Genomic DNA, 136,070 nt, shown 5'->3' with positions numbered 1-136,070 from the left:
CTCCTGGGGGTACACAATCAAAATTCTGAGTTTTGCCGTTCATTTGATTCTAACGCACCTTAAAATAACAGGCAAAATACCACCACTAGTGTAAAAACAGGAAAATGGTTGTCCTGTAAAAGGACAAATACATGACATGCAATCAAATTACCTCATCTTTAGTCATCAGAACTGACTGCATCCACACAAGCAGCGTGCACATGACAGGTTGTGTGCAGAGTATGCTGCTTTAGCAAATCGTGCTACATTACTGCTGTTCTCGACATGTGCCTTTGTATAAGTGGAGATTTCGCACTTACTAGCATGTAGAACAAATAAAGACACAGATTGTGCACAGAGATCGATTTAAGACTCAAACTCTCTTCAATACAAAAACATACTCTTTGTGAGTTCTTGTTTTTAATGTTGATTATATATTAAACAAGCAAGAATGTAATTTTTCACAAATACACACAAGATTGCAAATTTTATCTCATAACATTATCTATGCCTCTGTAATTGTATTCGTGCCAGCATTAAACAGTGTGTAAATGCAGTACATCTAGATGCAGCTTGTGCCACTGCAGTGCAAAGAAGGCTTTTGTTGATACTGATTTCATTTGATTATTATTGATTTAGTTTAATTTGTTGCTTTATTTATAAAATTAATAATTCAATTAATGGAATTTTAAGAATTCTTCCAAAAAATTACACATTTAATAGGGTTAGAAAAACTTTACTTTTATAAAGGTAAAAAATTCAAAGGTTGTTTTTTTTTTAAATGTAAAGGTCCCCATCCTGGCATCAATCCCGGGATGTGTTTGCGTTCACACAAACGGCACTCTAGCAATTTTACGGTGATTTCCCGGGATCAACGCGCTGTGTGAAAGGGGCTAAAGTGGAAGAGAGGGGAACGCAGAAGGATGTTAAATGCCTCAGGAGGTACGCCACTCTAAAAAGTTTGGGAAACACTGGTGTAGGGTTTTGTGTAGATTGTATGCAATTTTCAAACGCTATAGAGTTGCACCACTCACCCGACATTTAATTTACAAACTGCCACCATACGTACAAAAACCAACGTAATAAAACATTGCCAGATTCACATTCATCTGTTTCAGATAAAACTGAAAATGATTTTTAGTGCCACACACTGGACATTTAGCTTTCGAAAGTGTCGCAAAATGTTCAAGAAGCAACATAATAGGCTTGTTTGAGATCTGCACCGAACCGATCGATGCATGCTGGTGAGAAATGTGCCTGAATGAGGAGGGAATGATGTAAGGAAAGAAAATGAGGATGGAGGAATCAAAGGAAAGCTTATTTGTACATTGGTATATTCTTGTCTACTCAAGCATCAATTCAAAGCATCATCAGCAGCGTTCAAGTGATCTACCTTTATGTTGTTAAAGTTTGGTCAAGAGCTACTGAGAAGCACCCTATTTCTCTCCCCCGACAGCGTTGAACAAGGGTACGATGGGAAACGGCTTGCTGACGACATAGCTTAATGGCTGTTCAGCAAACCAAGAACAGCTGGGGAGAGTTAATGTATGAGATCTCTCCCGAACCAATCCGCCTCTTTGAATCAGACCCCTTGGTGGGGGATAAAGAGGAGGAGGAAGATGAGGACACTATTGTCCATCTCTTGGAATAGGATATGGAGGAAGATGAAGAGTATCCAATCCTCCGTCCTAATCTCTTTTCCAGAACTGGCAGTGCTGTGGGTGAGTCTCCCACCCCATACAAGGGGACTTGGATCTTATAGAGATGTGTTGGAGAGCATCTGCCAAGCTATCTATTGACGGGCAAATGCACTTTCCTGGCCAAGCAGCTGATTCCATCCTTCCCAGAATGCATCGCACTGTTTCTGAGACAAGCCTTTCTCTCACAGAGTGCTTTTTAAAGGTTGCTCTAGGTTGGATGTGCATAATATGGAGGTGTTAGGGATATCCAACCTCTAACCCTTATCTCCATCCCATTCTGGATTCTGGAACCTCAACAAACACCTCAGAAAAGCACAAGTTCAAAATTCTAATGCTACACTCTAAAAAATGCTGGGTTGTTTCTGTAAACAAATTGTTGGGTTGATTGTGCTGGGTCAAAAAGTTGGGTTGTTTGAGGTACTGTAAACACATTATTGGGTTGCTCATGCTGGGTCAAATGAGTTGTAAGGGGGTTATTCACAAATGCTGGTTCACGCTGGTTGGGTTATTTTGACCCAGCAACTGGTTACTTTTTTCATTCTTTGCGGAACTTTCTGGATTCTTCACTTCTGACTCGAGGAGCACGCCACTCGGAGCAGGCATTGTTTTATGGTAAGTTAATATGAATGTTTACCTATATTTTTAATAAGTTGTGGTGGTAGCAGCAAGCTAATTTCACTGTTCAACATACAGTCCTTGATATGGAAGTGTGAGGGGTAATGTATTTATTTCGTGAAACATTAATTAGCCACAGCTAGCCGGTTAGAATTTTTGACAAAATGCCGCATGTTAAATCCTTAGTTGAAATTAAACCAGATATATCAGCAGCCTTTTTGAAAATTTTAATTCTAAATTCATCATGTAATTATCGTAGGCCTATTCATTGTGGACGTTGCGTATTTAAAAGTGAGAAAAGCTTTTGTATGAAATCCATACACGCAGTTTCCCTCACAGGGCTCGCACGTAAAATCAGCGGGAAATGAGTCTCTAATGTACGTTAGGCTAGCAAGTGAGTTGTGAGTGAAAAGTCTGCTGGTGTAGTTTTAGAAATACTCGTCTGAAGAAGTGACTGAGGTAAGTTCCAGCACAGTCTGCGTGTGTCTTGTCTGTAATGTCTCGAACCATCGTTTCTGGCAAAAAAAAAAGGCTTTCAAGAGCCTTGATATAGCCTTTTTTAGTAAATGTATGACTTGCAATCTTTATAAACATCGACTGAGGAAAGGAGAAATAGCGCCAGTTTTATTATTTAAAACTTAAAAAATGTAAACTTACATGATAGCCTACCCTGTCATCTTTCATTTTATTGTGTGTAAGTTAACATCTAAACGGGCGATCATCAGCGCTGCCAGTCAGGAGATTAACGAGCAGCTTTGTGGGTTTGTGAATTTTAATGTTAAAGACACTATATCAACATTACAGTAATATTTTACTTTTAATAAAATAATGTTTTATTTTAATGCCTTAATGTTGATATTTGTCAAAATTACTCTTTTATTACTATTACTATAATTCAGTTTGCAATATTGAATGCACATTTTGTTTGTTTTTCACATTTGGTCATTTGGTAATGTTTGCAATAATTTTAATTGCATATTCAGTAATAAATTGATACTTCCACAAAAAAAGCTTAACTTGCATGTCAGTTTTATTGCAACACTCTAAGTGATTGTCCGGGAAGCAGACACACTCTGTCAGTTTAAATTTAAACTTAAACGCATCTCTTTTACCTGGAATTCATATAGAACATTATACATTTCTATTAGTCAAATCAGTTAAATGATTATTAGGCTGCATAGGTCAGCCGGAACCGGGGACACTTTCCTATAACACCTGATGTACTCATTATTTAATAAGAAGAATGGCATATATGCTAATGTATGTCTTTCTGTTCATTCTAAAGTTTACTGAAGTCAGCCGGATCCAGGCCGTATCCAGATCAGAAGGTGGACCTGCGCCTGGACCCATCCATGACGCATCCCTGAAGGGCCAGCCTCATCAGCCCTGTGAAGGCCTCATCGACACGACTGATCCTCAACAAACTCATCTCCATACCGGTGTGATGACTCCGACTTCCAACCAGATGGAACTGGATAAATATTCTGAATGTTCTTATTCAATCTGACCTCTGACCTGTAATGCCTGGATCATAATCATACACTGTTCGCTCGATGGCCAGAGGGGAACTGAATGCCTGAGCCTTCTCTCAAGGTTTTTTTCTCCATTCTGTCACTGATGAGTTTTGGTTCCTTGCCACTGTTGCCTTGGCTTTTGGCTTGCTTAGTTGGGGACATTTAATATTCAACAATATTATTGATTTGCCTTAAGGTGGACGATGACGCAATTTTCTTCTAGGAACAAACTTTGTTGTATTATATTCATGTTACAGTATCACTGAAGCTGCTTTGATACAATCTGTATTGTAAAAAGCGCTATATAAATAAAGATGACTTGACTTGATCAACAGGTGAGGACCAACATGGTTGAATATTTACAAAATTAGATGACTGGTGAATTGCTGCACATTCTGTGCCTCAGGGATGAAATGAGGGGACATGTCAGACCTTTGACATTGATTAACATTTGTATTTGATAAAGAAAGGATTAAAGAAATGTATAAAATAAAATAAAAAATGAGATTGAAATCATACAGTGGCCTCTCTGGTTTATTGTATTACAGAGATAATAATTATTTTACATTCATAATATAACAAATATTTGTTTCTAATTTTATTAAGGCAATGAGACAAGAAATAACCCAGCACATGAGTAAGACTTAACACAGCAAGAGGGTTAATTTCACCCACTGGTTGGGTCAAATGAATGACCCAGAAATATGGGTCAAATGGCAAAAACCCAGCACTTGGGTCAAACCAACCCAGCGCGTGTTCTGTCCAATAGTGACCCAGCAGTGTGGTTAAGGTTGGGTTATTTTTTAACCCAGCAGTTTTTAGAGTGTAAGGCCTGGTTTCACAGACAGGGCTTAGATTAAGCCAGTATTAGGCTTTAGTTCAATAAGAACATTTAATTAGCTTTAATAAACATGCCTTATATATATATATATATATATATATATATATATATATATATATATATATATATATATATATAAAAACATTACTTGTGTACATCTTGAGATGAAACAATGGCACTGATATGTTTTAAGATATGTCAGTGCAAGTTGCTTTTCGTTAAATCAGCTCAAACAAGCATTTTCGTCTGGGACTAGCTTAAGCTTTGTCTGTAAAATGAGGGGTAAGAGTGCTATCTCACTTTATTCATCCCAAAAACTGTTTTATGTCAGTTGATCTGAAGGATTCATATTTTCACATAAGCATCTATGGATAATCTATATATAAGCATCACACAGAAAATTCCTTAGGTTTGCCCATCAAGGCACAGCCTACAAATGTTTGACTGCTCAGCAAATATGTTGAAGCTGCTCTGACACCACTGAGAATGAGTGTCAGCTTATCTCGCCGATATGCTGCACTGTGCTGTCACACAAAAGATCGCAGAGATAGATATGGATATGTTAATGTCTCATTTAGAGAACCCGGGCTTCAACATAAACGAGACGAAAAGCTGCTTGGTGCCCCACAAGAGATAATCTAGGTCTCAGACTGAACTCAGACCCTATCAATCATACTTATCTGACCATTATCAGTTTGTAGCAGTAAATGAAGAGATGTCTCATCGATCACAAGTTCAGTATGGCGTACCACAAGGCTCAGTACTAGGAAGCATGGCATTAGTTTTCACTGTTATGCTGATGATACTCAGCTCTATATTTCTTCATGCCCTGACGAAACTTACCAAATCACAAAATTAACCGAATGCATAGCTGATATAAAAAATTGGATGACTAGTAATTTCCTACAACTTAATTCTGAAAAAACAGAGATTCTAATTATTGGACAAAAAACTTCCTCACGTAATAACCTAGAATACTGTCTAACACTTGATGGCTGCTCTGTTAAGTCTTCGTCGTTGGTTAGGAACCTGGGTGTGCTCTTGATACCAATCTTTCATTTGAAAGTCACGTGTCTAGTATCTGTAAAACCGCATTTTTCCATCTTAAAAATATATCTAAATTACGTCATATGCTCTCAATGACAAATGCGGAACAATTAGTCCATGCGTTCATGACCTCAAGGCTAGATTATTGTAATGCTCTACTGGGTGGTTGCCCTGCACGCTTAATAAACAAACTACAGCTGGTTCAAAACGCAGCAGCTCGAGTTCTTACCAGAACCAGGAAGTATGACCATATTAGCCCGGTTCTGTCAAAACTGCATTTGCTCCATATTGAACATCATATACATTTTAAAATATTGCTGATTACTTACAAAGCACTAAATGGTTTAGCTCTGCAGTACTTGAGCGAGCTCTTAACGCATTATAGTCCTTCACGTCTATTGCGATTTCAAAATTCCGGCCAGTTGATAATACCTAGAATATCAAAATCGACTGCTGGCGGTAGATCCTTTTCCAATTTAGCACCAAAACTTTGGAACAGTCTTCCTAACGTTGTCCAGGAAGCAGACACACTCTGTCAGTTCAAAGCCAGATTAAAGACACATCTCATTGACCTAGCATACACATAACACATTATAGACTTACAGACCCTTTCCAAAAAAATTAGAATATCATGGAAAAGTTTTTTTTTTTCCATAAACAAAAATGTATTTCCATAATTCCATTCAAAACGTTAAACTTCCATAGATTATAGATTCAGGGCCCATAACTTAAACAATTTCAAGTATTTAGTTGTTTATTTGTACATAATTTGGGCTTCCAGCTCATAAAACCCACGAAAACAGGATTTCAAAAAATTAGAATATTACATGAAATCACACAGTAATTACACAAAGCTTGTCTGCTGAAGGAAGCATGAAGTGCTCTGAAAATGTCCTGGGAGACGGCTGCGTTGACTCTGGATTTAATAAAGCACAGTGGACCAAAGTCCTCTTTCTGATGAGAGCAAATTTTGCATCTCATTTGGAAACCAAGGTCCCAGAGTCTGGAGGAAGAATGGAGAGGCACACAATCCAAGATGCTTGAAGTCCAGTGTGAAGTTTCCACAGTCTGTGTTGGTTTGGGGAGCCATGTCATCGGCTGGTGTTGGTCCACTGTGCTGTCCACTCAACGCAGCCGTCTACCAGGACATTTCCAGAGCACTTCATGCTTCCTTCAGCAGACAAGCTTTATGGAGATGCTGACTTCATTTTCCAGCAGGATTTGCACCTGCCCACACTGCCAAAATAACCAAAACCTGGTTCAATGACCATGGTATCACTGTGTAATTACTGTGTGATTTCATGTAATATTCTAATTTTTTGAAATCCTGTTTTCATGGGTTTTATGATGGAAGCCCAAATTATGTACAAATAAACAACTAAATACTTGAAATCGTTTAAGTTGTGGGCCCTGAATCTATAATCTATGGAAGTTTAACGTTTTGAATGGAATTATGGAAATAAATAAACTTTTCCATGATATTCTAATTTTTTGGAAAGGGTCTGTATATAATTCAATGTTAGGCTGCATAGATTAGGTCAGCCGGAACTGGGAACACTTCCCATAAATCCTGATGTACTTGTTACATCATAAGAAGGATGGCGTCTACGCTAATATTAGTCTCTCTGTTTATCTCGAGGTTTATCGCAGTCCGCCGGATCCAGGCCGTATCCAGATCTGATGAAGGACCTGCGCCTGGACGCGACGACAGCGCAGTCCTGAAGTGACAACCAGTCTCTCCCCTGGGAAGGCCTTCCTCCCCTCCCTTTTCCTCTCTACAGATAAATCCCGTTGTCGGGATAATTCCGGTTCACGTGGCTACGTGGAAGCGATAAAAATTCTGTATTATTAATTTTAAGGCCAGACAAGTTGTATGTTGAGGGATGATTTGTAGGGAAGGACTACACGCCTGCGCACATATATTCAAACGCGTATACCTATAGACTGAACTCGTAATACACATGTGCACGCCATCGCCGTTCTCACTGGTTCGCGTTTTTGAAGTTTGCGCAGAAAGAACTTAAGAGTTTTCTGTTAAAGCGGTGTCGTGTAAGCGGCCCCTAAGTTAATAACTAATGATCGTTGCGACAGAAGTGAATCAATCAAACTAACTTTAGCTGGACAATATCTTTATTCTAGAGCTGCTATAAAGCCAAAACACTTTACTTTAATTTCCTATTATCAATGTAAAGCTGCTTTGGAACAATCTACATTGTTAAAAGCGCTATATAAATGAAGATGACTTGACTTGACTTGACTATCAACAGGCCTCGACAGTCTCTGTAATTCCACTAAGATTGTTGCAAATTACAGAATTATTGATTATGTCATGATTCCTGTCTTGTGTTACCCTGTCAAAATATTTTTTGCATTTTCTAAAGAATAAGCAGAAGCTTATGCCACCATGAAGTGCCACTTTGTAAAGCTGTACAGCAAGAATCCTGAAGGAAGAACACAAGAAGATTCTCGACTGGCTATTTGATGCAGGCTTGCCGCTTAAGGAAATGTTTCATTATGTTTTTTTAGGTCAGAAAATGTACACATCAGAAGAAAAGTTAATACCATAGCATGATGAAATGTCAAACACCTACACAAGCCTGCAGATATCAACACGAATGGCCTTTGCTCATTACAATACAACAAAACAACATAATACAGAGTAACAATATAATAATATATAGGCCTAGTTTATTTCCACATATTGTTTCAAATTGTTATTGATTTACCACAGTACTGTTGTAATAGTGGAATACTCTTTGTATTCAACATAATTTCATAAAGTCTATAATAAAATCATCAGGCCCCACTGATGAAACATGAGCTAAATTAATTTCTGCAGAAAGAATAGTTATTCTTGTTTGCATCATGATCCGTCCATCATGCATCTGTGTTCCTCCCTCTACCTCCCCCACATATATTAAACTAATGCCTTTAGGTAAGAGTGATTTAAGGGTTCATTAAGACCAAAACTGTAAAAGTCCTTAAAGGATCATGAAATCCCAAAGGACATTGACATGTGAACAGATATGTACAGGCTGCACATTACTGAAAATACTAAAAGCACTTATACATTTTATCCATAAGTGGAAATGTTTTTTTTTTTTTTTTGTGTCCACACAAGACCAGGGGAGCACAGGCTGGGATCATTGAAATTGCATACTGTCAGATACTTATTCTGAATAATTACACTGTAAAAAAAAAATCCCGTAAAAAAACCGGTAAATATCTGGCAGCAAAGTTTCCAGACGGATTCCGTTAAATTACAGCAAATAACCATTTCACAGGCAAACCAGATTACCAATTAACCAAATTACAGGCAAAAAACGTAAAAATACAGAATTGACTTTACAGTCAAAATTAATTAAATTACAGTACATTACTGTTGATAATGGCTTATTAAACCGTGGGAAAACGGATAAATGATGTCAAATTACATTAAAAAAACATTTAACTTTCAGGTTAAACTGTAAATTTAGGGTTTTATAAAGTTATAATGCTGTCTATCTACAGTAATTGTCTTTTAATATATAGTTTTTCTGTGTAAAATAACTATGAAGTTATGTATATGTGGCGAGGGGGGCGTGGTTTTGCGAAGTCTGTAGCGGGAGAGAGAGGAGGGAGCCGAGCGGTGAGTAAGTAGGTCAAGTGCAGATGATGAACACCTGTGTCTGATTGCAGTAATTGGCGTGGAGAGAGCGGGGGTGCAGCCGGCGAGGTAAAGAGCCCGCTAGTCGAGCCCCCTCCCCTGGGAGGGGCCCTGGGCGTTGTCACCGGCTCTGCAGGGGTCCCTGGTCTCCACCTTGGCGCTGGCCTGGGCGGAAGCCCCACACGAGACCTGGGAGGAGGGACAGGTTTTGGGAGGGGACAAGAGAGAGAGGGAGAAGAGAGAGAGAGAGAGAGAGAAGCAGCTGGTAGGGGTTCGCCGACCCCTGGGCACGCCACCATCTGATCCTCCGCCAGCTGGATGGCCTGGTTCAGCGACGTCGGGCGGTGGCACTGGACCCACTGCGCGGTCTTCCTTGGAAGCCGCGCCACGAACTGCTCCAGTACCACTCGGTTCTCTGATTCCCTAGACGTTGCTTCCATCGGCCATCAGCCATTTGCGGCATGAGTCCCGGAGCTGTTGTGCCATGATGGAGGGCCGGCCGGACTCTTCGAGGCCCAGCGTCCTGAACCTCTGACGATGTTGTTCTGGGGTCCGGCCGACCCGCTGAAGGATGGCACGTTTGAGGTCTTCATAGACCAGGAGGTTCTGGACTGGCAGTTTGTGTTTGGCTACCTGTGCTTCCCCGGACAGCAGAGGGATGAGCCGCATTGGCCAGTCCGCGGAGGGCCATCCCCGGTCCTCTGCGGACCTCTCGAACAGATCCAGAAATGCCTCCGGGTCATCCTGGGGTCCCATTTTGTTGAGAGGTAATGGCGAGGACTAGTCTTTAGCGGGTGGGGGGACAGCCCGAACCTCCCGGTCTATCCAGCTCCGGAACAGCTCACGGTCTTCATGCTGGGCACAGAGGAGCGCTTCAAAACGCTTGTCCTGCTCCTCCTTAATCGCCAGCAGGTGTTGGTGCTGTTCCTGGTGAAGACCGGCGAGCGATTGTATGATGTCCGCAAATGGCGTGCCTGGCGGGGTCTGCATGGCGGCGGCGATCTTCTTCCTTCCCGGGTTTCGGCACCAGTGTGGTAAGGTTCAATGTTGTTACAGGAAGGAAGGAAGAAGATAGGGGTCGGCAAGACTGGGACACTCGTTTTTATTGAAAACTCAAAACAAAAGGGTGCGCACAGAGCGCGTTCACCGTGCTTGAAGCACAGCAAAAATAAAACAACAGTCCAGATTATTCCGTTGGTCTCTCCGTGAAAGCAGCAGCAGCACGAGGTCCCAGTCCAACTCTCACTCTCTCTCAATCCCGCCGTCTTATATCCGGTCTCTCCACGCCAATTACTGCACTTGACCTACTTACTCAGCTCGGCTCCCTCCTCTCTCTCCCGCTACAGACTTCGCAAAACCACAGTATAAAAATGCAAGAAGTACATGAATTCAAATACAAAGTTTGTATATTCACAGTTTTAATTTTTGCATTTCCAATTTCACAACTTTGACCAATCTCTAATTAAGTACTTAATAATAGCAAATGTACAGTCAACTTCTGTTAAATTAACTAAACGTATAAGTACAGAATACCTGCACATTTACAGTATTACTCAAACATAAACACTGAACATCAAGATACGTGAATGATAGGAAATACAAGCTCAGTATATAATTTAGAACATGTAAAAATATCCACATAAAAAGGCAATTGCTGTATACATTTATACTCTAATATAACTTATTTTACACATTTACAATTACATTTTATCCAAAGTGACATTTTTTTTTATTAAAACAAAGATTTAGTATTATTGGGTCAAGTGTTTATGAAAAGATGGATCTTTAGCAGTTTCTTGAAAATGTGTTGAGTTGGGAAGGTCATTCCACCAGCAGGGAACAGTCCAGGGAAAAGGTCAGTGAAAGTGATTTTGTGTCTCTTTGGGATGATGGCACTACAAGGCGCCGTTCACTTGCAGAACACAAGCTTCTGGAGACACATAGATCTGAAGCAGTGAGTTTAGGTCTTGCTGCAGCATCTGGATCAGTTGCAGAGGTTTGACTGATGCTGGAAGGCCTGCCAGGAGAGCATTACAATAGTCCAGTCTGGATAGAACAAGAGCTTAGACAAGGAGTTGTGTGGCGCCGATAGGAAGGGCCGGATCTTTCTGATGTTGTATAAGGCAAATCAGCAGGATCGCAGCAAGTATGGTTTGGCTGAAACCATAAGCAGTTCTGTCTTGGCAAGGTTGAGTTGAAGGTGAAGGTCATTCATCCAGCAAGAATTTTCCATCATCAGGTAGGCTGAGATGCGAGCAGCAACCGTCAGATCCTCTATTTGGAATGAAAGGTAGTGTTACGAACTGCTCCAAGACACGAAGGTAGAGATCCAAATGCAGCTTTAATGAAGGGGAAATCCAGACACGTAATCAAATAAACAGGCAAAAGGTCAAAACACAGGTAGGCCGTCCAAACAAACAAACAAACCAGGCAGGGGTCAGAGGCAAAAGAGTAATCCACGGAACAGGCAAGAAATCCAAAAACCAAGAGACAAGAAACCAGGGAAAACACTCGGGAATGCAGTGCAACAACATACAAAACTTCACAGTGAGTGATGGGGTGAACCAGGCTTATATGGGGTGAACTAAACAAGAAGATGAGATACAGGTGAATGTGATAATGAGTGCTGATGAGTCCAGGCAGAGAATGATGTGAGATGTAGTCTGTGAGTGAACGTGAGAGTCTGGTGTGGAGTGCCACCAGAGAGGTGGCTCTCAAGGGCACTCCAGCTGGTGACCGTTACAGGTAGAGATATGTGTCATTAAGTGATAGGAAAAGCCATGTTTCTAAATAACAGAGCCTAGTTACAATAGAAATAAATAAATAAATAAATAAATAAATAAATAGATGGGTGGAATCTAACACAATCGTGGTCTTACTGTAGCAAAACCAAACCTTGTGCAGCTCCAGTGGCCTCACAAGGATCAAATGAATATTCACATGGGAAAATATAGTATAAAACAAATTAAATTTTCTGCCACTTTTATTGCAATCATATGCAATCAGAAGACTCGGCCATTACAATATTTTAATTTTGTTTGCCATGATCATTCTGCTTCCACTTGACCTGAAATCACAATATATATATATATATATATATATATATATATATATATATATATTTTTTTTTTTTTTTTTTTTTTTTTTTTTTACAACTCAGTATTACATTTACACATGTCAGAATATGTTCCACTGGGACAATGCAAAACCTCAACTGACTATGATCTGGAAGCTGAGCAGGAAAGGCTAACAGTGAAGTTTGTGAAGCTAATGTTTTTGTTTCATCTGACCATAGAACATTTCAAAAGTAACTGACACTACTGGAACTTCAAACGGGATTGGTTCTATGGTCAGATGAAACAAAAACATTCGCTTTTTTGGCAGCAAATACTTAAGATGGGGTTGGTGCACACAGGGATAAAAAAGTACCCCATGTGTAAAATGAAATACTCTGCTGTATCTTTAATGCTGTGGGCCTAATTTTCTGCCAGAGGTCCTGGACATCTTGTTCAGATACATGGCATCACGGATTCGATCAAATACCAACAGGTAAAAAATCTAAACCTGACAGCTTGTGCTAGAAATCTTATAACGGAGAACAGGATGGAGAGATTCTGTATGGAGGAATGGTCTCTGGTCTCTTGTCAAGTGTTCTCCAAACTCATCAGGCATTATAGGAGAAAACTCAGAGCTGTTATTTTGGAAAAAAGAGAAAAAACGTGTTTTGGAGAAAAACATTTATTTCATTTCATGTGATTTTCCCCCCACTTTCAATTATTTTACTTCAATGAAAGGTTAGATTTTTGCACATTTTTTAAATAAAATATCAAAAGGATTAAAAATGCAGATTTATTTTTTTTACAGCCATATTTGATCATATTTACCAAGGGGGCAAACACTTTTTCACACCACCGTAGTATTAATGTAATCCGTACTAGGCTACATTGTTGTAGGGGTGACAAGACACTTATCTCATGAGACACGAGGTTGGGTTCACGTGAACGAGACGACAAGAGAAGAGATTTTTGTATAATATTATATAAATCCACAATGACAAAACTCATGACTGGAAAAAATAGTCTGCATGTGCATTTTGAAATGTTTTAACTAATAATCTATTTTATATCTAATATATGATTTAAAATATAGATAATATGATTTCACATGAGTCTCTTCAGGCCCTACATGAATAATGAGCTTGCAGATCTTCTTATTGAGGCTGTGTGTGACCTTGTATTTAAACTCTTCCACAGATTGAACATAATAAATAACAGGTTTACAGGGTTTTTTTTAAGTGCAAACAATAAGTGCAAGTTCAAAGTACTCTCTCAATATTCAAAGTGCAAACAGAGACCAAAACAGAGAGCAGAGCCACAATTACACAGTCCAGAGATGGGTCTGATATTGGGAGATAGTCTATTGTATGCAGCATAATTTGCGCACGTGTTTTACTTTCACTTTCGGATTGTGTATAGCGAGCAGCGGTGCTGAGCACGCATTATACAAGATAAGACATTTATCAGATGCTTAGGCTGTTGCGCAATGAATCATCCGCCATGTCATCTCGTCTCTCGACACGCGATCAGTGAACTGGGATTCCTGCTGCACTGTAGGCTACTGTAAGACTGCAACTCGCACTGGATGAGCAGAGCAGACATTTACAATAGATTAGGCTACATTGGTTTTAATTTTTATAAAAACAGCAAAACAACAGTGGAGGCAGTGACGCGATGGGCACCGTAATGTAATGTAAATGTAGCGGTGGCATAAGGCTTGTTCGACTTCATGCAGCTCTGCGCAGACCGATCGGCGGCTGACTTAAAGCAGTGCATGCCGGTTAGAAATTTTGTCCGACTTGATACAGCGCCGACACCACGTGAGAGCGATTCGAGAGTAGCCGGAGAACTCAGCCAGCGCAGCTTCTCAAGAGCGGCTGCACTGGGCTGCACGAGGGCAGATGACGACACAGCTGTTCCACGATTGGCCGGATTCACTGCATGACAACGATCACGTGTGTTTCGTGTTTATTCGAACACCTTTAGTTCCTCTAAAGCTCTCAAATCAGTTTTTTTAATAACAGTAAACACTCTTTTCATGTCGTTGCGATGTTATATTGCGTCATGTTTATCAAATTAAAACTGATTAAAAAACATAGACTCCACTTCATTGATAGTAGCTTGAACTTTATTATTGTTCAAACAGACGCTGTATGAAGCAGTACATAAAGTATTGAATGAAAATGTCTCTGAAACATCTATTATTTGGCAAATATTGCATTTATTTCACTTCAGCTGTGGTAAAGTATGCAAACACCACGTGAGCGGTCACCACGGGAACCAGAAAGTGTCCGACTTCACGTCTCCGTTTGCAGCTCCTCCCCGCCTGCACGCGGCTACTCTCGCCGATCGGGTGCATCCAGCCGCACCGATGTCGAACACACCTACTGTGCACGAGCGTGAATCCCGCGATATCCGTCTTTGATCTCGCAGGTGTCAGATCCACTGCGAGAAGAGAGAACTGTCCGTCTTGCCTGCACTTTTTTCACTCCTCCTCTCACTGCAGCCGCCTACTCTCGCATACATTTCAGGCGAGGCAAGGCGCATCTCAAACAAGCCTATTGTTTCACTGCCATTCACAAATCCTCTCCTGTGGCCTCATGGGACAGTAATCGGATGCACACTTCAGAATCTGGCCAGAAGCAGTTGGTCATCCAGGTACTTTTCACCTACTCTTTTATGACATTTACAATGAACATTTAATCATTTAGCAGACGCTTTTATCCAAAGCGACTTACAACTGAGGAGAACAATAGAAGCAATCAGACCAGCAAGAGGGCAACAGTATACAAGTGCTGTAACAAGTCTCAGTTAGTCTAGTACAGTTAAAACAGCTTTTTTTATCAGAAAAACTGCTAGTATTAATTGGTCAGGTGCTGGCGAAAAAGTTGCTTCTTTAGAGATATTTTGAAAATGGCTAAAGACTCAGCTGCACGAATTGAGATAGGCAGGTCATTCACCAGCAGGGAACAGTCCAGGAAAGAGTCTGTGACTACGTTTACATGCAGCCAATATCCGGGTTATGGTCGGGTTAAGGTCACTATTTGGGTTTCTGAAACATTCGGAATAACCCGTTTACATGCGTGAGCAGAGAGAGTTACTCCTGTATACATGGAATTTGTAATCAATTGGCAATATCCCGATGTAAACGGCGACGCACGGTTAACGTCTGGACGTACGGACAACCTTAAGACGCAATATGCGTCATTTCTGATTCTTCTTCCTGTATCCAAAGACAACAACAACAGCAGCAAACGCAAACACCTTTGTTTGCGCTTTCCTCCTGGCTCCAAAAGTGTGGTGCTGTGCTGCGCCTCGCCATGTTTACCTCTACTTCTTGTTTACTTCCGGTATACTGCACGCGGGTTTTTTGTATGCACCGTCTATACTCAAAATACCAAGATTCCTTGTGAATAGAACATGCGCAGAACACAAATCAATGTTCCTTTTGATGGGGATATGCCGATACGCGTTTACATGACCAAATATTCGGGTTAGAAAAGGGGTACCCCAGGGTTCATATCCGGGTTTTTAAAAACCGGGATATGAGCATATTCGGGTTTTTGCCGGTGTTTACATGGCCGTGCGCGACTGGGTTATTGCTAATATCCCGGTTTTGAACGGGTTATTGGCTGCATGTAAACGTAGTCTGTGTGAGCAGTGGCGTAACTTTGTTTTAAAAAGTGGGTGGGACAGGTAGGGTGGGGGTTGTTAATAAAATGCTAAATCAGATATATGTACAATAACATTACGATGTCCAGCAATCTATTTAAATAGTAGGCTACATGGGGTTTAATTTGTCATTTAATCAGATGTAACCTAATATATTTTGTCAGGACCGAGAATTTTCGTGTGAATAAATACATAGATCTGCCTATTTAACAGATGAGTAGCTTACCTTAATGGTCCAGTGGTAGAACTTTCGCCAAGCGTGTCAGAAGTTCTGGGTTCTAATCCACAGTCGTATACTTTTTTTTTTCTCGTATACTTTTTTTTCTCATCAAAACCGATTATGTTCACCAGTGGTTGTATATCAAGCAGGGACACGTTTGCATTATGTTTTGTGATTTCACCAGAACGAATAGAGAGTATCCGCAATGGATTGAAGCGCGCGTCCGAGTGAAGACAGTGTGGCGTGTGCGCGAGCCACACGAGAAAACACTGTATCTGCGCCACTGATCGCAGCGAGCTCTTTGATCACTTGATTTAAATCACTTGATTTAAAAAACACATTTCAGCGCTAGATCGCCTCTTATTTAACAAACGAATGAAATGAATGCACTGCCAGTTAACTGGAGATGTTTTATTTATTTGTAGAATTGGTACATTCGTGCCGCGAGATGTTTTAAAAAGTGGTGGGGACAATATCAACCCTGGCAAAAAGTGGTGGGGACATGTCCCAGCCGTCCCACCCGCAAATTACGCCTATGTGTGTGAGTGATTTTGTGCCTCTGTGGGATGATGGCACCACAAGGCGTCTTTCACTTGCAGAACGCAAGCTTCTGGAGGGCGCATAAGTCTGAACTAGCGAGTTTAGGTATATTGGTGCAGACCCAGTGGTTGTCTTGTAGGCAAACATCAGTGCCTTGAATTTGATGCGAGAGGCTATTGGCAGCCAGTGCAAACTGATGAAGAGAGGTGTAAATTGGGCTTTCTCGGCTTGTTGAAGACCACCCTCGCTGCTGAATTCTGGATCAGTTGCAAAGGCTTGATAGTACATGCCGGATGACCCGCTAAGAGAGCATTACAATATCCAGTCTGGATAGAACAAGAGCTTGGACATGGAGTTGTGTAGCATGCTCTGATAGAAAGGGTTTGATTTTCCTGATGTTGTATAAAGCAAATCTGCAGTACCGGCTCGTTGTAATAATATGGTCTGTGAAGCTTAGCTGATCATCAATCACAACTCCAAGATTCCTGGTTGTCCTGGAAGGAGTTATGGATGATGAACCTAACTGAATGGAGAAGTTGTGCTGAAGTGTTGGGATGGCTGAGACCACAAGCAGCTCTGTCTTAGGAAGGGTGAGTTGAAGGTGATGGTCCTTCATGCAGCAAGAAATGTCTGTCAGGCTGAGATGCCCGCAGCTACCGTCGGATCATCCGGCTGGAATGAGAAGTAGAGTTGTGTGTCATCAGCGTAGAAGTGATAGGAAAAGCCATGTTTCTGAATGAGAGATCCTAGTAATGACATGTAGATGGAGAAGAGAAGTGGTCCAAGCACTATGATGAGTACTGTGAATTCATAATTCTTTTTGTTACATACTGTACTGTTCTTCGTCTACTATAATAGTAAATTATGTGATTTCGGATGCAGCCACTGTATCTCTGTATAATATAACATAATATACCAATATTTGTATCCCTGTATAAAGTTTTGAAAGGTGTTTGTTGAGGTCAGCTGATCCATGTCTCCTCCAGGGTTATTAGAGTTAAGTGATACTAAAACCATAAAAAAATGTGTTACTTGAAATTAAAAAAATGTTAACTGAAATTAAATAAAATTAAAGATAAAACTTATTTAAACATTTAGTTTAACTTGATGTACTAAAATAACAAAAAATTAACAAAAACTATGTAGTTTGACAGAACGGCTGCCTCTCCCTTGTAATCAGCGCCACCCCGTCCCTTAACTCGCCGCCCTTCGCCAGGTTCCCGACTGGAGTGGGTGTGATTCGAGAGGAGGGGCGCTGAAGAGTAGAATTGGTGGCTTGTGAAGCTAGCCCTGTGTCTCAATGCCCATACTATCCATCCTAAACAGTATGTGAGATTAAAATAAGTGTGTCCCAAAGCATAGTATGTTGAAAAGAGTATGCCAGAAGTCCCCTGTTGGTCTACTATTTCCGGTGGATTTTCGAAGTGTGGATCCGTGCACACTCTAAAGTCTAATATTACCCACAACCCACTGCGCTTTGGAGGAGGAACTACAAACAGGAATAAAAAGTGTTAAAAAACTACAAAACATGGCGCATATGCGCAACAAACGGTGAGAGGTTTAGATAAAGGTTTGAGTGACTAATCGAAGTTTAACCTGATACAAAAATATGTATTTAATGTTATCCATGTGTAACAGTTACCCTGTTACAGGGGTGAAATTGTGCATCCTGGCCTCAAGAGAGCAACAAAGAGAGGAAATGGTTTTAAGGTTGCAGGTAGCATAGAGAAAGAGAGATGGAAGCATGGTGATGGAATGGGTTGAATGAGGGTGAAAAAAGGCTGGAATCACATTGTGTTTAAGGATGTTTGCAGAGAAGCTCACAGAGGACTCTGTAATGGGGCTTTAGAGGAGAAAAGAGAGTTGTGATGATATCTAATTCTTACCTGTGTTGGATTACGCCACCTGTGTTGGATTACGCCAGTGGAATTATTTGAAGTTATTGCATATCTTCACTGCCCGCTGGGACATTGCAAAGACTGGGACTTTCTACAACATTCAGATTAGAAGATTTGCTTTACAGACTGTATTCCTTTTCTCATACTGCAGTTACACCTTCCATACCTCATTTAGCCTGTTTTTGTTTATTTGTGTTGCAGTGGTTTGGGGAGTATTGTTACATTATCCTGGGTACTCCATTCCATCAGGAAAAAGTCATATTGTCTGTAGCAAGACTTTATTATTTTGGGTTTGATTTGTTTATTTGTTTGTTTTCAGTATTGAGCTTGGTATTTGCAATGTTGTCTTGGTATCAGTATGTTTATTGTTATTAGTATCATTCAGTTTCAATACATACTATTTGTTTTCACTCCCTTATTGAGACTCTTAGTTATTTTGAACACAACTATTGGCAAAGTGTATTCCCCTTTTTATGTAACTTATAGTCTATGAAACAAAAAGGCGAGACAGTTACATAGTAGTGGCCTGTACTGGGAATTGCATTTGTAGGTTGTTGTTTAATTAAAGAGTCTCTACTGCCTTCGCTGACCTCTGTTCTGTTACAGAAGGTGAGTTTGAGTTTAATCCAGATTTAACCGCCAGACAATTCGTTACCAGAAGAGAGCCTGTGAGAGAACTTATTACTACATTCAGTGGCCTCTATATAGATTCTGATGGAGATCCCGAGGCAGAGGGTGATAACTGTGAAGCCGATGATGATGATATCAACCTTCCTCTTCCACTGTCACCAGAAACTGAGATAAATGACCAAGACATGGTGAAAAATATTAGGAGAAAGATCGTTTCTTTGGAAGAGCAGTTGACAAACTGTATGCAGAAGGTGAGTGAGTGTAGATGCATAGCAGGAGAGGATAAAATGTCCTATCGTGTTGAAAGAGCATGTGAGAGGGTCAAGAAGGAGTTGGAGTTAGACATACAAGATCTGGGGAAGACGATGGTTGATTGCCCTGCTAGACGCGATGTCCAGATGGACAGGAAGATCAACACTTGCATACCCTCAACATCGACTGCAATGCATCTAAACCCAAGTTCACTTTGTAATCCTGCAGTTTCTCATCTCTCTGATAAAACTTAGTGTACAAAGAAGTCATCCTACATTTTCATCTGCATCCATCTCACACCGTCCTCCTGTTGATATTGAGTTTCCAAGTTTTGGTGAAGATGAGGCTGATGATCCCATTTCGTATGTTGAGAAATGTGAAGAATATTTAGCTCTACGACCTCTTTGTGAGGTAGAGTTGTTTGCTACCCTCTCTTCTGTGTTAAAAGGAACTGCAAAAGCCTGGTGGGCAGCCGAGAGGAAAGACGTTTTTCTGAAGTCGTTTCTAACTGAGGACTATGAGGCGGAAGCTGCAAGATTGCTGAGAGAAAGGAAACAGGGAGTACAAGAAAGTATCCGTGACTTTGCCTTCCAGTATCGTGCTTTGTGTCTCAGATATAGGAGGGACATGCCTGAAAAGGAAGTCATCCAAGCTATCCTAAGGAACTGCAACCAAAGGCTAGCCAGTTTGCTTAGAGGAACAGTGAAGAGTGTGGGTGAGCTGGTAAGGATTAGAAAACCAGATTGAAAGGGACTTTGAGAAATCAAAAAAATATTGGAGCAGCATAAATTCAGAATCCCAAAGGAAAAAGAATCAGCACGTACAATGTCCATCCACGCGGTCATCAATGGCAAGTAGTAATAACATGCAGTCTGAACCATTTGTTACCCAGCCCAGTAAACAAGAGATGGGGATGCTTACCCTGCCTGTTCTTTTACATGGCCGATATTTCCATGCCATGCTTGACACTGGGAGTACATGCTCCTTGATCCAAGAGTCCTGTTGGAGGCAGTTGGAGTCTAAGCAGAGGTGAGGTGTTTGGACAAAAGTTCATGGTCACCTTATATGTGATGAAGGATTCTGATTTGACATTTCCTCTCATTTTGGGAATGGAGTTTTTTATGTTTTCTGGGATCATTTTGGATTTCTCTAGATCTCAGTATATCCTACCCACAGATTCAGATGAAAAAGATCAAGTCTATCCATTTGTTACCAAAGAATCATGTTGCCCACCTCACCTAAACTTTTACCTTGCCGTACCTCTTCCTCCAGACACCATAGATTGCCGTACCTCTTCCTCCAGACACCATAGAGACTAACCAGTTGATCCATCAACTTGTGCAAGCAGCTGACACCACCAACGAGTATAAGGTTTCGTGGCAAGGGGTCGTGAGAGAATGGCCAATGGTGTGCACCACTGCCATTGGGCATATTAAGATTGTGAGGCATTCCATCATCACACACAATGAAGTTCCCATCAGGAAAAGGCTGTATCGGGTTTCAAGAGAAAGACAACAGATTATAGATCATGAAAGTTCAAGAGATGCTGGCTAAAGGTTTTATTTGTCCATCTGTCTCACCTGGGGCCTCTCCTGTAGTGCTGGTACCAAAGAAAGAAGGAAGTACAAGATTCTGTATTGACCACAGCCGTCTAAATGCAAAGACTTACCTGGACTGCTATCCAATGCCTCAAATCCTAGAGATCCTAGAATCACTGCATGAAGCCACAGTGTTCAGCACCTTGGATCTGAAAAGTGGATACTTGCAGCTGGATATGGAGTCAGTCAGTATTCCAAAGACAGCATTCGTTACATCCTCAGGGCTTTATGAATTCCTCCGTCTTTCTTTTGGCCTAAAAAACTCTGCTGCCTCTTTCCAAAGGTTGATGGAGTTTGTGTTGAAAGACTTAAAAGGGGAGTGCTGTTTCGTCTACATAGACAACATTGTTGTTTATTCGAAGGGTGAAGAAGAACATCTAGAACACCTCTCACAAGTCTTCAGCTGTCTTCAGAAAGCAGGTTTGAGCGCTTAACCTCAAGAAATGCAACCTAGTTCAGAGATCCCTTATATTCTTGGAGCATGTGGTGTCCGCTGAAGGTGTGAAGACGGATCCAGAAAAAGGTGAGAGCTGTGCGGGAGTTCCCAACCCCTCAGTCACTCAAAGATGTACAGAGATTTATTGGCCTAGCTGGACGGTATCAGCGTTTCATCCCTGGTTTGGCTGAGAGCCGCACCTTTGCATGCCTTGAAATGAAAAGGCGCCACGTGGGTCTGGTCTGAAGAGTGTCAGAAATCTTTTGACGACATAAAGCAATCATTTACCACAGCTCCATTGTTGAGTCCTCCTGAATTCTACAGACCATTCAGAGTTCAGACCGATGCTAGCCAAGTGGGTCTCGGAGCCGTGTTGACCCAGGAGTATGAAGGAGAGGAACATGTTGTAGCATATGCGTCCAGATTACTACATGGTGCTGAAAGAGCATACTCAGTGTCTGAAAAGGAGTGTCTCGCCTGTTGTGGCAAAAAATTTCTATCAACCCTCATCACTGCGTAAGAGACACTCTGAATCAAATAGTCTTTTAAAAGTATTTATTCCTGCAAGAAGGCCCAGTCGCCACATATGAGTTACGCTATATGGTGAGTGAGACAAAAGTCAGGAAGAGCTGGGCAGCCTTTTATACTGGTTTCAAGGTCTTATCAAGAGGTTTCTTTTTTCGGTGCACGTGGCCCAATAAGGAGCACACGCTTCTAGTTGACAGTAGGACCATCCAATTTAGATGCACTCTGACTTCTAGGGTCAAAGGTCCCTTCCCAGCTGTTCCCAAAGTGCCTCACTCCTGCACGTTCACAGATATTCTAACACAAATATATCTCTTGTTCAAACACCACAATAGAACAATAGAAATATGTGACTCACACTTTGTAATATCTACTAAAGATCAATGAAAATCAATTTTTCCACTACACGCCGTAATCTGGGCTGTGGAAAAGTGGCGACCTTACCTTGAAGGACAACGCTTTGAGGTTATTACCTCAAATTGGCTGTGTCCTTTCAAAAATACATTACACCATTGAAAATAGTGTGCCAAGCCAGCAGCAGGGACATAAGTTTCAGTTAGTCATTCCGACATGTTTCCGGGAGGAAATTTTGAAGTTTGCTCACGATAGTCCTTTGAGTGGACATCTCGGAAGGATGAAAACTCTCCTACGGCTGCTAGAAGTGGTGTACTGGCCAAGTATACGGAAAGATGACTGGAAATATTGTAGAGACTGCCAAGAATGCAAACAATACAAACCCTCAATCACTAAATTGTCTGGACAGTTACAGTCAACCCCAGTTGGTGGAGCCTGCGCATATGCTGGGTGTAGATTTTATGGGACCATTTCCCAGAAGTACTAAACAAGATGAATACCTCCTTGGTGGACTACTGCTCCAAATGGGTGGACATGTTCCCAATGCGGACAGCTAAAGCATCACAAGTGGCAAGTATCTTGGTTGAGGAGATCTTTACTCGCTGGGGTACCCCTGCCTACCTTGTGTCCGATCGAGGGGCTCAATTTACATCTCGTCTTCTCAGTCTGTCAACAATGGGGAGTAGTTCAAAAGCTGACCACTGCTTACCACCCACAAACCAATCTGACAGAGCGGATCAACCGTACTCTGAAAACGATGATGGCATCTTATGTGATAGATTACCATCGACAAAATGGTTGCCAGAATTCAGATTTGCCATAAACTCCGCTTGGCAAGAAAGTACGGGATGTACTCCAGCAGAGATTGCTCTTGGGCCTCTTGAAAGAGCTATACCAACACCACCTCACCCTGACAGCCCTACCTATGAGCTATTGGAGAAACAACGAAAGCTTGTGGAAACTGTGAAAGAGAAATTATTTTCCAGTGGAATTATTTGAAGTTATTGCATATTTTTACTGCCCGCTGGGACATTGCAAAGACTGGGACTTTCTACAACATTCAGATAAGAAGATTTGCATTACAGACTGTATTTCTTTTCTCATACTGCAGTTACACCTTCCGTACCTCATTTTGCCTGTTTTTGTTTATTTGTTTTGCAGTGGTTTGAGGAGTATTGTTTAGTGATCGACCGATATATCGGTTTACCGATATTTTCCCCGATATTTAAGCATTTTCCCGTAATCGGGTATCGGTTTTGTAATATCGGATTCGCCGATAAATGGCGCCATCTTGTGGCTCTTTTGAGAATTCCGCCATTGCAGCCCACATCTGAGTAGATCAGTCAACAACAACTCTGTGCACAGGTAAAGTATATGTTCTGCTTGCTTTGCTTTAATTATCAACTTTATTTAACATAACAGACATGCAGAAATGAGATTTGAGACAAATGCCTGATATAGTTTATTTATGCAGCTTGGTTCTAAAAAATTGAGACAAACTCATGGAGTCACGTAGCGTAATCCGTCATGTTCTGCCCCAATAAAGACGTAACTTTACATGAATTAAATAAAACAGACATGAATGAGTGCATGTTGAAAATAAAAGCGCTGAATTTAATTCTCTATCTGTTGTATTTGATCACCATTAGTCTCGAAAAAAAAGTTTGTTCATATTGCTGAGCACTCACTGGGTTGATGATCAGGAATGCTCAAGCACGGCCACTGAATGAAACTTTTGACAAGATTATCTTGTTTAAACACCCTAGATTATATTATCATCTATTACATAGCAATTATTTCGCTAATACACATCTAAATATACGATCATGAAATGCTAGATCATGAAATGCTTTCTGACAAAGTGCTGTTTATCTATGCATTTACACAGAACTATAACTTAGGCTACTCAACCGCGATCGCGCGTGGAGATCATAAATAATTAATTTCATATCTCCACGCGCGATCGCGGTTGAGTAGCCTAAGTTATAGTTCTGTGTAAATGCATAGATAAACAGCACTTTGTCAGAAAGCATTTCATGATCTAGATTAGACCCACAAAAACATTATTAATAATTAATAACATACTAGTTGGAAAATGCAATGATGTATATGCTGTTTTGTTTGTTACTTTCCTGAAAATGTTATATTCCAGCTAATATTATTCAAGTCAAGTCAAGTCAAGTCATCTTCATTTATATAGCGCTTTTAACAACGTAGATTGTTTCAAAGCAGCTTCACAGAGATAAGCGTATAATTTAAGGTAACAGATATTGTTTTGGCTTTATAGCAGAGTTAAGTTATTTTCCATCTAAAGTTAGTTTTGATTGATTTGCTTCCGTCGCAACGATAATTTGTTATTAAATTAGGGGCCGCTAAGACGACACCATTCCCTCTACACAGACTTTAAACGCGAACCTGTGAGAAACGCTGATGGCGTTCACATGCGCATTTAGAATGGGTTCTATAGTTATGTGCATTTGAAAATACGCAGGTTTGGAATTCCCTACAAGCCAAGCCTAAACAAAGTACTTGTCTTTCCTTATAAATTTTGATAAAGAATTTAATTTTATTTTGTTGCTTTGGGGTAGGAACGCGAATTCAGTGAATTAATATTACCCAGTGAATTATTCCTCACTCTTTAAACCTATTAAACGGCACATAAACCCTCTAAAACTGTTTAAAATGAATTACATTAATAAATAAATATCGGTTCTGCATATCGGTTATCAGGCACATAAACATGCAAATAATCGGTATCGGTATATCGGTTCTAAAAAATCAATATCGGTCGATCACTAGTATTGTTACGTTATCCTGGGTACTCCATTCCATCAGGAAAAAGCCATATTTTCTGTAGCAAAACTTTATTATTTTGGGTTTGAGTTTGATTTGTTTATTTGTTTGTTTCCAGTATTGAGCTTGGTATTTGCAATGCTGTCTTGAGTTTCATCAGTATTGGTATCATTCAGTTGTGATGTGATAGTATGTCCCAAAGCTTGTCTACTCTTCTGCTACACGCTCAAAAGTATCTACTTTTTCTTTACAAAAAGAGTACATACATTTAGGGCGTAATATAAGGAGGTGAATTGAGACGCAGCATCAGTTTATACTCTCTGCGTCCGCACGTGTGGGCGGTCGTGCGCAAGGCCCCATTTAAAAATGGCGGTGTGCATGCCATTTTTTGTAACAGCGAGCGCGGCTCCGTATCCGCAGATGCACGACTTCCAGCCGAATCTGGCCGAGCATGTACGTCTCATCGCACCGGCACCCAGTTTGTGCGTCTAAATTAGTTGCTTACATTTACTAAATGAGCCTTTAATAGCAGACATGAGGATTTGAATAAAAATAAAGGCCCATATTTTATAAAAATGTTCACAAAACTAAATGAAAATGTTTACAAAATATGTAAGATATTGTTAATTTAGTTGTATAGGTTACATTCCCATATATATTTATTTTGTTCTAATGTCACAATTAATTATCAATCTCAAGGTTTACTGCAATACGATTCTTTTGTAGTGTGGTACTAAAATAAACATTCATGTGTGTAGCTTACTTCTTCTCACCGCTGATTCCTGATGGTTTAGAGGACAACTACTCCAAGTCGCCCCCTGTCGTTTCACAGAATAGTACAACGGCGAACGTTTCAAGTATAAACGCCTCTTCCGTTTGGGGAGATTCGCGCTGAGGAGCCAGGCAAAAGCATAAACCAGGCTTTACTTGGACCCATCCCATCTGTTCACTACCCATCCTTCACAATTCCCTGGCACGACGTGGACACCAGATCCCCTTTTGTTTTAATTTTTTTTTTTTTTTCAATTTTTGGACATTTTATGTTTATTTACTTTAATAAATACACCACCTGATATCACTCCCACTGTGTCTGTCGTTTGCTCCTCGCGCCACAGTAGATATTTTTATATATTAAAAAAAAAAAAAAAAAAAAACAACAACAAAATGAAAATTGTAAAATATTCAAAATATGAATAAAAAAATATCTCAGTGATACTAAAATAACACTGGCATCGTGTACTTATAGAGATTAGAAGTGTAATTTGACAGACTTTCAAATATATTTCAGAGATCAAAGCTTTCCATGTGGGCTTAAAAGTCAAATTAACTTTCTCATTGGTGTAGGTGGAAGAAAATGACATTAAAAAGAAGCTTTATCAGATAGCAGAACCATGGAAACAACAGAGACATTTTATCAAAGCTGTGTTTGTGACAATACCACATGATCTCACATATGGGCCGGTCTATACAAACATAAAGGAAAGGCAAGAGGAACTCAACACTGAAGCAAGTGCATCACAGTTCAACTGGTCGTGAATTATTCCTCTCTTCTCAAATCAGTCAGAAGAACTTTAAAGAAGACGCCGCTTTGAGGTAAACATTTTTAACACAGACATTCATTTGATAAAAGTGTATTTGTTCACAGTAGATTATACACAAATGTGCTATTAGGAATGTGGGGAAAATGTGCTTTTATTCAAGTCAAAGTTTGGACATAATGAAAGTTTGGACATATTTATATAGCAGTTCATGCAATACAGATAGTATCAAAGCAGCTTCACATTAATACATGGAAAAAACAGTGTTAATGTTTTAAAATTCATCAATTATTAATAAAAACAGCTGTACAGCAGCTCTACAGAAAACGATAGAGAATAATTCAGCTCAAGTCAGTTCGATGTCGATGTCGATGTTGCAAAGTTAGTGTCATTCTCATCTGATATAGTGTCAGTGCAGTTAAATCGATAATATAAGTGAATATTTGTTGTCTTTTAAACAGCAATTTCTGGCTATGCTTTATGCTTAAATACTGTACTTTGGGATAAATTGTCTTAACAAAGTGAACAAAATTTTTAATCTTAACAAAATGAATACTTAATTTCCCCTTTATTACTACCAGTTTTAATGAACAAGTTGGAGTGAGTATTACTTAAAATGTAAAATGTTTTACTTAAAAAGAAGAAGCAGCATTCAGAATGTGCAGAAATATACCTGTACGTACTGTGTATGTCTGATATGCTCCTTAAACAAGACACATTTTAAACAAGGACACAAACATCTTTCATTTTTCGTAATTATGACTGTGGTGTCATTATCTTATCTGATATCTACTGTATACAGATGCAAACATGATGCAGACATATTTGCATAGCTTCCCTCTCACACATGCAATTAGGCAAAACTTGTAATCCCTTGTGTAAAAAGTTTACTGTACTTTAAAAAGTATAGTAGTAAAAGTACCGTACTACGGAAATAATATACTGTTCTCTATAATGTTTCAAGTGGTTTCCTAATATTCAACTGAAAATGCAACTTTTAATGACTTCTGCAGTCTCAAAATTATTCGACCCCTTCATGGCAAGCATTTTTAGTACTTAGTAGAACACCCTTTTGCTGTTATAATAATATAATAATAATAATAATAAACTTTAATATTCTATGGTGCCTTTAAAAGTCACATCTCAAAGCTCTTCACAAAAATAAGAAAAATAAAAAATACAATAATATAAAAGAAATGCATTCATAAAAGTGAAGTACATTCAGATATACAATACAAAAATAAAATAAAATGTTATCAAAACAATTCAATAAAAATAGTATACCAAAAATAGTTAGAAGTAATCAAATAAAAACCATAAAAAAGTATCAGAGGGCAGAGAGCTCCATAATTTTAGAGCAAATGAAGAGAAAGCCATATCATCCATATATCTTAAACGGGACAGTTAAATGACCAGCTTCGGAGATTAAGAGTTCTGACAGATATTGAGGAGTCAAACCATGCAAAGCCTTATAGGTAAGCATGAGAATTTTAAAATCAACACAAAGCCAGTGTAAGGACTCCAAAATAGGAGAGATGTGATGATCACTTGTCCTGGTCCTAGTCAGGATTCTGATGGCAGATGTTTTTACAAACTTTTAGCCTTTGAAACCCCAGCCAGTAGAGCATTGCCATAATCAATGCAATAATATACAATAATGTTAATTAACTTTTCAGCCACCCAAATGACAACATAGGACACAGTCTGGTAATGCTTCTAAGGTGAAAAAAAAAGAAGACGTTTTGACAGTATTCTGAAAAATGAGGATCAAATGTTAAATTAGCATCAAATATCACCCCCAAATTTTTTGTATATATATTTTTTTATATTGCTTGAAACTCTAAGATTGAGCCATCCACATTTAAAGTTAAAGACCCAGCTTTACGTCTGCTGGTGGGGTGAACCAATGAGTATAACCTCAGTCTTGTCACTGTTTAGACAAAGTAAAATTTTGAGACATTAATTATTATTATTATTTTTTTTTTAATCTCAGAAATACATTGAGACAGAAAGGCAACAGCCATATTATCATCAGGTTTTGAATCTATGTAAACCTGGGTGTCATCTGCATAAGAATGAAAGTTAAGACCAATCTTAAAAGTTGACCAAGTGACCAAATGTAGATGCAGAAGAGTAAAGGGCCCAGAATTGATCCCTGAGGAACGCCAGATTGCAACACACCAACCTCAGACCTGCAACCACCCATAGCAAAGAACTGCTTTCGATCTGAAAGGTATGACTTAAACCAGTTTAGTGCAGGATCAGAAACACCAAAGACAGTCTCTAAACGGATGATCAAAAAAGAGTGATCTACAGTGTCAAAAGCGGCACTGAGATCAAGGAGAGTCAAAATTGAAAGACAGCCAGAGTACAAAGCAATTAACAAATCATTTGTGATCCGATCATAATCATTTTGTCAAATCATACCTCAACTAATGCAGTTTCAGTGCTGTGGACTTTACGGAAGCCAGATTGAAGGGCCTCAAAAATATTGTTTGCAGTAAGATGAGAGTACAATTGAGAAGCAACAATTTGCTCTAAAAGTTTGGCAAAGAAGGCAAGATTGGAAATAGGACAGAAGTTAAGATTATCAAAGCCTGTGTTAGTGTTTTTTTTTTTCTTTTTCTATTTTTTTTTTTTTTTTTTGGTACAGGAGTTACAGCTGCAATTTTAAATGCTGCTGGCACAACACCAGTGCACAGGGAGTCATTTATAATACTCAAAGTAACAGCACGTAAGCAAGCAAAACATGATTGAAACAGACAAGTCGGTATAGGATCAACAAAGGAAGTGGCAGCTTTCATTTGTGAAACCTTATTGCTAAGAGAATGAAAGTCCAGTGTGGAGACATTTGAAAGAGAGCTACCAGAAAAATCTGAAATATTTAAAGAAGAAACAGATGAAGTAGTAATAGTGATAATGCATTTACAAATACACTCAATCTTCGAGCTGAAGAAATCAAGAAACTTATAACAAAGGTGAGTTGAAGCAGGGACATTTGAGAGACTGTAACATTTGAGCAGCGTGTTAATGGAATTAAACTATTCTTTGATTATTTACAATTATCTGTGAAAAGTAATCAGACCTCGCCGATACAGTCTCAACCTTATATTCTAGTGAGTGGTCTTTCCAGGCCTGGTGATGAACAGTCAGGCCAGACACACGCAACCTACGCTCCATTTTATGACAAGATGTCTTCATTGCACGCAGGTCGTCATTACACCCGAGAGCAGAACGCACAAAGGAAACAGATCGAGATTTTAAAGGAGCAAATGAGTTCAGGCCAGTCAAGAGAACAGAATTTAACATAGAAACTTTGTCCTCCAATGCATCAGATGCAGAAAAACAACTGAAAGAAAAATCAATACAATTAGTGAAATCAGAGGGCTCAATAGATCTAGGAAATGTTTGTGTCAAGCAGTTACATATTAAAAAAGATAGGCAGATGATCAGACAGCCCTAAATCACCATTAGAAACCATTAGAAATCTATGTGTAGGACAGTACATGAGCTGGTTCATATCATCTGCAATATAAACAAAAAGTTGTTTGTTATTGTAGAGTCTTTTTTGTCCATGTGGATATTAAAATCACCCAGGATAAAAGTTCTCACAAATTTGAGGCACAACAAAGACAGCATATCTGCAAATTCTGATAAAAAGTCTTTATTTGTCTTTGGAGGCCTGTAGACTTGTAGCTATGCAGTAGTGAGGGGCATAGAGACACTCAGAACAAGACATTAAACTGAGAAACAGCCACAGTACTCATACTGTATTGTTGATTATACCCCCACCTCTACCAGAAGCAGGGCCGGAGTGGGGCCACTTTTCAGCCCGGGAGTTTCAGGCCCAAGACCGGCCCACTTTTTCCATGGTGGAATTCCAAATTAGCACTTTTTCTAAATTGGATAAATGAAGCAACAGTTCGGCTCTTACTATTGTGTAGTTTGTATTAATACCATGGGTTAACAAATAATGTAAAGGTTAAATAATAATTCACTTAGACTTTATAAGAAGCAATTGCGACTTTATTTCACACAATTCTGACTTTATATTTCGCAATTCTGACTTTATAACGCGACTTTATATCACAATTCTGACTCTATATCTTGCAGTACTGACTTTATAAGCAACTGCAACTTTATTTCACGCAGTTCTGACTTTATATCTTGCAATTCTGACTTTATAAGAAGCAATTGCGACTTTATTTCACACAATTCTGACTTTATATCTTGCAATTCTGACTTTATAACACACAATTGCGACTTTATATCACACAATTCTGACTATATATCTTGCAGTTCTGATTTTATAAGCAATTGCGACTTTATTTCATACAATTCTGAATTTATATCTCGCAATTCTGACTTTATAACACGCAATTGCAACTTTATTTCACGCAATTTTGACTTTATATATCGCAATTCTGAGAAATAAAGTGAGAATTGCGAGATGTAAACTCAAAGTCGCAATTATCTTTTAAAATGTTTTATTCTGTGGCGGAAACAAAGCTTCCATACCTCCTGGCCTCTTCCTCCCATCCATCCTCCCTGACGTGTACCGTTACGGTAGGGCCGGCCCAGCTTTCGGTAGGCGCCGGTGGTGCCGCGGTAGCCTACCTGAGAAAACGTTTTGGAAAAGACGGACTAACCCAACCAACTCTATCGGAGGGGAGGGGAGAACTCCCTCACATGGTACAACCCATGCAGAGGCTGCGCGCTGCGGTGTCAGAATGCGAAACGTGTGTAGCCCATGTAACTAACGTGACATTGAAATGTGACAAAAAAAATAATAATAAATAAATAAAAAAATTCCTCGACCGGCCCAAAAGTGAAGCGGCCCACCGGGAATTCTCCCGATTCTCCCGATTACCCACTCCGGGCCTGACCAGAAGGTCGCAGGAGATCAAATAATCCATATTTGGCGGGAGATTCTTTGTGCAATGTTTCAGTTAAGCACACAAGGTCCCAATAACGCTCAGAGATAAAAGCAATAATCCAACTGGTGAAGCATGATTAATTTTGAGACTGCAGAAGTCATTAAAAGTGGCATTTTCAGTTGAATTTGGGGAAACCACTTGAAACATTTGTTGTGTTGGGCTATTTCAATTACTATTGTTTGATCTGATCATCACAAACAGCTGAAAGTCTGTACATTTTGCCAATAAACCTGATTTGCAATGGGGGTTGAATAATTTTGTTTACAACTGTACTTAAGTGTGAACTGCATGTTAATTTCAATTAAATATAAATTACCCACTTAAGTACATCTTTATATGCAATTTCATAATTACAACTACGGTCTTCTAAATATGGTTAAAGTGTAGTGCCGAATGTCAGACAAGCATTGACGGTAAACTAAAATAAACAAAAATTGTATGTAGTTTCTATGTAATGTATGTCAGTAAACACACCAATGTACTTGTTTATTCACTGATTATTAAAACAGTGATTTAAAATGTACTTCAAAGTAAATCTTTTAATTTGACATTGCAAAGTGGACCTGAAACAACCGTGAAAGTGTACTCTCTTTAAGTGGCCTTTTATTGCATTAATGTTATCTGCAAGTACAGTAAAGATTTAAAGCGCCAATTAAAAACAATTAAAGGGATACTCCACTTTAAAATGAAAATTCTGTCATCATATACTCACCCTCATGTTGTTTCAAACCTGTATGAATTTCTTTCTTCTGCTGAACAGAAAGGAAGATATTTAGAAGAATGTCAGTAAGGAAAAAATATTTACTATGGAAGTCAATGAGACCAGAAACTGTCTGGTTACTGACATTCTTCTAAATATCTTTCTTTCTGTTCAGCAGAAAAAGAAATTCATACAGGTTTGAAACAACATGAGGGTGAGTATATGATGACAGAATTTTCATTTTAAAGTGGAGTATCCCTTTAAGGCACGAGCTTCTGTCTGATATGCAAATGTTGTCATAGTACTGTGTGGTTTCTATGATGCTCTTTTTAATTTCACTCCATCTGTCTCTTTCCTCTCAAGGTCAATCGTACAGATATGATTAACTTCACTGACTACTTGGATGAAGACTCTTCTTATGAAGATGATTATAATTATAACGACGAAGCAGTGCCTTGTAACCTGACGGGGTACAACAAGGATGAAGTGACCATCCAAACGTACATCTACTCCCTGATCTGTGCTCTCGGCCTGGTGGGCAACGTTTTGGTCCTCGTAACGTACGCCTTCTACAGGAAAGCCAAAACCATGACCGATATCTTCCAGGTTAACATGGCATTGGCGGATCTCCTCTTCGTCGTGGCCCTTCCGCTGATCATATACAACGAACAGTACAGTTGGAGCATGGGCACGTGGGCCTGTAAGCTGCTGAGAGCCGCCTACAGCATTAATGTGTACAGTAGCACGCTCCTGCTAGCCTGCATTAGCGGCGACCGCTACATCTCCATCGTCAAAGCCACACGATCCGTCCGGATTCGATCGCAAGCTCGCGTGTACAGCCGCCTCATCTGCGTGGTCATATGGCTGCTTGCATTCATTTTGTCTTCGCCTACGTTAATATATTACCAGATGGAACAGAACGAATGCATCAGCATCTTTGAGAAACCCCAAAACGCCAAGCTAATGAAGATCCTGATTCCCAGCATGCAGATGCTCATCGGGTTCTTGCTGCCGTTGATGGTCATGATATTCTGCTACTCGTGGACCATCGCGACGCTGCTCAAGGCAAAAACCTTCCATAAGCACAAGGCGGTCCGAGTGGTTCTGGCCGTGGTCTCGGTTTTTGTCCTCTGCCATCTGCCTTACAACGTGGCGCTCCTCGTCTACATCAGTAAACTGTTCTCTGAGAGACTCTGCAAGGAGGAACAGCTGACTCTGATGACGCTGTCCATCAGCAGGAGCATAGCGTACCTTCACTGCTGTTTAAATCCCATTCTGTACGCCTTCATCGGGGTTAAATTCAGGAGCCACTTCAGTCAGATCCTACAGGACTTGCGGTGCCTGGGGAAACGGTACATTTACTCGGGACGCTCCTCTCAGCAGACCTCTGACCTGTACGTGTCGGCGATGAAAACCGTCGTTGAACACAATCACGACAACCAATCGTCATTTTCAATGTGATGTAACATTTTCCAGTGCTGTGTGGTTGTTCTCAAGAAAGCAGTGAATGATTCTGTGTATGATTTACCAAGTACTGTTATATGCTAAATATTTTGGTAACACTGTACAATAAGGTCCCATTAGTTAATGCATTAACTAACATTACCTAACAATGAGCAATACATTTGCTACAGTAAGGGATTATTTACATCCAAGAATATGTTTAATAATCTGCTAATGTTCTATTCATTGTTAGGTTCAGGTTCATTAAATAATATTAACATACAACCGTTGATTTTAAAATAATGCATTAGTAAATGTTGCAAGTAACAAGAACTAAGATTAAGAATTGTTTTATCATTGTTAACTAACTTTATTGTAAAGTGTTACAAAACTTTCTTTTGAATTAGTGATATGAAAAATATGCAAAATATTTTTTGTATGTAAGCAAAATGTTGTGATGTTTTCTTCATTGTCTCATTCAAATGTGTTTTACAGTAACTTGACTGTGGGCCGACTTCTACAGCTCATGTCTGATTTGCAAGGCAAATGCTTACTGGCCTTGTCAACAATATGGTAGTAAACCATGAGTCTAGAAATGTGTGAAGGTAAAAATGTCTGTAGCTTTTAAATGGCTCAATATAACATGTTATTGCAATATACAAAACAAGCTTTAACAAGAAAACCAAAACATTTAAACATTATTAACCCTAAAGCCTAATGTACCATATACGATACTCACATTTCTAAGGCCTGTAAATGATCAACATGATCAAAACTTTGCATCTACTACATGCCCTCTGTCGTCTGATTGATAGTTTATACTTTTATATAGTTTAGTTGTACAAACGTGCCACTTTAGCTCGTGCTTCACGTGTCTTCTGCTGTGAAATCTGCACTGGTTTTTATAAAGTAAACATGATAATAACTTTTATATTGTTAGTAATATTTCAAGATGAACTCTTACTGGACTGAAGCAACTCAGGTTAACTTGATCCATACATAATTATTATTATTATTATTATATATTTTTTTTTTTATAAAAATCATGTTCAAATGTGAGTGTCAAATATGATCATCAGGCTTTTGAGGAAGATTTATTTGTTCATCTCTCAATTATCATTGTATTACATTGCATTATATGTTCTAAAACTGCAGAGCTTCAATTATAAAAATAAGCATTTAAATTTCATCTTACTAAGACACAGTATTGGCAGATATAGAGTGACAGCTGATATTTATATGCATTTTATGTAAGTATCAGAATTTCATCTTACATTTTGTCTGTATAAATATCAACATCTGCACCAAATTGCAAAATTTTGCTCAGTTTGAGCCTCTGTGTTTTTTAAACCAAGTGTTTTTTCCTCCTCGAGGTTGAGCTCCATATTCTCACTATATCAGACTATATGAGCCATAAAAGCCCATTATATAATACACACTCAACAAAAAAAAAAAAAAATAAAAAAAAATAAATAAAATACATGCATTTTTAAAAAATATATTTTGTCTAAAGGTTTTAATAAAATGTTCAATTTGAAAAAGATGACTGTTATTTCTGACTATTATTGAGTTGTTGACTCAACAATACAGTTTCACTGTGTATAATCATGAAACTGTGACAGTGCTCTATGAGATCTGATGGACAGGTTTGTGAAATCGATTAACCATCTATCAGACTAAATTACATTATATTTGACATATATTTAAGACTAAAATCATTGTCCAAAATTAGTTTTCAAAATCTGACCTTTGACCTTTTTTAGGGTGCCGTTATTTATAACTGACTTATTAGGGTAAATAATTTTTTGACAAATTGTCTGAAACTTCACACACTTTCAAATGCGCTTTCACTATCTGAACAGTATTGAAAAGGTCTTAGTGTTTCAAAAAAACAAACAAACAACAACAACAAAAAAAACATTAAAAAGCTTTATTAACATTCCATGTAATCTTGTGCTACTATATTTCATTTTGAACTTATTATGTGAAAATGTCAAAATCTTGACACAAATTCAGGTGCAACTTCACTGCCTGGAAAGTAGTGAAACCATATCTTAGTGTTTAAAAAAAATCTTTAACATTGTTCCAAATCAATGATTGTACACAAGTGATAATCAACAAGACTCTTCTCTTTCAGTGTAGCCCACACGTTCCTCACGTAACTCGATTTTGACCTATTTAGATGTACAATGCTATATATTTTTTTGTTCAAAATTAATTTATATGTATTTCCCAATCTAAAATGAACTCACAATAGAGTCTTGACAGCATGTGACCTATATGTGCTAATGTTCACTTCCTTGTTGCCAAAAATGTCAAGCACATGGCAAATGGATTTTAATTTTATTACCAGATTCGGATGTCATATGATAATGCTAAACAGTATTTTTTGGTGCAATAATACATGAATAGTATTATTGTTTTTGTTTTTTTATTGCATTTTCTCTGCGGCATTTATAAATGACGATCCACCATATAGAGTAAACAGTGTTGTATTTTGTAGCATTGTATACTTGAGAGCTAGTTTTTGAAGCTTCGACTCTTCCTCTGGAGTCTTAGACAGGGACTTTTGCCCTTGTGGTCAGAAAGGAGGCCTTTATATCTATTCATATCTTCACAGAGTGTGGATAGGGGCCAATGACACACTTCTTCTTCCTCTGAATATAAACGTAAATGCATGGGTTTACTGAAAGTAGTGGGATGATTATCTAAATCTAACTAACTGGGTCAGAGAGCAATAAACCTGTACACAGAAAAGCAAATAAACATAAACTTGAAACTCGAATAACATCATAACCATGAAAGCAGGAAATATCATAGGATGAAAACCTGACTGGAGAAAGAGGCTGTTCAACCGTTGCTACAAAACACAAGTTCTCTTTTCAGTTTATTAGTCTATTTAAATGCAATACATTTCCTCATACTACAAACAACACACTGAATTTGCATATACACACGGCATCGTAAAGCCCCTAAATGGACAAGTTCACCAACCAGTTTTTATTAACATTAAGTTTCTAGGTGAAAGTCTCTTCTGCTCACCAAGGCTGGATTTATTTACCAACAATACAGTAAAAACTGTAATATTAATTTTTTAAATATAATTACAGATTAAAACAGCTGTTTTCTATGTGAATATATGTTAAAGTGTAATTTATTCCTGTGATCAAAGCTGTATTTTCAGCATCATTACTCCAGTCTTCAGTGTCACATGATCCTTCAGAAATCACTCTAATATGATGATTTGATGCTCAAGAAACATTTCTGATTATTATCAATGTTGAAAACATTTGTGCTGCTTTGTATTTTGTGAAAACCACGATAAATATTTTTTTTTCAGGATTCTTAATAAATACTATAGTAAGTACATGTTGTTAATAAATATTAGTACTTATTTATATAATTACACAACAAGGCCACCTTAAAATAGTCTAACCTAGACTTTTTTAAAAGAAATTAAATGAATACTATAATTCAGCAAGGATGTATTATATTGATCAAAAGTGACAGTAAAGACATTTACAGTGTTACAAAAATATTACTAATCAACTTTTTATTCATACTGTGATTACTGTGATAACAGTAAATTATGCATAAATACAAGCAACTAACCCTGAACATTTGTACATGTAAGATGTGTAACAGAGACACTGTAAAATAAAGTGTTATCAAATTCTTATATTGACCCCAAACTGTAAACTGAAGTGTTAGTAAGTCACCTTTTCTCCATTTTACCTTTAATAGTTTCAATGATCCTGAGGTGTTTTTGTAAAAGTATAAATAATAGTTTCTCTCTAGGAGAATGAAGTGAAAAAAAGAAGACTTTAAAAAAAAATAAATTCTTTGATAAATTCTTCAGCAAGATTTTCTGTGATAAAGACTTTATTATTTTACTCAGACAAAGAGAAGGGACAGAGGTACAGAACAGCTGTCCAGGAAACCTTTGTTTTACATCAGAGTTACATCAGCAAAAAATAGAAACTGAGTCGTTCATGTAAAGAGAGCTCTCCTATTCTGATTATGAACAAACTTAAATTACGAGTACAGCATTACTTTACGCTTGTGGTACATGGAACTCATTAGAAACACAGAATCAGTGAGGTATGTGGGGAGAACAGGGCATATGTAGAAAAACAACACGTCAGTCCAGGAAACGAGCAGGTATCGGGTCTGAGGTCTGGGAGCCGTGAGAGCGTGTAGCATGGCATCGATAACCAAAGTGCAATCCTTAAACCCGGGAGTGCACACTGAGTGGAAATATTCACATGCCATCTCAACGTATTTCTGGTTGAATTTTAGTTTACGTGCATCGTCAAATCCATCCCATATGTCTTGCGCCGTTTTCTTGCGCAGAATGTTTGTGGCTCCGCCAAAATTTCCTGGTTGAATAATGCTGACCTACGAAAAAAAAAAAAAAAAAACACAATTCACCATGTTCAATTTGTAATGGATACTAAATCAAGAAATAGATTATGGCATGTTTTAATTATATTATTATTACTATTTCCTAGTCCATAGTAGGTTCATAGTCTTTTAATAGTTTTTCTAAAACTATTCATAGTTTTTAACGCAGCAGCTCGAGTTCTTACCAGAACCAGGAAGTATGACCATATTAGCCCAGTTCTGTCAAAACTGCATTGGCTCCCTATTAAACATTGCATAAATTTTAAAATATTGCTGATTACTTACAAAGCACTAAATGGTTTAGTTCCGAAGTACTTGAACGAGCTCTTAACGCATTATAGTCCTTCACGTCTATTGCGATCTCAAAATTCCGGCCAGTTGATAATACCTAGAATATCAAAATCGACTGCTGGCGGTAGATCCTTCTCCTATTTAGCACCAAAACTCTGGAACAGTCTTCCTACCATTGTCCGGGAAGCAGACACACTCTGTCAGTTCAAAGCCAGATTAAAGACACATCTCTTTGACCGAGCTTTCACATAATACATTATAGACTTCTATAATTTAATGTTAGGCTGCATAGATTAGGTCAGCCGGAACCGGGAACACTTCCCATAAATCCTGATGTACTCGTTACATCATGAGAAGAATGGCATCTACGCTAATTTTAGTGTCTGTGTTTATCCCGAGGTTTTCCTGCAGCCTGCCGGATCCAGGCCGTATCCAGATCTGACGAAGGACCTTCGCCTGGACCCGATGACAACGCAGTGCTGAAGTGCCAACTAGTCTCTCCCTATGGAGGATCCCTCTACCACTCTACAGATAAAGCGTTGTCGGGAAATCCGTTTCGCGTTCCTACCCCAAAGCAACAAATAAAATAAAATTCTTTATCAAAATTTATAAGGAAAGACAAGTACTTTGTTTAGGCTTGGTTTGTAGGGAATTCCAAACCTGCATATATTCAAACGCACATAACTATAGAACCCATTCTAAATGTGCATCTGAACGCCATCAGTGTTTCTCACAGGTTCGCGTTTAAAGTCTGTGTAGAGAGAATGGTGTCGTCTTAGCGACCCCTAATTTAATAACAAATGATCATTGCGACGGAAGCGAATCAATCAAAACTAACTTTAGATGGAAAATAACTTTATTAAAGAACCGCTATAAAGCCAAAACAATCTCTGTTACCTTAAATTATACGCTTATCTCTGTGAAGCTGCTTTGAAACAATCTACATTGTTAAAAGCGCTATATAAATGAAGATGACTTGACTTGACTTAATATTTTGTGTATAAATTGTCAAATGGCAAATACTGTTGAATTTAAAATAGTGATTTATGTCAAGTCAAGTCAAGTCATCTTCATTTATATAGCGCTTTTAACAATGTAGATTGTTTCAAAGCAGCTTTACAGAGATAAACGTATAATTTAAGGTAACAGAGATTGTTTTGGCTTTATAGCGGTTCTTTAATAAAGTTATTTTCCATCTAAAGTTAGTTTTGATTGATTCGCTTCCGTCGCAATGATCATTTGTTATTAAATTAGGGGCCGCTAAGACGACACCATTCTCTCTACACAGACTTTAAACGCGAACCTGTGAGAAACACTGATGGCGTTCACATGCGCATTAAGAATTGGTTCTATATGTGATTTACAGTAGTGGCCAAAAGGGGATTTTTGTTTTAATGACCCTTCAAGCTTGGTTAAACCATTAAAGAAAATAAGGAAAATGTTTCATATTTTTGTAAAAAAAAATATTTTAAATATGACGAAGAACAAAACACTTAACTCAGTAAAGGTATTTATCTGACAAAATAAATAGCTACATGTTTTATTTTATTATGCAGAAAAAAGCATAGAAAAACAAAAAGCTCACAGGAAAAATAATAAATTGACTACAACATAATTGTACAACATTTTTTTTTTGGTTCTCTCATTTTTGCATGTGATCATAATTTCTTTGTATGTCAGCCTGGCCAGAATTTATGTCGGCACAAACTGGAATGTTTCATTGCGTTATCATCACAAATAAAACAATTGACACAACTACACAATATACAGTACTTTAACAAATTTATAATAATATTTGAGGTATCTTAATATGTGAAGATGCCCATTTTCCAAAGCCAGACATTACTTTTGGTCACTACTGTCTCTTCAGATTATCATTATGGTTTGCCTGAGAAACGCTTGATGTCTGATGAAGGCCTTGAAGTCGGATGAAACTACATTGTTTCTATTTGTAATGAATAAAATAATATATCTTTTTATTTATTTATAATAATACGAACGGTCTACTTAGGTTAGTACATGTGTGAGTTTCTAAGATTCCTTTACCAGAACGGATCAGTCCTCACCTTAACCCCAAAACTGGCCATCTCTACTCTCAAGCAGTCTGCGAAGGCTTCCAGTCCCCGCTTGGACACACTGTATGCTCCCATGTTCAGACAATTGAAGAAAGAAAGGATACTTGACACATATAACATACGACCTAAGAAGGAATTATGAAATGAATGACAGTAGTAAGTTATCTATACACATAACACTGTCAGTGGGGCGGCACCCTTTCAAACGCATTTGACTTTGAATTATTGACTTATTTACCCCTAAAGGATGCATATTAGTGGCTTAAAGGTACATATTATTAGCTAAAGTATTATAATTAGAATACCTAAATGGTAAAAGTTAGTGGTCGGATGATATTTGGCACTTTTAAATTATCGTCCGATAAGCTTTTTTAAGTCTGGGAAGCAGCTTTTATTTTGACAGTGCTGAGAACGGCTGCACCGGAGCACAGATGTAATCTTTAAAGTCGGCGTGGAACGGAAGTTAAAATAGTCTTTGTGACGGATGTCCGAGTAAAACGGCTTCTGGAACAAGAACAAATGTACGACGGGCTTGATTTTGATGGTCAAATTAATTTAATTGCTTTGTTTACTTCCTTTTAATTCATGTTTTTAACAGTTTCTTTATTTGTGAAATAGACTACACTACAGTATAATACAATTACACAATCAAGAAGTTACCAAAACATTAATCTGTTTATTTTACTTGAACTTATTTTTAGTAAAGCACAAATTACGTCAAGTCACCTTTATTTATATAGCGCTTTTTACAACACAGATTGTATCAAAGCAGCTTCACAGTGATAACATGAAAATAATACAACAAAGTTTGTTTCTAGAAGAAAATTGCGTCATCGTCCACCTTAAGTAAGGCAGATCAATAATATTGGTGAATATTAAATGTTTCACATTGATTCATTTTACAATTAATTATTTCTAGTGTAGTAAATATGTAAAATAAATCTAAATTTCATTGCAGCTATTTTTATGCATGTTATTTAAATGAAATGGTGTAGTATCATATATATATATTGGCTTTTTATCAGCCACTCTGCTCTCTAAAATATCCATATCGGCAACCACTAGTAAAAATGACCTTTTGAAAGGATGCCACCCTAGTGACAGCTTCAGTATATTTTTTTCCTGAGAGTGAAGGAATACATCAATCAACAATAACTTTAGTAGATTATATTCAAGTCAGAATAGATGGCATCAATGACCTTTGGATGCTCTAACGAGTGACAAGAATGGGATGGTGACTCTGATGGCACCAAACAGGTTGACATCCACCATCTTCTGGAAGTCCTCAGCGCTACTCCACTCCGTCTCTCCCCAGTCACTGATGCCAGCGTTATTTACAACAGCATAGAGACCTGACAATGTGCAACAGTGTAGAGAGAAAGGGGCTTTTCATTTTTGACATTTTAAAGAGGCCATATTATGCCCTTTTACAAAGTCTTGATTTTGTTTTTGGGGTCTACTTGAACAGATTTTCATGCTTCAAAAAAGTACATTGTTATTCCCATATACTCCATTGTTGCAGCTCCACTCTTCCCAGTGTCAGTAACGCTCGGGGTGTGTTTCCCGTACAACGACGTAACTCGCTGCGTTACTACCACAGTGCGACGCATCGTTGAAGAAATCAACTGGCTAGTCACGACTGTTTCCTGAAACCGTATTGTCGCAAATTGGTCGTTCAACCACGTTGGTTAATGATGTCACACAGGTGGTGGAGTAATTATAACTTATTTTAATGAATCTGTTTGAGATCGAATTAACGCTAGATGTTTTGGGGGCTATCTCTCATTTTTCTCAGTTACTTTGCTTAGTTCCAGATTCAATCATAGGCTCGTTCTTACGCACTAGAGCACGTTCGCTCATGCGCACTCTTCAAAAACGGTGCTTTAAATCTCTTGACAAACTAAAAGACGTAAATGACATTTGTATGTATTCTAAATAAAAGATACAGATTGTACTGAATGTCAGCTTGCTTATTTTGCTCAAGATAATGATTTATTGAGTCCACATGTTATAAAAACAAGAAACTCTGCTTCTAACACAGGTTGAGAGCTGTCGTCCAACCACACAACTTTGCGATGCTGTTTGCGAAATTTCGTTGGAACGATGGTTTCGGGAAACACCGACTCGTTGAACTATGCTTATAACGACGGAACATGCGAACATAGTTGGCTAACGATGCTTTCGGGAAACGCACCCCTGTTTAGTTCCTGTCTCTGTGAAACTCCTCCTTCTGAAAAGCACAATGTGCTCTGATTGACACTTCGAGTGTGTTGGGGAAATTACCATAACCGTGAGTTTCAACACACTACTAACTAACTCAACCAGGCCCCGCCCCTTTATTCTGCATATGAATTATTTAAATGAGGAATATTGTGACGTGTTCGTTCCAGGAAGAAACTCAAGACTACAATGGAGGCGTTTCAGGAGTTCAGAAACAGTGACACTGATATAGAGAATCATATATCTTTGTGCTTTGAAACTTTGCAGAGCTTTTTCATGCTCAAACAACAACATTACACACTAAAGATGAACATGGAAAAAAGCATTATAGGTCGTCTTTAAATACCATTATGCCTTATAATATAAATAATACAATTTGAAGTGTTTAAGTTACCTTTCTTTGGCAAGTTTGCTTCCACAAAATCTTTGGCCAGGCTTACATGTTCGTCTTTGGTCACATCCAGCTGGAGTACCTTCATACGGTCAGAGCCTTCTTCAACCAGACTCTGAGCTCCGGGCCCTTCAGGGCATAGACATCCAGCAAACACTGTGAAGCCCATGCTGTCCAGCTTCTTTGCTAGGTGATGTCCAAATCCACTATCACAACCTGTTACTAACACTGCCCGGCCAACTCCATCAGACAAGCCATTTCCCGCCTGGCGTACTGCATTAGCCAAGAGCACGAGGCAGATGACGAGACCAAAACACACGCATATATGATCACCCAAACAGATGTAGGAGATGAGCAGGACAGTCATGCTGAGTAAAACTGGCTTCATCGTGAATTAGGAGCTCACAAACTCAACCATTCACGAGCTCTGATTGAGAAACCTAGGAATAGACAAAAAAAAAAAAAAAAAAAAAAAAACCACTGAAATTTGCGCTGATATCCAGGTGGATTAAGGAATCTCACAATTATTAGCAGTTGCATAAGACGACATAATAAACATGCAGAAATGTTACACAACATTTTCATTTTTATTTTATCTTGATTTAGCCTATCCTTAAGGTACCTGTTGACACACACACACCCACACACACCCACAAAAAGATGAGTAAGATTGCACTTTACCCTAACCAGGTCATGCATAAAAAGACAGATTGATCCACTGATTAAGAGCTGCGATCGGTTCATTTACTGTAAATTACAAGGAGTGATTGAAGATAACCTGCAGATAAACAGACACAAACATTCCAATTTGAGGTTTGATAAACATATTCCATGGTTTGTTCACAAGAATGATTGAATTTATAATAATTTACAATAATTTGTGTCGATTCTTGTTGTTGTTTTTTTAAAAGGAAGATTGACACAACCTTTCACATGCACATTTAGATAATTTATTACTATTGATAACTCTTTGGCGCTATAATATTTTTGTAGAAAATGAGATTATACAAAGCCTAACTGGGAGGCTAATTCACCATGGGTTCCTTCAGGAGATTTCCTATAGGATATTAGAAAGGCAGTTTTTGATTTATGAGTAAAATACGGATTGTGTCTAACATCACTACAAAACACTCCTTCTACTGTAAATAAGGACTACAATGGTTGTCCATCTTACAAAAACATAGCAGCTTCAAAACTTTTTTTTTTTTCTTATACCTTGTTATCCCTTTAAGTACAGAGAAACAGTACAAAGAGTTAAAGGGATAGTTCAGCCAAAAATAAATTCTGTCAGTAATTACTCACCCTCATGTTGTTCCAACCTCGTAAGACCTTCGTTCATCTTCGGAACACAAATTAAGATATTTTTGATTAAATCTGAGAGTTGTCTCACTCCTCCATAGGCTTCTAAGGGACTGAAACTTGCTGGCCCAGAAAATGTATTAAAGACATCGTTAATATAGTCCAAGCGACGAGAATACTTTTTGTGCGCAAAAACTAACAAAAATAACAACTTTATTCCACTTTTCATTTCCTTCTCTCTGGGCCTCGGGTCTTTTCACGTAGTGTTTAAGCGTAGCTCATCTGTGTTGTACGTCACCACGTATCACACATGACCAGCGTCGGCCAATAGTGAGCCTACGTGGTGACGTGCAACACAGACGCGCTACGCTTAAACACTACGTGAAAAGACCCGAGGCCCAGAGAGAAGGAAATGAAAAGTGGAATAAAGTCGTTATTTTTGTTTGTTTTTGCGCACAAAAAGTATTCTCGTCGCTTTATAATCTTAAGATTGAGCCACTGGAGTCACTTGGACTATATTAACGATGTCTTTAATACATTTTCTGGGCCAGCAAGTTTCAGTCCCTTAGAAGCCTATGGAGGAGTTAGACAACTCTCAGATTTAATCAAAAATATCTTAATTTGTGTTCCGAAGATGAACGAATGTCTTACGGGGTTGGAACAACATGAGGGTGAGTAATTACTGACAGAATTTTCATTTTTGGGTGAACTATCCCTTTAAGTCTTAAATATCTTAAAGGTATTTAAAAAGTGATACATGGATGTACAGTAAGAGGTATGATTAGCTAGGGCTGGGCAATATGGACAAAAATATTATCACAATATAATTTTTTTTTCCCCATATTATCCAATATCAATATTTATCACAATTAAAAGGGGGAAGGAATTGCTTTCCGTATATTTGTTAGACTTTGAGAATGTTAACATGTAAACTTGTTTGTTCACAATTAAACTCCACAGAGTAGCTAGCTAACTTTTAAAGGGTTAACTTCTGTCATTAAAGGGTAACTCTCGCCAAAATGCAACCTATGGTCTTTTTGTTAATCTACCCGAGGCAAAGTTTCGATTAAAAGCATAATTAGAATGGAAACGCCACTTTTAAGTTTGACCGTATTTTCGTTTTCGGTCAAATTGCCTTTTGAATGGGAGTGCTGGGGGCACTTCTATGATAGCATAAAAAAAATCACACATTTTTCACAATTTTTTGGGGGGGAATTCTGTGTTTTATGATTTAACTAGGGCTGAACGATTAATTGCATTTGCGATAATATCGCGATATGATGAAATGCGATTTTTTAAACCGCAAAGCTGCGATTATAGTCTGGTCACGTGACACGCGAGAGTAAACCAGTCTGTTTTGCAGATGAAGCATCAACTTGGCACGCGACACATATAGACCTGGCTACAGGAAATAACAGTTTATGTTTAATTTATGTGATATTGTGTTATAGATTCTCTCCAACGATTCTGTATTGTATATGTCTGAGCTTAGTTTTAAACACAGACGTGTACGACGCGCGTGCTTTATAAACAACCGTATTCTGCTTGCTTCTAATTCCTCTGTCTCTCTCACACACACACACACACATACACACACACACACACACACACACAAGACACCACTCGAACCTTACGAGAAATAATCTTTAATAAAGTTCGGAAAAGTTGAAGCGAGTTACAAGGACATTCGCGGGCTTCATTGCGCAAGATATGAGATACGCGCGGTCTGCGTGATGTTACTTCAGTAGTGCGCGGTCTCGCCCGCCGGTATTTTACTTACAAATGTTCTACGAGGGCATCATTAGGCCTATGTCTTGGAATACAGTTGGCTTATATATTAAAAATATGAAAATCACCGACAGAAGCTGCTTTCAATTTCAAATACTCACGTGCGTTTTGCGAAGAGCATTTGAGCATGCGGCTGTGAGCGAGTCTACGTGGTTAAATGTACGTTTGCATCTCAAAATGCTTTTATGACGCGAAATTACCGGTAATGTGACACAGTCAGTTATTAAACAAACAGGACAAACCACATCTTATAATTTCAAAAGAGATGAACACGTTCAGACAGCCTACTCTTAAATACTGAAAGCACTCTTTGTTTATTGCTTGTAATATTTTTTTCCCTCTTTGTTATTTGTTTTGAAGCTATATTTGTTAAAATTATTAACATGTAATTGTATTAATTTTGTTTTTTAATGTGTAATTATTCTAAGTAGGCCTACTTATAATTATGTAATTCAATATTTTAAGTTTTATTAATAAGATCAATTAAAGAAAAAAAATGTATCGGCTCATGAGGTGCCTAAAGATTCCCTTCCCTATTTTACAATGATTTATTGCTTGTTTTTGTTGAATAATAGAAAAGATAAAGAGCTTAAAAAATAATCGCATATTAAATCGCAATCGCAATATTGGTAAAAAAAAATCGCAATTAGATTATTTTCCAAAATCGTCCAGCCCTAGATTTAACACAAATTTATATAAGCTTTAACAATTTAATCAAGCTTTTAAAATGTAAACAAATTAAAACATAATTCATTTATTACAAAACATTGCATTTTTTAAATTTTTTTTGTCAAATAGTAGGCTACAGTTTAGTATACAGTAGTGATATAGCCTATTTCTGAAGTTTAACCGGACTTTTATTCTGACGGTTTGTCGTGAATATCTTTGTTTCAGTGTTGTTTGACAGTGGTTTTTCTCAAATTAAACGGTGAAAATCTTGTGAAGTGATGTGAAGTCCGGTTCTTTTCCGCGAACCGGTTCTTTCGGACAGTTTCAATGAACCGGTTCAAAACATTTTACGTCCTCACGTAATGACGTGAATTCTATCATCCCGGCGGATAAAAATACATTTAAATAAAGGCATTTGTAATCATAACTACAATTAAATAATAGTAATCATCGTCATAATCATCTTGGATAATTTCTTACATTTACGTTTTGCAAACGAACCCTACAGGCGATGAGCAAACGCGGATGTTTCACATGCCTTAAAGATATAAAGTGAATAAACTGGTCTTCATCAATTTTATTTTATTTGTTATTAAATAAACTTACATTTCGCCGAATTCGGCCCCTCATTTAAGTCCTCGGTTCACCCGTGCTCATTTACCAGCAGCACAGCATGCAGTTGGCCGAAAGTTCGGATCAGAGACGGTTATGCTATCACGCATGCGCAGTCTCCAGCTCATCGGTTCTATGATCGGTTCAACGTATCGAACGTGTCCGAAAGAAACCGTTCTCGGTTCTGTACTGGTGATTCGAGAACCGCTGCAGCCAGCAACCAGTTCTTGTCTTCGACTCGAGAAACTCTGTTGCAATAGGCATGTATCATGTGCTGAGCTTACAACTGCTGAAACCTTACAGTGGAGATGAGGTCCATGTGTTTATTGAGACGCAGACGCTGAAAACATCGTGAGCATCAGTGTGAGTTTGTTTATCAGTTTGTGTTTTCATCCACACGTTAGCGTCATGCACTGACTGGCTGTTGTCGCGTTTATTTCTGCTGTTGGATTAATTCAGATCGAGTAAAAATATCCAGATCTTACCATTGTCATCGACGTCAATTTGATCGCGATCTCAGTATAGCCTCGTTTATCACACAGACCTATGATTAGGCTAGGTGCTTTTAGACTGAATCTTAAGCTGCAAAGAAATGAATACTGAAAAAAAAGTATTTTTATATTGCTCTTCAGGTCACTTACTCACCATCCTCCTTGTACCCCGCCCACTGATCTATATAATGACATTCTATCAGTGACCCCGCCCCTATTCAGCGCTGCGCTCGTTTTTATTTCCGGTCTGTATTTTCACAGCGATCTTGCGTATTTATGAATGGGGCTCGTTTTAAAATCTTCCCGGTCTACTGACATTTGTTAAGACATCTGCTTTAAATATTACAATCCTCATGATAACTTTAGTTAACTTTACATTAAGTAAATCTACTTCAAAATTGCTCCTGGACAGCAATACCATAGAAATATACAGAGCGACAGCAAAAACGGAAGTTCAAAGCAGGGGGGCAGTGTTCCGGAAAACATTGAAGCTTCCCGCCATTGATTAGCAGACCATCACCTGCTGTTAGCATTCCATTGACTCCCATTCATTTTGGCGTCACTTTGACAGCGAATAACTTTACATCTGAGGCGTTTAAAGACTCCATTTGTCCATTATTTATTTCTAAAGAAACACGAAAATGTATAAAAGGCTCCATTACCTTGTATCTTACGTTATGGCCCCGTAGAAGCCGTTTTTGTAAAAATTGGCTAACGATTGCGTCATAACCACGCGACTCTCTGTCGCACAGTAGAGAGATTACCGTATGGACAGGAGGAGAAGCTTGCGCGCAATCGGGGGGGACATGGAGGCAAAATGACAAAATAATTCATCAGAATACTTAGCAAAAGTTGCTCCTGCTCTTAGCTCATGGACACCTCCTACTCACACTCTCCGTGTCTGCAAGTTTCGGAAGGGAATGATTCAGATTTCTCTTGGCACAGCTACTAGAAGACAGACGGGTTGCTCACGTCACATCTACGTCGTCAAGCTCAGTTTGAGTCTGCGCTGTACGCTCAGCCATCAGGAAGTGAGTGCTTCTAATTGACTTCACTTTTCTCCGTTGAAACCTATGGGGTCGCTGTGTCCAGTTATACTGTCTATGGTTCAAAGACAATATTAAGATGGCTGTGCCCTCGTTTCTCTGGCACATAAGGTCTATAGCTTTGCTGTTCACTGTGTCTGAGCGTCATTTACAGGCTTAAACTAAATAGGCCTATATGAGGATCAAATTGCGAACCCTACTTAGTGTAGGCATCTGAAAGCAGCCTTCAATAAACTATTAATTTCAGTTGAATGCCTCGTTTGCTCTTCTCTCCTCCCGAGTGCAAATTCAATTCAAACACTAGGATGCGCTAGAGAGCCAGCGTTCGGAAGTCGGCTCGTTTTAAATTTATCCTTTTGAACTTTTTTTTTTTTTTCAAGCGCTGTGTCCGAAATCACCCCTTATAACATTAAATAGGCCACTAGTTGAGGGGACAGCCATTTTTAGTGGTGTCTGAAACCATAGTGGATGTTATGCCATAATGCACTGCAATAATGAGTGTACAACCAATGTACACTAGGTGCGTTCCAATTCGCGTTTAGACATACACTCCTGAAGTTCCCTAAGCACTTCCCCTCGGGGGATCCCTGCCACCATTTTGAAATGAGTTCCACTTTGTCAAGTGGGCGAGGGAAGTTTATGTTATTGTAAACAGATATTATAAAGGCAGTCGTGATAGGCCCTCATCCCCTTGATTTGACAGAGGGAGCGAGTCTACTCTGATGTACACTTCAAGCAGCTCTATATCCCACAATTCAACTTTGATGTCACAGCAGATCGCGCTTCACTGTAGTGTATGATATATCAATTATTTTTTAGAATTAATAGTGTATAATATATTAATTATGTTGAGATGCAATCACATAATACTTGTAGTTACCTTATGTTCACAAAGTTTATAGGCTATTATTGGTATTTTTGTTTCCTTTGTGTAATTTTATTTTTCTCCAAAAGGTCACCTAACCTATATGATTTTATATATTTTCTCCATTAACTTATATGCATATAGAATGCTGCATAAAACAATTCATAAGTAAAAAAGGGGTTTAAATAATAAATCAGCTCCATAGTGAATTCCAAATGATCAATGAACAGGTTCTGCCAGTAGTGGGGACTCATGCAACATAAGCCATGACGCACATCCGAGTCCACGAGACAGAGTGAAGTTAATGAGGGGAGGGCATAAAAATTAGGAGTGGAACACAGCCACTCAACGGCCAGAGAATACCCATAATGCACTATGATGGTCGTGGTGAATGAATTCCCGTGTCTCACCATGAGATGGCGCCCACAGATGAATCATCCATCCACTCAGCGCATTCAGTGTCAGAATTCCCTCACTCGTTTTCATCAAGCGGCAACCTCCCCGTCTCTCTCTTGAAACCAACACGGAAGTGAGTTAAACTGCAATTCGTTGACTGGCCACTTGAGGCTGATGTCAAAAGTGAGTCAAATCTGTATCTCCCCCATGTTAAAATGCCAAATTTTACAGCAGAAAAAAACGTGTTTACAGCCTGGTGTCTGTATGTTTTTTTGGTCTATACAGCTAATTTTGTCCTTCATGACAACTGTGAGGGGGGTGAATTTTTTTATAACTCATCCGTTTAGTTGATTAATATTTAAAGTTCTGCATAATTAAGGGTGTGTCCACTTTTGAGTGACAGGTGGATTCCCCCTGATGTCAATGCTAGACGTTTGTCTGCTGTTAGCCGTGTCACTTCACCTCAGCAAATTTTAGCTGCTGAACTTGCCATCTCTGCAGTGTTTGTGCTTTTTTCGGGATTATTTCATATAATTTAATACACCCATTACTTCGCCCATGGCTTCGGATTCCGTCGTCGTCGTCGAGTATCGTTCGAGAGAACAACCAGCGCTGTATTCAGTTGTTTTCCTCTGTGAACATGCACTAATGGATGTCTGACAATTTCGTTGCTTTTTGGAGTTTTCAGATTTAAAAAAGGTCTATAGATATATAGGCTCGTTCGTTCTGCTCTCACGGAACAGATAGATTATAATATGCTTATGTACCGTCAGATGAAATCCTGCAGGCGTCGGCGCTTTCTCCGTCCATGCAATAAATCCTTGAATGAGCGCGGATTTCTATCGCATTTACTTGAACTTCATAGGTAATATATCTATGGTTTAACCCATTTGAGAGGCGGCCAAAATCTGAATTTAAAATGGACTGAAGCTCTCTACGAACTTGACGAGCGATGCCGCGCTGATGGAGACTATAAAGAGTGACTGACATGTAACTGTTATGCACATAAATCACTGTCACACACACTCTCTCAGAGTAATAGTTACTGCATAATACATTTTCAACTAGCAGAATAGTACAGAATCACGATACACAGTCTCACTTGTAGCCATGTCTTTTAACTATTATAATATTTCGAAGGGCAAAAACAGGAACTTTTAATTGGCTTTTCATCATCAACTGTCACTTTAGTGCGAGGCCCTGTGCAGTCGCAGACTTGGTACTTTCAGTAGCATATAGCATTACCTCCCAAGCCTGAGCTAACTCGATCACGTCGAGGGGGTTTCAGCTCCTCAGCTCCACACACGCCCCGCCTCTTTGCCCATTTTCTGTTATCCGGGAGTGACGCAAGGTGACGCGAGGCCAAGATGGCGTTGGCCGACTCCGCCCACTTTAGGCTTCAAAAATGCTCTTCAGAAACCTACGGGTGACGTCACGGACACTACGTCCATATTTTTTTACAGTCTATGGTTTTCATCCACTCCTTCAAGTGGACTATATTAGTGGTGTAATGTAGGGAATAGTGAATGAGGGTAAAGGGGACGATTTTGAACACAGCCTATAGAGATCGCTAAGACATGTGACCAAAATGGGCGGCAACCTCTTCAGAACGCAAAGAATTATGGGTATGTTTGGCCCGGCTGGCATAGCAGGCTATGAAAATAATGAAAAATTAACGTGAAAAACAGAATAATCCTACAAAATGCAGCGGGCTAAAGAAAACATTGTCGGACCATACCGCCTAAAACTAAATCCTAATGCAAAAACGAGATATGACGAGAAAATAAAGGGAATCAAAGGACTGGATCCTTACGAGCAGAGCGACTGGTCAACGGACGTCAAACTGTTGCCCAACTTCCAGCACCCATATATATACAACTATATGATATTAAGTGTTAGTGCATACACACACGAAGTTTTCAGTAACTTCAAGTCGCTGCAGCAAGCCCAGGTCTTTTTTACAGATGGATGGGTCCAGGACCTGGAGATCGTAAAAGTGGGACAGAAAACTGTCGTCCGTTCAAAGGTATGCTAATGTTTTAAGCACCACACTCCTTGCTCTCTCTCATCTATCTGCATGCAGTCAGAATTCAACAAACCAACGTGTGTGTGTGTGTGTGTGTCTGGGTGTGTCTATGTGTGTGTGTGTGTGTGTGTGTGTGGGAGAGGCACGGGCGCGATCGAACAGTGGAAACATAAAAACATACTCTGTCATTTTGTTCAATTGTGCAAAGTGTTTACTTATATCTGTGTACACTCGCAATAAAACACAACATTGTGCTTTTGTGAAACTGTAAACTCTTGTCAAACTGTAACCTACAACTGTCACCCAAGACCCAAAATCTCTCTCTCTCTCTCTCTCTCTCTCTCTCTCTCTCTCTCTCTCTCTCTCTCTCTCTCTCTCTCTCTCTCTCTCTCTCTCTCTCTCTCTCTCTCTCTCTCACACACACACACACAGTTTAAAAGCAGTTTAAAAGCAAAACATATTATCCACCCTCATTTAAAAACAGTCTGTCAATGCCATCTTTTGGACATTCATCATATTGCATTGGTTTTAATTTCTTGTCCTCAAACAGAGCTCTAATCGGTTTATTATTAAGTTACACTTAGATTAAAAAAGAAAATCAAATGTATTTTAATGGTAGTATTATTTTATACAGAAATACATTATTTATAATTAAGATGAGAACAAAGTTACTGTTAGTTAAAATTTTAAGGAAAACAAATATATTGATCTGAAATATAGCAAACTAATTTTAAATTCATTCAGGTACAATTACCAAACATATCTCAAAGTCTTTATTAATTTAATTAATAAACTAATTATATAAAACTATTGTCAGTATTGTTTTGTATTTCTCTACAAGCTATTAATAATGCTTTTTTTTGTCTTAGGTGAATCACTCCATGCGACTCAGCCAGAAGCCCCTACAGCCATGGGTCATACTTACAGCATGTGGGGAAGTGGAGAGCACTCACTGCACTTGTATGGCTGGCGTGGCAGAGAAGTGCGCACATGTGGCAGCCCTCCTGTACAAGATCGATACAGCTGTGCGTCTGCGGGGAAATGTGACTCCAACAGATGTTGAAGCATACTGGGTGATGCCCTCCAATATAACCAAAGTGCAGGGAGTGCCTGGCCATACTATTGATTTTACAACAAGCTCAGCCCGAAAAAAGACACTTGATCGGTCAGTCTGTGGAGACACCAGCATAGCACCCAAGATCCGGACCCGCTCAGGTGGCACATGTTTACCGCAGAAGACACTTGCTGATTTAAAACCACTCACAGACCTCATGCATGCACACAGGTCCGGACTGTGCTCTGTGATGGAGGAATTCTGCCACCTCTATGCTGACCCCATTCAGCCATGTGTCCTGCCCAAGTCACTTCGTGAACCAAGAATGGATGGCTGTGACTTGTCAGTCCTGCTTCAACACTGTGAGGGCCTGACACACCTTGTGGCAGTGACAGCCACAGAGGCAGCTGCACTGGAAAAGAACACAAGACAGCAGCACAAGTCTGACATATGGCACAGCACACGGGCTGGAAGGATAACCGCCTACATCAACTAATCAACTGACAACACTATGGATGACAAGTCGTACAATAACGGGAAACCCGCAACAGAAATGATTAATTTTTCCTCCATTTTGCTTAGGAACTAATGTGGTGGGAACCAAAGTTTACAGAATTGTGTTCTCTCGTATCCTCTCAGGCGGAGGACTTCTACATTCCGACTGGTTGCCGCTGGTTGCCGCCGAACCGCGTCATAGCTTATTACCATAAAGTTGACTTGATTTCAACTCTTCTCGCCGCTCTCGCCGTCCAAGACGCGCCGCGCCGCCCTCGCCGGAGCTCGCCGCCGGCTCTCATTGAAAATGAATGGCTTCCGGCCACTTTGACGCTCTCGCCGCCGGCGGTGTGAACGCACAGTTAAGATGGGCTCAGACTGCAGGAGCAGCTTAATTTAGATCTTAACCGATTGTGAAATCTGGTTGCATCACGCACATAAGGAGAATCTTCACAGATTTCGCGACAACTTGCTGTAGACATTATATGAGGAGACATTATCACTGCGCGCTGCCGCTACCTACAGCCAGCTGGGAGCCGCGCACGTGTCACTTTGTTTACAGCTCGTAAAGAGAACGATAACATGTCTGACTACAGCAGCGACGATGACAACATTGACTTCGACACACAGCCAAAAGGATTACAAACTGATCGCTCTTGGTGAGTAGCTATGTTAGCTCGTTCGTGTAGCTGTTCTGAGCACGTAAACACTGCTGTAAACACTGCCGAACAACTGAAAAAGTGGTGTGCGCCTGCGCAGCTCCCAGCTGGCTGTAGGTAGCGGCAGCGCGCAGTGATATGACGGGGAAGAAAATAGTGCCAAGCCATTACGAGGTCTGACCTCTCCATAGACAGCGGTTTTGTGCTGCAAATATATCACTCTTTTGAACACATATTGATTTGAGAAGAAAAAAGCTTTATTGCCGTGACCCCAGCAAACTTGCCGGACTAATTTCATCTTGACCAAAACTGGACCGGAGCTCGGCTCACAGGACGCTGTCGGGGGTAAGTCATGGTCAATGCACCACACTGCTTATGGGGAAGCTATAGAGATTCATGTCTAAAATCCTGAACTATCCCTTTAAGTGTTCTACTAGGTACAGTGGGAATGAGTTTAATTTTGTTAACATTGTTTTTTTAAAACTCTGGGACCAGGGCTACAAGATAAAAAACACTTTTTTGGGGAAATTTTTTTTTTATTTCAGTAAAACACAACAAACCCATGCCAATGTCAGATAACTGACTTTTACCATCAACAGGTACCTCAACCGTTTGGTAGAGGTTTGTAGAAATTGAATGGGAGGGTCCTTTGAAAAAAAAAATCACCGATTTTTCATACTTAGTATGTATAAGTATATTTTTTGTGGAAAGCCAGTGCAGGCCTGAGCGGCGGTCATATTTTGTACCGCCATGCGGTACATCTAGTTTTATAGAAGGTTCAGTAGTGTCATCTGCTGTTAAAAACTAAGCTCAGAATCGATTCGAGAGGAAATCGCAATGCATTTTGGAAAATCAGGAGTTACACATTCTGACTTGCACGCATCTGAGGTGGCGTAAGTGACACGTTGTATTAGTCGTTATATTTGATTGTTAAATAAGTAATTTAATAAATGATCAATCACATCAACTCATTTGGCATAACATTCTCATTTTCCTCTAGATATTTTCCTCTACATCTCATCAGCAACTTCGATTTTGGCACGCTCTGCAGCAGCTGACCACTAAGGAGCGAATGTACAGTGACGTGACATAACTGCCAGATTAAACTGTGCTTTCGCTCTATGGCTGGCGCTGAGCCAAAGACGGACGCGCTCAGCGCTTGTCATAAATCACAACTATTCTGTGTTTTTAACCACATAATGTTTATTTTAGGTTTCAGACATTTAAATGCATATAATTTATAGCAAAACAATATATTTATAGTTTGTAAAATACACAATGGTGTCTATGGAAGCAGCAATAACAATCCATTCAAATATATTTGCAGACGTGTTTTATTCATATCAGATACACAGTGTAAGTAACTATAAAGTTTACTCTATTCTTCTTTCAGTTCACCGGCCACTTTACTTTCATGTATTACGGTCAAAAAACGCGAGAATGCACAAAAAAACTCCCAAAATTGTTTTGGCTTGTTTCTAATTTTGGCTTGTTTCTAATTTTGGCTTGTTTCTTGATTGAAATCATTAACAAGCTTTAAAATTACCCATTTTTCGACTTAGCCTATCCGATTTCAGAAACAATATTCAATAAAATGAACGCAAAAGTAGGCTACACTGACCTCAGTCAGACTTTTCTACTATTAATAATAATAATAATAATAATAATAATACATTATTTCTAATGCGCATTTCTTAGACTCAAAGTGCTACAATACACAAAAGAGAATAACAACAATAAAATGCAATAAAGCAATCACAGTTCAGTATTCAGTACTTATATTAAACTATAAGCTTATGTTATGGAAAATAATGCGATCAACTTAGGCTCTGAATGAGTCTGTTTATTGTCAATAAAAGTCGCTTGGAACAAAAGCATTCAGTAACATAAAAACATTGAGTGGATATATGGACATATAAAATAACCCACTTTAACATTTCAATTATTTCAAATAGCAACATGAAGCATATTCATGAATAACATTACATGAATATGGCGTTGATTATAGAACAGGGGTGTCGACTCTTTGAAGAGGCAGTGCATTCATGACTGGCAAGCAAATTCTAGTCTACACAAAAAATATTTTCATAGGCCTACGCCAAATATAGGCTAAAGGCAAACTTGAGTTTGACACCTGTGATTTACAACAATTAATACAAAGGAGTTAAGCTATTCCTTGAGACAGGCAGTTAAACCTAGAGTTTTCATGAAAATCGCGTTGAACATACTGTTTAGAACAGGGGTGTCAGTGCGCTCTTTGCAGAAGCAGAACGTTCATGCATGGCGGGCCATCTCTACACAAAAAAAATAATATTTTCATATGCCAAATATAATAGCAAACTTGAGTTTGATACCTTTGATTTTAACAATTAGGCCTAATACCATAAATGTATATATTCCCTGAGACAGGCAGTTAGGCCTAGAGTTTTAATGAAAATTGCTTTGAATAATTGTTATTTAGAATAATACACAATAACATAAACAGTAATGTGTTAATAATAATTTTAATGTGTTAATAAAATTATTCTGAATAACAAGTTCAAAGCGATTTTCACAAAAACACACAGGTCGAACTGCCTGAGCCAGGTTATTCCCCGTCAGACAGTTAGGAGTGTGAGTTTTCGTGAAAATCGCTTTGAACAAAAGTATGTGTTGAACACAAAGTATGTGTTCTGAGTTTGTCACACCACAGAAAAATGTGTTATTAGCCACCCAGCCAAATTTAAATGATAAAAAAAGCAGGCAAGTAAATAAAATAAGCTATCAAAATCTTGAAAAAATTAGCAGTGGCCTCTGCTCTCAAACGCTGGGGGCGTGTCTGCTGGCTGTGCTGAAACCACGCCCACTTGTGGGAAAGTTGACTCGTGGGCACGCACTGCCGATGATGGCACCAGTTGTCAGCGCAACGGGAGGATGAAGGCCGAGGCGGGAGATTGTCGGTTCGGCCCTATTCACCAGGATTATCAGTGATTCCCAGTTGTCTCCGATGAAAGTTTATAAAACTATCCTGTGTAAAATGATCACTACAGAGGCAGGTGTTGGTGGTGATCCTCAGCTCTCCATCAAGGTGGCTCTGCACAAAATGAATCCACCTCTTGTTGATATGATCGTTGTTCGGAAATTTAAATAAGGACACCGATCTGTTTTGTAAGTGATTGCATCCAGGTAATACGCATTTCCGTGACGAAGGCATAGCTAGCTTGCAAACTGTAGGCTGTAGTAAATAGTACTGACAGTAACTCGCGATTGAGCGGCAAACTGATAGGGGAGGGGGCAGCCTCGGTGGCTCCAGTGCGTCATCGACAGTAGGGGCGGGGCCAGGAGCTCAGCGGCTCCAGTGCGTCATCGAGCCCCCGTTTTAACCCCGCCCAAAAAATCCTGAACACAGCATGGTGAAAGACTGTTTAACGGTCTAACTCCACAATTAAGTACTTCACAGTTCACAGTCTTTGTAATGTGTTTTAGCAATACATTTCTAACATTTATAATGTGTTTAGATTTTTTTTATATCAATAATTTTTTATCAATAATTTGATTAACACAAAAGCTCTAGTATATACCAGTGTCAAACTTCCTCAACAACTGTCGGGGCGGACGGAATGTAGCTGATGTCAAGCCATTACACGCAAGACCCAAAGGGAAAAGGTGCTTGCTTACAGCTTCTGGCTGAATGTGGCCCCCAAGTCAGCGTCTGCAGGTGAGAGATAGACACTGGTGGAATTTAGGTCCAATTCTCTGAGTTGTTTTTCATTATTCATGCGGAAAACGCTAGGCTTCATCATGATTGACATATAGAGCTGGTTAAGGTCTCGGAATACAGTGAGGCTGTCCTCCAAATTCTTGTTTACAGCCTTAATTTCAAACAGCAGCGGACGTAGAAAATGCAAGTACAGACAGTTTGTTTTGTCTTTGTACATCTCGCTGAGGAGACGCGCGGCATAACAATGCTCAGCATTAGCAGCCAATGTAAAATGTAAGGTCAGCTTCTCTTCTTGGTCCAGAATTCGGTCTATGCAGTCTGCTGTTGCCAGCCAGCGGGTGACACTCAGGCATAGTAACTTTAGGGGAGACCCTCCATTGACGGTGTCGTATATGGCTTTATAATCGGTCTGGCGCTTTGCGGAGTGTGAGAACCAGTTATACGTCTCCCTGATCAGATAGTCTATATTGCTGGGCAGCTGTTTCATCGCTTTGTGGGCAATTATATCCAGGGAGTGGCACACGCATCTTATAAGTTGTAAATTCGGTTGCCTCTGTTTCAGTAACGTGTACACCGAATGATGCCTGCCGACCATTACACTGGCCCCATCTGTTGCTATCCCCACCATATTAGCAATGTCCATTGCACAGTCCTGCAAAAATTGAATGACTGCCTCCTCAACTCCATTAGCATCAGCATCTGAGAGCTCCACCAAACCCAAGTAAGTGCTAATAAACCGGTTGTGTTTTTTGGAGCGATATTTATTTTACTATATAAAATGAGGTGCTAGCAATGACTTAATAACAGCAGTGCATTTTGTTCTGTGCATCTGGAATGCACCTGTCTCGTCTTTCAGTGTATCAAATAGTTCATCTAAATAATACAATTTTTTAAACATTTTGGATTATATATCTAGATTTTTTAATATCATTATTAGCTGAAGCATATGGAGAGTTCTGGTAACATTCAAAATCTGAGTGTATAAATAAATAATTATATTTCCTTCAAGCAGCTGACATTAGCCAGCAACCCTTGGTTCCATTTCAGTCGCTCACATTCGACGTTGGTATCACGCTTAGGGAGCCTGTCATCTTCGAGTATTGATAAAATGAGCCAATGCACACATTGGCGTGCGAGCTTTGCATTCACGTTCCGCCCCGCATCGCGGATATAAATATGGAAGTGGATGCACGCACCACTTGTCTTTTGCTTCGGAGCCGATCGGTCTTCATGACGGTGTCTCTGAAGAGTGTTGATTAATTCAACGAGCGAGTGTGTCTGTGCTTCTTCTGGAAGTCTCTCCCGGTGCTGGTGGTTCTACAGCGCGAATGCAGCAGTGGTCGTGAGCATTCTGAGCTCTCTACTGCTGTTTTTACAGCATTCCCTTTTGTGTTTGTTTGTCTGACGGCTGGTTGAGGGCGAAGAAAGTGAGTGCTTCACTGGAACAGGCTTCACCATCCCTGTCAGTGTTGCCGCGATCATTCCCCTGTGTGCTCCAGCACTGGTGAGAGTTTTTCATTTCCTGAAAGAGGAACACGGGTGCGTTTGCGTCTTTTTCAAGATGTCATTCCACCCGTGCGTTTCTGGATGCGGTCGTTCCCTGTCCCCCTCTGACGGTCATATTAGTTGCATCACGTGTTTGGGATTACAACATGCTGAAGCAGCTTTTGTGTATAGTTCATGTTCTCATTGTGAGTACATGACTATCGCGGTGTTGAGACAGAGACTGCTGTTGAGACCGGTTGCTTCCCGTGTGCTCCCTTCACATGAAGCCAGTTACACTGTAAGACCCTAGGGTGCCATGTGGGATGGGTGATCAGAGGATCATAGTGATGGCTTCCCCGCCCGGTAACCAATCCCTGTGGGCCCCTCACTCCTCTATCACACCGCAGCCGGTGGAGCCCCCCGTTGAGAGCGCTGGTCCCTCTGTAATGGACCAACCAGCCGTTTCATTCAGGGCCCCTCCAGAGGACAGGATGCCGATTGCAGCATCGGAGGGTGAGCTGGCCTCTGGAAATGATGACTCGGCTGCGTTATATCCTTCTGGGAGTGTAACGTTGTCCAAGCCAGATCCAGAAATGTCAGCTATGCTGAAACGGGCCACTGAGGCTGTCGGGCTCATGTGGAATCCTCCACCGTGTCCGGAACAGTCTCGGTTGGATAAGTGGTTTGTCGGGGCGGGCCGCGCTGGTTCTCAGCCCGCCGACCCAGTGCCTTTCTTTCCCGAAGTGCATGGACAGCTTACCAGGTCGTGGACGGCACCTTTCTCTGCCAGAAACTGCCTGAGTAGCTCCTCCCCCCTCACTACCCTTGACGGAGGAGCGGTGAAGGGTTACGAGGCTATCCCTCCAGTGGAGCTGTCTGTCGCGACACACCTGTGTACGGCGGCTGCTGCCTCTTGGAAGGGGGGTCCTCGTCTCCCCTCTAAGGCATGTGAGTTCTCGTCCGTAATTACGGGCAGAGCTTACAAAGCCTGTGGGCAAGCCGTTTCCTCTTTGCATGCCATGGCGTTGCTACAGGTCTACCAGGCCACGGCACTCATGGACATGCACGAGGGTAGCCCAGACCGTGCGCTCAGAGGTGAGCTCCGCACCGCAACTGACCTTGCCCTCCGGGGTACGGCCGCTGCGGCTTGTGCGGTCTGGTGATGTCAAGTCAATACAAAGTCCTACCCTTCGAGTGCTCCACAGCCAGTTGGGTCTTGGGGTCAGCTGGGAAAAGAGTAAACTCGCCATTGGGCTGAGGATCTCTTTTTCTGTTAGGGAGACTCTGTCCAACACGTCTCTCAAGGAACGTGTCCGGTCAGTGCTATACAGAAGTGAAAAGGGTCCCACTGAAACTTTTCAGTACAACTTGCTTTGAGACGCCGCAAAATGCAGCTGCTCGGCAAGCATGTACTGGTCTGGACAGACAACATTGCGACTGTTGTGCTACGCTTCCCTCGCATGTCGCAACTCGCCCGCCACCTCCTCCTATGGAGTCAGAAGCTTCTGAAGTCGCTTCATTCCATTTTATTTTATGGCCTGCTCAATCGTGCCGCCGATGAGGCCTCATGACAGACTCCAGACTCGTCCCATTGACAGTTGTTTACTCCCTGACTGAGCGGAGAACCCTCGGCACGGAGACACAGGCACACAGTTGGCCCGGGGCCACCACAAAGATGCGTTTCCCCAGTGAGCCTTCTTGCACAGCACTGTGCTGAGTCAGGGAGGAAGAAGGAGCAGGTCTTGCTAGTTGCCCCTTAAACCTGGAACACACCAAGCCGACGGTCGGCCGTCGGGCAGTTTCCGTGCGTCGGCCGACTAAATCTTCTCAGTGTGTTCCGCACCGTCGGTTGAAATTGGTCCTCGTCTGCTTTGTAATGGCCGATTCGACATGTTGAATCGGCGTCGGGCCGTCGGCGAAAGAGGGAACTCTGATTGGCTGTTCAGCTTAGTGAATGAGGCAGTGAACGAGAATAATAGCAAAACAGCGAGCAAAGAAGTCAAAACGGTCCAGATAGACGCTGTTCTAATGATATGTCATCTTACCTGAGTGTTCCTTGGCGCATATTTTAATATTAACACGTTAGGAGTGGAATAAATAAAGTGTTTAGCAGGATTGATATTCAAAACGGTAAGCACGCACTGCTTTGTTTACGGTGTGTGTATCTGCAGCCTGCAGCGTCGGTTTCCCTTTTTGAATGATGAATATAGACGAATATATCTGCAGAAATAGACAGATGTCTCATTTACACGCAGGCGCAGAACGCGCATTCTAGCTGACAGTCGGCTGTAGTTCTCTCGGTGTGTTCAGGTGCCGCTTTTAACCCCGACGCGAGGCGACAACACAGTCGGCTTTCATCAGCGCTAGTTCGTCGGCGTCGGCTTGGTGTGTTCCAGGCTTTATTGGCCCAACCGGACCTAGTTCCCTCGAACTTATGCTCCTCTCGACAGCCCTGCCTGACCCATTCCTCTGAGACATTTTCAGGGATGGGGCACTGTTGGCACCTGCGTCCAGACCACTGGAAACTCCATGTTTGGTCATGTCTGGTCCCGAAAGGACGGGATGCAGAGGTTCTTGGTGATCTACCACAAACAGGTTGTAGATACCATCACTTCTGCGAGAGCACCCTGCTTGCTTAAGCCCTGAAGTGGAACCTATTCATTGAATGGTGTTCTTCTCTTCCGAGAAGCCCCCCCCGAAGGTGTTCGATCACACTGTGCTTTCTTTCCTGCAAGTTGGGTTGGAGCGAGGGCTGTCTCTCTCACCCTCAAAGTGTATGTTGCTCTATTTGCTCACATCATGATGCAGTGGATGGAAATCCGTGGGAAAGCACTACTTGATCGTCAGGTTCCTGAGGGGAGCGAGGAGACTGAATCCGCCTTGCGCCCCCTCTATACCCTCTTGGTACTTATCTCTGGTGCTACCGCACTGCAGAGACCTCCCTTTGAGCCCTGCAGACAACTGAGTTAAAAGTCTTGTCTTTAAAAACAGTTCTCCTGCTTGCTTGGCCTCTATCAAGAGGGTAGGGGACTTTTTGGTCAATGAATCGTGCCTGGAATTCGGGCCGGCTAACTCTCATGTTATCCTGAGACCCAGGGCTGGATATGTGCCCAAGGTTCCTACCTCTCCCCTTAAAAGGGACCAGGTGGTGAACCTGCAAGCGCTGCCCCGGAGGAAGCAGACCCAGCCCTGGCTTTTCTCTGGCCCATCCTCTCCTGCAGTTAACATGGACAGAACGCAAAGCCTCAGGACCTCAGTCCTGAGCTCTTTGTCTGTTACGGAGACTAGCAGAAGGGAAAGGCTGTCTCCAAGTAGAGGTTGGCCCACTGAGAAAAACAAAAAGAAAATAGTTGATGCCATCGTCTTGGCATATCAAGCCCAAAACGCACCATGCCCCCCTGGGTTGCGAGCCCACTCCTCTAAAATGAGAGTGTAGCTTCTCACTGGGCGTTGGCACAGGGCGCCTCGCTGACAGATGTTTGTAGAGCTACGGATTGGGTGACACCAAACACGTTCGCTAAAAAGATAGCCTATGTGTCGAGCTGGATGCTTACCGTGTGCTCCCTTCACATGTAGTCAGTTACACTGTAAGCCCGGTTCGAAGTAGAGTTCCTCTTAGCCAAACCCTGTCGAGTTCCTCCACGTGGAGCGTCCAATGCCAGGCCTAGCACTCGTATGCACTGGTGGAACCTGTGCTAGGCTGGGCCCATATGTTGTGATCCCTACGGCGATCCCATATATGTATTCTTCCACGGTACAACTCCCTGCGGCGAGCCCTTGTCTTTCCCTTGGCAGAGCCCCTCTGCTGTCACTGTCTCCCCCCTGGTGCCACCTCAGTGACATCCTATATGTTGTACTGCCCGGTTACACCCAGTCCATATGTAAATCCTCCACATGTATACCTCCCTACGGGCAGGATGTGGCTTCCGCAGCGTATTCCTTTCCAACGAAAGGGCAAGCTTTCCCAGTGTTAATAATTCTGACTGAGTGGGTCTTGCAGAACAGCAGTGACTTCCCTGGCCTAAGCCCTGTCCCATCTCCGCCTCAATAATGCGGGGGGATCAGGAGGCTTTTGTCCAGACACTGAAAGGTGGCAGCAATAGTGGCGTTTTAATAGGGATCCCAATCAGTCGACACGTCGACTACGTCGAATGTGAGCGACTGAAAGGGAATGTCTCGGTTACGTATTTAACCCTCGTTCCCTGAAGGAGGGAACGGAGACGTAGTCCCGTCGCCACTATTGCTGGACCACCGCTAACTCCGGGCTCCGCTTAGCTCCTCAGCGAAAAACAAGTGGTGCGTGCATCCACATCCGTATTTATACCCGCGCTGCGGGGCGGAGCATGGATGCAAAGCTCGCACGCCAATGTGTGCATTGGCTCGTTTTATCAATACTCGAAGATGACAGGCTCCCTAAGCGTGATCCCAATCAGTCGACACGTCGACTATGTCTCCGTTCCCTCCTTCAGGGAACGAGGGTTACAAATGTAACCGAGATGTTATGGAGAGTTGACATGGTATCTCATGTAGGTCACAAATGGCATGATCAAATAAAAAAAATTGTTACAAAATAATACTTTGTATACAGTATTGCTGTACTTTTTTTGTTTTTTTTAAAGTATATCATTAATACAGGGTTCACCAATCTCGGTCCTGGAGGGCCGCTGTCCTGCAGAGTTTAGCTCCAACCCCAATTAAACACACCTGAACCAGCTAATCAAGGTCTCATTAGGCATACTAGAAACTTTCAAACAGGTGTGTTGGAGCTGGTTGGAGCTAAACTCTGCAGGACAGCGGCCCTCCAGGACTGAGATTGGTGAACCCTGCATTAATACATCATATTTAAAGCTAATTGCAATATGGTAAAAAATATACATATATTTGTTTTTTTGTTAGTGTTACTGACTTGATTATGTCATGTGCTTCATTGGAGTAGGTAGTTGCTGTCTTTTTCTGATTTCAACAGTAACAATGGGTGCCTATACCCACACTTTGGGTACTGCCTATACCCGCAGTCTTTGCACTGGTCTACTTTTTGTATTTCCTGTTTTTGGCCCAAGTGTTCAAGTGGACATGAAGATCACAAGTGTGCGTAGAACTTTTGATTAACCAATGGGACACACTTTATAAGTCTGATTTAGGGATGTCAATTTACATAAATTCCCATAATCTATTGTTGTTTAAATCAACGTTCAATTAATCAATTAAACGTTAACCAATCTCTTAAATCCAAAGTGGGGGGCTCTACTAAGGCTATGTTGAGACTGCAGGCAAAGCAGATCTTTTCAGGCAGACTGTCCGCACTATTAATTGCAAGTGGTCAAATAAGATTTGTGTGTCCAGATATAACCAACCTATATGTATGGGTTGGTTTGGTAATAATGTAGATGATCCCATGTATGTGACAAGGCTCTCAAAATGGATACAGGAAAAATGGAGGTGCATCATCTACTCTCCAAATAAGAGTGAGTTGCGGTGCAGAACTCCTACGTCGCACAGGATAATGCAGAAATCTTTGGATTATGCCATTTGAACACCATATGAATTCTTCTGATATTTCCGACGCAAGTTTTGGTGTTATTGTTGTGTGTCATGTTAAAGGAACCGTATGTAAGATTGTGGCCAAAACTGGTAATGCAATCACTTTCAAATTACTGTAGAGTGGTGTATCCCCTCCCCCCTGACTCGAGGTTGCCAGCTAGGCTGCAGGATCCAGCAGGAACGTAGGCTGCTACAAGAAGATTCCAATGGCAAGTGACGAGTCCTACACAGTAAGTTTTTTTTTCTGTTAATTATGTTTATGCTTCATGAGAGATGTTTTGCGAAGTAATTATGTATCGCAAAAATTTAATGGTGATTAGCCAAATATAATCGTAAAGATGTACGCTCGTATGTGACAGTACATTGTTAGAACAGTAGCTGTTAGTCTAACTTGTAACGGCAGGTATCTGTCATTAACGTAAGTACAACGAGGTCTTTTAGGTTTCGTAACATTAGACATTTTTTATCCGACACATTTGTAGCTGCAGCTGTGGTAACTAGAGCAGAGCTGGCAACCCGGATGCCGAAACACTACTGACTTCATGATTGGTAGATAGGTGGAGGGTGGAGCATCAGGCCAAAACACAACATGACAACATCAACATCAATTGAGGGCTGCAACTTCACTTTTAAATGACAATATCCTGGCCGGACTACTGTTGTCAGTGATATAAGTATTTGAAGTGAACATGATTTCTTAATGTCTAGTGACATATCAGGGCCATTTTATGATTAATTGAAATACATTTCTTACATACGGTTCCTTTAAGAGTGAGGCAAAAAAATGTAAATCCGATTTGAGCAGAGTGGAAGAAATTTTATCTTTCAGATGTGTGTGACCATCATATGACAGTAAAAGAGCACACACAAACCTTATACAGTAAATAAAATAAAATTCTAATATGGAATTTTATTGCAATGGTAAAGAGTGTTGGTACGTGACAGGAGGGCCTCCACTCAAGGATAAAATATGATGAACAAGTCTAAGAATGTTCACATATGGTTGAAAATACCATCATTGGCCTAGAAAGATAACATTCTGGGAGTCAAAATTATAAAAGAGGAAGGATGCCCTCCCTTCACTGTCACACTCTGCAGACACTCTGTGTGACTGTATGACTGCTGACCTTTTCTTGCAAGAAAATAAACCTCATCAAAGACTATTGGAAATGTTTGTCTTAGTGATAGAATTTTGTTTGCCACCACAGCAGCCAGAGCGTCCAGACTGACGCATCTGTAAAAATCGAATTGGAATTGCATTTCAAACCACCTCCATATGTGGTTTGAATCAGATTTTATCCGATTTCATGTGTTTTTTGCTATCAGGACTTTCAAAAAGCCATCTGGATAAAATCTGCAAGAATTTGCCTTTTTGCTGGCAGTCTGAACATGACCTTAGTTATCACGTTACTTAACGACTTGCTTAACCAACACACAATAGTCTACAGTAGGTGTAGTTTTTAAGCGTCTAAGCTTGATTTACAGTGGATATAGGAAACATGATCTTCAATTAACAAGTACTTTCAAATTTTCTGACATATTAGAAGTGCTCTATTTCAGAGTGTGAAAAAATAACTGCTTTACATGAAAATGTAATCTGTAAAATCATCGTACATAACAGATACATTGTGTCATATATCGTTGAAAGGTCTCAACTTGCAGAATACAACTAGCATATTTGTTTCAGTTAGAGACCAAACTATACCAAGTATTTGTATGAAAAGCGCACATATGCTTATTTAGAGCAGGTGGTCTCGAATGAGCCCAAACACAACATAAGACAATGCGTAGATCACAGAGTGACATGACATGCTGCTTGGCTAAAGCTGTCTCAGTGTTTTCCAATGTCATTTGAAAATTATACTATACAAAACGCTGCATCCGAAAACGTAGGCAGCTGACTTGTTGCCTTACTGCTTTATCAGGCAATGACTTTGCAGGCAGCATTTGCGCATGAAGGTACCTCAGGAAACTGATTTCAGACAGACTTAGGCAGCGTAACAGTTTAATGATCTACAGCAAAATACAGCAAGCTTTGGTGATAATTAAGCAAATATTTATTATACGATAGTATATTTTACTACAATAGTAATTATGTTTCAAAATAAATGGCTAGCCTACCTAATCCATTGCATGGTTTTAAGACATTAGGGTTGCGTTCGAAAGCTTAAAAATGCTTCCTTCAGAGGATGCATTCCAAGGTAGGAAGGCATCAAGGAATGTCCCAATCCAATGTTAGCTTCACTTCCTGTCTCCTGAGATACCTTCATCTGATCGATTTTCGAAGGATAGCCTACATCTATGTTGGCTTCTGATCGAAGGCAGTATAGATGTATCCTTCGCTGCCTTTGATATCCCACAATCTTTTGCTTTCCATTCTGTGACAGTTGAGCTAGAAAAATAAAGATTTGCGGTTGATGGTCAGTTTGTGTGTAAATGTACGTTTTTGACAAACATTTTCCACTTTTGATGTAATTTCTATCGGGAAATTACTATTGTAGTAATTAAATATTCACTTACCAAAGCTCGCATTTTGCTGTAGATGTGTGCAAACGCTGCCTGTAAAGTCATTGCCTGATAAGGCAGTGAGGCAACAAGTCAGCTGCCTACATTTTCGGATGCAGCCATGATGACCTTGCTTAAACAACCATCCATAAGTTTTATCGATTAAATTATAATCAACAATTAAATGATCGTTGATTGATCGTTAGCATCTTTACTAGTCTGCTCGGTGAATCCAAGAAGATGCTGCTATAATGGTTAGTGTTATTCTTCACATAATATTCCTATTTTCTTATTATCATAACTTCTCATTACTTACAGTACATTGCAGAGCTGGTAGGTCTCCCTTACAAGATTAAAATCTGTTTCATTGCCAAAAATCCATTTCTCTATGGAAATAATTAATGGGATTTTTATTTCCTGAGCCCAACTGTTGGAATAATTTTTTTTCAAAGTAATTTCTACAAAATGTGCCTAAAAATTCTGATGGAAAATCTGAAGTGAGATGGCGCAAGCACGTTCTTATGAGGCATATGTGACGTATTCATTAGAGGTGGTGCAGGCGCCACTGGCCAATGAATTGGCGTGATGGTATAGGGGCTTCAGATAATCGTCACACTGGGGGTGTTTCCACAGCGCCAGCGACGCAGCTTTCATACGTAACCCGAAATATTTTCATTTATTCGTCTTTTTGGTTTATAATGTTGAGTGACAGATGTTGTTTAATTTAGCCTATTTTTCTCTGTGACATCTTTTAACTGTGTTGACAGTATCATGATAAGACAAAAATAACAAATAAAATTCTTGCATAGCCAACATTTTACATTTTATATCCCCAATATATCTTTCTTTAGGGGAATTTTAAATGTGAGATTCTGGAAACAAGATACATTTACACAGATAGCGGGTGAACACGGAGTGAATTTTTAGCAGGAGTGGGTGGATGCGGAATAGAACCTAGTGGGAGCAGGCGGGGAGTTGGACGGAAAAAACTTAAAGCGCTACTTTCATATAACAGAAAGATTTTCAAAATGGGTAAGCATAAAATAAGTTAAAGCTTTACTTATTGTTGTGGATTCAGAATATGTGTAACGCGCTGATCCAAGGAAGAGGATGATGATGATAACTCACAATTTATTACGCACACAGAATAACAGGCAAACATGCGTGACAGTGTGCTAATGCACAGACAACAACCGACAAAGACCATAATAAAGGGAGGAAGTTAAATACACAGAGATGATTAACAAAAAAATTGATGATTAGTGTCCATGGTAAATGATATAGTAGCGGGAAAACAAAGACAAAGAAACGTGATGAAAACAAACTACAGTCAATGAACAGAACTAAAAAGGAACATAATGTGACTACAGGAGTCTGTTCTAGAAACAGCATATCAAAATGGCTTGAAATATTGTTCAGTGTGACAACATGTCCTGTGGCATTACATGCTGCTGTTTTTTCCATCTAAAACTACTTTAAAAAGCACTTTTACAATTGTATTATAATTTTTATACAAGCAGTTTTTATTACCACATAATAATTGAGAGACAAACAGATTATATGTACTTAAATCAATTATATCAACTTTCTCATATTTTGTCATATTATTGAATTTTTTGTCATATTATTGAATTTTTCAACTATTGAATTGACTTATTGAATTAGTATCCAGCAGTGACAACATCTAAAATATACACTTTCTCCACAATTTTTGACCTAAAATGGTAATGGTATTTCTGTCCACAATGCAATGCATCCCTCCCCAAACTTACTTTTGACTCTTGTGATGGATATCCTGGAATATGAAGAAAAAGTTAATAAAACAAAATACCAACCCTTTATTTTTCATGGGCTGAGGAGTTTGACGTCTGTCTCACAAGAGGTTTCTTCAGCTGAATGATGGTGGGGAAACCTTCTTACCCAACCTAACCAAATACAATGACATCATGACACTCGTGATTGCAGTGGGACATGCCATGCATGAATTTGAATGAAAAGGATAAACATCTACATTATAAGTATCTGACAAAGAGTAGAAAACTGAAAACCTGATTTCATGTCTTTGTGAATCAAATTGCTGGAACAAGAGCAACTGTAGCTGTGAGCTATATGAAAACTTAATGTATTCAAATCTGATCAAAAAACATTGAAATGCAAAGTTGCCACTTAATAATAACATAACACAATGTGGTAACACTTTACAATAACAGGGCATGAATAATCATGTACTAATACCTAGATTAATAGTTACTTCAATATGAACTCATGATTAGTGAAGATATGAACTAATCATGAACCAATGAAGAGCGGATCCTTAACTACGACAGAAGTCATAATGATTCATGTATGAATAACAGCAGCTTTAAACATGTTTGTACATGTTGGATAGTTACTGAATTAATTAACGTTTAGGGGTAAACTAAATCAATCAGGCTCTGTAAGAATAAATAAGAAGTCATCTAAATTTGAATTATACATGATTTAATACTATCATAATTTAAACTGTAATATCATAATCTGCCATCAGCTTTTTGACAAATAATTGGAATGGCACATGATTATTTAGCCATTAATTACACAGATCCGTCTAACCAAACGTGGAAAATAGATTAAAAAATACCACTAATAAATTTAATTTGATCTAAACCGTTTTCTGATTTTTATAGTTAATCTAGGCCTATGTTTAGTAATAGCTACTTTTCTTCCTGGAACTACAGTATGTAGGGTTTGTTTCTGGTGGGACACTCATTAGTGGCACACTTGGTGCTCGCTCTTGTGTCCCTAATATGGTAATGCTAGCATTTTAATCTCAGAAATGTTGACTGCTTTGGTAAACAGAATAATAATTAAATACATGTTTGCATGTATGTTGTATTGGGAGTTTTCAGTAGGTTATAATTACAGTAATTAACTGCATTTTTTGTTGTTTAAATATATGCTTCGATTAGCATTAGCTTATGCCTTATTTTACATGTAAACGTGCCTTATGTGTGTCTTTTACAGGAATGATTGGGCTTTCTTTTAAGTCCATATATGTTTAATTGTATAATTAAAAAAAAAAAAAAAAAAAGTATAATTAAAAATAAAAGAAGTTAACAAAAATAAAAAAGTTGTATTTTTCGACTTTACAACTCTGCAAAGTTGTAAAGTCGAAAGTTCACGATAAATCGTTGTCTCCCAAAAGAAGAACCAACTCTGAACTGCCAATACGAGTCGTTTGTGTTTCGAATCACGGTTCTACGTCACTAAAAAAGACATTTGCATAATGTCCGCCTTGTGTTGTAAGTTGTCCAACGCTGGATTTGCGAAACACCTGCTCTTGAAAGATGTGGATGTTTCTATGTGCATTTTTGATTTTGTTTGGATGTCATCTTTTAGTTTTTTTGTATTTTGTTTGTTTGTTGTTTTTCTGTTTTGCACCATTTTCTTACATAGTCATAGTCATAATCATAGTCAACTTTATTGTCATTCTACTGTATACATGTATACAGTCGAACAAAATTTCATTCCGTACAGACCGAGGTGCAACCAATACAAGAATAAACAACAACATCTAATACACACAATACATAGCAACAGTAAACAATTACAATAAACAATAAAATAGTGAAATTCAAGGCGGCAATTTATGGCAATGAGATGATGAATGGCACCCTGGTATTCAGGGCTCTGACAGCTTGAGGGAAAAAACTATTACAGAATCTTGCAGTGCAAGTCCTGATGCTGCATAACCTCCTACCAGATGGTAAAGGGACAAACACACTGTGTGAGGGATGGGAAGGGTCCTTTATAATGACAGAAGCTCTGCGCACACAGCATGACTGAAAGATGTCTTGGATGTTACATGTTATGTTACATGTTATGTTCCATTCATTAAATACACTCACATGGCACATTTTCTGAGATATGTTAGCTGGAACTGCAAGTCTGTCAATAATCCTGTTAAGCGCAACCGAGTCTTGAATCATCTTGTCACAGTCACAGACTCTGCAACCACCCTCTCAGGCCATCAGAGGGCGCCCTCGCCCGAATATTGACTGTTAATGCACTACATTAGCGGAGGGCCTTTGGGATGGCAAGTGCCACACCATAAAGGCCTGTCCGTCTTTCGGGGCCACTCCAGAAGTAGCAATGGTCGCCTGCTGTTATTTCGCCATTGCCATGCCATCGGACTTCACAGAGCCCTGCCAAGGAGATGTTATAGCGGCAGAGCTCTCGGGACAGCAGGGTGGCAGCTCCGGGGCGAAGGAGTGTCTGGACATTCCATGTGGCGACTCGGATACTGCGACGAAGGTTGATCCGTACTCGTTGATCGGGGGCAGGCTGGGGTCCGTTACCGTGTTGGGAAGTCCGGCTTCTTTCTCTGATCGGATTCGTAACAAGAGAGTTTCTCCTGGGTGGGTTGTTAGCCCTCCGCAGGATAGTCGGTTGGTGGGGCTGCCACCTCACAGCGTACCGACATGCTGGGGTCTTTGTTTGTCTGGAACCTACCCTGGAGACCGGCCCGCCTAGGGTGACCCTACCAGGAGCGAGCTCCCGACGGTATCGCTCTCCAGGGTCACTGGAACGCGCAAGCCCCCTCGCCAACTTACAATGTGTAATGCGCAATGTGGCTATAGCTGAGGATAGGGAGAAGTTCTGGCAAGCAGAAGCTAAACACCTCGAGTCCGCGGCCAATAACAACAACATGAGCCGTGTCTTCAGTCTGCTGCGCCAAGCCCGTAATGGCCCACGCATCAAGACAGCCCTGGTGAAAGATTCTGATGGCAACCTTATAGCAACTGAAGCAAACTGCCTCGAACGCTGGAAAGAGCACTTCAGCCTCCTTCTGCAGCACGGTCCCTCCCCGGCTGATCCCGCCATCTCATCGGCCGCTAACGCTGCAGCCCCTAGTGTTGTCTGCAGTACAGACCCTGTCACACCTGAGGAAGTCAGAGCCGCTCTGGAAAAACTTAACAACAGGAAAGCCCCCGGCATCTGTGCAATAACCGCTGAGATGCTAAAATCAGGCGGTGAAAGCATCGTCGAGTGGCTTACCCACATATTCAATGAGGTGTGGGAGACAGAGAGGATTCCCAGCGACTGGACCAGAGGAGTCATCTTGCCCTTCTGGAAACGTAAGGGTGACAGGCTAGTCTGCGGCAACCACAGAGGCATTACCCTTCTCTCCATCCCCGGCAAGCTCTTTACCAGGATCTTGCTCACCCGTGCTCTCCCAGCCATCAGAAGCAGCCGCCGTCCCCAGCAGGCTGGCTTCATGCCTAATCGCTCCACAACAGACCAAATCTCCGCCGTTCGCTTGCTGATAGAGAAGACCTATGAATTCCGTAAAGATCGCCATCTTTATATCGGGTTCATAGATCTTAAGGCTGCCTTTGACACCGTCTGCCATACTTCACTGTGGAGTATCCTACATGCCCTTGGAGCACCACCCAAGATTGTTGCCCTGTTCAAGTTGCTTTATAGCAACGCTCAGAGCTGTGTCCATATCAACGGCAGAGACTCAGACTGGTTTCCCATCTCCAGTGGCGTTCGCCAGGGCTGCGTGGCTGCTCCTGACCTCTTCAACTGCATCATTGACCATCTGATGTCCAGGGTTTGTGAGCGGGTCCCCGGAGTGAACTTCGGCAGTTACCACCTGACTGACTTGGAGTACGCTGACGACACCATCCTGCTCAGCACGTCCTACAGCCAGCTGAGAGACGCTCTGGGCATATACAGTGAAGAGGCTGAGAAGCTTGGCCTCCAGGTGAGCTGGACGAAAACTAAGTTCATGTATGTCGGTGATGGACCGCATCCACCTTCCCTGCGGCTTGGCAATAACATTGTAGAGCCTGTCAAGAACTTTGTGTATTTGGGATCCATAGTGACAGACAACGGGGACCTAAAACCAGAAATTACCCGCAGAAGAGCCCTGGCTGCGTCAGCCCTGCAGTCTCTCTGGAAACCACTCTGGCGGCACCAGACCATCTCACGCAAGACGAAGATACGGATTTACAACTCAGCAGTACTCTCCATCCTGCTTTATGGCTCGGAGACTTGGCCCTTAAAGGGACAGTAAGTAGGAATTACTCCCATCTAGTGGTGAATTTGTATTTTGCAATCAAACTAATTTTGCTCTCCAGCGCCTCGCGTTTTCAAATGCGCATTGCATCTACGGTAAGCGATATGTACCAAAAAGCTTTGACAGGATGTCTTCTAATAGCACCTCGTCGAGTTTTCCTTCAGGTGAACTGGTTTGTTATTTCAAACAAACTACAACTTGACACAACGAACAAACGAATGTTACAGTTTTGAACAAACAAAACTTACAACCTTGTTTATAGGGCCTTCTCTACTTTACTCAATAGCTGCTATTCATCAAAGAGCCTGTTTAACTTTTAACTGTTCTACTGTCTATATCAGTGTTTCCCAACCTTTTTTCAGTCAAGGCATCCTTTGAAATTTAAAAAAAATGTGTGGCACCCTACACTAGTGTTGTCACAATACTACTTTGATACTATACTTTGAAATGTGCTGGGGTTTTTTTATTTTTATTTTTGATGTGCACAAATAAATGACAGGTAGGCTACCATAAGATTTTCTTCTTCCTGTTCCTTTTTTTTTTCTTCGTTCATGCATGTTACAAATGAATATATGAATTAAACATTTTTAATTTTATATAATATATAATTTTGTTATAATTGCACAAGATAGCTTGTTTTTACTATATTTTATGTAGCCTAATAATTTCACAGTAAATCTCCAAATTAATGTAGAAACATCATAAAGACAGTATATTTCAAATAATTGTTTAATGGCATCTTTTTATGAATGAAGTGTTATTTGATTCTGATGTCACTGCTGCACTGTCACATGTGGATCCCACACGCGTCCCATTTTCTCACAACTCTTAACGTTCATTTAAGACTTTATTTAACTAATTTAAGACTGCTCTCATGAGGACACTCAAAGCGAAAGCGCGAAAGAGAAGTCGAGTCTGGCGCGAGTCGTGTCAGCATCACAGACAGCGCATTCTCTTTTGTATTTTCTCGCTTGCATGGTTAGAAGCATTTGCATGAAGAATAACGTGATTATATAATATAACGCTAGCCAAAGCATGACAGAAAAAAATGCTGCTTTAATTGCGTTAAATATTTTTAACGTGTTAAACTGAAAAATATTAATCGCACGCGTTGCGTTGACAGCAGCACGGACATAACCGATGTGTTTATGTGAATACGCGGCAAGACGGACGTTGTGACAATGTTTTCGTGTGTATTTGACTGTAAGCGCATCAATGAAAAATAGGCAGCTTTATGTGGACGCATTGGGAATAAGGCACGGGAATAAAATCACACGCAAACGCAACCTCCGCAATTCAACGCCGAAAACTTATGATTTGCATTTTTATTATAAATTTGTGCGCATTATTTGTTGTTATTAGAGACTTCCGACGATCCGAGATTGATGGTAAAAAATTGTTTTTTTACACAGCACCCCTGCTCTCGCCAGAAGCACCCCAGGGTGCCGTGTCACCCCGCTGGGAAACGCTGGTCTATATAGGCTAATAAAAAAATAAAAATAAAAAGCCTGTAATTAAGACCTTAACATTGACTTACCTGTCGAGAAGAAAGCAGGCAACTTCAGCGTCTCTTTTGAAAGCTTTCTCCTGCATTAGCTATCCGACATAAACCCTTGTTTTTGTAATCTCTGGTCATGTTTCCTTTTACGGTCTTATTTTGGACTTTTTCGACGAAGATGATCGTTATCCTGTGACTTAACCGTGAAGTGCAGCCTTTTAAACTTGCCGCGGCAGTGACAAGCGCCTCTCTCTGCTCTGCTCCTCCGCTTTTGTTGACTTCAGTCACGTGACGCGGGCTCTGAACGAAAACGCGTTGTGGAAACGCGTTGGCCTAGTACTTTTTGTCCCTCTCTGCTATTATAGTTTTTCAAGATGGCGGAACTACATGGAAGCCTCCGTGGACCTACCCGTCCTATGTATATAAAGATAATAAATTCTTAGTTTACGAGGACAAGTCAGATCATTGGCAGAGGTATTTGGACACCATTGAGGACATATTTATGAATAAAAATATTGATTTTAGATAATAAAATACCTAAAAAGATACATATTGTCCCTTTAAATAAGACACTGGCTGCAAGATTAGATGGCTTTGATAGCAGGGCTCTCAGAACCATCGAGAACATCAGGTGGCCCCAGCGGGTTTCCAATCAAGTGCTTAGAGCCCGCACATGCCAGCCCAGAGCATCCTGCCTGGCTGCGCAACGTCGCACCCGCTGGTTTGGCCATGTCCTCCGCCATCCTCCTGACCATCCGACAAGAGCCATTCTCCAGTTTGATCCGAATGCTGCAGGCTGGAGACGACCACGAGGTAGACCCCGCACCCGATGGCTTGACGTCCTTGCGGGCGACCTCCAACAACATGGAGTTGCTATGGAGGATGCAGAGCAGCTGGCACAAGACCGTCAGCACTGGAAACAACTGGTTCATCTGGTCGGCTCAACGCACAGGGATGGGACGCCCCCCTACCCATCGCAGGAGCCAAAATAATAATAATATAATAAGGAGGGTAAGAGTGCAGGGCACTTGAACTGACGCAGGGCAAATTAACCGCTGCTGAATATGCACTCAGTTTTTGTACCCTCGCAGCCCAAACCACCTGGGTTAATGATACGCTAAAAGTGATCTTCCGTAGGGGCTTAACTCACGAACTTCAGTCTGAACTAGCCTGTCGGGATGAAGGCAGAAACTTGGATGAATTCATCAACCTAACGATCGACAATCTCCTACGATCTCGCCGAGCGAGTCATCGCACTGTTCAAGCCCCCCGGCATGTACCGATTCCTCGTCCCTTAGCAACTGTACCAGTTGATGACTCTGAACCCATGCAACTCAACACGTACCATCTGTCAGCTGATGAACGTGAGCGACGTATGACACAACATCTGTGCATGTACTGCGGGGAGGCGGGTCATCTTCGCATCGCTTGCCCTTCCCGACCACGTTCAGCTGCACCGAGGCCGGTGAGCTTAACCTCTGACTCATTGTACTCTAGTACATGCGTGTCTGTATCCAACGTAATCACAGCTAATGGCCGTCAATTCTCTACCTGTGCTCTAGTTCAGGGGTTTTCAAATTGGGTGAATGTGAGCCTCCCCTTAGAGTAGGTAAGGACAGCCGAGCCCCCCCTTCCCCAAAATCCTGTCCGCCTGCCCTAACCCACACACGCCTCTGCAGTAAATGCCATCTTTTGTGTGTTCCAGGCAATGATGAGTTTCAATAACAACTGATAAAATGTAAATATTATTTTATTTCCACAACTTTCTTAAAAGTGCATTCATAAACGATTCTTTGCAACAGCAAATAATTTCCAACTTCATGCAGGCCTAATTGAGGCTACTTTTAAAATAACTGAACATCAGTAGGCCTAACCACAAGTCAACAGAACATGCTTAACATGTGCAATCGGCGCCAAAGCTACCGCCGACGACACCTGACGGCTGAAATCGGCACGGTGTGTCTGGGCTTTAAGCCTCCCATGTCCCAGTCATTCTAGGCCTGCCGTGTCTCCGCAAACATGACCCACTCATTGGGTGGAGAACCAACCAAATTTCCCGCTGGAGTGAAGCCTGTTACACTAAGTGCCTCAGCCACGTCTTCCCATTGTCTGTTCGAGCAGTGACCGTACCCCCCGAGCAAACCAGTTCAGATAATCTACCACGCGAGTACCATGATCTATTGGAGGCCTTCAGTAAAGTAAAAGCCTCAACCCTTCCACCTCATCGCGCCAGCGACTGCGCTATTGACCTCCTGCCTGGCTCCGTGCCTCCCAAGGGCCGAATATTCCCTCTTTCCCAACCCGAGTCCGATTCCATGAAGAAATATATAGAAGAGGAACTAACCAAGGGTTTTATTCGGCCCTCCACCTCTCCGGCATCCGCCGGCTTCTTCTTTGTACAAAAGAAAGATGGGGGTCTCCGGCCATGCATTGACTATCGGGCTCTTAATAACATCACCGTTAAGTTCCGCTACCCACTCCCGTTGGTTCCATCCGCTCTAGAGTTGTTACGTACAGCTAAATATTACACCAAATTAGACTTGTGCTGTGCATACAACCTCATTCGCATCAGAGAAGGGGACGAGTGGAAGACCGCTTTCTCCAGCAATACAGGGCACTACGAATACCTGGTTATGCCTTTTGGCCTGGCAAACAGTCCTTCCATCTTTCAATCCTTCATCAACGACGTGTTCAGAGACATGCTCCACAAGACGGTCATTGTCTATATCGACGACATTCTAATCTATTCGGACACGCTGGCCGATCATGTGCAACACGTTCGAGCGGTCCTTCAGAGGCTCATCCAGCACCAACTGTACGCCAAAATTGAAAAGTGTGAGTTCCACCAGACGTCCACCACTTTCCTGGGGTACGTAATCAGCCCGGATGGAGTCGCCATGGATGAGGGAAAGGTTAGAGCAGTCCTAGAGTGGCCACAACCCACCACTCTAAAAGAACTCCAGCGCTTCCTCGGGTTTGCCAACTTTATCGCCGCTTTATAAGAAACTTCAGTTCAGTGGCAAACCCCCTCACGTCCCTGGTTAAGAAGGGCTCGCATCGTCTTCCTTGGAATGAATCTGCAACCCAAGCTTTTAACCAACTCAAGCAGCGCTTCACCTCGGCACCCATCCTTTTCCATCCGGATCTGGAAATACCCTTTGTGGTTGAAGTAGACGCATCCAGTACTGGGATAGGCGCCATCCTCTCGCAACGGCAGGGTTCTCCACCTAAGTTACGCCCCTGTGCATTCTACTCACGGAAACTCAATGCTGCTGAGAGGAACTATGATGTTGGGGATAGGGAGCTTCTAGCTATGAAGGCAGCTTTCGAAGAGTGGCGGCATTGGCTAGAAGGGGCTCTACATCCCTTTACTGTACTAACCAACCATAAGAATCTAGAATACTTGCGCACCGCCAAGAGATTGAACCCCAGACAGGCTCGGTGGTCACTGTTCTTCAGTCGGTTCCATTTCTCCGTAACCTATCGCCCAGGGTCCCAGAATGTTAAAGCAGATGCTCTATCAAGACAACATGACCTCGACCTGACACCAGTAGATCCCGAAACTATTCTGACCCCTGACATCATCGTTGCCCCCGTCCAGTGGGACATTGAGACAGAGATTGAACAGATTAACTCCCAGTCTGAGATTCCTTCCGCCTGTCCTCCTAACAAAGTCTTCGTCCCTGAGATCCTCCGGAATCAGGTCCTAGAACAAGTCCACTCTCTTCCTAGCTCAGGGCATCCGGGGATCACCGCTACCATTCAACTCCTGCAAAATCGCTTCTGGTGGTCATCACTAACTCAAGACACTACTACATTCATCCGACACTGCCGAGTTTGCAATACCCAGAAAACACCACGACAATTATCTGCCGGCCTACTCCAGCCTCTCCCTATACCCCAACGCCCTTGGTCGCACATAGCCGTCGACTTCCTCACCGATCTCCCCGTCTCCGATGGCCACACCACCATCCTCACAGTTATAGATCGGTTTTCCCAGGCCTGCCGCCCGATACCCCTGGCCAAGCTACCCACCGCCCTACAAACATCAGACCTCCTATGCAATCTGGTATTTCGTTTTTACGGCCTCCCGGAGGACATCGTCTCCGATAGAGGCCCTCAGTTTACCTCCTGAGTCTGGGCAGCCTTCTTCAACACCCTGCAGGTTAACGTCAGCCTCACGTCTGGGTATCACCCCCAATCCAATGGGCAGGCCGAGCGTATGAATCAGGAGATCATTCGGTTCCTCCGCTCCTACTGCCACCAACATCAAGAGGATTGGAGCCGCTATCTAATATGGGCTGAATATGCCCAGAACTCCATCCAGAAGCATGCTACCGGCCTCACCCCCTTCCAATGTGTCCTGGGGTTTCAACCACCTCTATTTCCATGGTCCGGAGAACCCACCAGTGTCCCAGCCGTGAACGACTGGCTTCAACGCAGTGAGAAGACTTGGAACCAGGCCCATGTTCACCTTCAACAGGCCGTTCGCCGCCAGAAAGAACAAGCGGATCGCCACCGTCGTTCCGGTCCAGTGTACCAACCCGGCCAGTGGGTTTGGCTATCCACCCGGGACCTCCGACTACGGCTCCCCTGTAAAAAGCTCAGCCCCAGGTATGTGGGTCCCTTCAAGATCGTCCAACAGATCACACCTGTGTCGTTTCGTCTTGCCCTGCCTAAACATTACCGTCTTGCTTCCACGTTCCATGTCTCACTGCTCAAGCCTGCTGATGGTCCCGATGAAACAAGGGAGGAGAGGTCCAAGGAGCCGAACCCCCAATCCATCCTGGTGGAGGGCGAGGAGGCTTTCCAAGTCCATGAACTCCTTGACTCCAGACGTCGGGGCAGTCGCTCGCGGGGGGATGGGGGGGGGGGATTCTGTCACAGTCACAGACTCTGCAACCACCCTCTCAGGCCATCAGAGGGCGCCCTCGCCCGAATATTGACTGTTACACGCACTACACTTCCCATAACCCCGTTCTCATTCTAATCACCTCGCTCAGCTGTTTCTCATCTTCTGGGCTTTATAGCTGCAACTCGCACAGCATCCTGTGCGAAGTTTTGTATTGCTACTGTGAACAATTCCGAGCATTTCTTCCTGTGTTTGCCTACCTGGTTTGACCCTATTTTGTTCCTTGTTTCACGCCAGCCTGCTGCCTGCCTGCTTTACCTCTGCCTGGATACTGGATTACGACTGTTTGCCGCCTGCCTCGACCATCTGCCTGTTTACTGACCACGAATTCTCCTGCTCTCTACTGCTATTGTTAGCCGGTGATTTTACCTTTGCCTGTCGACTTCCCTTTTCTAAATAAATTGCTGCAAATGGATCTCTCAGACTCTGATGATTCACAACACATCTGAAGAGCCATCTGAAGGGCAGACTTAGTTTTTTTTTTTGCAAGAAACACATCTTCGTTCTGCTGACCACTTCAGATTAAGATGTGGGGCGGGTTAAGATTTTCATTCCATATTTCACTTTAAAGTGCCTCTATTATGCTATTTTAAAGTTTCCTAATTTTGTTGGAGGTCTCCTACAACAGTTTTACATGCATCAAAGGTAAGAAAAACACTTGCATTTTCTCATAATATATACACTGCACATCACCACATTGTTCAATGATTCTCAAACGATTCATTGGATCAATCAGTCTCTCCTTTCTGTGAGCTTACTCTGCTCAGCCTCATAAGTTGATATGTAACTATAACTATAAAGACCTTATAATGAACCGTTATGTTTTTATTACCTGAAAATTAGCCATTTCTATCTACATACACCGCTGGTCCCCTTTGGTAATGCCATGTTTCTACAGTAGCCCTAAATGGACAAACACGTTTCGTCACCATGTTGTTCTTCGTGCAAAGAAGCTAGCTAAAGTCTGTGAATAAAACACTGACACAATGATAAACAAGTAACAATAATATTCACAATAACATCGTTTTACTGAATAATTAAGTAAACCTAATTTCTTAATTTATCTTTGTAAAGAAACCTCATTGGTTAACTGTACTCTCTGCTGTCTCAGACGACGACATCTTTTCCTGTCGGCCACCGCAACTTCTGTTGGTTGCAATTCGCAAATGTTACCTCCAAATGCAATTCGCAAATGTAACCTCCAAATGTTGCCAGCACAGTCCTGCGAGCGCGAGATCTTGCTTTCTCCCCGCCGTCACACCTCTCTCTGCGTCGTCTACCCTCTTGAGTGAATGAGAGGAGCAGCAGCACGGCAGCTGACAGACGGGAATGAGTTGTTGTTTCTACGGACTTATCACTTATCTGCTTCTCTTTTGTTTTATATTTAAATAATTTAGTTTGACCATTTTTTTCCCTTTCTTTTCTTGTGCTTATCACTTGTAATACTCACTATTACAGTGCTTTAGTTCACCCAGTTCCCGAACTCACACAATTCAGATAATTTTACAAGTGTTTAATTCAACAACAGAAAAACAGGAATATTACACAATAACAAAAAGGCAATAAAATTAACTATAATACAATACAGTAATACAAATATAGAAAATACACAATAGACAGAATTACATACCTATGCAGATATACAGTTTTGTGCAAAATGGAAGTATAGTATGTGCAAATGAAAAGTGGAATAAATATACGAAGGTAGAAAATAAAAATACGCTGACAAAAGGATTTACAGTAGATTATATTAATGTCACATGAACATTGAAGAGAGCCTTTTGGCAGTTTTAACTGTTCAGGTGGAAGATAGCCTGAGGGAAAAAGCTGTTCTTGTGTCTGGCTGCTTGGGAGCTGTTCAAAGAGAAAGTGAGCTGGGTGTGTGTAGTCCAAGTTATTTTCTTAGCCCTTTTTCTTACTCTGGAGGTGTAACGTTCTTGGAGGTTGGGAAGGCGGTGCCAATAATCGTCTCAGCAGTTCTAACTGTGCATTGTAGTTTCCTTCTGTCTGATTTGGTGGCTGAACCAAACCAGACACTCAAAGATAAGCACCGGATAGACTCAGTGATGAGGCGAGTAGACCGGTGTCAGCTGCTCCTGTGGCAGGTTGAACTTCTTCATCTGGCTGAATCTTTACGTTTGCGTTTACAGCAACAAAAACAAAGGTTTTTACAATTATGCTAAACAGCCTTTTCCTCTCTAAAAAAGTATAAACTATCTATCGGATGATAGAAGGCATGTAGTAGATTGTGGCAACTTATTTCAGCAAAGTTTTGATTATGGTAATCATTTAGAGGCCTTTCAAATTCTACCTACGATACAGTAGGGTTTATAGGGCCAGAGCAAAGCATGAGAATGTGTCTTCTGCAAGTGGGTCAACAGCTGCAAGTATCCAAGCTATGGGCAAGCCAACCAGTGACTCACTGTATGTGTTTGTCTCTTGCTCGTGTTGGTGTGAAATCCAACTGTATTAGATCCAACTTTCATTCTTCCATTGAGGCAATCAGTAAAAAATAAAAAGGAAAAATAAAAGCCCAGCTAACAAAAACAAAAGAACATTTTTAAGAACATTTCTATGAACATTTTGCTTAGCTTGCTATTATTTCTGAATGCTCTCTATTCAGTTCTCATTAATGATCAAACAACCTAGAAGTAACGCTCAGACCCGTTAAACTAATGTGAAACTTAAATATTCAGGATAAAACGTTCCATGACTGATGTTCTTTTGAGAAGAACATACTGAGAGAACTTTACCAGAATTTTTGTGAGTTCTGAGAATTTTCCATGTTACCTTGGAGGCCTAGCCTGATGTCGTCATACTTAGATTCTAGTCAGAATATGAGTCTGATACTGATCCATTTATACTGATACTGATCCATGGGGCGTGTTTCAACCGAACCAGGAAAGAAAATGCCTCTGCGCTCAATTGGATAGACCTACAACCAATCAGAGCAACTGAGTAAGTAACATATGTTGAGCAATGCATAGTTGCCAACAGAACTCAACTGCACGCACACTGGAAGAAGTAGAAGAAGAAGATGAGTGTAAACAATCTTTGCCGGTGTTGTAAAAGGAATTTAAGGATACACGGAGTACTTACCAACACAATCATCATTTTTGAGAGAAATAGTAAAGGTGAATGCATATACGAACAAGTTCTCCGTTTAGGATAGCTAGCTAGCTAGACTACGACTTCATTATAGATGAGAGAAACACTATGAACAACCAAATCAAGACAGTTCTAAAAATCTGTTTAGATGATGAGCTGCTCATAACATTTACCACAAAGCACAACGCAAGATGATATACATGGCAGTCAAAACCATAGGCAGTGATTAAAGTTGATTCAGCCACTTACTCTTAATTTTTCGGACCCCCCCCAATACCCCCCGTAATTCGAACCCTGGTTGCGGGCAGGGCTAAATTCGGCTGGCATCCAGACTATTGGAGGCCAGCAAGGCAAAAAATAAACACTACTTAAAAGGTTTTAATGCTGTTTATATGTATGTGTGGTGTTTTTAACATGCTTTAAGACAAACCATGTGCAAATTCATAAGTCAGCACCATTGTTGAGTATTTTCTTCTTAAAACTGCAGTGAACCAAAGTCAGTCTCAAAAACACGGTTTGAAATCACCCGTTCTCTACGTCACAAACATATAGTAACCAATCCCGTCAATGCACAGGCGGGTTTTAGCATAGCATTAACTATTTTCTGAAGCAGGGAAGTCTTGAGAAGCCAGGTCATCCCAGTATATTTTTGATGATATGAAAAATCAGGTAGATTTAGCAATATAGTTGGTTACTTCTGTATATGTGACCCTGGACCACAAAACAGTCACATGGGTCAATTTTATGAAATTGAGATTTATACATCATATGAAAGCTGAATAAATAAGCTTTCCATTGATGTATGTTAGGATAGGACAATATTTGGCAGAGATACAACTATTTGGAAATCTGGAATCTGAGGGTGCATAAAAATCGAAACATTGAGAAAATGGCCTTTAAAGTTGTCCATTTATGTTCGTGATTGTGCTGCATTCACTCACAAAAATAAATACTTTATATTATTTACGGAAGGAAATGTACTAAATATCTTCATGGAACATGATCTTTACTTAATATCCTAATGATTTCTGGCATAAAAGAAAAAACGATAATTTTGACCCATACAATGTGTTGTTGGCTATTGCCACAAATATACCCCTGCGACTTAAAGGGACACTCCACCCATTTGCACTAAGCTTTGCATTGTTAGAAACACAGTCATACTATTGAATGGTCGTGCAACACTCTATCATTTTCCCCTGAGACGGGAGAAATCCGTTATTTACCTCTTACACTTCCTCCCACAATGACGCAAAAATCGTCATTTTGCGTCATTGTCGGAGGAAGTGTAAGAGGGGGGGATTTCTGTTGAGACTACAGACACTCGTTCCTCATCTTTCCCAGGGGGCGGGACCCGCTCACGCTACAGACCTATTACAGATCAGTGGGTGGGACTTTACTCTCTGAAACTGAAAGCAATATCCTCCATCTTGTTTGAAGCTAAGCTAACAGACGCTGTGGAGACAGATGTACAGTTATGACAATAGCGGAGGAGAGTACTCAATATGATATAGAAGAAGAGGATTTCGGAAGTCTGATGCTTGAATCAGGTGTATGTGGCTACCTTTACAAGCCGCATTATAGCGAAGAGCAGCCTAGGCAGAAGACCTGCCTGCCGCGGACGAGGAGCCCGGACTGGCTCGAGTTAGGGCGGACTGGTGGCGCCGGTGATCTCACTATGCAACTCATAGACTGTAAGATGCAACTACGAACACAGAGATAGAGTCCGTCTGCGGCAAAGAATTTCAACGATGACAATTTCTCCTAGACGAAATCTCTGAATCGCACCGCATATGTTCTGACTGAACATCCCGGTACCATGCAATAATTCACCTTTTCGAAAGAAATACAAACGAGGAGTAATGCACTAATGAGTTCGCCAACTAACTAGACATTTTGTGTGAAATGAATTTCAAGCTCTGGTGGTAGCTAGCCTTGTTGAAGAGTGATTGCTCTTATAGGCAGTATGCGCTGTTCTGGATTAGTGGGAGTGGCTTGCGGAGCTGTGCAATGTGGTGCATTGTGGGAGTTGTTGTCTTTCATACAAATGCGTCCTGAAGTTATTTTTTGTCTTTCCTCGGTCACGAAGGCACCAAATTCAAAATTTATTTTACATTTCGACTACATATATGACCCACTTTCAATAAAAAACAACGTTCCTATGGGTGGAATGCCCCTTTAAGACTGGTTTTGTGATCCAGGGTCACATATGATGTGTATTACAATGTTATGATGAACTATATGCCTTTCTCCACTGACATTCTGAGTTGTTCAAAGCGTTTCTAAGGATGCTGATTTTTAGAGTCAGCTGACTGACTCTGAGAGGGCGAATGGGAACATGGTCAGCTGTTTGATAACGTAGTCAAGCCAAAGGCTAATCATATCAATTACCATTTTGTGTCCGACGTAGAGAGAGCGATACATAAAACGCGTTACCATTCTGATGCATGGAGTTGTATACAGTACGAGCCTGTATAATTCATTCTTCCACTTATTTTGAATCAGTTTCTGGTTCATGTGTGTGTGTGTGTTTGAACTTTGTTATAGTTTATATGGATAACATTTGCTTTGCAAGGCATATTCATTCTGTTACACTTTTTTTGATTGATTATTCTTTTAAAGGTCCAAATCATTACCCCAGCAACCCAAACCAAATACCATGCAATTCTGGACAGTGCAGTGCTTTGAATCCCCGTTTTTATCTTTAGTTATGCAATTCTGCCTTCTCAAGCCCTTGTGAGAGAATATTATTCAAACACCGATAGTAATAGAGTAAGTGTTCACAAGCATAGTCATGGTCACTAGCATTGTCTTGCATTACATAAATAGAACATATACCTGCATGACCCTTACCTATGTACTAGGTGAAGGAATAGGACTAAACTAAATGTGTAAATGTGTTCCTTTACCTCAAACAGTAGCGCATGGCAACAACAATGCCCATGTTATAGGTTTAATTCCCAGGGAATGCATAACCAAATTAAATGTACATGTATACCTTGAGTGCAATAGTCCCTTTGGATACACGCCTACCAAATTAGCAAATGTTAATAAGGCTTGTGTTATTCATTGAAGGTTGATTATAATGGCCAATAAAGCTGATGGTATTCTTCCATCCAAGTACTCATACGCCTTCACAAATCTCTGGGACTGGTTGCATTAATGAGATGCTTTGACAGGCCTTTAACCACCAGGTGGCACTAACGTGCACCATTTTGTCAAGCTTTGAAAGCCTGTTTTTTGCCATCACTAAGCAACAGTCTAACTCAACAACTCCCTGCAAGGGCACAAACTTTCCCCCCTTCCTTTATTTTCTAGATGTCTTTTTATAATCGAGACTCTCCCCTCAAATTCAAATAGATCAATGAAATCAACAATTCATCAGAATCTGTCTGGTACTGATTTTTCAGAAAATAAAGCTCCGTGACCAACAAAAGTTTATGATTCTAACATGTTTTGTTCATCATGATAATCTTCACAAGTAAACAACTTTTATGAATTTTGAAGGCCAAATACAATCAGCAGAAGTCAAAAGCAAAACGTACAGGCTATATATGAGCTGCACCACGGTCACATGACTTCAACATCACAATCACTAAGCTTCTGACAACTCTTTCAGTCTTTATTTAAAGATATTTTCCATATTAGAATAGTTTGAGTTAGAATAGCTTGCTAGTAGTTTGCAAGAATAGTTAAGAGACAATGAAGCTGTGAAAGTAACTAGTGAGTAGATGAGTTTACCTATTCACCGTGATGTTTAATGTCTCCATCAACATCTAGTGTCGTTTAGCAACTGCCTTGTTCAAGACAAATAAAAGCTCAAAATCACAATGGGTCTTTCTGATGTATTTTATGATGATGTATTAAAATGTAAAATATCTTGAGCTTGTGTTCTCCACAGACCTTATTTCAGGCATTTGACCAAAAACCACTTCAGAAAATTTATTGAGTTCAGGATGATTGAACCAAATGTGCTAAAATGCTAATATTTGGCCTACAAAAACATGTCATCCCTGCAGCACTCATTAGTGTACAACAGTCAGGGCTCAGAAGTAAAAACTACATTACTCCATAGGGATATAGATTTTAACAGTAACTTATAAACATTTAACTCCATTGCTTTACAAATCGTGTAGACCTACAGTGGGCTTTGAGGTTTTTAATCAATGGTATATGCTTTTGGTGAAGCCATCTGTTCACATTATTTCAACTTGTTTTTCAAATAATCCTGTTTAACAGTGGAATTTGTGGTGCAAAACTACATTACCCATGATGCTGTACAGAGAATTCTCCATGAATGCTGTAATTAAGTCTCGCTATGCTGTCAAAATAATTAAATATTCGTATATATGCATATTTGCAATGAACTTTTGTAGCCTATCTATAGATAAAATCAACAACTTTAAATAAACAGTTTTATATTTCACCTTTGTTTTTAATTCTTCATGGATTTGTAATTTTTTCCCCCTCACTAAAGCCGTTCAGTTCACAGTCTTGTACCTTTGTCTTTTTGTCAGATACTTTTTTGCTTTAAATACATGTTGTAATGTTGTGCTTCACCTCTTGGTTGGTTTTGTTCATGGCTTATAATGCTTTAACAAAGACTTTTTTTTTTTAAATCCCTATGGAGAAATGTTTTTTCCAGTATGAATTCTGCTGAAAAAGTGGGTGGGTATGATGCACACTTTAGAATGTTCGTCAACCAATCAGAATCGAGCATTCTTTTTGTGCATGTTTACGATCTGCAGAGTTACAAAGCCTCCCACAAAGGGATTCATTCTGTCTAACAGAGAACACTGATCCAGACTTGCATAAATCACCTCGACCAAAATCGTACTGTACTGACGTATTGGGGTCTCGCCTGAGAGCCCAATCACCTTCAAGTGGTAACTAAACAAGCCAATGGACATTGGCCAACGAGATTTGCATGCTGAGCCACTCCTACCCTGACATACAGGTATAAATACTCCCAGCACGCACTTCTCATTCATGTTTTGATGAGGAGCCGAGACAGGGATCCCAGCCATTCATTAGTAACCTAGACATTCCCATTCAGTCAGTCATGTTTGACATTACATCAGTATTGATATATTGGGGTCCCTATGGAAGGTGCTACAGCCCCTGAACTGTTACGAGTGTTGGAGATGCAGATGCTGTCAAGCTGTAGCATGCCCTTTGGCAACTTCTCTCACATAGTTGTAACCTACCCATTGTAAGCCCAAGGAGAGTAGTCCTCCATTCTAAAGGGATGGAAGCGACAGGGCCTACTCTGGAGACGGTCGTAGCTGCTGTTCCTCTTATTGTGACATTTCACGGGGAAGAGTGCTTCGGATCTGAATTCCCACGCTTTTCAGCCATGACCAGTGTTGTTAACCCTCTGGGGTCTGAGCTGTTTTCTGGGCCCTGGAGGTGTTCTGACATGCTCTGACATTTGTGCTTATTTCTGTTACTTGTGACATTTTCATGGCTAAAGTCTAATTACACTGTATTCAGCACAAACTCTGCTACAATAATATATCAGCAGCATGTATGTAAAAGTTTGTAGTTTTGAGATAATGACATTTATGCATGGTTTGTGAAAATACAAAAAAAAAATTCTCACTGAAATAAGGCCATGAAACCCATACTGATTATTTCTTCACAAGACTTTTGAAAATTGTATGACGTAGCCTAGAATATTTGCTCCAAAACTATGTGAAAATCACCCTGATTGCTCATTCAGAGAAGACAATATATTGATTTAAAATTCGTACGATGTGTTTTGTGTGAGAAAGCTTTATGCGGGAGGTCATTAATATGTAAGCTTTTCACACCTGAGAAAGACAAAGACCCTCCCCTAACGGCCCTATTAGGAGCTATCAGGCCCTGTCATTCTGAGCAACCTTTCACAAAGAATGAGGAGATTTAAAAAAGAATGGCTTTTTGATTGTTTGGATTTATTTACAACACAACATAATCCAAAGATACACAACAAATGACAAAAAAGCACTTATTGAAAACAATGATCCAAAGACAGAGACCTTTCTGCCATTCCTAAAAACATTGTACTTACCTTTCATTTCCAAGGTGTTTGATTTTCACTTTACCATGTTCATGTACAGAGACTCATGTGAATGTTGAAGTCAGCAGGACTCAGTGGCATCTGGGCCCTGAAAGAAAAAAAAAAGTGAACATACTGATATCAAGAGAAAGGCCTGCACGATTTTGGGAATAAATTTTAGATTTTTCTGGTTAAAATTGCTTTTTAAAATTCACAGAATACACACACACACACACACACACACACACACACAAATGTTTCCAACAATATATAATATAATGAACACCAGGTATGTTGTGCCTTGTAGGCATAGGCTATGCGCAGTGCTGCATAAAATAATAATAACAATAACCTATAGCAGCCTATAAATCTTCCAAAAGATTTCAGTAACAACTAAGCTAGAGAAAAATATATTGATTATCATGTTACTTCAAATGTTTCCATTCGTTATGATGATATGAAATGAGATACTAGTAAAAACATGAAGCCGTTTGGTGCGTTTTGCTTTTCAAACGCGATCACGATCCAAAATATCAAACATTCACAAACGCGATCGCGCTCAAATATAAAACATTATGGTTACCATATACATATCTACGTTTGAGCAGATATCCACAAACACAGTAACACGGGTCTAAATATTATAATATTCACCATATATCTAGCAACAGTTCAACTGCAATGTGAAATTTATGCAACAATAACAAACTAATATGTAAGAATTTCTTACCTTACATCTTTCTTGTCTTCAAATCGCGTTCTTCTTCTGAGGTAAATCCAATGTAAGCTCACGGCACGTCTTTCAAACTCGACGAAAAGCAGAGACTTGTGAAGTTTTTTCGTGCTTTGTTTTTGAGGTAACGAGCGCGATCGCGTTCCATGTGGAGATTTGCATGTGAATCTCTTTTGCGCTCGTGGGCGTGGTCAAATTAAAAATAATTAGGAAGCGTTTGAGAAGCTGGACATCTTGTTGGTTTTATACAAATTACTTAAACAGAGAATATTTGTTTTCAGTTTGAATCCGATCATTTAAAAGTACACACTTAAATGTTTATAAAGGTATATGGCTCATAAATGTGTGACTAGTATTCGCTGAGTTTTGTTTCAGTTTATAGACGTGCTCAAGAAAAAAAAGTTCACCGCGACGGGGAGGCAGAAAGCACACCCTATTTATTTTCTTTATTTTACAAAAGCACAATGTTTTGATTTGATTGTAAGTGGACACATACAAAAGTAGAAATATCACAGATTATTTTTTTATATTTCCTTTTTCTGTATGACCATAAATGATGGAGTAATTTAAGTTTATTGTGCTACAATGTGAAGAAAATCCAGCAAAACGCGCGGGCGCGTTTGTCGACCCCAGAGGGTTAACGCTGGGGAAACGTAGTCCAATGGAGAGGAACTCTACGGAGGTCACACCCTGCCCGAAGGTAGGTAACCTTTGTTTCTATGTGTCCATAGGTTACACGTATGGACTGACCCGTGGGGCAGTACTATATATGGAAGATCTCTGCGGTAGGTCCTGCCTAACCAGGAAGGAGCTACTACCCAACAAGCAATTTTGCATTTAAAAGATGTCTAATAGCCATCCAAACACAGCCCTGACATCTAGGCTAAAACAAGGCAAAATTTGGGCTGTCAGTGAAAATCAAATAGACGTCTAATCATAGCCCAAGTACAGACACACAGGCTACGCATAGAACATGTCAAAGAAATTAAAGGTCCCATTCCATGGATTATTTTTATTATTTTATCATGTTTCCAGGGGTGCCCTTATAATGTTAGTATGTTTTTTAGATCAAAAATTGTTATAATTTAGAAGTAAAAGGCATATTTCCTAGCCTGATTTCATTCCCTGGTTTGAACACCCTGTTTGAAGGGGCGTGTCTGCTGTGAGACTTCAGTGTAAACGCCCTCTGCTGTGATTGGCTGAAATGCTTGCATATGAAATATCTGGCATTACATGTGGAACTATCTGGAAAACTTTTACTATTACAGCTATTATACGTTTTTACTATTACAGCTATCGGGATTAACGAATCGTGAGAAGTTTTTTAAGTATTTAGATCTATTTCAATCACATAGAAAATTGCAGTGATGATGAGCATTGAGCAGATGACAGCCTGTTGATCGCGTGAAAGATCTTATCATTGCAACGCAGTTTCTGCACTCACTAATGATTTCACCAATGCAAACATGAGGCATATAAATACAGTAAGAGCTTTGTTGTGCAGTGTAACAGCGCCATTGATTTCATAACGAGTTTTAGCAAGTGTCCATATAAACTCGCGCTGTGTGTCACAGCTTGGCCGATTGGAAAGGGATTGTTCTGTGATCGCTTTCTGTATATTAATCACAGTTTAAGTAAGATTATTTTCATCCTACTAAGAGAAACGATGTGAAGTTGATCGCTACTTCCATATTAAATCACTACTTGTACTTACCGCTTGCTGGAATATAGTTGAAATTGCCCCCTTCGTCAGTATGAAATGCTGAGAGAAGCCTGCTTGATATTATCCCAGGTTAGAAAAACAGTCCGTGGTGAAATGGACAGAGCAAACTAACAACTTCGAATTAAACTTTTGCGGTATCCGATTATAGATAAACATCAACCGTCTGTTGACATTTCGCCATCAATACGCCTGTGTTCCTGTGGGCGGAGTTTAGTCTAAACACGGTTCTGGTGATGTCACTAAAGCAGGATGTAGAGGGGTGTAGTCCAATCCAGGCGTTTTTTGTAGTCAACTTCTGTTAAATAAAATATCTCGCTTGGCATTGAACTTTGAGCGTTATAATTTTACAGATATTATTTATACTCTAACAACAACATTACACACTAACTAAACTTTGAAACATGGAATCGCATGCAACGGGACCTTTAAACCAAACACCTTGTAATCACTGTTGACTTTGCTTACATGATGGAATATCATACAGTACATCTTGCAAGTTATTTTGGCAAAAACGACATGTAACCAAATTCAAGGTTATTTTGGCTAGAAGTGGGTTACTCATAGTCGGACTAAATTGGGTCTATAGTTAACCTAGACGGTGAAATGGCGGCTATTGCTTGCTGGGTACCGATACAGAGACAGGGAAGAGCAGAACTGCCCAGGGATATACACTTGTTTACCGACAGGGAAATCGTATCGTGGACAGTACACATACGGGATTACCCAGGGGGAATCACAGAATATGGGCATCTAGCCCAGTACTGACCGGCCTGGCATGCGCATGAGTACTGGGCCTGGAGTCGGACGCATACCGAAGGATGCAGGAGGAACTCAATTCAGGGTTCGCCAAGTGGGGAACTCACCTGAAGTGCAAGTAGGTGCTTGTATCCCCCATTAAAGGAGAATGGTGCTGCAAGAGAGACACCGAGCCAGCCTTCCAGTACATTACCTTTTTGTGCCCAACACACAGAAAGAAACTGGCTTCACTAGGAGATTGTAGAATCTTGCGAATGTGTCGCCCAGCCCGCAGCTCTGCAGAGGTCTGCCAAAGAGGTGCCATGCGCCAATGCCCGGGAACAAAGCAACACCCTGAGTGTAGTGAGCCCTCAGTCTGGTCTGGTACGCTAAGGTGATGTCATCCACTATCCAGTGAGCCAACCTCTGTTTGGAGACAGCCTTTCCCTTCTGCTAACCTCCAAAGCAGACAAAGAGCTTCTCTGATGCTGCGTCTCAATTCACCTACTTATACTATGCCCTAAAAGTATGTACTCTTTTTGTGAAGAAAAAGTGCATACTTTTGAGTGTGTAGCAGAAGATTAGACAAGCTTTGGGACATACTATCACGTCATACAATTGCGTCTTTAACGGTTGCTCTCTGTCGCATCCTGTCATGCAAACTGGCCTCTCAGTCATCTTGTCAAAGATAAAATCTTCCACATTTCATTTCCTACTGTATCGGAGAGAAATGCAGTAGCACGTTGATCCGCAGACGCGGGTCTTTCATGCAGAGAACTCTCCTCATATTAATGCATAATGTTGCATTTAAAAGTTAATGGCCAAACGGATTTTTATAAAAGTCCACATTGTTATTGCAGATGAAATATAACACGGATAACTTTAAATATTTTTCTATCAGGTTAAACTTTGATTAGTCACTCATACCTTTATCTAAACCTTTAAAAAAAATTTTTAACACTTTTTACTCGTGTTTGTAGTTCCTCCTCCAAAGAGCAGTGGGTTCTGGGCAATATTAGAGTGCACGGATCCACACTTCGAAAATCCACCTGAAATAGTAGACCATCCGGAGACTTCTGGCATACTCTTTTCAGCATACTATGCTTTGGGACACACCTATTTTAATCTTACATACTGTTTAGTATGGATAGTATGGACATGGAAACGCAGAGTGAGCTTCTGAAGCTCTGCGTGCAGTCCATGTAAACACGCAATGCGCATACAGGACACAGGAACACAAAGGCTGGGTCTGCCTCCTCCGGGGGCAGCGCTTACAAGTTCACCACCTGTTCTCTGAGTGCGAACTTTGGATAAGTATCTGGGCCAGGGTCTCAGGATCATGTGAGACAGGGCCTCACATCTCAAGGCATGATTCACTGACCGAAAATACCTGCAGGTCCCTGACCCTCTTGAAGGTAGCGAGCTCGTCAGGAGCTCGTCAGGAGCTCTGACTTTAGAGACAGGATCTTAAACTCGACTGACTCAAGCGACTCAAAGGGAACTCTCTATAGACCATAAAAAGGACCACAGAGAGGTCCCAGTAGGTCCCGTTCTGGAAGGATTTAACCTTCTGGTGCCTCTCAGGAACGTGCTCAGCTTCATCATCCTCTCCAGAGGACAATAACCTGCTCTCCGATGCAGTGATTGACATCTGGTCCTCATCCAGAGTGCCAAATGAGACACAAGGTTGCCCCACTAGAGGGACCCACGCCATCACTCGGCAGCTCTATGGCACATGGCATGCTAGAGGAGTGGGAGGTCTGTGGGGGCTGGTCCGACACACGCTTGAGGTGTTCAGCCAAAGACAGCGCACTTAGTCAGCTGGCTAATCAGAGTACTTGGAGCTTTTCAGAAGGAGGGGCTCCTCAGACTGGGAAGAGAGGTGCAGCAAAAATGTACAGTATCTGAAAAATAATGTGTTTTTTGAACATTAAAGCATTCAATCTTTTTACACCAAATAAACAAAATAATGAACTTTTAAAGTAGCATCATACGACCCCTTTAAATCAGAGGGCTAAAATGAGGGTAGAAAATGGCCTTTTATTTATAAATTTTGACCATTTCTTTTTATATAACATCCCTACTAACATTGTAAGTGCACCTTAGAAAGGATTATAAAATAAAATGTTGCTTCTTTATGTTTTTCCTTTGGTGTTGTGTGGTGTTTGCATCCCTTGAATCCATTAACTCTAAAGATTCATCATCCCCACTGCTCCACTTTCAGATGTGTAATTCATTATGCACTAGATTCTGGAAGAGAAATCTCTGAGCATGTAAAGTTCTGGACAGTCGTTTTCATCAAACTTTTTCTCCTGTATCCACTTGGAGGCATTTCTGTGAGTTGGGAGTCCCCACAGAGAGATAAGCCTCTCTAAAGTCAGGGGCCACGTTGTGGGACCTACACACACATATCCAAGCCCAGCAGATGGGGAGCCTAATTGTGCAACTTGGCTCTAATCCCAGACTGAACCCTGAAAAGAAAACATCTCATGTGAAGAGAATGTGTTCTCCTCCAAGCCAACAAAACATTTGCACAGATTGCTCTCTTTTTTGGGGCGGAAAAGATAGTGCTGATCTTTTTTTCCACCCTGTCTTTATTTCTTTAAATATACTTAACCTAAAACCATGGCATTATATAACAGGACGGTGCTGCTTTCTGTCTGTGGAAGCCTTGGTGCATTACAGGAGTCATTTATCCCTGCAGCGAGAAAGAAAGTCTCCTCTATTCTCTGTGATATCAGTATAGTATAGTATCGTCATAGTCGTCATAGTATATTTTAGAGAACAAATTACCATCCAATCACAATTCGTCATCGATTAACTTGCAGTCAGTGAAGGTGGGATATTAGAGAACGTGGAGATCATCAAGTCAGATACGAAGATGTCAAAGAAGCGTGTGTACATTTAAAGAGGATCTTCAAAAGAATTTAAGTTATTATGCACAGTAAGTTGTGAAAAAAGAACTCAATGTGGTATCGTACTGAATGAAATGATAGTGAGGGAGGTAGGGAGGGGGTGCCTGTCCATTCCGTCCTGTAATCTACCATGAAAAATCTGGTCACCCTAGTTTTAGGGTGTTTTCACACCTGTATTGTTTGCTTTGTTGCGAAAATTTTATACAATGTTGCAATAATTTCTTGGTTCGGTTCACTTTCACAAGGCAACATTTCCATTCAAACACCTGTTTTGGAACCTGCCGCATTTCTCCCTTATTTCCGTTCATTAAGGCATATATGAACACGCCAATCACACTTGAAAAAAAAAAATCACTCCGAGATCCCCTGGATGGACTGGTCTTGGCACACCTGAAAACATACTCTGCAACAGTTCGCTTGTGGAAAGAATTAATTAATCGATAATTACGTAGGATGTGTGAAAAGCAGCAGTGTTTGTTTTGCTAATGCCTCTCAAAATAATTCATGGGTTAACCTGGAGCAAACGCGAAGTGAAATGCCTAACTGATATTTGAACATATTTCAGAGCAACTGTCCAAAACACACAAAAATACAGAAGTTTACAAAGTGTTTCACGAGTTCACACTTACAAATAATCAGATTAGATTATCCTCACACTACGGTCTGCTGTAGACTATTGGTGGGGAAAAAAGTTAATGGCAGCGGGAGGAAAAGGAGAAAGAAGTCTTGTCTGGGCCTGCATCGCAAGCTGAGGCAGCCTCACGCTAGGAGCTGCAGGCCAAGGACAGTGGGGAGGGTTAGCAACGTGGGGTCGAGAGGCTGAAACGGCTGAGCCTGCTCCGCTAGTAGGGGTAGGCTCACGCTAGGGAGAATGCTTTCGTTGGGAGAGGTGGGTAATGCGGCGTTGGGAAAAGCCACGTTGTGTGGCTGAGCAGAGGGAGGAGGAGAGTGGGGACTGGCAGTGGAGGGATCTGGGCTCGCTGAAGGCCTGCTGCCGCGGCCTTACTCTCGGAGAGGATACGCTCTTGCCCGGGAGGAAGGAAGTGTTTGGGAGGGGATGTGGCTTTTGGCCCCTACTATCTTTATTCTCTTTATTGGCGGCCTTAGAGGGTGAAGAGGATTTATCAAGGGCGCAAGTTGATTGTAGGTTGACATACAAATCATATAGCTGAGATTTATTCAAAATTTCTCAATTGCAGGTATATTTGGCTGGGCCAAGGTGTATGAAATAATAATAATAATAATAATAATTCGTTACATTTATATAGCGCTTTTTCTGAGACCTCAAAGCGCTTTACATAGATGGGGGAATCCCTCAACCAACTCCAATGTGCAGCATCCACTTGGATGATGCGACGGCAGCTATATTGCGCCAGAACGCCCACCACACACCAGCTTACTGGTGGAGAGGAGACAGTGATGAAGCCAATTAGTATATGGGGATGATTAGGAGGCCATGATGGACAGGGGCCAAGGGGCAAATTTGGCCAGGATGCCAGGGTTACACCCCTACTCTTTTTCGAAGGACATCCTGGGATTTTTAATGACCACAGAGAGTCAGGACCTCGGTTTAACGTCTCATCCGAAGGACGGTGCTCTTTTGGCAGTATAGTGTCCCCGTCACTACACTGGGGCATTAGGACCCACACAGACCACAGGGTGAGCACCCCCTGCTGGCCTCACTAACACCTCTTCCAGCAGCAACCTGGTTTTTCTTAGGAGGTCTCCCATCCAGGTACTGACCAGGCTCAGCCCTGCTTAGCTTCAGTGGGCAACCAGTCTTGGGCTACAGGGTGATATGGCTGCTGGCACAAATGAAGACTCAGAAGAAGATGAAGAGGAAGATGGTGGGTGTCTCACCGGTGGAGGTTATGGCAGGTCTAGGCATCTTGGAGTGTGGAGCGGAACGGCACCTGGCGGAGTGTGGGTGCTCCTTGTAACGGTGGAATGCGGCGAAGGATTCTTGGACGGGAAAGTTTGATCTCTGACAAAACAGCTATTGGGCGGGTCCAACGCAGAAAACTGTCAATGAACATGGGTGAGTCGGCTCTCTCTCTCTCTCTCTCTCTCTCTCTCTATATATATATATATTTAAAGGCCTTATCTCTTGCTGATTGGTTAGGCAATTTGAACCTGTTCCTATTGAACTTTGTTAATAAAACATCATTTAGCGAGCATCCCAAAGGGATGCATGGAACAGTAGCACACTGCTGCATGGAACAGTAGCACACAAAGACGTAGCTGTTGTCTATGCATCCTGATGGATGACCCGTAGTAGTGGAATCCTGGAACATAAACAGCTGTGTTCTGACCAATGAGAGGACAGGTTACTCACTCATGACTTGTATTAACATATTTTGGTCCATTTAGAAATGTAGCCTTTTGAAAGTGAAATAAACCAAGAAGAAATTGTAACAATTTTAAACCCTGTTTCAAAACAAAGCAAACGATCTACAGGTCTGAAAAAAAAAAACAATAACAAAAAAAACAGACTGAACTTTGTCAAGTGTGAGTAAACTGTGAGTTTACACTGCATAATGTAGTCAGCCGGATACGGGCCATATCCAGGTCAGATGGAGGACCTGCGCCTAGACATGACCACAACGCATCCCTGAAGTGTCAGCAGAGATTGTGTCAACTAGATTCTCCCCTGTGAAGGCCTCATCGACACGACAGCCATCGGCACTGATCCTCAACAAACCCATCTCCATACCGGCGTGACTCCGATCTTCAACCAGATGGAACTGGATAAATATTCTGAATGTTCTGATCCAATCTGACTTCTGACCTGTAATGCTGCCTGAATCATAATCATACACTGTTCGCTCGTTGGCCAGAGGAGAACTGAACGACTGAGCCTGGTTTCTCCCAAGGTTTTTTTATTCTCCATTCTGTCACCTGATGGAATTTTGGTTACTTGCCACTGGCGCCTTTTTCACCTTTGTCGCCATTGGTCTTTGGCTTGCTTAGTTGGGGACTAAGCTTGTTTGGCTCGAGGTCATGGTGCAAAGGACCCTAGGTTGATTTTACTCCGAACCATCCCTTTAATGCTTCAAAAAGTTCATAAATGGAACTTAAAATTATCCATATGGATTGAGCGGTTTATTCCAAATTTTCTGAAGAAACACATTCGCTTTATATGATGAACAGATTGAATTTGATAACAAAACTCATTGGTTCTTGCAGAAGCTCAAACAATCTGTGTAACACACAGGAATGAACCAAATTATTTCTTGCGGAAGCTCAAACGTGCTGTGTTACACACGAGACCTCATTGGTTCTCACATGCCAAGAAAGCATGCTTGAGCTTCTGTTTACCAGATCTGATGTGTGATGCTGCCTCTGAATTGGGACACGGAGGGTGCTTCTCACCTGCACCTGAGCTCAATTTTGAGTGTCAAAGGCTGTGAATACTGTGAATCACACTGTGAATAATGTGATTTTTTTATTTTTTATTTATTTGTAATAAATTTGCATAGATTTCAAACAAACTTCTTTCACGTTGTCATTATGGGGTATTGTTTGTAGAATGTTGAGGAAAATAATGAAACATATTTGTAACATATCAAAATGTGGAAAAAGTGAAGCGCTGTGAATACTCTCCGAATGCACTGTAGGATACATGTTTCACCTCAAACAAAATTTTCTGAATTTTGAAACTGTTACGTACACGATTTAGCCACATCAACTGGGCTTTTAAAAGAAAGGGTTTAAGGACACATAATATTCAGCAATATTATCGCTTTAACTGCACTGGATGAGAACAAAATACTAACTGAATTGAGATGGATAATGACGCTAACTAGTTTGTAGCATCAACACTGTTATTGAACTGAATTGAATCAACACTGAAATAAATGTTCCTGTTTATTAATATAAAGCTGCTTTGAAACAAGTGCTATAGACAGTAAATAAATAAATGTGAGAAGTTTTGGAAATAAAACAGTCAATGATACATATGTGGCCATTTTATTGTTGAAAGGCATACGTTGCAGTGCAAACAGTCTTTGGCAAAAAATACAACACAAAAGATAAGAATCATTTTGACCACTTGTTTGAGCATGTTCAGTCTTGCAGGGCAGTGCATTTCCAAGGCAGATGGGCACAGTTTGGTTTGGGGGAGGATCTTCAAGAGGTTTTTAGATCAAGGAAGGAAGGAAGGAAGGAAGGAAGGCTGTTTGAGAGTAATAAAACACTGACACAGAGTCACATAACAGAGATAAAAGAGTTGAACGTAGGTCAATCATGGTAAAACTAACAGTCAAACACTCACCACTATAACAGTCACTTTTCCAATCACTAACCAGCGCCAACATAACTGTGCAAGCAAAACTGTGATTCTGATGATCTGCAATCTGTAACGCTGAATACGTTTAATCAGGATACAGTGGAATGTTTTGAGAAGGGCAGAGAGACACTGCAGTCTTCCAGCTCAGGGTATGGCTTCCATTTCAGTGAGACTCAACCAAACTAACACAGATTGGACTTCTTATAAGTCCACTTAACAAAACAAATGCATGATTGGCCTTTGGGGGAAATTTACATTCAGCAAAAGAAGTGTTGTAAAATTCCTAGAGTCAAGTTTCTACTAAAAAACTAGTCAAAAGTTGCAATAATTAAGATTTTTTAAATGTTTTTGATAGAAGTCTCTTCTGCTCACCAAGGCTGAGTTTATTTGATCAAAAATACAGTAAAACAGTAGTATTGTAAAACATTATTTGTCTATCACAATATATTATGATAAATGTAATTTATTCAATTGTGACCAAAGCTGAATTTTCAGCATCATTACTCCAGTCTTCTGTGTCACATGATCCTTCAGAAATCATTCTATTATGTAACAAATGATTTCCATTTCAAATAAATTTTGTTCTTTTAAACTTTCCATTCATCAAAGAATCCTGGAAAAATGACAAAAATTTGGATAGTAAGAACCATTATAAACATTTGAGCACCAATACTAATTGATAATAACTGAACATCAAATCCTCACATTAGAGTGATTTCTGAAGGATCATGTGACACTGAAGACTGGAGTAATGATGCTGAAAATTCAGCTTTGGTCACAGGAATAAATGACATTTTTACATTTATTAAAATAGAAAACAATTTAAACTTTTTTTTATATTTAACAATATTACTGTTTTTACTGTATTTTTTTTTTTTCAAATAAATGCATAAACAAGAAACTTCTTCCAACTTTTGTATTTTTAATTATTCCAAACTTTTGACCGTTAGTAAACTACTAAACTAGTTTTTCTACAGCATCAAAGCAAAACGTTGAGTCTTTAATCTGCATTGAACATGACAAACACTGGGCGCTTGAAAGTACTGACAAACACACATAGACAACACTGAAGTCCTCACTGGTTCACCCAGCGACAAACATACAGCATGAGCAGTGCAGTCCGATTCACAAACCAATGACTCTTATGAACCAGTTCAAACGGTACAATATTATTTGAAGGAAGTGATGTGACATGAAGGCCAAGTATGGTAACCCATACTCAGAATTGGTCCTCTGCATTTAACCCATCCATGTTAGTGCACACACATTAGGAGTAGTGAGTAGTGAACATACACTGCAAACCGTAGACACGCCATTCACTGTGGCTCTGCCGGTACTAAGAATCGAACCCACTACCTTTGGGTTACAAGTCTGAGTCTCTAACCATTAGGCCATGTATTGCGACGAGGCAGAACTGTTTACATCTCTAAACACTGTTTGAACAGAAAGGAAACATCTGGACCTTCATTCATGACAAGGATATAAATACTATGCTGGTAGAATGGAGTGTTATAGAAAAGTAGAGTAACACTTTAGATAAGAGCCTGACTTCAGCTCAGTGCTGCGCTTCCCAAACTCTTCACCTCAGTCGCTCCCAAACCAAAAACATCAATAACAGCTTTCTGTCAAGATAAAGCCCAAAGTCCAGGTCTCAGAAAACCCGCAGTTGCCAAGGGAAACAAACATTTGGTGATCAGTAGAGTTTTTTTCCCCATTGCAGAGATTGTTTTCAAGGTATTCACATTTTTCTCCATATGAGAGGAAGATACAAAATGGGAACTAATGTTCTACATATGTCCAGAATATCATACTATGCAACATACACAAAGTAAAAGCACAAGTAACGTTTAATTTTGTTTAAGCTTAACTACAAAATGACAAGTTTTCGCTCAAATGGTGGTTTTAAAAGCACATAATGAGTGTATATATTGTATGATGCATTGTATATTGCAAAACAATTAAATGCATAGAACAACACTCGTAAGACTCGGGTAAATCACTTAAATGATAGCACCAGTTCTGCAGCATCTCCAGCCTGAGAATGCTTCTTCCATAAAACAAACAGAAAAGGGAAACTCGGGTCCTGGAAAGACGTTGTCCTGCAGAGTTCAGCTCCATCCCCAATTAAACACACACACTCAAAATATATTTAGGTTTAAATTTAGGATTGCATATAAAATTTACATCCATTTAGATTACACAGTTTTAACATAAACTCAAACGTAATGTGATGCATATTTGTCAGTCGTACATTCTGCATTAAAAAAAGTTTATTATTAACTATTTGCATTAATTTGATTTTATTTAAATAATCAGATTTTTTTAAATGCATTCATTCAAATAGCTTAGAATCCACATAGTTTCATGTATGACTGATAAATATGCATCACATTAGGTTTAATACTTTATCGTACAACTCTGTAATCCAAATGGATGGAATTTTTATATGCAATATAAATACATAAATCTTACATTTAGGTCAAATTTTTGATTTTTTTTGAGTGCATCTGCCTGTAATTTTCAAGTACTCCTGAAGACTGTGGCTTTTTCAGGCATGTTTGATTAGGGATGAAGCTGAACTCTGCGGGTGAACATTCCTCCAGGACCGCAGTCGCCCATCTCTGGTCTTGTAAATGAACACCTTGGGTAGTCTTCTCCCGCTTAACAGGCCTGAGGAGAAAAACAGGGTCCCACATTCATCTGTTCAAATACTTTTTAAGGCAGTGTATTTTTGGTTCTTTGTAGTGGGTGTCTGAGGATATGCAAACAAAAAAACCAATACATGACAAACAACAAAAAAACCCTGAAACACAACTATAGACCAAATGGAGGCATGAGCACAAGGTCACATGGGATAAGTGTCCTGAGGTTACACGTGATGCTCTGTATCCTGCGGTTGTGAAGGCTGGTTGATGCACACGGGGCAGCATGAGCCTTTGGGCGTCACGGGATTCAGACATGCTGCCGGTGGACACTTTTCCACGAAACACGTCACTTGGGCCCCCTGACAGAGACAGACCGGAACAATTGAGCTAAAACCACAATTTTTATGTGACTTTATTAGAAACTGCTGCATGCATAAATTAATTAGCAGGAACTGGATACATTTTACAATGTTGTTTTCATTTCAAATTGCACTCTATCTACAGCGGGAGATCTAAAAGGCTGCGTTCAACACTAATGAACTGCCTCAAGTTGCTAGAGACTGCGACTGAAGTCACTGCGGGCCACTCATCTCCCAGTTGTACTTGAACGTGCTTTCATGACGAGTGTCGCTTCAAAGAGAGTGGAGACTGATTTGGCAAAGCACAGGTAAACCTGTTCACTTCCTAGGAATCCTTCTGTTTCCTGCTGTGGTGTTCCCTGACTGGGGCCCCTTTCGGCACGGACGCACTGGCACACAGCTGGCTCCGGGGCCTCAGTGAGCCTGGTTGCACAGACATTGTGCACAGTCAGGGAGGACAAAGAACAGGTCTTGCTAGTTGCGCCAAACTGGCCCACCTGGACTTTCTTCTCAGAACTCACGCTTCTTGCGACAGCCCCTTCCTGGATGAATTCCCCTTAGGAAAGAAGCTAGTTCCTGGTTTTCAGGTAGGACCTCCTGCCACAACGCTGAACTACCTGCTGAAATGGCCGGGAAACTCGCCAATTCTCATTGGTCTTCTCTGAAAGTATCAGAGGTGTCTGGGGCTTCCAAATGCGACCCCTAGTGTCAGTAAATTGACAAAGTCTTGTTCCTTCCATCAGGGAACAGATGTTACAATAGTAACCAAGATGTTTCCCACAGCGCATTTCATGTGAAGTTTTCGATAAAGAGGAATCGCGTTACATCAGAGAAAGTATTTTATACTATACTATATAGATAAATGTTTTTGCTTTGCAAATTCACGTCATAGTACATAATGCCTAAACATTGGTACGCAGTGCAAAACTAAATTTCTTAATTTCCACTCTACCGCATTTACGTGCCGATGTATGCAGCACAGTCTACTGTGACCACACATTAAGATTTACAGTACTTGGGGAAAACTGGTTTCAGAGTGACAGAGAGTTTCAGTGCACTGATGAACTTACTTTACACTGACATATGGTGCAGGGGTTCTTCTTCCAACTCTCTCCATCTACTCGCTCTCTCCCGTCCTCATCTGCACAGTCTGTCCTGCTCAGACGACCTTCAAGTCTTTTTATCTGTCAGTTTCAACAGAGAGAAAAATTATTAAAAAAACGTTTTTTTTTTTGTTTTTTCATAATATACATTGCAGCATCACCTCTTTTCTCACAGTTTCTGAAATGGTTTTGATAAAGTCTCTCTGCACCCTTCCTTTTCTAATTCATCAAAAGCTCAGTTGCTGAATTACATTTTTATGGAAAATTCAAAAATGGCTAGAAGTCATTTCAACTCAATTTTTTTAAAACTCTTGTTTAGCTGAATCTTAAAAAAAAAATTGGTTAAATTATTTTGATAAAATATTTTGATGAAAAGGATGTTGCCATGACTTATTGATTATAATTTTATAGAGTGCACCACTAGAAAATACTAAATAACTATAATATTTTGGACTGTTCTACACACAAACATCATATGGCTTTAGAAGACTTTATGTATGAGGTGTATGTACAATTTTAATGAAGCTTAAAAGCTTCAGTGTAATCTTGAAAAGCCGTCCTACTCCATTCATTGTAGTTGTGTGGAAACTACAGTCTTTGTGTTCCACGGAAGAAAGCAAAAACCTTCCTATCAAGATTTTATATGTACATTTATGCAGTTAACAGACACTTTTATCCAAAGCAAAGCAACTAACCCTAACTACATGAAGGTGAGTATATACTGTGAATTTTCACTTTTGGGACAAACTATTGCTTTATGAAGCGTGACAGTGGAGAGACACTAAACAAAATAGAATGAACTATAAAAATTCAAATACCATTGCTGAATCTATATTTGAGAGAATTGTAGGGTCTTTCTGTGTGTTAGTTTGATATCTACTCTTTTGTGACGTGCATTCCTTCACAGCTCTGTTTTAGTGGGCTCTAAAAATATGTGGTTATCAGATCTTTGAATAAGGCATTTAGTACAGGGCCAAGTTGTTCCTTCAGAGAGCTTTAATGTGACACTTTCCTCAGTGTCTTATTTTCTGTGTGAGAATCAAATTTTAAAAACAAAGTAACTCGTAGCTGTCATAAGAACTCACTGTAATATGATTAGCGATTCAAAAAGTTGAACAAATACATATCTTGATTCTGTTTATCAAAAACAATAATAAAAAAAGAATGGCAGCTCTCGGCTGGAGCTCTTTGGTTGCAGTGATTGAAGGTGAAGGTCATATAATCAGTTATTAATTGTGAGCAGGTACCTTTTACAAATAGGGGATATAATGTATAATCTTGTTATTTTGCCAAGCAAAAAGTGTTTCTGAATCAACATCTATTGTTGGTCCTCAAACAACCTTGTTATTAAGATTTTAGGGCAGGGTTGATGTTGAGGATTGAGTTTGGACTATGTTTGACAGCCACAAAAGATGTTGATCCAGAGACTTGGCAACAAATACAGTCATCTGTAGAATAATGAATTAGTTAATAGTAAAGTTCTACTTAGTTCACAGAGGATCGCTTTATTTGATATTTGATGGACTTTAAACATATGGCGTGAAGTGGACATAAGAAACAAGGCAGATATTATTTGTAATGTCACTGTAGATTGCCATGTGTTTTTGATTCAAATCAGAGCGTCTGGAAAGTTTGATTATCTATCAGCATCTCACCATCACCGCCAAACGCATGTGTCTGAGCAGATCTTAATCACCCTTGAATATTCAGATTACCAATTCATTCACAAATACATGCGACTAGGTTTTCAGAAGGTTTAAATAAATAGATAAATATGCATTGCAGCTTGGCATTCAAATGTACCAAGTGAATCATGTGTCCTAACCTGTTTTCGTAAACTTGTGATAGTTTTCTGCATGTCAGCAACAAAGTCTTGGAAATCCTTAATGGAGGGTTCAGTGCTTGACTTTGGTGATACAGTTATGTTTACTGCAGTTTGAGCATCTTCCAAAGTGCTGAAAAACAAAATTCATTAAAAGTAAAATAAATAAATAATCCAAAATGTTGTAATCTAAAGCATCCATGTTCTTTGACTAATTACAGTTATGGATTAATTATTAATTACAATATGGTTACATTACTTAGGCCGTGTGTCCACCAAAGCTTTTAGCCAGCTGAAAACGCCTTGCTGTGGGCGCTTGAGGGCGCTTCGGCGGCGGAGCATTTTTTTATTACTTTTTTTCAGTTTTTGCCCCACCCCTCCTCCACTGTGATTGGACGGTTGGGTAAAAAGTGACAGTGTTGAACATTCTCAAAAAAAAAAAAAAAAAACCCCCCAAAAAAAAACTGAGTGCTCAGGGCTCAGAGTGAAATAGACGCTCAGCGCCTCGTCACGCTGCGCTCCCATTGAAAACAATTAGTACAATTAGCTAGCCTCGGGAAAAAATGCTTTGGCGGACACACGGCCTTAATGTTAGTTAATGCATTAATTAATATCAACCATGTGCAATACATTTGCTACAGTATTTATTATTATCTTTGTTAGTTAATAAAAACACAACTGTTCATTGTTAGTTCATGTTAACTCAGGCCAATTAAATAGTATCAACAACTTTTGATTGTTATAATGTGTTAGAAATTGTTGAAATTAACATTACTTAAGATTAATAAATGCTTTAGCAGAATTTTGTATTATTAGTTCATGTTAACCAATGTAACAAATGCAAACCTTATTGTAAAGTGTTATTATTATTATTATTACTATTACTATTAACTTAGAATTTACAAATGACAGGCTGACTGTGAATGGAGAATGTGAGTTGTACCTGCTGTTGTCAGTGATGTTGCTGGCAGGTTTCTTCTCCTCTGCATAGCTGTGCTCCGCTGACCTGCGGCTTCTGAAGTGGTATGACAAGGCATTGAACTGACCTTTAGTGCGACAGTCTGCAGGTGCAAGATATTCAGCCTTTTATTTGATGCAGGAAAAACAGCAGTACGAAGTATTCAAATATCAAACAATACAAGCCTAAAGGACTAGAGGTCATTTAGTGATGCATATGAAGTGCTGCAAACACAGGCCACATGGTAAAGACAGAAGATGATCCCTTGCCAAATGAGACACTACACACTTGACAAAAGACCTGTAGACAATAGCCACCAATAGACAGTTCTACATTCTCATGCTGCTTTTATGAATGCTTTATCAGTGTATTGCATATTGTAGCATACAATGTTAAACAAGAAATTATTTGACGATGGATAATAATAACGGTTAATTTGTTAATTCTTTTATATGCCGGACATTAGATACAATTCTCAAATAAAATAAAGTAGTGCACCATTTGTTTGAATAAATTGGAGAGAGACTGGGCATGTGTGAATGGATGCAATGTACGAAAATTGTGAGAAAATCTTGAGAAATTGTCACACAACAGGACAAATTAATATTGATAAGATCCTCCTTCTCGATAAAGGTATTTCGAGCTTCTGAAACTCATTACCAAAACAGTATGATTTAATGTAATATATTAAAATGTTATGTTTACTAGAGTTTTATAATATACTACATTGTAATACAATATCATTATTTGTAATCAACAGTTATTAGAAATATGGCAGAAAGAGTTTGTTACTACCACAGTTTCCTAAGGATACTATACCAACTTTGAGCTTAAGACTTTCAGCTAAAAATTTGCTGGACCTGAAAACCCTGAACTCATTTTACCTTTCCTTTAAATCTAAGAATCAACTCACTGTTTACCACATCAGAAAAACCTATGTTTAAAAACCTAAACATAAACAGTGGGGATTGTCAGAACAGAGCATTGTAGTGCAAGTCCATAGGACCAATGTCAGATAAATGGCTACATTGATGGGGCCTGTAGTTAGCAACGTGTCAAGGCAGAGGATATGGCTGCGAGATTAGAATCAGGAAGTTCCCATAAACCTTTAATTCTGTTGAACCCTTCCATCTGATTACAAATACAAAAGTAAACAAAAGATGCTGATGGGGAAACATTTCTACTCGGCAAAATAACAGTTATCCCCTCCGAAATCAAAAGCATTACAACATTACTAGCCTTTAATGTTTATACAGTACTCAATCTTCAAGATGGTCTATTCAAGAGAATTCAACTTAGTAGTATATAGCAATTGGGACTCAAAATTCATATAAATGTTTTTGTCATTAGATTTTAGATAAATACATAAATAAACAAATAAATACACACTAAAGTTAGGAACAACTATTTTTTGGAATGTTTTTGAAAGAAGTCTCTTATGCTCACCTTGATGAAAGATACAATTAAAGCAGTAATATTGTGAAATATTATTACAATTTAAAAATAACTTTTTCTATTTGAATATATTTTAAAATGTAATTTATTCCTGTGATACAAGATGCATTTTCAACATCATTCCTCCAGTCTTCAGTGTCACATGATCATTCAGAAATCATTTAAAATAAATTCTGTTCTTTTGAGCTTTCAATCAAAGAAACCTGATATTTTTTCTTTCACAATATTGCTTTCACAAAATATTAAGCAGTAAAAACAAATGTAAACACTGATAACAAGAACCATATAATAATTGATAATAATAGAGTATCAAGTCAGCATATTGACACTGAAGACTGGAGCAATGGCTGCTGAAAATTTGGTGACTGATTGTCACCATTATAGTGGTGGTAATGACATACAGAACCAGGAGTGAACAGAACTGAACTGAACACAACCAAGAGTATAAATACACACAAGGAAACTAAACAAGACACAGGTGACAATAATCAGTAACTACAGAAACTAACTAGGAAACGGTGAAAGCTAAGCTGAAAAAAATATACAAGAAACAGATTCATGAACAAAAACACAATGGAACTAAATATAACCCTGACACTGATGTGAGGCCAATAAATTAACTGATGCTAAATCTCAAATACCATGTGGCAAACTGACTTTATATTTTGGGGGAAATGCAATCCAAGTCTCGTACCTTCACAGCAGTCCTGCCACATACGTAGGTCAATCTTAGGCAAATCGTCACAGCTTCCATAACCGTGAGGGAAGTCAGCCACTTTAAAGACATCTGACTGGACGCGGGTGATGTTGTCGCTATTATCACACAGCACCCGGGCAAGCGACGCCTGCTTCAACTGGGTCAACTGCGCTGGACTAAAGGAGCCAGGGTTCTCGTACCAAAACCTACAATCATATAAATGAATCTTTTGAGAAAGTGACTTATATTTGACTTTCTTTCTTGTGCAGATCACAAATAAAGGTTTTAATAAGCAAGTCCATATAATGCAACAGGTTCGTGAGTGAACAAAACTAATGACACAGATTGCTGGACATGATTTATAATTTAAAAAAGTTTACGTTTAGTATTTTCTTCACACACATCCTATCATTTAGCTTCAGAAGACATTGATTCATCATCTGGGGACATGTGGATTACCGTCATATTAGTTTTGCATGGTTATTGAAGTGTCAGCTTTGAGGTACCCATCCACTTGCATTATATGGACTTACAGAGATGGATTAATTTTCCAAAAATCTCTGTTTATGTTCATCGGAAGAAAGAAAGTCATTTCAAACATGACAACACTAGTTGGCAGTAGCACGTATGGACTTGCCAGTGCCAGTAGATAAACAGACACACTGCTGTGAGAATGTAAAATATGTTGATGCTGCGTGCATATGCGCACATAAATCCCGTATCAGATCTAGACAGGTGGAAATGGGGGAGGTGGAGGGTTTCAAAGGAACTCTGATAACGTGGTGTAGGACCAGCTTACAGCGAACACTTAATCAGACTATTTAAATGTTGAGCAAGTAATCTCATTGGCTGCAGGATCAGCGGAGACCAATCAGTTTGTGCAATGTAAATAATGTGATTGCTAGCAGATTGGACGTAAAGGACCTTCAATTAAAACTGAATTTACAAAAGTCTTACCGGTCACCATCTCTCAGGCGCTTAAACTGGGTTGCCAGTAAACACATGAGGGTTGGTCCCAGTCTGCTGCCAGGCACCAGCTCTTCAGCCATCAGTGCAGGAAACAGGTCGATATTTAGAGGTGTACCATAGAGCCTGGGAGCAGAACAGACCGTTACACCAAGAAAATGTTAAATGTGTCTTTCAATAACAATGGATGTGGCTAACCTTTGAAGTTTCTCTCGCACACTGGGGTTCTGAATCTCATTCCTCAAATCGTCAAAAGTCTGTGCGGAGGTGAGGTTGCAGTACACCCGGTAGTCATTATATGAGGGTATACCATGGTCACGGCCCCTTTGGATATTCATGGCTGCAAGGTCAAGTGCCACCGCATGCGCCATTGAGAAAAGGCGTTCGGTAAGTTCTGTGTTAAGCAGTTGAGTGGACACTCGCATTTTTCCTGCCACTCCAAACAAACCACGGAGCAAAGGATCAATGCCTCCTTCATTCACAATACGGAAGGGTGAGAAAAAAGCCTTATGAAGTGAGATGTGTCCTTGCTGAATGGGCTGGAAGGTTTCATTGAGCCGGTATAAAATGGGGTTAATTAGCGTATGACCGAAGCGGAAGGCAGCAGTGGCAAAAGCGTTGAGGATGCCAGCGTTGATATTGGGATTATAGCCATTATAGTCACCCATTAGCCTTATTCCAGCCTCACCCAGTATTTTAGGCAGCCAATGGCTGTAGGTTATATGCTGCATCTGGGCTCCGACTATCTTCCGTGCCTCATGGTAAATGGTGTCACCATCCCAATGGGGGTTGAGACGAAGCAACTCACTGGCTATTCGGTTATGCTCACGGAACCAAACCGTGTGCATAGCCGTCAACCCAAGCTGCTCATTGGCACGATGGTCACCAGCTAGAAAGCAAGGAATGGGACTCTCGTTTTCATCCCGCATGCACTCTGTTGGTGGCCCAGTTGCAAAGGGGAGCAGCGGCTTGCCAGTGCGTTGCACGATACCCTGGCGCAACATGCCCCTATGGCTGGCCAAGTCACGAATCTCTTCGGCTTCGTGATGCGAGCTGCCGTAAACATTGGAAGCATCAATGTAGGATGTGAGCTGGTTCATTTGCTCGCGGGGATACACAGAGTTCATAAGCAGAGAGGTCATTCCGCTGCCGCAAACGGGACTGGAGCGCACAAAGAACATGCACCGTGCTCCATTGCGCCGCTGCCGTGGGTCGTTGGGTGGAAACATGATGGGAAAGCAAGGTGGGTCATTGGTGCACACCGAGGTACACAACTGTCCATCGGAGAAACGCGACTGGCTGAGGGATACGACGGTTGAGTCCAGGTCGTGGTCCAGGAACTGGCCCCATTGCATAAGCATGTGTGTGTAGCGATCGTCTGGGGTGATGGTCTCTGAGCCGATCATGGTGGTGGAGACAAGACGTGGAAGTGGCAGAGGGAAGCCGTTGTGCCATCTTTCAGTGGTGCCACGTGGGAGATTGAAGCCATTGTCATAGACGGACTTCAGCAAGCGTTCAAAGGCAGTGAGCGAGGCGCCCCACATGGGGTGCTGCAGGTTGTTACAAGTGCCATCGTGAGTGCGATACTTCTGGTGGAAGCAGATGTCCGAGCAATTGTTGATGCGTCGATGGGCCGTGCAGCCAGACAGGTTAGCTATCATATCCAGGAAACGCGGAGACACCAAGTCATTGTAGCGGTAGGCTGTAAAATAGTTAGGAAAGAGTGGGCATCTTGTAAAATGTTGACCACATTTAAAAAAGTATCTTACCAACAACAAAAAAATAAGACATCATTATTTAGTGTTGTGCTCCTATTATTTTGTAAAGAGACATAAATGCAGTTGTAATGTAAGACATTAAAGGAATAGTTCACCCAAAATTCTGTCATCATATACTTCACAAGACTTTGATTAAACCACATATGGATTCATTTTACAATTCTTTTATAACCTTTTTGAATATTCTAAGTTTTAGTTACCTGGACTTTCTAAGTCTTTCTCATAGGCTGTCGCTGGCCAATTTCAAGTTCATTGTCGTGTTTAAACTCGTGCTTCAGACACCGGTCATGACGGAGGCATTCCCCATAGTGTCCTCTAGAGGACACAGTGTCTTGTTCCCCTTCTCAGGGAACCATGGAACCAAAACCAAGCCACGGAACCCCAAATCTAAGCATCCTAAAATTTAAAAAGGTATCTATCTTTTAGAAATACCCAATTTATACACTGAAAATCTAAAATTAGTTTCTATTAAGTTACATTAGTATATTTTTTCTTTTCGCTATAGTAATGTACAGTTAAATGTATCTGTTTTATTAGATTTTAACCAACATTTTATTTATTTATTTATTTATATTAATCAAAATTTGTATTTATTTATTTTAATCTAATTTAATATATTTAATATATTAATAACTAACTAATATATTTTTATTTTAGTCTAATTTATTTATTTACTGTAATCTTTTTAAGTCAAGTTCTTAGAAACTCTACTCTTTAATATACATTTAATGACTCTAAAAACCACACATGGTGTAAGCATTAAGTGATAACATATCTTCCTTAAATAATGATCACATTTTAGCGTCAACATCTTAATCCTTATTTTTTAAGAAGTTTTAACACATGACAAAAGTCTGCACTCATTTCTGCAATTTTTGTTTTATTTTCTATCAATTATATTAAGGAATTATATTGATATATTATTGTACTTACAACCATTTTAGATAAACCTGCCCCTAAACGGTACATAAAAATATAACTGTCTGTTGCTGTCTAAGTGGATGATTATTGGCAAGAATAAGCTGCAAATTGGACGAGACGCAATGATGATAGTTAAAAGTTTTTCTATGGTAGACTACCCTTGTGAAAAAGAAGTGCGCCTAATTGAAATGAATGTGCACATGTAGTGTACTTCAAATCATAATTATTAGTTATATAATAAAGTAATAATTAAAGTATGTTTTTAAAAAACTGTACTTGCAGATAATGTATTAATGATAGTAAAGACACAAGTGTGAAGAGAGTACACTTTCATGACTGTTTCTTAACACACGTTTTTTTTTTTTTTTAAGTGAACTAATTGGATTTAACGTGAATTTAAACTATAAAACATTTTCATTTAATTTTAAATAACATGTAATTAAGAGTCTGAAAACATTATTTTCAGTTCACACTTGATCTGTTCTTTTAAAGTATATTACTTCCATAATAAGTACTCTTTTTTTAAAAAGTATGCTAAAGTGCACTTCTTTTACCCAAGGGTAGTCAGCGATAGATGCAAGTAATTGTGCCTGGATAGAGTTGTGTTGACCCCTTCATGGTATTTGCATCAGTGAATGTGTCCGGAGGGTAAATGCTCAGATTGGGGCAAGGCTTGTCCAAACATGTGGGGCCATTTTGCCATAGTGTGGCAATGAAAGCTGTGCTGTTGTCATAACCAGAAAAAACAGTGAGTCGTGTCTTCTGCAGCACGAAGCGCCATAGTGTCTGCTGACCGTTTAGTAAAGCAGACATTTCCTTTGCCATATATCAGTCGGATATTTTAATAAAAAAAACAATATATAAAATTTGAAGAGCGGGATGGTGGTGTGAGATACCTGTTCCATTCGTGTCCACCATGAGGCCCTGGTTGACATGCCTCTGGATAAGAAGTAGGGTCTGCTCAAAAATCTCTCCCGCTCTGGCCTGCTCCACTGTGTAGGGGTCCCGAGGGTAACGAAACAGAGCCAAGAGCTCGGCAGGGGTACGAGGAGATCTGATGATGGTGGAGAACACATTAACTTCCACATTCACAAAAGCCATTCAGACTCACTCTGGAAGAGAATACAAAATCGCAAACTATAGACATGTATTATGTCTGACGGACAGATTAGTAGGTAGATCAATCTCATAATTTCTTATTAATCAATCGATTCAAAATCATTCTCCTTTTTTTTTAACAGTTTTCAAACCGTAGGCAAGACATTTTTATAGATATCATCATACTTCCCCAGCTGATTGATTACATAAAGAATTGCAAACATTTTTGCATTACAAGTTTTCTGAAATGTTATGTTTAAATATGCAAATGAAACATTATCTAATTAAATATGTACTAATTTGCTTACATTTCCAGATCAGAAATCAGAATTTCTGAATAAAATTCTTCCTCCATTTTGTTGCCTTAGTTAAGTAGTAACTTAATATCCTAATGATTTTTGGCATAAAAGAAAAATCGATAATTTTGACCCATACAATGTATTGTTGGCTATTGCCACAAATATACCCGTGCGACTTGTGACTGGTTTTGTGATCCAGGGTCACATATAGTGTCTTGCTTAAATTCACAAAATGATAAATAAAAAGCACAAACTTATTTAGTTAGAGGTCGAATGTTCAGCAGGAACACACATTATGTTAGAATGGTGACAGACTATTATAACAAATTTGTAAATTATGTCCTAGTGAAAAGCACATCTGAACACCATTGACCAGCATAATCAATCTGCCAAAGCACTTGACATGGCCACATATGCACATGACCTCCTTTCAAGCGTTTAATACAAAGTGCTTCCATACTTTGGACAACTTGGATCATCCACTTTTTTTCCACTGAAGTTCATTCTAAACACTGCTTTCAAATGCATTTTCCCCAAAGTGCAGTCATTGATTCTGCCTACCTTTAAGTAGTTTTCGAAGCCCTAATAGTAAAATAAATAAATAAAACAATGCTCAGTAAATTTCCATAACACATTAAACTAAAGTTAATTAAGCAAAACATATGACTGCAACCATGTTCTAACAAGTGGCTTCTTAAAATGTTAAACAGCTGACTACAAAAAGAAAAAAAAGCAGCCTAACAACCTTGTCTATATATGCCACAATAACAATTAAACTGTCAACTCTAATTCAGTGTTTATTGGGGTTATTTGAGAGAACCAGATCAAACAATGAATAAGCGCTTTGCCAACGTCAACAGTAATAATTGGCTCCAAAGCTGTTGGGGATGATTCAAACAAAGGCTAAAGAACATCAAAGTCTGCTGCATTAATATAATTGTTATCCTTCAGAGAGTTGGCTTCACTTCACATATTATCTCTTGTGAACTAAGAATACGCCAGGTTAAAACAATATATCTGAGGTAATTTGTGCCAAAAACATGGGCAGATTTTTTCAAGGTTTTCACCCATGACCAGTTGTCTCGGACTGAATATGCTTTAATATCTTGGCAAGCTGTGTCAAAATGTCAACTAATATTAGCATTAAAGGTCATTCAAGGTTAGTAAGGAAAAATCTTTGACATTCTCTCTTTACTAGAATAACATTATCTCTCAAGACTTCATACAAAAAGCATTAGTCTTTAAAGCAATCCTCTCCAGCTATGAAACAAAAACACTCTGAATGAGCCCAGCCCGCAACTCTAACGTGATCTGGCAATGTTCTCGACAGACAAAATACCTCGCCCCCCCCTTCCCCCACTAACAAGCTCAAAGCGCAGGGTCCCCTTCCAGTGAGAAATTAGGAATCATTCCGCAGTGACCAGCTTTTGTCCAAGGCATAAATGGTCCCAGAAAATTCCTGATGGGTTACGGCATTGTGACTCACAGCAGTAGGAATTGTTTTCTTGGCATGTTTTGCCCGCAGCACCGAGTGCTCACCCGTCAAAGAGCTGCCTCCTGGTTGAGTCTATTGCGCTGTTTATACTCCGAATGGCCTCTTCAAGGGACGTCGAGACAAATGGATCACCCTCCCTGCTCACCTGCGGGACTAGAATCACACAAACATCACTATAAATAAAAGCTTGGAGTTTAGTGAAAATTATAATCTGCACATGGGATATGAAAACTGAACAGAAACTCCATAATTATGGCATATGGTAACTGACAGTGACATAGAGCTTCTAAAGATGCTTTATGAAGCTTTATTGGCTGTCAATAGATTAAAAACGTAACTGAATTAATTGCATGATATGCCAATTAATTAATTAATCAACTCAAATGTTTGCTGAGAAAAGGCCCCAAATGAAGAAAGTCTAATACATGATATAATGTCAGATGAGTAAATAAACATTACAACAAGTGGTTTTAGAAGTCAATATATTACTGATTTACAGTCCACAGCAATCCATTCAATCGAATTTGTCAATCTGGTAAACTTAGGAGCCATCCATACAGGATACGTTCTTGTATTGTGTCTGCAGTATCTGTCAGGTTAAAAGTTGTTCAGTCATGATGACAACACTCAGAATACTTTTAGCATGTTAATATATGGTGAGGTCTTGGCGTACTCGATCTGCAGAGCAAAAATCAAAGAACGAACTGGCGTGACAACATCTAGTTGAACAAAATTTTGAACCTAATCAAACCAAAACGAAGTTCATTTGGAGTTTGAAACAGCTTTCGCGAAAAGTTCGCTCTGGCTTTTAAACAGCTTCAAACTAGCACTGGTCCGTGGCGATTAGGTATTAGCTGGGTGTGGCTTAGAGGTTCCACATTCTTCAACATGGAAATCTTCTCCAATTAATTTCTTCTGTTCAGTCCGTCAACGTCAGATGTGAATAAAAACATGAACACACAGGAGAGCTGCTGTACACATGAAAATACTTTAGAAAATGAAGTTGTAATTCTAATTGAAAGCAGCTGACACTATTTATTCATGTTTAACACTCTAAAGCTGCTTGTTTTAAAGCGATATAAATAAATATGACGTGACTTGACTGAATTGCAGAGCTCGTGGAAACAAATCCATTGCTATGATCAGATGCTTAACTGTTGTTTTCTCACTGCTGTCATTTTTGTTTGGACAGCATCGAGATATTTGCCGTCAGAACAGTACACACCTGCTCAGGTGTTATGATCTTCCTTTTAACTCCAAGTGAAGGACAAAAAATAACTTCACTGTGAGCATACTGGGGCCTTAAAGACCCCGTAGCAGATCTAGGCAGGTGGAGCTGGGGAGGTGGAGGACCTCAGGCATACTCTGATAGCACGCTGTAGGACTAGCTTACAACGAACACTGAACCAGTCTTTTCAAATGTTGAGAAAGTAATCTCATTGGCTGCAAATATAGCAAAGGTCAATCAGTTTGTGCTGTGTAGTATACCATTTGAACAATAGCAAAATACAGGTGTGTCAGCAGAGTCCATGGCATCTAGACGAGCTCAGAGACAGACCACTATGAAGATCTTGTTGACTAGACAGCCATCTGCACAGATCCTCAGCGAAGACCACGAGAACCAGACAAGTCCTCCACACAGACTCTATGGCCAGCTTCAACTCACCCCCTCCCACCAAATGATGCCGTAATGTATCCCGATCTTCAAGCTGAAGCAACTGGAAGAAATATCTGAATGATTTCAATCCACAATCTGAATTTTAATGCAGCCTGGAATTATACCACACAATGTTTGCTCGTCTGGCCAGAGGAGAACCGGTCTGCCGACTGAGCCTGTTTTCTCCCAAGGTTTTTTTCCCTCCATTCTGTCACCGATGGAGTTTGGGTTCCTTGCCACTGTCGCCTTTTGGCTTGCATAGTTCGGGAAATTTAATATTCTGCAATATTTTGGACTTAACTGCAATGACACTATTGGATGAGAACTGAACTGAGCTGAGCTGGATGACGACATCAGTGCTTTCTCCAGACACAGCTGTTTCACGAAAGGTCGGATTCAGAATGACGCGCACTTTCGTGCTTATTCTCACATCTTCAGCTCTGCTAATTGCTTCACGAAAATGTCTGAAACATCTGTACATTTGTCAAATATTGCATCTAATCTACTTCATCTGTGATAAAATACACAAAATACTCCATTTGAACTCGCCCCGTCTGCATTTGGCAAATCTTGCCGATTGGTTAAAACAAGCCGGAGCCGAAGTTGAACATACCTTACATGTCAAGGATCTATCAGCTAACTGCTCATTTCAATGTTGAAAAATGAGTCAAGACCCCTAAACTCATTTTGTTATGTTCCATCCAGGTATTTTTTAATGCAAAAAACATTATACCTACTGGCAGTCGACCAAAAATGTGTGCTTCAATGGTCAATCACTAAATAACTATGTTTGATCACCCACCTCCAAATCCTAAATATGTGGTTATGGCCTTCAGTTCTTACCTTGGACTGTTAGCACCATGCTAGATGATGAATATCCAATTGAGTTGCGGGCTACACACTCGTATCGGCCCCCATCGGCAAGCCCCACGTCACGCACTTCCAGATAGCCATCTGGATTTATATTAAACTTCCCACTCTCTGTAATCTGGACTCCATCCTGTAGATCAGGACCAAAGATTGTTTAAGTGAGCCTGGTTACAAAGTCAAAATAGTCCCATTGGGACTAAGGTGGCAGAAATGGTTGGATGACCAGTTGTTGGGGAATGTGGCAGCCAATGGATCTAACCTTGCTCCATGTGATGATAGGTGTGGGCTCACCCTGAGCGCTGCACGGAATCTGGACATCTGATCCAGACTCCACAGTCAAATCCCTTGGAGCACTTGTGAAAACAGGCGTTACTGATGACGTAAAAACACATGTTAATGATTACAGCGTGCAGCCAGAAACACAGCTGCATCTATCATGACACATGCACATGATGTACAACATGAAAAGATCATGCACAGGTCATACATGGCCCTGAGTTCTTGGCGATTGCAAAGGTTCTGTAATTATAAAGTCAATGAAAGGGCAAGAGGCATATGTGAGTCTTCAAGGTCAATGTGGATTGGTTTGTTTAAAGAGCTCTATCTAAACATTTTAACCCTCAAAGCTATGAGTTGGGTCATGTGATCCTCGGAGGAGACTTTAACAAAGTCATGACGGGCTAAAATGGTGCATAATCACCCCCTTTACAGCTGTTTTATAGTAATCTAGAAGTATTTCCCACTAACTGCAAAGAACTATTAAGTCATTTACACACCCTCATGTTGTTTTCTTTCATTTGTGACACAAAATAAGACTTAAAGCTGAATGTCTGAGCTGGTCTATGCCAAACAACTAAAAGTGGTCAGTGATTTTTTTGTACTAAGCTCGAAATACTATATTCCAAAGTCCTGTGATTAGTGGGGAAGTTTCTGCAAACCGTAAATATTCAAGCGAAAATGAATTGCCGATTCGGAGTGTGGCAATCATTAAGCAAACGGTAATGTTTAATTAGCGCTTCTCCATCTGTGTGTTTTGAACGAATCAGTGTCTATTTCATGCACACAATGTTGATATGCTACAACAGGTAAACATGTTAGCTGTGTGGATGCTAGGGCCAGGTTTTTTAATCTTTTAGTCCATGCTATTTTCAGTTAATTCATGAATAAAACTTCACTAATAATTATTTTGTGTGCTCCTGCCATCCATTAATCTCAATAAGCTTTGTGCTTTGTTAATTTTAATATGAAACAAAGTCTCAGCTTTTAAATTCTGTCAATTTCATCATGAAATTCAAACCATAAATACCATTTCGATGATCTTTAATGTGTGGTGGGGACAGATCACTGTAGCACGTGAACCGATCATCTCTTTCTCTTTACTACTATATAGCATGACATGACATCAGAAGATGTGTTGAAAGAAGCAGTACACCTGAACTTACAGAAATGTATAATGTCTCAAGTAATTGCTCAATTAGTATTTCAACCATGGTAAGACATCAATAAAACAGCTTGTAAACAAGCTTTACAAAGCTTGTAATGTATTAAGTACAGTAACTTTACATTTACCTCAGGAAAAACATTTAATGTGAATAGCTCAATAGTTTGCAAGAAAAAACTTGAGCATTTTGCTAAATATATTACATATACAGTACATATTACATTATATTACTTAACCTGTCTTAAGTATTTAATGTACTGTATGTTTGAATAAATCTGTCATGAAAACAAGTTTTTATTACAGCCACCATTATGTTTATATTTCAACAACAAATATATAATTCAAAAGTTGACACAAAAATGTCCTTATGCGCAACTACCTGAATTTTGATTATTAAGTTAACTTTATTAATTAACTGATTATTAAATAAACCTTATTTTTGGTTTCTGCCAAATTAAAACTTTCATTTTGACTTTGGTCTTTTGGTAAAAAGTTACTTTCAGATTATCACTACCTGTAATATAATGTGTGAAGTACAGATGCAAATTTAATCTGTTATTCACTTAACATATACCCCTCCAAAAGAGCTCTTAAAACTTGTTCACACTTGTTTTCATTTAGAAATGGCACTTTTTGACATGCTTTACCAAGTTTGGCATCTTTGGTTCTCCTCACATGACCAATTGTGATACTCAAATTATATTTGAGAGCAGTGCGGATGGTCTCAGAAGATTTGGAGTATAGCGTATGAGTTGAATGGACTACTTTTATGAAAGTTTTATTTATGTATTTATTTATTTTTTGGAGCTTGACAGTATGAATCAGAATCCATTTTCATTGTATGGAAGAAAGCAGCTTAGACATTCTGCCCAATATACAGGTTTGCAATGGCATATGTAAATTATATAAATTCAAGGGTGACCGATTCCTTTCGTGAACTTCTAAACATTAATTTATTCTGTACTCACTCTTTCTGCAGCTGTTCTAACTAGAAGTTTTTCTCACAACTCTCTCTCTTTCTCTCTTAACTCCCCCCATTTCTTCAGATACTTCCCGTAAGCCTATTCTAAATAAAAGCGCCCATGAGCCAAACCTGTGCCTTGCTTTTTAAGTAAATACAGGCGGTTGTTATGCAGTGTGTTAACAACCATTACTACATGGAAAACATCTTGCCATGTGGGAATTTCAAAGCTGCATGCTTTCCTGGCTATTCCACAAGTCTGTAATAAAGCTTAAGAGGTGGTTTTAAGGCACTTACATGAAGGGACCTGGTCTTACGTCTGTCATTGAGACTTTACGGGGTATTGTTGTTCTAATTGAAGGCTTTGCTTGTGGGTAAATGACAAATTAGTTTATGGAGCCAACCCTCTTTCCCTCCTGTTAATACCATGTCTAGTCTTGTTCCAAAGGATGGTTGAATCAGGAATTAACAGTGTTAGTTTGTGCTGTACCAAAGTAGATAAATCTGTGGCCAGCACTTTTAGCCATGTACTAAGAAACATGGAGTAATGCGAAAATATATGAGAAGGCTGTGCTCCAAAAACATCAAGATGATGCACAACGTGAAGGAGTTATCTTGTTTACTGTTGAAGATATGTTATAATATTGATTTGACTCTTGATTCATTTGCAGGGTTACTATCGGTAACTAAAACAAAATTTGAACAAAGTAAAACTAAAACATTTTCTTTACTTGAAATGGAAAAAAAGGTCACTGAAATAAAATATAATGAAAAAAACATTCAGCTAGTCGCTAAAGCAACATTGCTCATTTTCATTTAGTTTAAGTACTAAATATAGTAAAATTATAAATTAGACAAAAACACAACAAAATCACTAAAACTAACTCAAATTAAAATGAAAACAAAATATAAAAATAAACTCTAATTCAAAATATTAACAAAAACTATGATAGTATATCAATGATGCTAAAATAACACTGGTCTTTTGTTTTTAACTCATACGTTTAATAATGTGAAGTCTTTGCACTCATGCCGGAGGTGTTTTGAATAATATAATCTTCTGATTTCATGTTCCAAAAATAAAAGTATTTAATTCACTGGATTATTCAATTGGGCATTATCAATTGGGCATAATCACAGTGCAGTTTTGACTGTTGACTATTTTGAATATACTGATTGCTCATGCCATGATATATTTTGGAAATACTACCGACCTCTAATTCAACTTGATGAAATAATCAATGTCAGGATATAATTTGTGTTGAGATCAGGGTCTCACCGGCTTGTAGGATGTTGAGATGAACAGCTGCTCTGGCAGTGCCAACAGGACTGACCGCCTGGCATTCATACTGGGCCTGGTCATGAAGGGCCACACGGCTGATACGCAAGCTGCCCGTTGAGAGAACAACGTGTCGTCTGTCATTAGGCAGGGGGCTGCCTATGGTAAGAGAACAGAGTTTTAGTGATTTTTTTTTTCCTGGCTGAAAACAAACTTTGTAAATAGTTGATGCACTGACAGACAATTCATTAATATTTAAATGTGTCCTTGTAACCTTTAAAGGAACGTTCAGATCAAATTAAACTCTGTTGAGAGTATCTGTGGCATGCTGTTGATTCTGACTCATCTCTCAGTTTGTGAAAACAAACCAAAATCATGTTTACAGCACATGCAACAGTGTGGGCTGAGCATTAGAACGCTGTTCATCCCATCGTAATTTCACCAGAATCAGACCATTGTGAAAAAGAAGAGCGCTTAATTGTATTGAATGTGCACCTGTAGTGAACTTCAAATCTAAAAAGCATATTTAAATAAAAACTGTAATTGCATATAATAATATATTATTAAAGGAATATTTCACCCAAACATCCCAAAAAGCGCATCCATCCATCATAAAAGTAATCTGAACTTCTGAATCGAAGCCATGGGTTTATGTAAGAAATATATCTACATTTAAAACTTCATAAACTATAATCACTGGCTCTCTGGCAACGGCCATACGCGTTCATGAGCGAGTCGAGCTCCGGTGGAAGCATTACCTCTGACCCGATGTAGGACGTATGATGTAGACATAGCGTAAGCTCAGGTGAGAATTGAAAAACGGGGAAGAGCAGAGGATAGAGCAAAACAAAACGCCGGTCACAAATTAGAAGTCTAAAACAAGAAGTTTAAAAGAAAAATGACAGAGGATTTTTCTATATAATAGAAGAGGAGCTACGTCATACGCCGGGTCAGAGGTCACCCTTCAGCCGGAACTTAACCCACTGAAGTCATATGGATTACTTTTATAATGGATCGATGCGCTTTTTGGAGCTTCAAAAAACTTGGGCATTACTATTCAATGCCATTACTAAGCTGGGATATTATTTATTATAACTCTGATTGTGTTAGACTGAAAGAAGAAAGTCATATACACCTAGGATGGCTTGAGGGTGAATACATTATGGGATTTTTTTTAGCAAGCATGAAATCCCCTTTCACTTTTATGTAGATGATATGCATAAGTCTATCTTCCAGCAAATAGAGTCGTTGTGGGACTGTATACATGACATCAAATCATGGGTATTTAAAAAAAAATGTAAACGGAATGAAGATAAAACTGAGTTCCAAATAATTTTGTTGATCTGGGTGGTTTAGCCCCCTTCTGTAAGCCATTAGTGCGAAATTTAGGAGTTCTTCTCGAAAGTGATCTCAAGTTTGAGAAGATTAATAGCGAAGGTAAAACAGTTTTTGTCCACGCGTGATCTCGAAAAACTCATTCATGCTTTTGTGTTTACAAGGCTAGATTACTGCAACTCACTATATGTCGGCATAAATAAATCATTGCTTAACCGCTTACAACTGGTCCAAAATGCTGCTGCGAGGCTTTTGACAGGTACTCGTAAGAGAGACCATATTACTCCAGTTTTGAGTTTTTTTACAATGGCTACCGATCAATTACAGAATAAAGTTTAACATTTTGTTTTTTGTTCATAAATCATTGCATGGTATGGCTCCATTGTATTTAGTGAATCTGATTGAGAAATATGAACCTTTAAGGTCAGCTGACCAGTTGATTTTAACAACTCCTAGAACTAAATGGAGAAGTGGAGGTCGAGCTTTTGTAGCGATAGCTCCAAAACTCCGGAATGATTTACCCCTTTCTCTCAGATCGGCACCCACATTAAGTGTTTTTAAACACAAGCTTAAGGAACACCTCCTCGCATAAGCATCTAATGGGGTATGGAAGTTGTTTGTGTGTTAAAACTAAGGGGTTTATTTCGCTGTTATTTTAAGTGTGGTTTTAGTGTTGTGGTTTTTATGGTTGTCTTTATGTGTTTTAGATACTACAGCACTTTGTTCAATGGTCAGTTGTGTAAAAGTGCTTAATAAATCAAATAAACGAAACAAAACGATAATTAAAATTTTTGGGTGAACTATTTCTTTATTGAAATAAAAGGCCACTTAAGAATACTTAAAGAGACAAACGTACGTTTAAGAACTCTTTTAAAAAGTGCAGTTTGTAATAATTTTAAATAAAAAGCTTTACGTTGTTTTTTTAATTATCTTTTGACGTGCTTTAAAGTTGACATGTTGACAATACCTGATTATAATTATAAATGTATTGATACATGTTTGATATTATTTAAATGTAATGTACTAAATTGCATCTTCATCACAAATGTGTAAGTACAAATATATTTAAATGACATACAATAACATTTCAATAGAAATTACATTAAAAGTATATTTGTTTAACAAAATTTAAAAATATATATATTTTTAAGATTATTATTATTATTATTATGAATATTATAAGACATTGCCTGTTGAACAGAAAATTTCAGTTGGTCAGTTTTTTACAAGATAAAAATTCTGCCCATTCTGACTTAGGCAGACTGTTGAAAAAACTCCACTCTAAAAAGCCAAACAGTGAAGGAGGCGTTATATGATCTCACCACCGCGTGTCCAAGCTATGACAGGCTGAGGGTAGCCACTGGCCTCGCAGGGAAAGTCGACTGTATGACCCTCCAGCACAGACTGGTCCTGAGGGGTCACTGTGAACTGAGGGCGAGCTGAGGAGTGAAAGAAATGAGAATGAGCAAATTTGACCATTATGTCTGTTTTTTAAATGTTTTGATCAGAATACATGATGTAGACTAATTTTATTATTACCAGATACAAATATAGACATTACTAAAGAACTCGATGTTGCAACAGAAACTATTGACTCTCTCTTTTCCAGCACTTTAGACACAGTTGCTCCTTTGCACTTAAAGAAAATTAAGGAAAATAGTCCAACTCCGTGGTACGATGAGCACACTCGGGCCCTCAAGAGAGCAGCCAGAAAAATGGAGCGCAGCTGGAAGAAAACAAAACTAGAGGTGTTTTGCCTTTCATGGAAAGAAAGCATTATTGCATACAGAAAGGTCTTAAAAACTGCTCGATTTTTCAACTCTCTTTGAATAAAACAAACACAATCCTAGGTATTTATTTGATACAGTGGCTAAATTAACAAGAAATAAAGCTTCAGCTTCAGACGTTTCCCAACAGCACAGCAGTAATGACTTTATGAACTTCTTTACTTGCAAGATTTATAATATTAGAGAGAGAATTATAACTATGCAAATTTTTACTACAGTATTGCATTAGACAGTGCATTGTAGTGTCGCTGAGGAAAAATTCCATTCATTCGTTGCTATAGGAGAGGAAGAATTGTCTAAACTTGTTAAATCATCTACAGTAAATCAACAGCATGTATGTTAGACCCTATACCGACTATAAGCGACTGAAAGAGATGCTTCCAGAGGTCCTAGGTCCTCTTCTTAATATCATTAATTCATCTTTGTCATTAGGTTACATAACAATAACTGGCTATTATTAAACCTCTTATTAAAAAAACACAACTTGATGCTAGAGAATTAGTCAATTACAGGCCGATCTCAAATCTAACCTTTCTGTCAAAAATACTAGAAAAGGCTGTATCCTTACAACTATATTCCTTTTTAGAAAGAAATGGTATCTGCGATGATTTCTAGTATCATAGTACTGAGACAGCTCTCATTAGTTACAAATGATTTGCTTTTATCATCCGATCGTGGTTGTATCTCTCTATTAGTGTTACTCGATCTAAGTGCTGCATTTGACACTATTGACCACAACATTCTTTTAAATAGACTCGAAAATTAGCATTAGTGGCATTAGTGGAATTGCTTTAGCATGGTTTAAATCATACTTATCTGACCGTTATCAGTTTGTAGCAGTAAATGAAGAGATGTCATATCGATCACAAGTTCAGTATGGCGTACCACAAGGCTCAGTACTAGGACCTTTACTGTTCACTCTGTACATGCTACCATTAGGAGATATCATTAGGAAGCATGGCATTAGTTTTCACTGTTATGCTGATGATACTCAGCTCTTCATTTCTTCACGCCCAGACGAAACTTACCAATTCACAAAATTAACGGAATGCATAGCTGATATAAAAACTGGATGACTAGTAATTTCCTACTACTTAATTCAGAAAAAAACAGAGATTCTAATTATTGGACCAAAAACCAAGCATTTACAGTGAACCGAGCTACTCTGAGATGCTGATTTGGGTTACCAGAATCCTGTCAAAAACATTTTTTTTCATGTTTTACACTGTACAATAATAAACTGTTCTTTCATTTACCACACTTTCCGTCACTGTGACATTTTCCCTGAAACTGAAATTAAATGCAATGCCGCATATTGCTAGCCTGGAAATCCAGACCCAAATCTGAAAGATTAAGGGTCTGTCACCGACTAAAGAAAATCGATCAGCTCGAGGGGCGGCACCAAAAATGCATTTGAAACTCTTGCTGTATCCAATCGGCAAAACAGAAACATCCTTCTTGCAAAGGAAGGATACGAGCGCCATCTTCTGTTCCTCTTTTAGATATAAAGCCAAGTCTAACTCGTTCATTGTAGCGGCCAAAGTCGTTTCAAACAACTGGTGTTCATCCATAGCCATCTTGCAATGTTTACTAATGACTTTGACGTCACAGTGCTGTCGTCATCTCGCCTCTGGCCCGCTTATATCAGATAACCCGATGTGATTGGTGCAGCTCGGATACAGGGGCATATTTAATGAGCATCATTACTCGACACCAGAGTAACTCACTGAGCAAATTCAACTTGTGCTCTCGCGAGAACTCGGATTTCCAGGGTAGCATATTGCATCTTCACACTGAATTTGAAGGAGGCACAGAGCCACCTTAACTTCACAGTGAATGACACCTTTAGACAACCGTTAATTGAATTTTAGAAAAGGTAATGAATAAATGCGTAAATAAAATGGCAATGCAAGAAACTAAAGAATCAGTGCAAAATTATGAGCAACAGAATCTTGATGAACATAAAATATTCACAAATAAAAATTCTTACTCTTACCCTGTACTATAATATATGCAGTGGCGTGGATGGTGTCCACGTTGTTGCTCGCGAAGCAAGTGTACTGTCCCCCATCAGCCTGATTGACATTCTGGATGTAGAGACCTGCTGAAGGAGTGATGTTGATGCGGGGATCGACTGGGAGGGCCGTGTGGTCTCCTTTGGTCCAGGTCACACGGGGCTGCGGCTGACCCGTCGCACTGCACTCCAGGGTCACGCTCTCCCCGACCAGAACCTCTGTGTTCTGCGGCTGGATCACAAAACTGGGTCGAGCTGGAGAGACAAAGGCAAGGACAAAAAATGGATTGCTGTGTACAATAAGTCTGCCATTAAATGGTCTTTACCAGATTGGCATGCATGCTACCCTATAATTACTTAATTGTAATTATTTGTGAAATTCACTAACAATTTCTGAGAGACAATTTCAAAGTAAAACTTCAATGCATTACTTTGTTGTTTCTTTGTAATTATTTGTGAAATTTTATAGCAATTTATGAAAATTGTTTCAAAGTAAATCCTACACTTTTCTTAAATTGAATGTGTTACTTGTTTCTTTGTAACAGTTTTCAGTCAGAAATTTCTCAAATAATTACAAAGTAAATCCTACACCATTTTTTGTCAGTGTATATGAGATTATACATTTTACAGGATTAATCCAATACTATAGATTGTGCCTGAATTAAATAGGGTCAAGCTAGTTTGGGAGGATCTAGTTATTCTAGTTGAATTATTATCACCTACAGGACCCCATCACACTCACAAGGTGATCTGAAGTATCGTAAGGTGACCTCTGAGGTCTTCACCTCTCCAGCCACATTTTTGGCCATGCACTGATACACGCCCTGGTCCGTCTCCCGCGTGTCCTGGATCATCAAGGTTCCATCTTCCAGTAGGTTGAGACGGGTGTCATCCCTCATGTTTAGTGCATTGCTGATAAAAAAAAAACCTTTCCTGTTTACGCATACACCCTTTACACGTTGAGGATATAACAACCAAAACATTTTATTTCTGTCATCATTTACTCACTCTCATATCAGTCCAAACCTGTATCACTTCCTGTCTTCCATGGAACACAAAAGAAGATATATTACAGAATGTCCAGACTGTCAAACTCCAAATTTACAAAAAAAGCACCATAAAAGTAGTCCATGCAACTATGCAACTACATTGTACTACATAAAACTAGTCTACATCAAAATCTACATAAACTACATAAAAGTAGTCTAATGCAACTACATTCTAGGGGCCAGATTTACTGAACAGGGCAGATTAGCATGAAAAAAAAATGCAATTCCAAAAAAGTAATTGAGTAAAACGAGAACGGTTAGTAATCAAGCCATGCCGAACCAAGCTCAAGTGGAAATATAACTGCAACCGTTCCCTACCATTCGACCCGACTGTGGAAAAGCAGCTATTGAGAGTGGCCAAAAGTTGAGAAAGTCTAGATTTTATGCAAATGAGGAGTGAAAAAACTTGGTAGCAGCAAATAGCTTTGAGGTTTATGTAGTGACGTCTGTTAAAAATATGCAGATTATGCTGCTGGAGTTTCTGCTGGATTTATTGTGTAAATCATATTGTTTACAAATGTACATTTGTATGTTAAATAATACATTTTGCATGCTCAAATTTATTTATAAATTGTCCCAAAGACCCCCTGTGGTGAAAATCAAGTTTTTAATGTTGTTTATATGTCTATGTGGTGTTTTTAATGTGCTTTCAGAAAAACCAGGTGCAAATTCAAAGTCAACACCCTTGCTGAGTATTTCTCCTTAAAACTCCAGTGGACAAAAGGCAGGTTAAAAAATATGGTTTGAAATTGCTCCGTTTCATACCGTCACAAAAATATTGCTCTGTGGGCATTTAACACAGTGAGCACAAGACCTTTATGAAGGGACAGGAAAAATCAGGTACATTTAGCAATATAGGGAGTGAATTATGCATATGCTGTTATGATGAACTATATGCCTTTCTCCACTGACGTTCTGAGTGGTCCAAAGCGTTTCTAAGGATGCTGATTTTTAGAAGGCAGACTGAGAGGGCGAATGGGAACATAGTTTGTGTAACATTAGCAACACATTATAAGCAGTTTGATAACATAGTCAAGCTGAAGGCAATTCATATCAATTAGTTATGTGTCTGATGTTGTAGACAGCGATACATAAAACGCATAACCATTCTGATACATGGATTATTGGCCTCTGTTGATCCTGCAGCTACCCAGCAAGCAATAGCCGCCATTTCACCGTCTAGGTTAACTATAGACCCGATATAGTCCGGCTATGAGTAACACACTTCTAGACAAAATAACCCTGAATTTGGTTACATGTCGTTTTTGCCAAAATAACCTGTAAGATGTATGATATTCCATCATGTAAGCAAAGTCAACAGTGATTACAAGGTGTTTGATTTCATTTCTTCACTTATTTAATTTCTTTGTTATCTAATTGATGACTGGTCTATTTTTGGCTATGGTTTAGATGTCTATTACATTTTCACTGACAGCCCAAACTTTGCCTTGTTTAAGCCTAGACTCTGGGCTGTGTTTGGACGGCTATTAGACATCTTTTAAACGCAAAATTGCTTGCTGGGCAGTGAGATTGCTTGCTCAACATTTAAATTGTCTGGTTCAGTGTTCGCTGTAAGCTGGTCCTACAGCGCACTATAAGAGTAGGCAGTGAAACACTCCACCTTCCCCAGCTCCACTTGCCTAGATCTGCTACGGGATTTATGTATGCAAACATATCTTACATGCTGTCGCCAGTATCAAGTCCATACTATCTAGTCCGACAAGACCAAGTACATTAAGTCAAGTCAAGTCATCTTCATTTATATAGCGCTTTTAACAATGTAGATTGTTTCAAAGCAGCTTTACAGAGATAAACGTATAATTTATGGTAACAGAGATTGTTTTGGCTTTATAGCGGTTCTTTAGTAAAGTTATTTTCCAGCTAAGGTTAGTTATTTAGTTAGTTAGTTATTAACATTGTCATATCCATTAACATGCTAAAAGTATTTAAGGCGAGACACTACAGGTGAATAGGGTAAAATTTTTAACTAGCAGATATCACCATGAAACTTTCCCAGTTGATTACCTACATTAAGATGAGGAAAAACATGTATTACAAGTTTTCTGTAATTTAATGTTTAAATATGCAAATTAGGCAAAATCTAATTAAATATGCGCTAATTTGCATATATTTTAAAAAACGAAATCTGAGTCTTGGATAAAGCCAGGTTAAAAATAATTTTTTCATTGTGTTCACATATTAGATGGGAAAAAAAATACATAGGGATTTATGGATATCTACTTTTGTTATCCTGTAAATCAGAATATACTGTCAATAGCCTTAAAAAAATGATTTTCGTTTCGTTTTTTGGAATAAAATGTTATATAAATCAGGCCAGGAATAATATATTTACAAATCCCTCTGTAAATGTCTTCATAATATAACTAGGTACAAGACTGGAGAGTTTGGTGTATAGAGGTGCTACTGAAGTGGAGATTTCAGACTTGGAGTATGAGAGAAAAGTCATTTTAAGAAAACAGGCTTTAAAGATTTATCATCAGCCAATGAGATCGCGCATTCATCCCTTTTACTTTCTTGATTAGTTGCTGATAAAAAGGAAATGACCATATTTGGATCCGACAGCATTGTACAGGAGAGAGAGAGAGAGCGTTCCAGCTGTGCATGTGGGGGATATTTAATTGAATTAATCAATTAACAATACTATTGATCAGCATTACCAAACGTGGACGTTTTCCACTAGAAACAAACACTGATGTATTATTTTAATTTAATACTGTGAAGCTGCTTTGATACAATCTGTATTGTGAAAAGCGCTATATAAATAAACTTGACTTGACTTGACATGTGATGACAGGGAGCAGGCCGCTATCGCGGAGCAGCATGTTGATTAAGAACGCCAAAATTGTTGAATTTATGAGAAATCTACAGACGCAAACAGACAAAGTGTAGTAAAATAAAGACCTAAATGTGTATTTCTGACTTTTTTTCACCACAAGTCTGAAAGAAGACATGTTATTGAAGACAAATATCCAAAAATCTCAAAATTGACCAGTAAAAAAAAAAAGATGTTTTTGCCTGCCGTGTCTCGCCTTAAAGATTCATCATGATTGAAATACTATGTTACATGGACTTCTTTTATGGTGCTTTTTGTCATTTTCAGACAGCCTCATTATGGAAAAAGCACTCTAGGCATACTGTAATACTTATTTTGTGTTCCATGAAAGAAAGAAGGTAATTTCTGCATTGAGCAACATAAAGACGAAAAAAATTAACACAGAATTTTATTTTTGGGGTGAACTTTTCCTTTAATCACGTACATCAAGGGTGGAAGCTTACTTGTTTCTGAGCCAGATGATCTGAGGTTTGGGGTTGCCCTCTGCCCTGCATGTGAAGTACACAGTGTTCCCAGAGGTTACGTCCACATCCTGTGGCTGCGATGTTATCCGGGGAACTTCTGCTCCACAAGAGAGACACATTCAGATGAAACCAAACATAAGTGTCCCAGAAAAGACAAAGGAGAGGATAAGTAAAATGAGTTTAATTCGGTCTGTAAAAGCTATTGGAATTACAGCACTGAAGGTCTATTTGTAGTGGCAGTGTGTTTGACATTTCCCTCTTGCCTCACTTCCTCTCCTCTGGCTTGGCCGCCCGTGTTGGTTGACGGCCAGGCACGAGGTGATTGTGTCTGTGGTCACAACGGCCACATGCCAAACCCCAAACATTACCCACCAACACCAATGTGCACATGGCAAAATATATTCCTAAACAGTCTCACAGAACTATTAAACTGTTTCTACTGGCGAAACCAAATGTCTGGTTGCACACTGTGTCAAAGTACTCGCACATTATTATGACAAAAATGGCACAGTTTTCTATAGAGTGCTGCAGGGATGATGAGCTTTTGCAGACCAAAACCTGGAAACAAGTTCCTGTTCCTGATCCTGAAGTCAATGGGTTTATGCTTAAATGCCTGAAATAAGGTCTGTGGTGAACAAGTTCAAGATATTTTTTTAACGTTTTATTCTACGAGATAAAATACATAAGTAATACCCCTTGTGATTTACTTTTTAAAGCTTTTACTTGTCTTGAAAAAGGTGTTTGCTAACAAGTGTCTAAATGGGACTAGAGAGGTTTTTGGGGACATTTTACATCACACCGAACAGGTAAACTCATCTACACAAGTCACTTTCATTGTTATAATTGCGCTCTTGCAAACTATTCTAACTCAAACTCAAACCATTTTTTCAGGTTAGTACACAATACTGTTCAAAAGTTTGGGGTCAGTACGTTTTTTTTTTTTTTTTAAAGAAATGAATACTTTTATTCAGTGAGAGTGCATTAAATTGAACAAAAGTGACAGTTAAGACATTTATAATGTTACAAAAAATAAATACTGTTCTTTTGAACTTTCTATTCACCAAAGAATACTGATTTTTTTTTTCGGTTTCACACTGTTTTCAACATTAATAATAATCATAATTTTGTATGAAAAGTATGAAAGTATGAAAACAGAATATTAGAATGATTAATAATAAGTAATGATGCTGACAATTCAGCTTTGCCATCACATAAAAAAAATACATACATACATACATACATACATACATACATACACACACACATAATATATATATATATATATATATATATATATATATATATATATATATATATATATATATATATATATATATATATATATATATTCAAATAGAAAACAGTTATTTTCAATTTGTAAATAACATTTCACAATATTAAATTTTTGCTGCATCTTTAATCAAATAGTCATGGTGAACAGAAGAGACTTCTTTCAAAAACATTTTGAAATATCCCATCGACCCTATACTTTTGAGCCGTAGTCTATTTAAAGTTCAAAGTATGCTTATAATTACACAATAACACTAATTATTAAAATACCCTTGAAGCAGAAATATTTAAAAACAGAGTATTTACTGAATTCTAATAAATACAATTATTTTGCTTGAAATATCTCCTTGCATCCTTTTATTAAGGAGTAACACACCGGCGGTTCTTGAATGTCTGGTAACTGATTGTCTTTGGAGCTTTACAGCTCACAAGCTCATTCATTATTGTTATATGGAAAAGAGCAGCCTGGACACTTTACAAAACACCTGCTTTAATGTACAGCGAAAGAAAGAAAATCATGTGGTTTTGAGCAAATAATTAGCAAACTATGACATTTTGGGGGTAAAGTGACTTCATTGTGACTTCATAAAGTGACTTCACTGAGATTTCATGACTAACTCCTTTGCTGCTCCATCTTTGCTGCATTTTTGTTAGACAATGGATTCATGATGCCTTGCTTTTTCTTCTTGATTTTGCGCAGTGTGGTAGTACGACATTTTGTCAGAGATACTGCAGCTGTCTGTCTGTCTGTCTGGTGCCACCCTGCTCTGTTTTGACAGGTGCCTCAGGCATATGTGTGCTGTGTTTTATGTATAGAGAGGGTGGAATAGTCATACTGTGTTAATCCCATTCTTCTACAAAGCCCATAGGGGCGTTTGTGGGGGGCTGATTACTGTAACAAGCCTGAGCAAGTCTATCGAGCACAACAGCCGCAGTGATTTGTGGTTACACTGTGGGGAAACCTCAGAGGTCCCAGAAGAGACCATGCAATTCCAGACTAAAAGATGTAGACATGACAATGAAAAAGACATAAATGAGAGTCTTAAAAGTAAAACTGATCATATATTACTATATTTATTTTAGTTATTATTATGTAATATATAATATATATTATACTAATTATTAGTTTGATTTCATTGAACATAAGACTAGTAAGTAAATGATTTATTAAAAATTAATAATTAGTGTAAGTAAGAATCCATTTTTTATCATTTTTTTATCAATATGTAAAATGTCAATGTAGTTAACTACTTTTTTCAAAAAGGTAATTTGACAGTAGTTTGACTACTTGAAATTATAAGAGGCTTTAGTTTCTAAGCACTGTAATAAATAATTTTACAGAACATAAAATGTAAATAAAATGCTACAGTAAACACCTGTTAATTGGTTAACTGTAATTCACAGAAAACTAGAATCAAATGGTTTAACATCACATTATATGTCATTTTACTGTACAATAATGTAAATTATATGGTCTTAGGAAGTGTGATGGATTTTTTAATTAATCATAACATTTATTTTTCTTGCAGGAACAACATTCATATGCTTTTGAATCTTAAATGTTTCCAAACCCGGAGGTTTCCAAAACCTCCCGCACGTTCAGAGGTTAACTCAACTGAGTATAATATTTCCAGGTGTCAAGGACACTCGGTTCAACCTGATTTACCATATAATTTACAGTGAAAAATGTTGAGCTATGCATTTAACTAGTGTTTCCAGAATGAGGGATACGAGGTGACAACACGTGACTATGGGATATTGCGCTTTCATGCAATTCACTGAAGACATCTTTATTCACGCCTGAAAGGCCAATGACGCATGCCGACTTGGGCGGACCTTCGTCATTTCCCTCGTTCAGGCCAGCTCTTCATCGAGCCTCCGACTGCGCTGGGCTCAGAAGTGTTGTACCTCGTTCCCCTCCTTCTGGGAACTAGTTATATGCATAACTCAATGTTCCCAATCAGTCCGTTCAATCGTTGGGACTGTGGGACATATATTCACGCCCCACAAAGTCTGCTGAACTACACGTAAGGGACCAGCACCGTCACATCCCCCTTTTTCTTTTTCAAGTGATTTTCCTAATTTAAAACCCCTGCAGTAAGAGGCAACTGAGCCACCGTCGCTGCCGTGACATCCAGTCTGTAAAATCGAACAAACAACCCAACTGGAAGCCGCACAAATATCCTCCGAAGACATCCCTCTAAACAATGCCCAAGATGTCGCCATGCACCTCGCACACACCCCACGTCAGAGCCAACCCTTTACTCTCATTTTCTATAGAAATAGCCTATATAAACACTATATAAACATGCGAAAGACAATGTTTATATAGTGGCTTCCCACGGATCAGGTTAGCATACAAAAAGCTGGTGAGAAGAGCACACAAAGCACAAAGCATGGAGTCTCCTGTCTTCCTCTGAGTCAAAAGAGATGTTTCACAGGGCAGGCAGCAATAATGAGCGCACACTATATGCTCCCGACATGACTTTAGGCATATACACTGCGTTAGGATGCAACACCACTTTTGAACCATCCAACGTAAATTGGATGCATGAGGGATGCGCTGACAGCACATGGAGGTCACCAACGCGTTTCACTGATGCCAGCGCCAGGTTGGTTTTATAAGAAAGCATCCTTAAATCCAAGGATTCTAAAGGCTCAAACGGAGGTTCACACATAGCTTCCAGAACTACAATCAGGTGCCACGGTGGTACCAGTGATTTTGTAACGGGCCTAAGAGTCTGCGTCCCTTTAAGGAACCATAAGGCAAGCGGGTTTGGAATTGGCACAGCACCATTAATGCCCTCATGAGCCAAAATGACCACCAAATAAACTTTCAACGTGGAATGGGAGCAACCTTCCTGTACTTCCTGACCTTCCAACAATTCCTGCAAAAATGTTGTATCCCTGCAATCTGGATATCACTGATATTGCGATAAAAATATTCGCCCGTACCAAGCTTCAAACATGCGCCACTTCAACGCATAAAGCCCCCTTGTCAGTGCCGCCCTAGTGCTCTGTATTGTCGCCACAACATTGATTGAGAGCCCCGCTGCCATCAGGTTCTCCTTCTCAGCAGGTCGGCCCATAGAGACCACAGCTCTGGCCAAGGGTGCAGAATCTGCCCCCCCACCCCCTGCCTGGGACAGCAGGTCTCTGGATAGGGGAAGACACCACAGTGTCCCTGACAGCACCGTGTACCATGTCTTCGCTGGCCAGCAAGGAGCCACCAAAATCAGTGACAGACCCTCCCGACGCACCCTGTCCAGGATGGGCTGTATCATTTCCAACTGCGTAAACACATAAAGCAGGGTCAGCGAGTGCTCCTGCCCATGATCGAGAAAAACAGCTGGCAGTGAGTGTTTTCTGCTGATGCAAAAAGATCCACATCAGCCCCACTGAACCGATCCCAGATCTGCGCCACATCCGAGGGTGCAGACGCCACTCCCTGACCTGTGGTCCCCCCCTGGACAGCAGTTCTGCTCCACCATTTATGGTGCTTTCCACTGCA

General features: G+C 39.9%; 3 protein-coding genes and 1 long non-coding RNA gene across 10 annotated transcripts in view; 2 read left to right on the top strand and 2 right to left on the bottom strand.

Moving 5' to 3' along the window:
- Nucleotides 1-26,826: 26,826 nt before the first annotated feature.
- On the top strand, nucleotides 26,827-34,098 carry ccr6b (chemokine (C-C motif) receptor 6b). Its single transcript, XM_079853653.1, has 2 exons — nucleotides 26,827-26,909; nucleotides 32,855-34,098. Exon 2 carries the CDS (start codon nucleotides 32,870-32,872, stop codon nucleotides 33,950-33,952), a length of 1,083 nt encoding a protein of 360 aa, XP_079709779.1. The 5' UTR covers nucleotides 26,827-26,909; nucleotides 32,855-32,869; the 3' UTR covers nucleotides 33,953-34,098.
- A 3,707-nt stretch (nucleotides 34,099-37,805) lies between these two features.
- LOC307148131 (D-beta-hydroxybutyrate dehydrogenase, mitochondrial) lies at nucleotides 37,806-69,842 on the bottom strand. 7 transcript variants are annotated; one of them, XM_079853443.1, is made up of 6 exons: nucleotides 48,169-48,301; nucleotides 43,997-44,093; nucleotides 43,319-43,755; nucleotides 41,904-42,056; nucleotides 40,696-40,829; nucleotides 37,806-38,332 (listed from the first exon to the last, which is right to left on the bottom strand). In XM_079853443.1, the coding sequence occupies exons 3-6, from the start codon at nucleotides 43,701-43,703 to the stop codon at nucleotides 37,970-37,972; spliced, it is 1,035 nt and encodes a 344-aa protein (XP_079709569.1). In that variant the 5' UTR covers nucleotides 43,704-43,755; nucleotides 43,997-44,093; nucleotides 48,169-48,301; the 3' UTR covers nucleotides 37,806-37,969. The 7 variants fall into 7 exon arrangements, with proteins under 7 accessions (XP_079709569.1, XP_079709570.1, XP_079709575.1 ...); XM_079853444.1 differs by lacking the exon at nucleotides 48,169-48,301 and adding an exon at nucleotides 47,678-47,754; XM_079853449.1 differs by lacking the exons at nucleotides 43,997-44,093; nucleotides 48,169-48,301 and adding an exon at nucleotides 69,719-69,842.
- Nucleotides 47,925-80,822, top strand: LOC307148133. Its single transcript, XR_013819415.1, has 4 exons — nucleotides 47,925-48,046; nucleotides 58,978-59,136; nucleotides 65,561-65,671; nucleotides 80,658-80,822. It is a non-coding gene; the product is annotated as an uncharacterized lncRNA (long non-coding RNA).
- An 18,805-nt stretch (nucleotides 80,823-99,627) lies between these two features.
- Nucleotides 99,628-136,070, bottom strand: part of pxdn (peroxidasin) — an 81,169-nt gene continuing 44,726 nt past the window's right edge. The window contains exons 8-23 of the mRNA XM_079852616.1: nucleotides 131,249-131,366; nucleotides 127,645-127,814; nucleotides 126,885-127,157; nucleotides 124,424-124,540; nucleotides 121,767-121,925; nucleotides 118,345-118,457; nucleotides 118,059-118,215; nucleotides 115,603-115,711; nucleotides 113,563-113,720; nucleotides 110,166-111,669; nucleotides 109,959-110,093; nucleotides 108,999-109,207; nucleotides 106,835-106,952; nucleotides 105,895-106,024; nucleotides 104,037-104,150; nucleotides 99,628-102,966 (exon numbers count right to left, since the gene is read on the bottom strand). Of these exons, the coding sequence (XP_079708742.1) occupies nucleotides 102,832-102,966; nucleotides 104,037-104,150; nucleotides 105,895-106,024; nucleotides 106,835-106,952; nucleotides 108,999-109,207; nucleotides 109,959-110,093; nucleotides 110,166-111,669; nucleotides 113,563-113,720; nucleotides 115,603-115,711; nucleotides 118,059-118,215; nucleotides 118,345-118,457; nucleotides 121,767-121,925; nucleotides 124,424-124,540; nucleotides 126,885-127,157; nucleotides 127,645-127,814; nucleotides 131,249-131,366 (3,719 nt within the window). The 3' untranslated portion in view covers nucleotides 99,628-102,831. The remainder of the gene's footprint in view (nucleotides 102,967-104,036; nucleotides 104,151-105,894; nucleotides 106,025-106,834; nucleotides 106,953-108,998; nucleotides 109,208-109,958; nucleotides 110,094-110,165; nucleotides 111,670-113,562; nucleotides 113,721-115,602; nucleotides 115,712-118,058; nucleotides 118,216-118,344; nucleotides 118,458-121,766; nucleotides 121,926-124,423; nucleotides 124,541-126,884; nucleotides 127,158-127,644; nucleotides 127,815-131,248; nucleotides 131,367-136,070) is intronic.

This window comes from Squalius cephalus (genome assembly GCF_949319135.1).
Source record: "Squalius cephalus genome assembly, chromosome: 20".
NCBI lineage: Eukaryota > Metazoa > Chordata > Actinopteri > Cypriniformes > Leuciscidae > Squalius > Squalius cephalus.
The sequence above is the reverse complement of the archived record's forward strand: the minus strand, read 5'-3'. Positions and strand labels throughout refer to the sequence as shown.

Coding starts and splice junctions, on each gene's coding strand:
- ccr6b (XM_079853653.1), top strand. CDS start 32,870: ATGATTAACTTCACTGACTACTTGGATGAAGACTCTTCTTATGAAGAT.
- LOC307148131 (XM_079853449.1), bottom strand. CDS start 43,703: ATGAAGCCAGTTTTACTCAGCATGACTGTCCTGCTCATCTCCTACATC. Junction 42,057..43,318: donor AGCAAACTTGCCAAAGAAAG/GTAACTTAAACA, acceptor GCACATTGTCAG/GTCTCTATGCTGTTGTAAAT. Junction 40,830..41,903: donor ACTCGTTAGAGCATCCAAAG/GTCATTGATGCC, acceptor ATTCCTTCTTAG/GTCGTATGTTATATGTGTCA.